Source organism: Cnephaeus nilssonii (assembly GCF_951640355.1).
Source record: "Cnephaeus nilssonii genome assembly, chromosome: 13".
Classification (NCBI taxonomy): domain Eukaryota; kingdom Metazoa; phylum Chordata; class Mammalia; order Chiroptera; family Vespertilionidae; genus Cnephaeus; species Cnephaeus nilssonii.
This window is the reverse complement of record NC_137084.1, coordinates 77,546,315-77,673,007: the sequence shown is the minus strand read 5'-3', so window position 1 is coordinate 77,673,007 and position 126,693 is coordinate 77,546,315. Positions and strand designations below refer to the sequence as shown.

At 47.5% G+C, this 126,693-nt stretch overlaps 2 protein-coding genes across 3 annotated transcripts; both read right to left on the bottom strand.

Moving 5' to 3' along the window:
* Positions 1–31,273: 31,273 nt before the first annotated feature.
* On the bottom strand, positions 31,274–43,191 carry HTR3A (5-hydroxytryptamine receptor 3A; the record flags this gene model as incomplete). Of its 2 annotated transcripts, none has more annotated exons than XM_079786873.1 (9): positions 31,274–31,572; positions 33,303–33,524; positions 33,630–33,840; positions 34,199–34,359; positions 36,673–36,842; positions 38,062–38,171; positions 39,930–39,974; positions 40,988–41,131; positions 43,117–43,191. In XM_079786873.1, 9 exons carry the CDS (start codon positions 43,189–43,191, stop codon positions 31,274–31,276), a joined length of 1,437 nt encoding a protein of 478 aa, XP_079642999.1. The 2 variants fall into 2 exon arrangements, with proteins under 2 accessions (XP_079642999.1, XP_079642998.1); XM_079786872.1 differs by having other exon boundaries at positions 40,988–41,154; positions 43,125–43,191.
* Positions 43,192–73,204: 30,013 nt separating this feature from the next.
* On the bottom strand, positions 73,205–110,032 carry HTR3B (5-hydroxytryptamine receptor 3B; the record flags this gene model as incomplete). Its single annotated transcript, XM_079788978.1, has 9 exons — positions 73,205–73,440; positions 74,280–74,462; positions 74,596–74,806; positions 83,566–83,723; positions 84,212–84,381; positions 84,807–84,916; positions 85,239–85,283; positions 105,664–105,824; positions 109,993–110,032. The coding sequence occupies 9 exons, from the start codon at positions 110,030–110,032 to the stop codon at positions 73,205–73,207; spliced, it is 1,314 nt and encodes a 437-aa protein (XP_079645104.1).
* Between the last annotated feature and the right edge of the window lie 16,661 nt (positions 110,033–126,693).

The following is a 126,693-nucleotide window of genomic DNA, read 5'->3' as shown; positions in this document are numbered from 1 at the left end:
ATAGTCTCTAGGATAGACCACAAAAAAGTCTTAAACAATTCAAGAAGATTGGAATCATATCAAGCATCTTCTCTGACCACAATGGTATGAAACTAGAAGTCTATTATGAGAGAGAAAAAACACCTGAAAAACACGTAAACACATGGAGGCTAAATAACATGTTATAAACAATGAATGAGTAAATAATAAGATCAAGGAAGAAATCAAAAGATACCTTGACTCAAATGAAAATGAAACACAACAACCCAAAATCTATGGGACACAGCAAAGCAGTCCTAACAGGAAAATTCATAGCAATACAGACTTACCTCAAGAAGCAAGAAAAATCTCTAATAAGCAACCTAACCTTAGGAACTAGAGGAACTAGAAAAAGAACAGCAAATAAAGCCCAAGGTAAGTAGAAGGAAAGAAATAATAAACATCAGAATGCAAATAAATGAAATAGAGTCTAAAAAGAAATACAAAAGATCAATGAAATTGAGCTGATTCTTTGAAAAGATAAATAACAACTGACACCAAAGAAATACAAAGGCTTATAATAAAACATGATGAACAACTATATGCCTACAATTTGGACAATGTGGATGAAATGAATAAGTTCCTAGAAATATGCAATCTTCCAAAACTGAATCAAGAAGAGACAAAAAAATCTGAATAGACTGATTACAACTAATGAAATTGAAGCAATAACCAAAAGACTCCAAACAAACAAAAGTCCTGTATCAGATGGCTTCACAGGTGAATTTTACCAAACATTCAAAGAAGAATTAACATCAATCCTTCTCAAACTATTCAAAAAAATTCAAGAGGAGGGAAGACCCCCCAACCTCATTTTACTTGGCCAGCATTATCCTAATTCCAAAACCAGATATAGACACTACAAAGAAATAAATTTATAGGCCAATTTCCCTGATGAACATAGATTTTTAAATCTTCAACAGAATACTAACAATGCATTAAAAAGAGAATACACCATTATCAAATGGGATTTATTCTGGAGATGCAAGGTTGGCACAATATCCACAAATCAATTAACGTAATATGCCACATAAACAAAATGTGGTGTAAAAATCATATGACCTATCAATAGATGCAGAAAAAGAATTTGACAAAATCCACCACCCACTTATGATAAAAACTCTGAGCAAAGTGGGAACAGAGGGACCATACCTCAACATAATAAAAGCCATATCTGACAAACCTACAGCCAATATCACACTCAACAAACAAAAACTAAAAGCCATTCCCTTAAGATCAGACAAATGACAGGGATGTCTGATTTCACCACTCTTATTAAGTGTAGTTCTGGAAGTTCTAGTCATAGCAATCAGACAAGAAGAAATAAAAGGCAACCAAATTGAAAAGAAAGAAGTATAACGGTCATTATTTGCAGATAACTGTATATAGAGAACCCTAAACCTCCACCAAAAAAAAACAACTACTAGAACTGATAAATGAATTCAGTAAAGTAGCAGGAAACAAAATTAATATTCAGAGATCAGTGGCATTTTTATACACCAATAATGAACTATTAAAAAGAGAATCTTCCCTGGCTGGTGTGGCTCAGTTAATTAGAGTGTTATCCCATGCACCAAAATGTTGCCAGTTCAATTCCTGGTCAGGGCACATACCTAGCTTGTGGGTTCAATCCCTGATGGGGGTGCATATGGGGAGAAGCCAATTGATGTTTCCGTTATATATTGATGTTTCTCTCTGTCTCCCTTCCCCTCTCTCTAAAACCAATAAAAACATATACTCTGGTGAGGATTTGAAAAAAAGAAAAGAAAGAGAAACTATGAAAACAATCCCATTTACAATTGCATTTTTTAAAAAAAGAAAAGGTACCTAGGAATAAATTTAACCAAGGAAGTCAATTACCTGTACTGAAGAAAGAAATTGAAGAAGATACAAATACATGTAAATGGAGCATGTACCATGTTCATGAACAGGAAGAATTAACCTCATTAAAATGTCCATACTACCCAAAGCAATCTATAGACTCAATGAAAATGCCTATCGCCTTAACCAGTTTGGCTCAGTGGATAGAGCATCAGCCTGCGGACTCAAGGGTCCCAGGTTCGATTCCTGTTAAGGGCATATACCTTGGTTGCTGGCACATCCCCAGTACGGGGTGCGCAGGAGGCAGCTGATTGATGTTTCTCTCTCATTGATGTTTCTAACTCTATCCCTCTCCCTTCTTCTCTGTAAAAAATCAATAAAAATATATTTAAAAGAAAATGCCTATTAAAATGCCAATGACATATTCCACAGAATTAGAACAAATAATACAAAAATTTATATGGAACCATAAAAGATCCTGAATAGCCTCAGCAATCTTGAGAAAGAAGAACAAAGTTGGAGATATCACACTACCTGATATCAAGCTTTATTACAAGGCAATAGTAATCAAATAGCATGGTATTGGCATAAAAACACGTATATAGATCAATGGAACAGAATAGAGAGCCCAGAAATAAACCCATGCTTATATGGTCAATTAATATTTGACAAAGGAGGCAAGAACATACAATGGGGTAAAGACAATCTCTTCAATAAATGGTGTTGGGTAAATTGGACAGATACATACAAAAAATGAAACTAGACGGTCTTCTTACAGCATACACAAGAATAAATTTAACATGGATTAAAGACTTAAATGTTGGACTCGAAACCATAAAAATCCTGGATGAAAATATAGGCATAAAATCTTGGACATTTCTCATAGCAACATTTTTTTCTGATATATATCCTCAGGCAAGGGAAACAAAAGAAAAAATAAACAAATGGGACTGACTATATCAAACTAAAAAGTTTTTTCACAGCAAAGGAAACCATCATCAAAACAAAAAGACAACCTACGTAATGGAAGAAAATATTTGCCAATGATACATCTGATAAGGGGTTAATATCCAAAATTTATAAAGAACTGACAACTTAACACCAGAAAATCAAACAACCCAATGAAAAAGTGGGCAGAAGACCTGAATAGATACTGCTCCAAAGAAGACATACATACGGTCAATAGACATATGAAAAGTTGCTCGACATCACTAATCATCAGAGTGATGCAAATCAAAAGTACAATGAGAAACCACCTCACACCTGTCAGAATGGTTATCATCAATAAATCAACAAACAGTAAATGTTGGCACAGATATGGAGAAAAGGGAACCTAGTTCACTGTTTATGGGAGTGCAGATTGGTGTAACCACTATGGAAAACGGTATTGAGGCTCCTAAAAATAAAAAATTGGAATTGCCTTAAGACCCAGAGATTCCACTTCTGAGAATCTATTTGAGGGAACCCAAAACACTAATTTGAAATGATACATGCACACCTATGTTCATTGCAATATTATTTAAAACTAGAGGCCCGATGAACAAAGATTCATGCAAGAATGGGCCTTCCTTCCCCTGGCTGCCGGCACCTCCTTTGCTTGGGCCGAGCCACCTTTTCGCTCCGGCCCAAAGCCGCCTTTCCACCTTCCCACACTGTCCAGAGGTCCGGAGCGGCTGGGGCTGTGCGGAACGCCTGTGTTGTCGCCATGGCGACGACGCAAGCGTCCCACCCCGCCCCTGGCTGCTGGGCTCCTGCGTATGCAAATTAACTCACCATCTTTGTTGGGTTAATTTGCATACTGACTCCTGATTGGCTGGTGGGTGTCACAAAGGTACGGTCAATTTGCATCTTACACTTTTATTAGTGTAGATGGCCAAGATTTAGAAACAACGCAATTGCCCATCAGTAGATGAGTGGGTAAAAAAAAGTTGTGGTACACTTACATAAGGCAATACTACTTGGCTGTAAAAAAGAAGGCAATCTTACCTTTTGCGACAGCATGGATGGACCTTGAGGGCATTATGCTAAGTGAAATAAGTCAGTCAGAGAAAGATAACTACCATATGATTTCACTCATATTTGGAATCTAATGAACAAAATAAATAAACAAGCAAAACAGAAACAGACAAATAGATACAGAGAACAGAATAGCAGTTTTCGGAGGTGGTTAGGAGCACAAGAGAACGGACAGTTCTCTTCTAAGATTATTTGCAGACAGCCCTGCGCAGAGGCAGAGGACAGGTGAAGGCTGTAGCCCAGCCTGCCTTGGGATTCCATGGTCTGGAGCCCCCTGGCCTATGGGAGGTGCTTGCTTCTAACACCTCTGTGATGTCTGCTGAGGTTCAGTCTGGCCTCGGAATCCCTCACAGCCAGAACCAAATGAGAGACACCCTCCTCCAGAGACTGTGGGTGAGGGCTCAGGTGCCAGTCTACTTGGACCCTCCGCCCTCCAGCACAGCAACACTTGTGGGGTACCTTCTGTGTAACAAGGTGTGGTGCCAGGCACTTGAATGTACCGTAACCTCATCTAATGCAACAACCCCGCAAAACAGAAGTTTTCTCCCCATTTTCTTGGATGAAGACAAGGGAAATGACTTCAGACAGTGGCTTGAAACTTTTAGTGTGCACCGATAGGGCTTGTTAAAACACACTGCTGGGCTTCTGCCTGAATTTCTGATTCCCCCAGGTCTGGGGCAGGGCCTGATAACTGGCATTTCTCTAAGTTTCTAAGTGACCCGGATGCTACTGCTCAGGGCCCAGACTTTGAGGACCACCAACTCCGGGGTCGTGGCTAGGAAGCGGCAGGCAATGAAGCCCGTCCACCTCCCCTGCAGGGTGCCTGGGTGGCACCATCATCAATGCTTTGAAATCTCTCCACCAGGTAGACAGGCTGGGTCGCCGTAAATCTACAGGGCCCCGGGAAGTGGGCTAGCGCAGAAGTGAGCTCCACGTGCTCTGGGCTCCAGCACAAAGGGAGAAAGTCCGGACGGAGACCCCAGGCACCAACTTGGCTCACTGGCCCCTAGAGCTTCGTTTACAGGGTGTTTTATGGGCAAGTTGTCAGTGCCAGCATCGGAGGCGGGGGAGTGAGGGGCTCGGCCCTGCCAGAGTCAACAGCAGCCTGAACAGGCGGGGAGGTTTAGCCCATGGGGTCCCCCATTGCAGGGCAGTTTTAAATTGCTACTGTATTTAATTTTTAACCAACCTGCTTAATTGGCTGAGGGAGTGGGAGAAGGGGGAGGCGGGCAAGCTGTAGAAGGAGCTGTGAGAAGGTGTATTTCTCCCCAGTTGGGGCTCACAGGGACTCTGCACATAGCAGCCCCTTGGGGCTCAATGCTGAAGTTTATGTCAATCCCAGTGCTTGATGGGTTTGAGGTTCGTGCCTCCTGGTTAGTGGCACCCAGGAGGCTGGGAACCCAGCTGCTCCCAGCATGCATCTCACCATTTCTGAAGGCAGGGACTGACTTTGACTTTTGTGGGTCCTGAAATAGAAGCCAGAGCTGGCATGAAGCGCCATGAAGCTTCTCGGCAGCCACACGCTGTCGCCCAGCTCTTCAGGCCTCACACTAGCGGGGAATATACAAAAGGACCTCCTGCAGGCACAGGGGTGGCCACAGGGGTCTTTCCAGGGCACTGCCAACCTGGCGTCCCAAGGATCTTCATGGCCCACAGGTATCATTGCCCCTGAGAGCAGGGCGTGTTCCAAACACTCACCATTCTCTGCCTATTCTTCCCCGCTAACCCCCCGGCAGGAATCTGCTCTACTCCTGCCTCGGAGCAGTTTAGCCCAGCTGAGCAGTGTGGCTCGGGCCTGAGGAACCCACCCCTGGAAAATGGTAGTAATAATAACTATTGCTCTAACTCACTCAGGGCATGCTAAGGGCTGGCCACTGTTTACATATTGATTCATTTCATCATCTCCATAACAATGACTTGTACTGTTATCATCTCCATTTTGCAGTTGGGAAAACTGTGGCACTGAGGGGCTAAATAACTTTGCCAAGACCACACAGCTAGAGAATGAATGAGCCTACATTTGAACTTGGGTAGTTTGGCTCCAAATGATGTACCCCTGACCTCTCCTTTTTACTGCAGCCCAGCCCCACCCCACCCCCCACTGCAGCTGCCCAGGCAGTCTCAGGAACTCCCAATCCCAATGCCCTCCAATATGTGTCATGGTTGCCAGTGTCCAATGGCATGTAGACATATGTCACTTTGCAGAAAATGAAGTGGCAGAGAGATGGCAATGGGGACAGAGAGCTCCAGATAAGACCAGGGGCTGGGGGCTGGGGGCTGTGGCCCTGGAGACTGTGGAATGTAGCAGAACGCACCAGGACTTGATTCAGACGACCTAGCGGCTCAACATGCTGCCTGAGTGACCATGGGCAAGTGCCATAGACTGAATGTTTGTGTCCTCCCCAATTCATATGCTGAAGCCAGATTCCCCACATGGTGGTATTTGATAGTGGAGCCTTTGGGAGGTGATTAGGTCATGAGGGTGGATCCCTTAGGAATGGGGTTAGTGCCCTTATTGGATAAAATATAAGAGACACGATCCCCTTCTTGGCCATGTGAGGACACAGGGAGAAGGCAGCTATCTACAAGAAAATGGGCCCTCACCACACACTGGATCTGTGAGCACCTTCATTTCAGACTTCCCAGCCCCCAGAACAGTGAGAAATACTGTTTGTTGTTTAAGCCACGCAGTTGACAGTAGTTCTGTTGTAGCAGTCCCGGATACTCTGAGACAACACGTTATGGAACCCCTTTGGGTATCAGTTTCCTGCTATATAAAATGAGGATAACTCTGCTATGGGCTGAATTGCTCCCCTACCCCCAGTTCATATGTTAAAGGGCTAACCCCCAGGGCCTCAGAATGTGACTGTATTTGAAGATAGGTTCTTTAAAGAGGTAATTGCAATAAAACAAGGTCATATGAGTGGGCCCTAATCCGAGATGTCTGGTGTCCTTATAAGAAGAGGAGATTAGGACACAGACACTCGCGGAGGGAAGAGCACAGGAGAAGGTGGCCATCTGCACCCCAGGGAGAGCGGCTTCAGCAGAAGCTAACCCTGCTGACATCTGGATTTTGGACTTCCAGCCTCCAGAACGGTGAGGAAATAAACGTCTGTTGTTTAAGCCACCCAGTCCGTGGTGCTTTGTTGTGGCAGCCCTAGAAAGGTATCACAGCTACCTGCAGAAAATTCACGAGAAGTGATAGAGAGTAAGTAAAGGCTCTTACCAGAGTGGGTGGCATGTAAAGGTCAGGAACCAGAATGGATTAGGGCAAACGAGAATAGAAAATGGAACCACCTTTGTCTGAAGGAATCAGGACTGAGCAATGTAGGGTCCTGTGAGGGGGGCAACCCAGGAATCAGAGGAGGAGGAGTTTATTTCAGATGGAACTCAGGATTCCACTGTAACCAACCAAAAAGGATGTATTTTTCTAGGGGAAGAGGGGACTAATTTGATGGCTCAGCTTCATTCATTCACTCACTCACTCGTTCATTACATATTTAAGCAACAGTTATTGAATGTCTGCTCTGTGTGGGCAGCCAGCCTTGGCTGAGAGCATCCAGGAAGGCTTCCCAGTGATACCTGAGATAAATCCTGAAAGATGAACAGGACTGAGTCAGATGAAGGAGTTGGTGACAGCTGTATGGCCACATTAGGTTTGGGCTGAGAAAAATAGCCAAGTGCAGATTCCATTTAGGTAAATCAAATAGGGTTTCCTTATTTTACAGAGTAGGAGAGAACTCAGGACACATGGCAGACACCAATCACCTTCCCCTGGGCAATGGCCCACAGTTGCAGGTGAGGACTTCTGAATAAATGAGGGTCACAGATGGTTTTTTTGGAAGCCTGTTTACTTCTAGCAAGGACATATTTCTAGGTTTTTGTTTTGTTTTTTTTATAATTTTTTAAAATTGATTTCAGAGAGGAAGGGAGAGGGAGAGAGATAGAAACATTAATGATGAGAGGGAATCATTGATTGGCTGCCTCCTGCATGCCCCTACTGGGGTTCGAGCCCACAACCCAGCTATGTGCCCTTGACCAGAATCGAACTTGGGACCCTTCAGTCCGCAGGTGGACGCTCTATCCACTGAGCCAAACCGGCTAGGGTATATTTCTAGGTTTTATGGGCATGAAGCTTATACAGTTTGGAAGGGCCTTCTTTAAGAAAAATAATAAAATTATGAGTATACAATTAGGTACAAAAGAAATATTTATTTAGAATGAAAAAAGAAATCAGAGTAAATTACACATTTTAAAAAGCTAGTAAATAGAGCCAACATCCAGGGCATTGGAAGGGGCTTGTGCAAATGAGGGATCCTGAAGCTTAGCCTCCAATACATCTGCAGACGAAACATGTAGCCATGTCTAGACATGAGGCTAGAGCACACAGTACACGATCTACACAGCATTCTTGCCAGAGTCCCCTCACCTGGGCCAGGTGCACGGCCATCTCAGAGTACATTGGCTGCAGTGTATATACACGGGGCAGTACGGCATAATCAAAGCCTGATTCAGACTCTCCAGCACAACTGTGTGTGGAATTAGAACAAGGGCTAGCCACCCAGCAGGCTCTGAGTCAGACCATCAAGCCCTTGGCCCAGCTGTGCGGCCTGCCGGGCACGGGTGTTCCAGGCAGGAGGCAAAGCCTGGGCAGATACCTGGAGGAAGGGGTAGCAAGGCCCTTCTGACGGACACCTGGTTCAGTGAGGCTAGAGTTTGTGTGTGTGGGCCAAGGGGTAGAAGTGTACGGAGAAAGAGACACTTGGGAAGGGGCCAGTCCTAACGAATTTTGCATGGATGTTAAAGAGTTTTAATTTTATCGAAGACAATGGGAACTCATTGAGGAAAGCTAAACATGTGAAAGGCATACTCAGATTATATTATGGGAAAACCACTCTGAAAGCAGTGTGGAAGGTCGAGGTCGCTTAGTAAGGCAGGAAGCCTTTAGGGGGCTTAAGAAAGCAGCCTGCTGGGAGGTCGGAAGGGGAGCACCCTCACCACTCTGGCTGTGAGGCTGTGTGCAGTGAGTCACCTCCACTCGCAGAGCCTCGTTCATCCTGCCATCCCTGGGTTCCGAGGGTTCTTCCAAACCATGCAGCCTGTGCCTGGATCAGTAGCTGGGTCACCGGCCCCCTTTGATCAAGAGCCTCAAGAGCTGCTGTGAGAATTGCTTTGGGATTTCGGGAGCAGAATTGCTGGCTTGTTATTTACATCAGCAGTGTCAAGTTACTCTCCAAAATTTGCCTTACTCTTTGTGAGTGCTGTATACATTTCAGCCCCAGCCCACCTGGCACACCTGGGGAAGAAAAAGAAGGCTGAGAACAGAAATCATGGAAGCACAGGATTCAGGGAGTGAGCAAAATGAGTGGTAAATGTTAGGTATTTTCTTTTCTTTCTTTTTTTAATCCTCACCTGAGGGTATTCTTTTTCCATTGGTTTTTAGTGAGAGTGGAAGCGGAGAGAGGCTGGGGGAAGAGAGGAGAAAGAGAGGCCCAGGATTGAGCCTACCATCCAGGTACACGCCCTTGACCGGGAATCCAACCTGCCACCTTTCGGTGAGTGGGCCGATGCTCTAACCACTTAGCACACCGGTCAGGGCAGGTATTTTATTTTTTAACTAGAGGCTCGGTAGACAAAATTCGTGCACTCATAGGCAGGGGGTCCCTCAGCCTGGCCTGTACCCTCTGAAGTCCAGGAGCCCTCAGGGGATGGACCTAAGCCGTCAATCGGACATCCTTAGTGCTTCCGCAGAGGTGGGAGAGGCTCCCACCACCTCCGCTGCGCTCACCAGCCTTGAGACTGGCTTCTGGCTGAGTGGCGCTCCCCCTGTGGGAGCACACTGACCACCAGGGGGCAGTTCCTGCATTGAGCATCTGCCCCCTGGTGGTCAGTGCGCATCATAGTGACTGGTTGTTCCACCCTTCGGTTGATTTGCATATTAGCCTTTTATTATATAGGATAGCTTTTCATTCAAGCACTTCTCAGAGTCTGTGGTTATATTGTCATTGATTATTTGATTAATATATGTATCCTTCACTAAATTGTATACTACATCATGCTAAAGACCTTGTCTGTTTGATTATGATTTTAAATTATGATTTAATACAGTGCCTGGGACAGAGGAAACACAATAAATATTTATTGAATTAATGGGTAAAATACAGAGGATAATTATGGATTGTAGCAAGTGCAACAAAGGAAAAGACAGCATGCTGTGTTAGGGAATAACTGAGATGAGGGAAGAAGCTAGATAGGTCTGCAAGGAAGGCTTCTTTGAGAAGGTGATATGAGCTAAGAGAGAAAAGTAGAGAATGGACCGTCCATCTGGAGAGTTGAAGGAAGAGCAGTTCAAGCAGAAGGACAGCATGTTCAAAGGTCCTGAGGCAGGTGAGGTTTTGGCACACCATGGGAAGTCAATGAGGGATCTTAGTCAGGAAAGTGATATAATAAGCAAAGAGAACAGTTAGGAGGCTGTTGCTGTTTGGAGATGATGGTGGCTTATACTGAGCAGGTGATGAAAAGATGAAAATGTGGTGGGTTTGATATGCCTTTTAGAAGTGTAGGTCAGGACAAAAATACATAAATCAAAGTTGACTTGGGCAATTGTGTGAGTGGTGGTGCCATTTATTGGAAGAGAAAAGCTAGGAAGAAATTATTGACTACTGGAAGACCATGAAGATAGGCTATGTTTTCTTTTAAAAGCTTTATTGATTTGTCTTTCACATTCAGATCTACCATCCATATAGAATAGATGTTTGTGATCGATATGAAGTAGGAGTCAAGATTCAATTTTTTCCCATGTGGACACCCAATATTTTCAAAAGACCATTCTTTTACCATTACTGTGCAGTGCCATCTTTGTCAGAAACCAATTATCCATATATCTTTGAGCTTATTTCTGGACTTTCTATTTTGTTCCATTGGTATATTTTTCTATGCCTGCCCCTATTTCAATCTGTCTTGTTAGTTTAATTATGTAAAAAGTCTTAATAACCAGTAATATAAATTTTCCAATTTTGTTATTCTTATTACAAGATTTTCCTGGCTTTTAGCATTTAAAACAGTGGTTCTCAACCTTTCTAATGCCACGACCCTTTAATACAGTTCCTCATGTTGTGGTGACCCCCAACCATAAAATTATTTTCGTTGCTACTTCATAACTGTAATTTTGCTACTGTTATGAATTGTAATGTAAATACCTGTGTGGGTTGTGACCCACAGGTTGAGAACCGCTAGCAGGGTTGCCTAAGGCCATCGGAAAACACAGATATTTACATTATGATTCATAATAGTAGCAAAATTACAGTTATGAAGTAGCAACGAAAATAATTTTATGGTTGGGGGTCACCACAACATGAGGAACTGTATTAAAGGGTCGTGGCATTAGAAAGGTTGAGAACCACTGATTTAAAAGAAGTGAATGAATTGAGAACCAAGATGATAGCATAGGTAAATGCCAATATTTTCCGCCTCCCACAACCATATCAAAATTACAACTAAAATACAGAACAACCATCATTCAGAACCCCCTGAAAGCTGGCTGAATGGAAGTCCTACAACTAGAGAAGTAAAGAAGAAAGTACACTGAGCTGGTGGGAAGGCAGAGGCCTAGAAAGGGCTGATCTTACATCTACATGGGCTGCTTTCCTAATAGGGAGGGAGGTCATCTCTGCAGAGACTGCCCATGAGGATCAAGGGTTTTTAGTCACACATGAGACCCTCAGCCCAGGTTCCCAAAGCTGGGAAAAGAAGTCCCCATAACTCATATTCCACATAGTTGGTTTGATTCTTGAGGAAGTAAAACACACCCAATTAGAAAAGAAAAAAGTATAAAGAAATATGACAATAGTGTAAGGAGCTTCTGGAACAACTTCAAGCGTACCAACATTCGCATTATGGGAGTGCCAGAAGGAGATGAGAGAAAGCAAGATTTTGAAAACCTATTTGAAGAAATAATGACAGGAAACTTTCTCTACTTGGTGAAAGAAATAGACTTACATGTTCAGGAAGTGCAGAGAGTCCCAAACAATAGGAACCCAAAGAGGCCCATATCAAAACACATCATAACTAAAATGCCAAGGGATAATCTTAAGACAGAATCTTAAAAGCAGCAAGAGAAAAGCAGTTAGTTACCTACAAGGGAGCACCCATACAATTGTCAGCTGATTTCTCAACAGAAACTTTGCAGGCCAGAAGGGAGTGGCAAGAAATATTCAAAGTGATAAAGAGCAAGGACCTACAACCAAGATTACTCTACCCAGCAAAGCTATCATTTAGAATTTAAGGTCAGATAAAGAGCTTCACAAACAACAAAAACTAAAGGAGTTCATCACCACCAAACCAGGATTACATGAAATGTTGAAGGGTATTCTTTAAGAAGAAGAAGAGATTAAAAATATGAACAATAAAATGGCAACAAATACATATCTATCAACGATTTAATCTAAAAATCAAAATAAATAAACAAGAAATTTAATGAGCAAAATAAATTGTTGAATAAAATAGAATCATAGGCATAGAAGCATGGAACAGACTGATGAATCTCAGAGGGAAGAGGGGGAGGGGGTGGAAAGAGATTAACCCTTTGGACACAGACAGTGTCCTGCGTGGGAACTGGGTGGAGGGGGACATCTGTAACACTCTCAACAATGAAGATTTTAAACTAATAAATAAAATAAGTGCATGAAAACAAAATAATTTAAAAAAACACACAAGATTGTTATGGATTGAATTGTGTCCCCCCCAAAAGATATATTGAAAACCTAATTCCCAGTTTCTCATAATGTGACCTTATTTGGAAACTGGGTCTTTGCAGATATGATCAAGTTAAGATAAGGTCATACTGAAGTAGAGTGGGTTCTACTCCAATGACTGGTGTCCTTATACAAAGAGAAGACACAGATACAGGGAGAAGGCCATGTGACAACAGAGGCAGAGATTGGAGTGATGCAGCTGCAAGCCAAGGAACAGCAAACACTGATGACCAGAAGCAAGGAAGGGATAAGAAAAGATTCTCCCGACAAGTTCCAGAAGGAGCATGACCTGCTGACACCTTGACTTCAATCTTCAAGTCCTCAGAACTGAGAGACAGTGCATTCCTGTTGTTTGAAGCCAACCATTTTGTGGGATTTTGTCACAGTAGCCCTAGGAAACTAATATAAAGATGTTATGACAAAAAACTTTATCTCAGTAATTAATTTGTAATATTCAATGAAATAGACAAATTCATAGGACATTACAACTTGCAAAATTAACACAAAAAGACATTTGGAAAAATTATATATATATATTAAATAAGTCAGATCTATAATTATAAAAAATTATCCATAAAGAAAACTACGGACCCAGATGACTTCATCATTAAATATTATCAAACTCAAAGAGATACATTTACAAAAATATATGTTTTTATTTATTTTAGAGCGACAGGGAGGGAGAGAGAGAAACATTGATTTGAGAGAGAAACATCAATCAACTGCCTCCTGCACTGGGGATCCAGCCTGAAACCCGTGCATGTGCCTGACCAGGAATCAAACCTGAGACCTTTTGGTGCATGAGATGACACTCAACTAACTGAGCCACCCCAGCCCAGGGTAAGAGATGCATTTAAATCCTCAGTAATATGGAGAAATGTTTAAGGCTAGAGTTACAATATCCCTGGTGAAAACTTATGAGAACGATGAGAACTTACATTTTATTTCAGTGAAAATGGGGATGGTAAAGAGAAGATAGATACAAGAGATAATAGGGAGAAAGGAAGAATCAACAGAACTTGGGGATGTTCTAAACATGAGAGGAAGATGACAGAATGACACCTGGTCAATAGTTGGACATCTGAGTGAACAGTTGTGACATTCTTTAAAACTGAAGACACAGAAGCTCTAATAGCTTGAAGGAGGGGTCGATAGGGAATTGAAATTTGACATGTTGAGTTTTGATCTCCAAGGAGGGGTGTTCACTACATGCTAGGTATGTAACTCCAGAGTGCAGTGTGGGTTGGGGATACAGGCTTAAAAGTTAGGTACCCATTGAGTAATACAGTCAAACCTTGTTTCTTGAACATCTCCCACCTTGAATTATTCAGTTCTCGACCAAGTTGTCCACAGAAAAAAATGTCTCGGTTGTCCACCAAAGCTTCAATTTTTGACCTGACAGCCCTTTCATGCTGATACCTCAGCATGACAAAAAGTGTGTCTCAGGCAACAAACAAAAGAGAGAATGTTTTTGTTGCTGGCTAAATCAAAGATTAGCACAATTTTAAAACATAAAGAGGCCCTCAAGAGTGCTAATGTTGTTAAGGGTGTGAAAGTGTTCACAAAACAACAATCACAGGCAATTGAAGAGGTAGAAAAGCTGTTGTTGACTTGGATAAATAAAAAGCAGTTAGCCTGTGATAGCATTTCCCAGGTAGTGATATGAAAAATTCATTTAAGGCTAGTAGGGGGTGGTTCCATAAATTTAAGAAAAGAAGCGTATTTATAGATTAATAGTACATTAGACAGGTACATAAGAAAGGTTAAAATGGAATCATTTGGGGGTCTGGAAAGGATTAATTCAATTTATATTATCTCTAATGGGAAAAATGATTCCATTTTGAACAAGTCGCTTCTCGAACAGCCTTCTGGGATGAATTAAGTTTGAGAAACGAAGTCCCACTGTATTTGAAGCTATGAGCATGGATGAGCTCTCCTCAGAAAGGAGGGTGAAGTTAGAAGAGAAGAGGGCCAATGTAAGACTTAATGGTTATCAGTCACACCTGGCCAGTGTTGCTCAGTGTTTGAGAGTGTCAACCAGTGAACCAGGAGGTCACGGTTGGATTCCCAGTCAGGGCACATGCCCAAGCTGTGGGTGCGATTTCCAGTGTGGGGCATGCAGGATGTAGCTGATCAATGATTCTTTCTCATCATTGATGTTTCTATCTCTCTCTCCCTCTCCCTTCTTCTCTGACATAAATAAAAATATATAATTAAAAAATGGTTATCAGTCATGAAGCTATTGGAATCTAAAAACACAGACAAAAATCCCTACCCAACTATATTAAATGATAAAGGAAAATTGTTATTTCATATAGCAAGTGATTTTAGGTTAGGGCAGCTGTAGGTCAGTGGATAGGTTGGAATGGTCCTGTATTACTCTCCTAGGGCTGCATCACAATGTCACAATCACTGGATGGCTTAAAGCAATAGAAATGTATTTCTTACACTTCTGGAGGGTAGAAGTCCAAAATCAAGTAATCAGCAGAACCATGCTTCCTCTGTCACCTATAAGAGAGACTCCAGTGTCTGCCGCATAGCCATCTTCTTTCTGTGTGCCCCCTCTTCTCGTAAGAATGCCAGTCATATTAGATTTAGGGCTCATCCTACTCCATTATGACCTTACTAGAGGCCCGGTGCACGGATTCATGCACCGGTGGGGTCCCTCGCGTAGCCTGCAGGGATCAGGCCAAAACTGGCGTCCAATGTCAACTGCCACTCCTGCCTGCCGCTCCTGCTCATCCTGGTTCCACTGCACCTGCCGCCGCTGCCTCTCTGGGCTGCAGCGGCCAGCTGTGAGCCCTGCATCTGGTGTCCATCGGTCAGCTGAGCAGCACTCCAGCTGTGGGAGTGCACTGATCACTAGGGGGCAACTCCTGTGTTGAGCGTCTGCCCCCTGGTGGTCAGTGAGTGTCACAGCGACCGGTCGACCAGTCATTCAGTTGTTCAGTCATTCAGTCACTTAGGCTTATCTTACCTTATAATAGAGAAACATGCAAATTGACCGCACCTCCGTTATGCCCACGATTGGGCCTGCAGGAGGCTGGGGGCGGGACTCCGGGTGGCATATCCGCCATTGAGAAGTTCAAGATGGCGGTGCCAAGTGGCCGGGCCCATGCCGCCGCTCCCCGGGGTGCCTGGGGCGATCGGCACCCTGGGGGGGTATGGCCGGGCCCATCGGCACCCCGGGGGGCGTGGCCGGACCCATGCCGCAGCTCCCCGGGGTGCCTGGGGCGATTGGCACCCTGGGGGGGCGTGGCCGCTCCCGGGGGTGCCTGAAGCGATCGGCACCCCGGGGGGGGGCGTGGCCGGACCCATGCTGCCGCTCCCGGGGGTGCCTGGGGCCATCGGCACCTGGGGGGGCGTGGCTGGGCCCATGCCGCCCCTCCCGGGGGTGCCTGGGGCGATCGGCACCCCGGGGGGCGTGGCCGGCCCATTGGCACCCCGGGGGGCGTGGCCGGGCCCATGCCGCTGCTCCCGGGGGTGCCTGGGGCGATCGGCCACCTAGGGGGGCGTGTCCGGGCCCCTCCCGCCCCTCCCGGGAGTCCCGGGGTTGATCGTCCACCTGGGGGGGCGTGGCCTGGCCCCTCCCGCCCCTCCCGGGGGTCCCAGGGGCCGAGGCTTTCCGGGCCTTGGGCACCAGCGGGGAGCCTGCACTGATTGATCGCAGGAAACCACTGGGGGTCGGCTCCTGCGATCCTTAGCAAGGATGTTGGGTGCCGCCGAGCCCAAGGCCACCGCCCGGGGCCAAGCCCCGACCCTGAAAAAGGCAGAAGGCGGTGGCCACAGCCAAGGCCTGGGTCCCTGGTGCCGGCAGAAAACTGGTGCAGGCAGCCAGGTGAATGAAGGTCTATTGCACGAATCTTCGTGCAAACGGGCTACAAGTATATATATAAATAGATTTTAACTAATTACATCTGCAACGACACATTTCCAAATAAGGTCACATTCTGAGGCACTGGGGGCAAGGGCTTCAATATGTCTTTTTAGGGAACACAGTTCAGTCCATGCAGACCCTTTCCATCTTTTTGCTCTGCCATTCTCCACCTGCCGCTGGTCTTTATGCTGCTCTCCGCATGGTCAAACTTGGCCCCGTGGTCCCAGGCATCACATCAGCACCACAGTGTCTGTCAGACGCAGAGGGACCATCTCTTTCTTGTATCTCTTTTAGAGGCAAAGAGGCCTTTCAAGACCCTCTCTCCTGCAGACTTCCTCTCATTTCTCTTTAGTAAACACTTCATCACACATGCACGCCTAATTCAATCACTGGGAAGGGGAACAAGGCGATTGGCTTGAACCAGTGGTTCTCAAATTTGACATGCATTGGGATCGGCTGGAGAGCTTGTTAAAACAGGTTGCTGGGCTCCACTCCCAGAGATTTCCGTTTGGGTCTGGAGTGAGGTGTGAGGATTTGAATTTTTATTGAGTTCCCAGGTAAGGCTGGTGCTCCTGGTCCTGAGACCACACGTTGAGAACCAGTGGTTTGGACTGATCAGGATTTATCTCAGAGGACAGCACTCAAGCCCTGGGAAATGCGCTGCCACAAGGAGGAGGGGGAATACCCAAACAAAAGGAGGTTTTTATCAGAAAGGAGCGAGGGGAGAAAACTGTGGGGGCTGCTATGGGGTGGCCAAAGAACAGTCTGGAAGAGCCTGAGAAGGAGTGTGTCCAGAAAGGCAAGAAGAAAGTCAGAATGAAGTGATGTCAGGGGTCATGGAGCAGAGATTCAGGGAGAGAGTGGCCAGCGCTGTTAGTGTCGCCAAGAGGCCAGGAAGGAGAGACTGAAATGTGACCATTGGATTGGACAATGAGGTCTTCATTGATCTTAGCAAGAGCAGCTTTATTTTGAAAACCAGACATGGGAACACTTATACAAAACACAAAGTTATACATATATCATTGTCTGCTACTGATGCCAAGTGCTAGAGCTAATTCCTAGAGTCGGGATTGGCTTTCCTGGAATCCAGATAACTAGGTGAGTGATAAGGAGTAATGGGTTTTGATTTGCTGCTAAGCAGTAAAATAAACTTACTGAGACAGAACTCAGTGTTCTGAGCTCAGGTTCAAACAGCTATATCCTGAGTCCTGAGTTCCAGACAAGAGGGAAAGGTTGGCACATTCTCATTTATTTGCTGATCCGCACATCTGTCTCCACATGTGTTCAGATATGTCTACTTACCCAGCAATTCCCACATACTTCTGTCTATCTATGCACATTTATTGTCTAGCTTCACATATGTACTTGCTGCTGGAATGCCTCTCTTGGTCTCCATTTCACATCTGTGAGATAGAGGTAGAATTGCACCTCTCATAGATCTGTTGTGAGAATTAAGTGAGATCATGTCGACAAATAAAAATGTGTATGTATGTAAGATTGTTATTATGACTACACATCCGTTACTCTCTCTGCACACAACATCATCAGCTAACTAGCAATTGATTCCCAAGTGTTGGATGAGTACAATTTTAAAAGTATATTTATCCAGTATGATTCCAACTATATGGTATTCTGGGAAATTAAAAACTATGGAGACAATAAAAATATCAGTGGTTTCCAGGAGTTGTGGGGGTTGCGGGGGGGGGGGGGGGGCGGACGGACGAGTAGGTGGAGCACAGAGGATTTTTAGGACAGTGAAACTCCTCTGTAGGACACTATAATGGTGGATACATGTCATTGTACATTTGTCCAAACCCATAGCATGTGCAACAGGAAGAGTGAACCCTAATGCAAACTATGAACCCTGATCGTAGGTCCATTAATTGTAACAAATACACAGTCTGGTGGGAGATGTTGATATGGGGAGGCCATGTGTGTGTGTGTGGGGGGGCTATCTGGGAAATCTCTGTACCTTCCACTGAATTTTGCTATGAATCTAAAACTGTTCTAAAATAATAAAGTATTTTTTTTAAAGTATATTTATAGCCCTAGCCGGCTTGGCTCAGTGGATAGAGCGTCAGCCTGTGGACCAAAGGTTCCCAGGTTCAATTCCGGTCAAGGGCACGTACTTTGGTTGCAGGCTCCTCTCCGGCCCAGGCCCTGGCCGGGGGGCTCATGCAGGAGGCAACCAATCTCTCACATCAGTGTTTCTCTGTCTTTCCCTCTCTCTTCCACTCTCTAAAAATCAATGGAAAAAAATCCTTGGGTAGAGATTAAGCAAAAATAAAATAAAATAATCCATTGATGATCCTGTAATTTTTAAAAAGTATATTTATAGCTATCAACTTATACCCACCTACATATGCTATACCCAGAGGTACACATAAATTTGCTTCTAGCATTGCATGTACACATACTCCCATGTATTCTACCTGTCTAGTGTCGGTCTAGCAGCTATCTGCATAAATAACATGTAGGCACAGAGTTTCCATCCCAGACACTGATGTATACAACTCTCTCCTTCTGTAAATTAGAAGTGTGCTAGTCCTGGTCCTCTGAGAATCAGATGCCAATATGGGATTAAATGTGCGAGCATTTTATTAGGGGAAATGCCTGTTAGGGAAAGATGGAGAGGGAGCCAGCATAGGCCAGGGGACTTTCGATTGCTCTACAAGTCTGGTTTCAGCGAAGGAGGAAGGGAGGGAGGGAGGGCTGGGCAGAACCTTCATAGATTGCCATGCAGTGTAAGAAAGGTTTGGCAAGGCTGTTGGGGAGTCCTCCATCCAGTCAGCGTCAGAGGAACCCCGCCCCCCGGGAGTGGGCCTCTCTTAGCATCCCTGCCACACTCAGTCACTGGCTATGAGCAGCCCACTGCGGGCGTGGCCTCAGCTCAGACGGTGCCATGGAGTTCAGAGCAACCGTTGGAGCCCTTGATCAGTTACCCCCAGTGCGGCTGGAGGTCCGGGGCGGTGCAGTCTCTTGGCCACCAAATGAGGTGCTATCCATTTTTGCATTTGACCCAAACAGTCAGATTTAAAAAACAGAAGACCAGCTCCAACTTGGAGAATTCACCTGGGGACAGAAGTGCCTGTGTGATCCTCATTACCGCGGCTGTTCTAGACAGAGCCTCTGCTCAGAGAGGCCCTTGGGCTGGCGCCTCAGGAAGGCCAGGGGGTGGCTGCCCTTGAACTTGGCTTGTGCTCTGCTCCAGGCATGCCTCGTGGAACTCTGGCTGAGTTTATTGCTGCTGCTTCCCAGCTACGTCCTGCGAGGACTTCTTACCCAAGGATGGGAGTAGCCAGGACACTCTTACCAGTGTCTGCAGGGGCTCAAACCTCAGATAAGGCACCAGGCAAGTGGGCACCATCCCCTCCGCGATTCCTCCTTTCGTCTCCCTCTGTCTGGTCCATGACCTCCTTCGTGGCAGGGCTGCTGGGTCAGCCTGATCGGAGGACAAGGAGGGTGGCCACCCAGCCCATTGGCTCCGTGTGTCACCTTGTGTTCTAGGCCAAGTCCCACCGATGAAATCATGGAGAGCCTCAGTGGCCTGAGCCCAGTACTGTACAGACGGAAGTCATATTTATGGGAAAGATATATCTGCAGAGGGAACAATAAACTGCAAAGTATGACGGTTTGCAGCAAACGCTGTAAAGTTTTATATTCCTGAAAACGAGGGATAAAAGATATAACCATTTAAAGCAAAGTAGATAAAAGGGCTTCCACACAATTGTAAAACAGCCTTATAGTAGTTAATTGCTGGCTTCTTATTATAGCAGAGTCAAAATAGCCTTTAAAATACCCATGGTTGGAAAAGGAAAGGGGAGAAGAAGAGGACAGGAGGGGTGACCTACCAGAAAGAGGGTTTGGGCCCCCGCTCCCAAGTGTTCTCAGAACAGGGACCATTGCTCTTCCTACTAGCCCACCCTGGCCCCAGCTCCGAGGGGCTGATCGCTGCCCGAGCCTCTAGCACATTCCCATCACTGCCACAAAGACCTGAGTGACTGTGCAATTGCGTTGCTAAAAGGAGAGATGGATCTGCGTCTCCCCTAGCTTCCTGACCACTCCCAGGGGATCCCCACAGTTTGGGGGTTTTACTTCCTTGGGCCACGGCATCTTCTTTACGACCAAAGGTCCTCCCAGCTGACCGCTGAGTCAACACGGTCCACTCAGTGATGCTGCCCCCGGCACTGGGAGGTGGAGGAAGAAGGTTGGAGGAGAGCAGTGGGAACAGAACTGACGAGTGCTGCACGTCTATCTGTGCAGGACGCTGTGAGCAGAGGCAGTGAAGGTGTGGTGGATGCCCAGGGAAGGAGGTCCTCAGAATTCAGGAGACGAAATCTAAGCTGGGTCTGGTAGGTTGCAGGGAAGCTTGCCAGAGTGACCTTCTAGGTACAGGACTCACGTGTAAAGGCTCGTGACCAGAGCTTCTGGGTGGCACATTGGGGTCCACGGACGTGGTGCCCCTGGGGTTGTGCCGCACACGACCTGCACGTCCCAACACAGCAGCCTTGTCCACCCGGGCCTGGCTGCAGGCAGGGGATGGGGATGGAACCCCCCAATCTGACACACAACACAGTTCAGGCTTGGACCTCTCACCCCACCCCCACTTCCCACCTCATGGGCTACTGCTTAGATATGGCCAGGCCCCAGGGAGTTTCTGCTCTACTCCCAAACTGTGGGGACCCCCAGGGAGTGGACAGGAAGCTAGGGGAGACCCAGATCCATCTGTCCCCTTAGCAACGCAATTGCACTTCCTGTCTACTCCTCAGGGGAACACACGGGTGTTTGTGGATCTCCTCCACGAAAGGGGTTCCTAATGGAAGGCACACCTCAAAGGCAATGGCTTACCTGGCATTCCTGTCAGGCCAGCCCAGTTCAGCCAGCATTCAACCCCATGGGCATGTCCCTTCTGCCAGCAGCGACCATCCACACTGCGCCCCACTCCACCGTCCTACTCTATCTCCCACGGGAGGGAGCCCCCAGAGCCATGGCCTCGGGGGGTGTGGCCCGGAGCCTGGCCTGCCTGCCTCGGCCTGCCTAGCGCTGCTTCCTGCTCCCAAAGCAGCTCATCCCTCTTCCTGGGGCCGGAGTGCAGACACCCAGCTGGCCCTCCACACAGCTCTGCTGAGACAGGCGGCCTTTGACCTGTGACCCCACAGGAAATTCTTCCGACCTCCGAGGTGAAGCTCAGGAGGAAACCATGACCCCACAGTGGACAGGGCAGCGCCGAGGCCTCCCCGCCCAGCCTGAGGTCTCCTGACTCTAGAATCTGTGGGGCAGACACACTGCTGGCTTGACCGGCTGGGGTAGGAGAGAAGAGGACAGGAGGGGTGACCTACCAGAAAGAGGGTTTGGGAGGGGCTGTGGGAGGGGCCAGGGAGACCCTAAGGAGGTAGGGTGGCCGTACACCCGGCTGGCCTGGGACAGCCCCAGGGTACAGCGTGTTGTTCGTGAGCGATGATGAACAGAAATGCTCTGGTCTGGACGGTAAATGATATCCTCATCCAGGAAAAAGGGACTCGGGTAGAATCTACACACCTCCTTCATCCAACAAGTAAGGAGCTTGCCCCGCCCCCCCCCCCCCCCCAAGGTGCACCCCTGGCCCTGCAGTCAGAGCCGAGGAAGAAGCTGCCCTGGAGCTCCCGACTTGGGCAGATTCAGCCCCAAACAGTTACACCACAATGTGGACGTTCTGGGGGGAGATGTTTGTTCTCTCAAAGGATTTCAGAGAAGGTTCACTGAGGAAGGGGCATCAGGGGCTCCAGTGGCCACCCAGCCTCCGAAGCCCCCCTCATGCCCCGGGATCCCCAGGGCCTCAGTGCCCAGGTCTCTTGTGCCTTCCTCCCGCTCCCACCCACAGGCAGTGTCCTCGTGGCTGAGGAGCAGGTTCGAGAAAGAACCTCGGAGAAGGGCTTCCCTCTGCATGGTGAAGGTCTCATTCCCCTCGTTCATGCATTGATTTGCTCCCCAAATGCAAGGCATGGACTAATGTCAGCATGTGAGCGTGAATGGGACGAGACATGTCTGCCTCTGGGAACTCACAGAATAGGAGTCAGGACAGATGTTAAACAAGTCATCTGACAATAAATAAATGAATTAATGATTGTAAAGATATTGGGAGGGTGTTGAATGAGCACATACTGGGTGAGGCTAAGGTAATAGGAGAAACACTACTCACCTTCAGAAGACTTAAAAATGATTTGAGAGAGAGAGAAAAGGAGAGAGACTGTGAGAGAGAGAGAGAGAGAGAGAGAGAGAGAGAGAGAGAGAGAGAAGAGAGAAACATGCCATACTCAGGGACTGAACCCACAACCTGGGTATGTGCCCTGACCTGGAGTCGAGCCTGCAACCCTTTGGTGTACAGGACGATGCTCCAGCCAATTGAGCCACCCCAGCCAGAAGACTTTTGAGGAATGAACCCTGCCGGAAACCAATCACTGTCTCGCTAATAGAGAGATGTGGACAGGAAGCCAGGAAGGCTGGTCAACAACCTTAATTGCTCTAACCACTCACTGTTTAGTTGAGACATTGTTGGCTGAAGCAGCCTCCACCTGTTTGTCTTATGTGAATTTCCGTTATTTCCTGCCTAAGGGCTATGGGTGTTTCCCATAGCCTCAATAAAAGGGATGGCAGGGCCAGAGCAGTGTGTAGTCCTCCCACTAGAGGTGGGCTCCCGCCTGGCCCCCAATATCACCAAATTAATACATTTTCTAGTCTCTTTTCATTTGTGTGCGGCCTTCTCCAGAACCAGAACCCTGAACCGGAACCCTGAACCACGCGGGACGTGAAAGGGGCTCCCACAGAACCCCTTAGTGGGAGTTTTAGGTTGATGACAAACCCAGATGGCAGGTTTGAGTTTCATCAGTGAGAACCAGAAAAATGAGTCCTTAGGTGAGAAGGGCAGGGGGTGACCATGTCAGCAAAGAGAAGGGGACAGAGCCCAGAGTTGGCAACTTGCTCCACGGTTAAGTGTCACCTGGATGGACAGGCAGGACTTCCTGGGCCTTGAGCTGGGAAGGGCCTCCCGGGGTTTCCTGTCCCTCCTCCTCCCGCACCACTTCCCCAGGCAAAGGCAGTGAGTCAGAGGAGAAGGCGTGGTGTCTGTTAAAGGCTCTGAGGGAAGTGATTCTGCACTCCTTCTGCGTGACACCTCTTGCCTCAGGAAGCCCTTAGCCCTGCCAAGCATCTCTCCCCGGAGGAGGATGGGCAGCCCTTGGTGTGGGGCAGAGAGAGGAAAGAGAGAGGCTGCCCCCAGCCAGTGCTATACCTCCAGCCAGGCTGGCGTCTTGGACTCATTGCCCCCAGCTTCTGCTTTCCTATCCTCCATCTCTTAAGGTTATAAAGCAGCTCAGTATTCATCACCCTCATGATATTGCACACATGAATGTTGCCTACTAGAAACTACCGTCTTATGTAGCACTAATTAGATGGCTGTGAGATGGACCACATCTCAATTTTGCCGTGCGGGCTAGCAGGAAGCCTCTAATTTATGCGTAAGAGCAATGATGCAACCTGTGGACCCTGAGGAAGAAGATACCTACTAAAGAGGCTCCCAGTGGCTAACTGGGCTCCAATTTAAAAAACAAACAGCCTGGCCAGTGTGTCTCAGTGGTTGAGTATCGACCTATGAACCAGGAGGTCACGGTTCAATTCCCAGTCAGGGCTCATGCCCGCGTTATGGACTCATGGAGCATACAGGAGGCAGCCCAACGATGATCCTCTCTCATCATTGATGTTTCTGTCTTTATCTGCTTCTTCCTTCCTCTCTGAAATCAATAAAAATATACTTTAATAAATAAATAAAAATAAATAAATAATAAAAACAAACAGTGCCTAGCAGCCATTTCTACACAGGGGCCTCTCATGCAAACTGCACTTCAGGGATAAGCCAGCATTGAACTGCCCGCCTCTGCACTGACCTGCCTGCCTGCACTGTGTTTTTGCCATCAGAGCCAGGCCTTATAAAGCAGTTCCTGAAATCCTATTTGAACCAATAGGACTGAGGCTTTCCCCATCCAATCAAAGCTGTGCAGCTATAGGCCAATCAGCTTCTTCACTGACCAATCAGAGCAGCTCTATTCTGACCAATCAGGACAGTGCCTTTTGGACCAATCAAACTGTGAGGATTTGAATCTTCATTTGCATGAGGACAGACCAATCAGGGACCAGGAGCAGGGACTTCTGTTTATATAAGTCAGCTCCTCTATGGCTCTAAAAATGCATTTTTCCTTTCCAAGGAAGCGTGTGTTTTCTAAGCTGGTGCTGAAACAGCAAAGATGTCTGCCCCAGCAGAGCTGCCTGGCCAGAGACGGGCCTGGCCCTGGGCCACCTTGCCCCAGCGCTGCCTCACAGCCAGTGCTGTCACAATTGAGCCATTTTGCATTGAATAAAGTTTCCTTCTTCCTGCATCCCAAATTGGAGGTTCCTGTTGGCCTTGAATTGGCAACAATGATTGCCCAACCATAGTTGAAATTTATCAAGTGTTTACTTTCTGCTCGACCCTTTACTTGTGTTGCTTTTCAAAACATTCCCAAGTGCTTGGTGCTTTTTCCATGCTCATTGAATAAAAGTAGGAACTGTTATTGTATGTATTTTATAGATGAGGAAACTGAGGCACAAAGAAGTTAAGCAACTTGCCAAAAATCTCAGAGTAGTAGACAGAATGATGCGCCGCCCTCCCCCCCCCCCCCCCCAAAGTTAATCACTTCCAAATCCTGGAACGTATGACTGTTTCATTACAAGGCAAAAGGGACTTTATAAATGTGACTAATTTAAGGATCTTGAGATGGGACATTATTCTGATGATCTGAGTGGGCCCATTATTATCACAAAGGGAAAGAGGGAAGCAGAAGAGTCAGAGGAGGTGTGAGAAAGCAGAAAAATCTGAAGATATTACACTCCTGGCCTTGAAGAGGGGGGAATGGGAATACAGGCAGCCTCTAGAATCTAGAAAAGGCAAGGAGCTTCCAGGAAGAACATAGCCTTGCCGATCCATTTTGGACTTCTGACCTCCAGAACTATACTATAATAGCTTTGTGTTTTAAGTTGGTAATTTGTTACAGCAGCAGCCAGAAACTAAGATGCACAGCTAGCATGTGGCATCAGTAAAGTTATGAGCAGTGCCCTGGAACGGGTGAAAAATATCATGCCATTTAACCCCCATGTCATTGAAGGCAACTTCACCTCTTCAGTCCTTACCCTGGAGCCATTGGGTGAGTATCTCCCAGCGACCACCCTCCCTATCTAACTACTGCTCCTACCCACCTCCCCAGCTCCTAGTCTGGGCAGCACCTTACTCTCACCCTTCTTTTCTAAGGACCATTGATGTCCATCTCAGAGCCAGTGTGGGATGAGCTCCATGGGCCCATGTATGTATGGGTTTTGGGTAAAAGAGTTTCTTCACCTTAAGGCATCAATATCTTCCTCGCATAAGCAGAAAGTGGAAAAGCAACTAAATGTGTGCTGGGGGTGGGGCCCATGACTGAGCACAAAAGCGAGAGGGGCAGTTGCTCAGGGATCAGTGTGGGCACAGCTATGTGATGGGGGAGGGGCACCAAGCATTCTGGAACATGCTCCGTAGTGCTGCCCAAAGGAAAAGGCTGCCCTAGAGGGAAGGGGGCTTCAGAGCCCTGTGGAGAGACATGGGGGCAAGAAAATATCTCATAGGGTCTCCTCCACAGAACCTCTGGACTTTGCTGCCACCTTGTGGACAGAACTAGAAGGACAGGGTTGTGACTGCCCTTGGCCGAAGGTAGATACCAATAGTTTAGCTCTCTTTGCCCGCAGGGAGACAGGAGGCATTGAGCAGGAGAGACCCAGCCACCATAAGCTAGGCCACCCAGGTTTTGCCAGTATCTATACACGTTTCTAGAGCAGGGACTCAAAGCTGTGGTTGTAGGGAAGAACTCCTTGGAAAGGAGCTGCAAATGTGCAGAGTCGAGGTGGGGGGAGAGAGGAATGGGAGAAAGTGACATGGAGGCATAGGATGCAGAGGTCTGAATCCAGCCTGGCGGGGACAGGAACTTTAGGCCTCACTGGCCTGTGGTGCGTGGCCAGTTCACCTTGCCCTGCCCATATCTGAACTGGGGACGAGAAGGACAAAGGCTCTCCTCCGCCCGCCCCTGGGACAAGTTCTCACCCATTCAGAGTGCGATGTGAGCAGAGGGGGGAAGGGCTGACACGCCACTGGACTTCTCTCTCCTCCAGCCTCCTGATTCCCTGGGCTTCTGCCCCATTTGGGAGCATGATGCCCCGCACCGCCCATGAGGCAGGTGCTGATGTGATAGCCCTGTGACAGGTGAGAGGATTGAGGCACAGAAGACTCCGTACTCGTCCGAGGTTTCACAGCTAGCATGTGATGGGAGAAAAATCCAACGTTTGGGTAGCTCACTCTTATATTGTTCCCAATAAATGTGCTGCAGAAAGGAATGAGAGTGGCCAAACCTCAGAGGTCCAAGCTCTGGAGCGCCCGCCCTCCCAAGCCCAGTGTAGTAGTGGGACTTGAGGCAAGTCTTCTCTCCAACCTGGTCTGCCCCTTCCCAACCTAAATAAAGGTTTCCCTTCTAAAGGCTTCTGGGAAATGAGATTCCACACCTTTCCTTCCGGAGTCCCAATCTAATTCATGTCGGGAATATGAGTATCAGGAGGTTCTTCCTACAGTCTAACCTACACACCTCCTCCTGCAGGTCAAGTCCATTTATAAGGTCTGTTAAACAAAAAATTGAACTTTCATGGCTGAACGTCTTTTTAAGAGAAAGGGTTTATTAGGCCATTGCTGGCAAAAGGAGGAGGAGGAAGAGGAGGAGGAGGAGGAGGAACTCTTCTTTTTTTAAAAAATATATTTTGTATTGATTTCAGAGACGGAGAGAGAGAGAAAGAGAGAGAGAGAGAGAGAGAGAGAGAGAGAGAGAGAGAGAGAGAGAGATCAACGATGAGAATCATTGATTGGCTGTCTCCTGCACACCCTCCCACTGGGGATTGAACCCGCAACCCAGGCATGTGCCCTTGACCAGAATTGAACCCGGGACCCTTCAGTCTGCAGGCCGACGCTCTATCCACTGAGCCAAACCAGCCAGGGCAGGAGGAAACTCTTCTGCTGCTGGGCCCCGGGCACGGAGTCCGTGTCACAGCAGCTTGGCCAGCTAGGAAGGCAACGGTGCGTTGCCTGGAGTTCTGTGTGTTTGTACATCAAGTAGAGGGCGAGATGTAAGCCTTTCTGGAAGGACTGACGTTGCTGCTGAGGCAGGCAGTTCAGGGGCAGGCGCGGAGCGGGGAAGAGGAGTGCCCTCTCGGCAGGTTGTAGCCAAGGCTGGGAAGTTCACGTGTAACTCAGAAGCAGAGGCTCCTGGGGTTCAGAGGTGCCTGGGGGTTCTCTCTGAATAATCGCGGACACAGCCACCTGGACATGAATCTGACATTCCTGCATACACTGGGGAGTGTGAGCAGCCTTTTGTCAGAGCTGGCCCACAGCTACGGACCGGCCACAGTTCTGTCTCTTTCTCTCACTCTGGCCGCTGGGATGATAATTTAGAACATCTCATGGGGGGCGGGGGGGGGGTGAGTTTTTTGTTTTTGGTCAGGTCCTAGATGGAAGAGATAGGGGATGTGGAAGCAGGCTTCTATTTCAGAGAGGGTATTCATGGTCTCTAAAACCAGGGTTTAATTCTCCAACCATGCAGTCAGGGCTGGCCAATCACAGGCCTTCATGGGAGAGCTTAAATTATAGAGGACCAAGTTAGAGGAAAGAAAAAAAAGCAGCAAAGCCCACCCCACTCCCAGCCACTGGGCTGCAGCTGATAGGCAATTATCTGCTGCTGGCGTGCACTGCTGGCTCCCCGTCCTGACTGCCCGGTGGACAGTGTGGCTGGGGGAGGAGGCCAGTGAGTGCGTGTCAGGTCAAGACAATTGTGTGGGGGCGTCCAGACCCCTCTCCACCTCTTCCCCCTTTCACCCCTGCACTCCCCTCCAATCAGGAGAGGAGCTGCCCTCTCTTGCCCACCGCCCCTCCCCAACCCTCGGAGGAGAGGGGAGTGATTAGCATGGGGCATTGTCCCGATAATGGGCCCCAGCTGCCGCTTCAAAGAAGAGACAAAGCGCCTGGCGCTGCACACGCATCATTCCCTCGTTAAATCTCTGTTATTAGATTAGATTCCAAATGTATTGATTTGGAGGCTGGAGGGCGATGGGGGAGGGAGGAGAATCTGGCTGGGGATTGCTGAAACACCTCTCCTCAAGCTCGCCCTCCCCCCCCCCCCCCTCAGGCCGCTTGTCCTCCTATTCTCTCAGGGAAATCGCCCTTAAGCCCATCTCCTAACTCCGAGCTCAGCCACTCCCCCTGGACCACTCCTGCGAGGGGCCCTGGATCACTGAGCGAGGCTGCCATCTTCCAGTGGGAAAGGAGGCCTCTTGGGATACGGGCCACTGGCTCCGCTGCTTGGAGCACTACAGAGGGCTGGGCACTTCCAAGACCTTTAATGGGAGCTTTTGAGTAGAACTGACAGGTTTTGGAAAGCAGGTAAGTGGGAAAGGCAAAAAGGCGGCTGAGAGCGGGGAGTCTTCCTATGTGAATAGAAAGGAGTAGAGATGAGATGGAGAACCAACAAGCTTCTCAGGAGGAGGAAGGAAGCAGATTCCGGGAAATATAACAGTTGGGAGAGTTGTTCTGGGCCTTCTCATGTCCCGGGCAGGGTGAAGGTCTCCTTGGGAGAAGTCCAAGGTCAATACTGATGACAAGAGTTAGTGCCCTGGGATTCCCTGGCCCTGGCCTCAGTTTCCCATCCCTGGGTAGCACAGCCTGGATAGGGATCGATGAGCTGATTGGCTGTGGCTAGTGGAGCAGAAGATGTTACACGTGGCAGCTCATTCTTAAGGTGGTTAATTGGCTGCCGCAGTGCTGGGCTCTGTTGCTCCAACGATTGTGGGTGAAGGATGGGGAGGGAGAGATGAGGAATCAATAGGTTGATTAGTGTCTCACTAGCTCTCTGGTCGGACACTTTGTCAATAGCCACCCTCTTACTGACCTGACCAGTGGGGCATCAACAGTGCCAGAAGCATGACTGGCCCAGCAAGTCCAAGTGCAGTGAGCAGCTCTTTCCCAAGACCAGGCTCTGAGGTGCTGCTGCAGGGACCATCCTGGGAGCGTCAGGATGAGCCGTCTCTACTCATCAGGAAGCAACCATTGTGAGTGGGGCAACTCTCCAGCCCCACAATCTCCTGCTTTTTGTTGGGAGACCCTGATACCTACCCACCAACAAAACAAGGATAAACATAAAGCCCTTAGCTAATCCCAAAGCCCGCATGCCTGGATGGAAGTATCGGATGAAGGGAGAACTGGAGGGCAGTTCTCCCTCTGTGAGTTCTTGCTCCACGCTGGGGACCTGGGGTGAGAAGCCGAGAGAAGCCGGACCAGACAAGCCCCCTTCCTCAGCCTCAGGCTCTTCCAGACATGAGGCCCCAAGGTTTTGCCCAGGATGGTCTACTAACTAGAACTGCAGAGTGTGGGGTCAAGGGAAGGCATAGCTTCAGGTGTTTCTTACTGAACCCTTCTAATTGGCCAGCCTGGTGTGTTCAGTCCCTGTCCACACGTCTTCCCCTGAGAGACAAGCAGCCCAAGGCAGGGAGAGGGGTGCGCTGGACTGAGAGAGAGCGGCAGAGCCAGCCTCAGGCGTCCATGGAGGACACTGAGGTGGTCACCTCGGTGGGCTCTGGCAATCCTCTCCTCTGAATGCCTGCTAGGTGGGTGGAGTGATAGAGTTGGGGTGCCGCTCAGCATGTCTTGAACCCCAATGTCTGGGAGAGGAAGCCACAAGATCAAAGGCCACCCTTCTGCCTGCCTCCCTCGTGGTCCTGCTTGCTGGTGGACGTGCCAGTGGCTGGCCGCTGGGAGTTCCCAAAGGCAATTAAAAAAGCAAAAGGAGACACAATCTCAAACCAGAGCTTTCTGTCTTTCAAAAACCAAACCTGCTGGCGCTGGCCGTGGTGCTGATGTTCTGATTTGCACTGCAGGGTCCTCGCTCAGGGAGGACGCTGGGTCCGTCCAGCATCTTGCCAGAGATCAAGAGCTGAGCTTCCCCCTCCCCACCTCTCCATTGCTCTGTTCACGGTCCTGACCTTCCCATTTTAAATCCCACCTCCTAGTATTTCTTCTTCATAACAGCCACCATTCCTTGGGGACAGGAAGCACCAAACAGCTGAAACCACAGATACTCTCCAACCTCACTTTCACCAGTAACTTTAAACCTCTTCATCCTCACACAGCTCTGACAAATGGTCAAGAAGAGAGGTTAGGGACTTATCGCATTTTATTACCCCACCCCCACCATCTGATGAAACGTGAGTGTTCAGGGAAGTGGTCACAGGTGAGGTGAAGAAGGTGACGTTAGTGTCGGATAAACCTAAAGCAGTTATCAGGCCCGTATATTAGAGAGTTGGCTGGCCTTCAATCTCAAAAACAAGGCTGAGGGAGATGAGCAGAATTCCAAAGTGCCTTATTTAGGGAGGTGCCAGTGGGGAAACTGAGGCTTACTGCATAGATATAGAGTAAAGTTAGGAAATGCATGAATTTCTTCTGATCTAAGACAATGTTTTAAAGCCATCATGGCAGGTGGGGGTGGGGGAGGTAGTTAGGATCGTGGATTCCATGATTTTGGGAGAAGAGTTCAGGCCCCGCTTCGGGATTGCTGAGATCAATTGGCATTGGAAACAGGGATGGAGCTGTATATGTGACTTGAGAACATCCTTGGCACCCCCTGAGCCCTGAGATCCCCCCAGCCTCGCTCGGCTGGACTCATCAGGAATACTGCCAGATGGACCAGAGCGTGACCAGGGTGACACTGTAGGCCAGCACCGCCAGCAGGTAGATGCGGAACAGCAGCCTGTCCAGCACGGAGCCCACGCGCAGCCAGTCCCGGGCCACCTCTCGGCTCTCCTCCCGCTTCTCCAGGAAGTGCCGGATGGAGGCCAGCTCCTGCAGCAGCCCACGCACGGCCAGGGAGGCCTCCCGCGGCGGTGGGGGCGGGCTGTCTTTGCCCCTCGGGATCTTGTCCAAGTCCCTGGGTCCTCCCAAATGGCCGCAGTGGTTCCCCATGTCTAGAAGAAGGGGCAGAGCGTTGGCAAGAGAGGAGGTCTAGCCAGCTGGCCTGAACACTGTCCCTTACATTTCTCTGGCCTGCAAGAAGCTTTTATTATGAGCAATCTCAGACATAAAGAGCATTGGGAGTAACTTACATATTTGTGTACCCACCATCCAACTTAAGCAAATTAAGAAAGCCAACACAATGGGAGATTCCTGTATACCTCTTCTTAGTCACATCCTCTGTCCCCTCCCCAAGTCACCAACATCCGATTTGGTGTTTATCCTTCCCATGCACTTCTTTTTTAACTCATGGTCTTTCCCCAGCTTTGATATTCCCTACTAGTATTTCATTTGCGCTTCACAACAGCCCATGGACTGGCAGAGGAGGTTGAATTGTTACCCACACTCTTTGTATGAAGGTGCTAACGCTCAGAGAGGGTAAGAAACTAGCCTGTGGTCACACAGCTGGAGCGTCATTTAATAGCAAGGCCATCGAGGCCTAGATATCTGGGCTCTGAATCCACTGCCCTCTCCACTGTGTCTTATTGCCTCGATGCCCTCCTCTCCATGACTCCGAGGCCTTCTGCACCAGAAAACACACCTGCAGATATGGCGGCCTTCGCCAGGTGAGCAGTGAAATCAGGCATCAGGCGGGTGCTCTAGCTCAGAGATTTTCAACTGTGCCACAGTAATTTTTAAAATATGCAGTATCTGGCTGTTTACTCAAGGGCACTGACCTCTTTTCCCTTAGATTAAAAAAACACACACAAAATAAATGACAATAGCCAACACAATAGCTGTTCAGTGTGCATGAATCAAAAGTATACCTATTTTTTTTTCAGATCTGCAAAAAATACATTTTTTTGCTATGCTGCAGAATTTTAGTGACTAGTTTATATGTGCCATGAGATGGAAAAATTGAAAATTGCTGCTCTAGCTCATGAGTTCATTAGGAGATGGTCATAGGTTAACGAAACATCTGTAAAAGGCGTGGCTCTGGCCAGAAGGGAGGACAAAGAGGAGTGCAGTGGGGTGGAGTGGTTAAAACACCAGCTTAGTCAGATGGGCCTGATTTCACATCACACTTGACCAGTTCCTGGCTCTGTGACTTAGGGCAAGCTAGTTGGTCTCACTGTACCCCTGTTTTCTCACTTGAAAAATGAGAATGAGGACAATGTGGATGAAATGGACAAATTCCTAAAAACACACAGTCTCCCAAAATGGAATCAGGAAGAATCAGAAAACCTAAATATGCCAATAACAACTGATGAAATAGAAGCAGTAATAAAAAAACTCTCAGCAAACAACAGCCCGGGTCCGGATAGCTTCACTGAAAAATGAGAATGAAAATCCAATGGGTCACTGTCAGGATTACCTGTGATCCCACAGGAAATGCTTTGCACATGCCTGGCCCAAAGTGCTCAAGAGACAGACCAACACACCACGCAGCACGACCACCAGCAAATGGTGGCTGTGGCAACTCCTCAGTGGGTCCCCTGCACCCTGCGTCCTGCCCCATCTCTGTCCACACCCAGGCTGATGAGCATGTGCAGGTGCAGCGAGATGGACACTCAGGCTGCCCCAGTGAGGTGGTGCGTGGGTGCCACATGCAGGACAGCACCCACCTCCCAGGCCATGCCGAGCTCCTGGGCACGTCCTCCAGAGACACCACCCCCCCCCCCCGCCCCACGTCTACCTCCAGGCTGGAAGCGCCCCTGCATAGGGACTCCCCTTCCCCTCTCACCTGGGCAGTCATCAGTCTTGCTGGTTTGGGAGGCAGCTGGGCACCGATGGGAAGTTGGCTGCTCCCCGAGGCAAAGCAGCAGGGCGATTCGCTCGAGAACCAGGCGCCGCAGCCAGGCAGGCACGGGCTGCTGCAGGTCTTGCTTGTGCACCAGCCGCACGATGAGGATAGTCTCAGCCAAGCTGATCACCAGCAGAGCCATGCACACGACAAAGTAGACACCTGTGCACCCCGGGAAGGGGGAAGGAGGGAGACACAGAGGAGGTGGGAGGGTCCACTCCTGGCTTCCTTGGCCACACCGAGCTCTTCCCCAGAAGCAGGCCTTACCAATGAGGGGAGTGCCGATGGCGGTGGCTGGCAGCGTGTCGGACACAATGATCAGGAAGACAGAGTAGCCCAGAAGGAGTGTGATCTTGAAGGAGACCCTCTCACCACTCTCTGGGGGCAGGTAAAAGCCCACAATGTCCATGACCATGAGGAAGATACTGGGCAGCAGCAGGTTGACCGCATAGAATAGGGGCCGCCGGCGGATGACCACCTGGGACCAGGAGAAGAGCTCTGGGGGAGGCCTGGGGCAGACAGGCCCTGTGCCCAGGAACCGCCCCCCATCCCAGCCCCCTTGCTTGGTCGAGCTTTCAACCTGCATTTCTCAGAAAAGGACATGGACAGACCCCACATTTTGCCTCTGGATCCAGGCTTATGGCTGCTAGGATAAGGGAGGGACAATTCAGCGGTTGCCCCATCTACCTCGCTGAAGTTCCAGGAGATGAGCGTGACCCTGCCGTTGGGCCAGGGCCACGGTGGTTCTCCCCCATGTCTCCTCAAGTCTACCTGGGTGTGCCGGTCTAGTGGCTCTATTCATTATTTTAACCACACCCGCTCCCTGTCCCACTCACGTAGAACTTCATTTCTGCATAACAGCTGCTGCTTTCCATGCTGAACTCCCGAAACTGGGTCAGCACCCCCAGAAGCTCCCACTCGCCCTGGTTCATGAAGACGCTCTTGTCGAACTTCACCTTTTCTGGCAGGCGCCAAAGGGAGATGTTGATGTCCTGGACTGGGAGACAGGAAAGCAAGCCGGCGCTGGAGTCCACGCCAGCGGCATGCCAGAGCCTGCGATGGTGGAGTGCCGGGTGGCGCACCCACAAGGCTTAGCTCGCTTCAGCTCTTCATCTCCAGCCTCAGTTTCCTCAGCTACCCAATGAGGTAGCTGCACACTGTACCTATCTGTACAGTGGGCCTGGAGTGAGGGGAAGGAAGTATGAAGTGAATCACGCAGCAAAATGCAAAGAACCAACAAACCATATTTTAGAAAGCCCTTCCCCCCGCCACACACACACATACACACCTTTCTAGGTTCTTTTGTTATATTACCTATTTAGGAAATAAACAAAAGTCAATACTCTTCACCTTGACCGGCAGAAAGCCACCTGAACTAGGAAGCAAGCAGAACCCCTGCTTACAGAACAATAGTTGAGCGCCTCCGTCTCTACTAAAGAAACAGATGTACGTGGGCACCAGAGCACAGGAGCGCCCGCTGCAGTCAAGCAGCAGGAGTGACTGACGTGTCCATGAATCAGGAGAATGCTGAACAAACTCTGATGCATCCAGACCACGGGATATTCTACGGCGGTCGGAATTTGTGAGGGAGATCCACATGCTCACTAACTTGGAAAAATGTCCCAGATCTGCTGTTGAGTAAAAAGAATCCAGTAGCAGTAGCATAAATGATCTACGTAGAATAATTTCCACGCACTTTCCATAGATGTGTATGTATGTGTGTAGAGGCAAAGGGTAGAAGAGGATCTGGAAGAGCATATTATATGAAGTTTATTCTGCTGAAAGCCGGTAAGTCCTGGTGTGGGGAGTTGGTGAAGAGTTTGGGAATGAGGGTAGAGGTCAAAGATCATTTGTAATTGTGGGTTTGGGTCAAAATTAGAATGTCGTGGAGGATGCCGTTTTGCAGTAAAGTGATGCTCACTTCACTAGACCTCAGCGAGCACCTAGCGTGAACCCCCTCAATGTGTTTGTCAGCACCTTTCTCTGTGCCAGGCACCGTGCTGTGCACCCAGTGGTGGGCAGAAGTCATGCCCCGCCCTCTCTTCGTGTGTATCTGGTAGAGAAGTGCACATTGAACAAGTGCTTACAAACACAATAGACGTGGGAAGACGAACAGGAGGCTGTACATTGGGGTTTGGGGATGGCTAGTCTGGGGGGTTGAGAGGGGATTTCCCCGAGGAGCTGCCCCTGAGCTGTGATTCGAAGGTGAGCAGAGGAGTTGGCCAACCCAGGTGTGGCTGGGGCAGGAGGGGGACAAGAAGGAAAGCAGGAGAGGAAGGAAGGCAAGGTGGCCTCGGAGGGGAAGCAGGCTGTGATTAGGGGAAAGCACAGGCCTGTGGGGGCTGGGAAGGAGGCAGCTGGGCTGCAGCAGATCGCAGGGGCACGCAGAAGGGGCTGGAGGAATGGGCTGTGGGCAGCCAGCCCAGGGCCCCATGGGCCAGAGGAAGGATTTGGATTCTGTCTCGGGAGCATTGGGAAGCCACCGAGAGTCTTAAGCAGATTTGCATTTTAATAAGGTCTCCATTTGCTCTGAGGAGCATGAATTGGAGGGGGACAAGAATAAAGGAGGGGGACCCGCTAGGAGGCTACTGCAGAAACCTGGGCACAAGATCGGGTTGGCTTGAATTAGGGGAGAGTGCATCAGTGGAGAGGAGAAGTGAGGGCTTTGAGAGACATGGCGTGCCACTCCTGTGAGTGACCCTGGGAAAGAACGGGCCCTGCTGAGTGTTTGCAGTCGGTTTGCACTGTCTCGGTCAGTTGGTATGATGACAGAGGGAGGCACCGGGCAACCAGTTAATCCCATTTGGAGGATAAAGAAACAGGCTCAGTGACATTAAGACTATAAGTGGCGCCCTGGCCGGCATGGCTCAGGGGTTAGAGCATCGATTCCAGTCAAGGGCACGTACCTGGGTTGCAGGTTCCCGCCCTAGTTGGGGTGCATTGGTGAGGCAACCAATTGGTGTGGCTCTCTCACATAAATGCTTCTCTCTCTCTCTCCTTTCCCCCTCTCTTCTACTCTTTCTAAAATCAAGGGGGGAAATATCCTCCAGTGAGGATTAACCAAGAAAGAAAGAAAGAAAGAAAGAAAGAAAGAAAGAAAGAAAGAAAGAAAGAAAGAAAGAAAGAAAGAAAGAAAGGAAGGAAGGAAGGAAGGAAGGAAGGAAGGAAGGAAGGAAGGAAGGAAGGAAGGAAGGAAGGAAGAAAAGTGTGGTAGGTAAGTTGGATAAGGAAGATGCATCCGGGATGTGCTCCTCACTCAAGTGCCCCGGGCCCCAGCCTGCGCCCCTGCCTCCAGAGCCCATCTACTCACTGGTGTGCAGCCAGCTGGTGAAGGTCAGCGAGCAGTTCTGCACATCGAAGGGGAAGTTGTAGATGTCGAGGCTGCAGGCAGTCACCACCTGGAGGGGCTTGTAGTTCTGGACCTCGCCATGATGCCGGACATACACATACGGGATATCTGGAGACTTCCCCACGTCCACGCTGGCCAGGGAAGAGGGGTCAAGAAGCAGGTCAAGCCTGGAGTCTGAGGGTCTCTGAGAGCCCAGCAGGGAAAGAAACCCCGGGAGGGGCTAGGGCAGCAGGACAGCTTTCCTGTCTCTCTTAGGCCTCCTTACCTGCCATCAACACTACTTTCCATGCATTCCTTGGCAACCTAGCCAAAAAAGCAGGCAAGGATCCCTGGACCCCAAACGCCACGGACCCTAAGAAGCATGCCCAGCTGTTCCTACACTGCCACCCACTGGCTGGGCAGAGCTCAGTTCCCAGGATGCCCGCCCGGTGGCAATGGGCAGGCTTGGTGTGTTCCATCCTGACTCGGGCTTCTCTTGGCTTCCCGTTGCTAGGAGCCCTGTGAAGTGAGAGGAATCATCTCTGCAGGAAAAGGAACTAGAAACGTCATGGAGAAGAAGGGGCACATGGCAGAAAGTGACCACTGTAGCATGCAGAGGCCTGGGCCCAGGGCCCTGAGCCTGCGGGTTTCCGTGGAATCAGGCTGAGAGTGGAGAACTCAAGACTATAGCTGTTTCACCGATTCAGCCAGAAACTGGAATTTCCCGCATCCCTCCAGCCTGAGCGATGCAGGGCACGTGGCTCCTGGTCGACTGCCTCTCATGAAAACCAGTGTGGCTGGCACTCCAGGAGCCGGGCAATGCAATGGGTCCTGGCAGAGGGTGACCGGCCCCTCCACTTCCTCCTCCCACCCGTCCCTCAGCCAGAGGGTACCTGAGGGTGGGGAGAAGGGATGCTGGCCAAGCCAGAGAGACTGGCTGCTGAGAATAAAGGCTAGTGGGACTGAGGGTGCAATCTGTGGCGGGTCAGGCACAGGTGAGACTTGAGAAATGTGAGTGTCTCCCAGCTTCAAGTCTCCCCTGTGGCCAGGAACAGTGGCCAGCACTTCATTCCTTCCACTAACGTTACTGTCCCTTTAAAAATGCAGCCGTCCCTCATTCGACTATTATAACAATGTGAATTCATCCACTGGCCTCCTTTCCCCAGCAAAGGGCCCTGGGATCAAGAAGTGCAGAGTTTCACCATTAAGCACAGAGTTTTTAAAAAGAAAAGAAAAAGCAGGGAATTTGGGCGCAAGCTAATTTTACCCACAGCTCTACAAGTCTGGGTGGAGCATGGCAAACGGCTCCCTGCCCCTGCCTTCCCCAGCCCACAGCTACCTGGCCGCCCAGCACCAGAAGGCGGTACTCACAACTCGTTGATGAGAATGTCCGGGACCCAAATGCTGTCCGTGGGGATGGACAGCTTGGTGATGTTGTCGAAGTCCTCGGGGTTCCACTGGAGAAACTCGTCCGTCCAGTACTAGGGAAGGAGCAGGACCCGTTAGGGTGGGCGGGGTCGTCCCCAGCGCAGGCCAACTCCACCTCTCAGTGCCCAGGAGAAAGGCAGGCATCTTCTTGGGGGAATCTGGGTGTCAGTGGCACCCTAGTCACTCAGCAGCACCCGAGAGTCCCCCACCTTTGTGCCCACGCACTTCCTACATGCAAATACGACGCAGCCTCGCAGGGACAGCAGTCTGGCATGGCTAACATTTTGAATCCCCTAGCCACCAACGGAGGGATCTGAGACCACAGCTTCTTGGTCTTGGTCTGTACAAATGTTAAGTGTGGATGATAACATGCACCTCTCAGGGTAGAGATGGTTACTCTTAAGTTTTGATCGATGCATTCTCCACTATCCTGACAGAATGGCTGATCTAACCGATATACATATTTTAACATTTCACATTCTTTTTGAAGGCCTGGGAAAAAAGATGGCGGGTCAGTGGGAGTGGTCTGGAATACTCAATAGCGAGTGGAATGCTTTGGAAGTTAATAGACTATGTTATCACTGATAACTGTATGGCAATCTCTGTCTTCTTGATCAACGTGAGTCTTACTCATCCTTCTAGACTTAACCAAGGCACCTGTCTATTCCATTCTCCAAGAACCTCTGGGAACCCCATCCCCTGGCGGGTTTCATGTGCCTCCTCTGTGTTTTCATGGCTGACATCTTGCCTGCTGTGTTGGTTGCATGGAATTGTCTGCTCACGTGTGTGTGGTCTGTACCAGTCTGTGAGCTCATAGTGGGCAGGGCCTGATCTAGTTTGTGTCTCTAATTCCAGCCCCATAGCACGTAGTAGACTGGCATGCCCTCACTGCTGGGGCAGACAAGTGACCCTAGAGGTGCAGAGGTGGGAGCTGGCCATGGTGTCCCAGGAGAGAGCTCCAGGAAGCCCACTGGGTCCCTTCCCTGAGGCAGCGAGTGTTCTGCAGTTAGGGATCTCGCGGAAGCAGAAAGTGAGCGGTACCGCAGGAACCAGCATTTGGCTTCTTCCTCACCCCCACTTCCTATCCCACGAACTGGCTGTGGTGGGGTGCTCACGAAGAGTGGGAGAGATTTAACAGAGACCCACGTTGCCAGGCGTGTCCCCAGAGTCTCTCAGGCTTGACCTCAACGAACTGTCCTCATGTCCCTGTCCCCTTCTCTTTAGCCACGTTGTTGACTTCCCCTCTGTTCTGACACCTTCTCCAGGTACCTGGGGCCCCGGGGGCTACCAGCTTAGGACACACGGTGGACAGCAGCCTGCCCTGTTTGCCTGTCCTCCCCCACCAGCTCCAAGCCAGAACTGCTGCTGGGGCCTCAGAGACTCCACACGCCAGCGCCTGACCAATGCCTGCCAGAAGCTGGAAGAGGTGGGCAATAGCCACGGCGTGAAGACTGTTTCAATCACCCAATTTGGTTGTTGTTCAATTTGGCTTAATAGGAAGAAGACTTGCGAGCCATTCGAGCTGCGTGAGAGTGGAGTGGCTGCCCCTGAGCTCCCAGTCACTGGAGGTGTTCGATCGAGAGGTGGGACACGCACTTGCTGGGGGTTCCATGGAGAACTTCAGGACCCAGAGCAGGTCCAGAGGACTTCCCCCACCGAGCCTTCCGCCCCCCTCCATCCCCAGCCCCGAGCTAGGGGAGTCCAGGCTTCCTCATCTCAGGCCCCTGATGCTCCAGGTGACGGGTCCCTTCCCGGAAGGGTAAGTCCCAGGCCAGGGAATGAGGCAGGAGGCCAAGGGCTGGGCTGCTCACCTGCCGGTACCAGATGTAGGTGGTCAGGACCTGGTTCTTCTCGTCCTGGGAAAGGAAAGGGAGCTCGCACAGGTGGCCCTGTGGGTTGTGGGTCCACTCTGCACACACAAACCCCAGAAGGAGCTGCTGCTCTGTGTCCCCATTTCCTTGGGAAGTGGGGGTGAAGCAAAGGGGCAAGGAGAAGGGGCCAGCCAGGAGAAGTTGGTCTTTTACTAGGATACAGCTAGAAAGAAATTCAGTGATTTATTCTTAAACTATATGTGCATGTAAGTATATATACCCTCTATTATCTTCTATTATGCCATGCATATTATATATGTCTATTATGTTATCTATATTGTACAAATATGATATACATAATAGAAGATAATATAACATAATAGAAGATAATACAAAGCATATTTAACAATATCGTGTATATCTATATCTATATCTATATCTATATATATCTATATATCTATATCTATCTCCTATCCTAGAATGAAGTCAAGAGGTACAAAGCCACATAGAGTGAAAAATTCATCGCTCTCCCTCCCTCCTATCCAATCCCCAATTTCCCTTCCCAAACAGCCGCATGGCCTGTAGTGAAGACTGATGTCAGTTCCCGCCCACCCTAACACAGCACAATGCCCCATTTCAGCATCTCCGCAGTCGCCTTCTGCCTATCTCTGCAGTGTCCAACCTCCTGTGCTGGGCAGTGAACTCCACCTACTACTGTCATTAACGGAGGAATCAATTAATTGATTTGTGATGAACTCTTCAACAGCCATTGAGTAACACCCACCATGTACCAGGGACCTGTGTGACCCAGGGCATAGAGATGAATAGGACAATCTGAACCCTCACACAGCTCGCACAGGGAGGCGGTAACATGATACGGTGAGTGGCCCGCTGGCTGCAGGAGTGTGGGAGGGATGGCCGCAAAGGTGGCCCCAGTTTTCTGGTTTGGGCAGCTCTGCACATGAGGGGTGCTGCAACCTGTCTGGTACCCGAATGTCCACCAGGTGCCCAGGGCCTCCCACCTCTGAGTTAGGGGCATCTTGGGGCTGAGCCCTCACCACGTTGAGGATGGCATAGACAATGACGTCGATGGAGACGGTGGTTGGCCTCCTCCAGTCCCGCACGGGCCGCACGCCCTTCTTGTAGTTGGTCAGGAGGTGATCCGACAGCCGCCACAGAGCGGGCCTGGAGGTGTTATGGGCCTGGAGGCCACCCCTGCGCCTGGCTGGGAAGGAGAACAGTTCCAAGTGGACATCAAGCCGGAGCCACAGGGCCTCTCGCCCTGGTTTGGAGCTGTGAAACGGAAAGTGCCCTCACCAGTCCCACCTCACAAAGCTTCCAGATGCCCCACCACGGACATTTCCATTGTGTCTGCAGACTCCTCCCCAAGTTCAAAGGTGCCATCTCATAAGGGTAACCTACACACTCATTTACGTGAGAGAGGGAGCCGGACTGGAAGGAAGGTGACATAAGACAGGTGAGGTCTGAAGGAGGCCACAGGCTCTGGTCAGGGGACTCCCGGGAAGTGAAGGGGAGCTGGCCCTGGGAGGTGAGAGGGGTACAAAAAAGTGGCCCCCAGTGCACAGTTCCTCAGCCCAGAGGTCTGCGTGAGGGTTTGCCTCCGTCAAGGTCAGATGTCAGTGACCGTATAGCCCCTCAGCTCCTGGCCCCCAGCCTGCAACTGACAAAGGAAGAAGAGGGCATCCAGTGAACACTGACATCTCCTCTTCCCTCCTGCAAAACCCACCCCAAGAAGCCCGCCGCCCCACCTGCCCGGGCGCACAAACTCCTGGGGAGGTTGCCGGGTCCCTCACAGGGTGCTGTGTGGGCAATTTGTTAGGGTTAGGAAGAGGGCTGGGGGGAGGTGTGGAGGAAGCGAGCAGAGGCAAATTGTCCCCAGCACAGGAGGCCTGCCAAGACCCAATGGTGAGGAGAAAGCCCCACTCCTAGGCCCGAGCCCCATCCTCTGGGATGTCACGTGCGCCTCAGGTGCCCTTCTGGGAAACAGCAGAAGCACTTCCTGAAAGGTGCCAAGAAACATGCAGGTGGAAACAGTGTGGGAGAGGGAGGACCGGGGTCCAGGCTGAAAGCCTCGGGGCCTGGCTCTGTGTGCGCAACCTGCACAACAAATCGATCCTACAGAGTCTCCTTCCTGCCCCTCGCCACCTGTCCCTGATACACACCCAGCTGCCCTCAGGACAGAGACGAGTAGGGAGAGGGGAGATGGGAGAGCATGCATGGAGGGCTGCCTTTGGAGTAACATCAGTTAGCATAGTACTGATTCAAACCCAGAGTCCTCTGTGTCTCCCTACAGCAGCAACAGCCCAGAGCCTGTTGTCTGGGATTCGGGCCAGTTTGGAGAGGACCAGTCTGGGCCCCATGGGTCAGAGCAAAGGCCGTTTCTGGGAGTCAGAGGGCTCCTCAGCCCGGGCAGCCCGGACCAGTCATCCCCTGCAGCCGGGCCTGCTCCTCCTGCTGAGCTTCCCCAGTGCCAGCTCTCGGGAGGAAAAGCATCGTGTCCGGCCGCCGTCCACCCTAACGTACCCTGGCCCCAGCTTCAGCCCAGCTCTGGATGACGAGAAAACGGTCTAAGATAAATGAAAATTGTCTGCAGCGAGAGGACACGACCCTTTTGTGAGGAAAACACCCGTATCCACTGGGGAGGCGGGAAAGGATGAGTGGGGATGCAGAGAGGGGTTTGGTGTTATGGGAGGCTAGCCCCGGAAGCAAACTTTGGGAGACAGAGACCTCAAGAGCCCACGCAACAAAACCGGTGCTGCTGCTAACCAGCTGTGTGACCAGAGCACCTTATTCCCCTCCGGACCACAGCATTCCCTCTGAGAACAAGAGGGCCTTGCAGCTCTCCTTCGGTGAGTTCAGGGGCAGGGCAAAGAGCAGAGACCTCGCTCCTGCCCCGTCCACAGGTGTCCCACACAGCAGGCTGCGCTGCACCCCTCTCAGCAGCCCTGCTGTCACCCGGGCTCAGCCTCAACCTCCCAGCTAGGCACAGAGCCTCAAAATGCTCGCATCCGCGTTCGGAGTGAGAGCCTGACTTCCTGCAGCCTTACCCACTCCAAACCCCACAGTCCCTCAACCCTGGCAGGAATCGAGCCCCCCCTACCGCCCCTCGGTAGCTGGCCAGCCACGTCCTCCGTGTTTCCCAATACCGCCTCCCCCCCACCACCACCGCCTTACCTTCTCCCTGAGTCAGGAGCCCGGGCAGAAGCAGGGCAAGCAGCGCCTGCGGGGCCCACAGCAGCATGGCGAGCTTCCTCGGCGCGGGCGCCTCGGGGTGGCGGGCGGGCAGGGAGAGCCCCGCCGAGGGCCAGCCTGTCTGCACTCTGCCGGCCTCGTGTCCCCGCCGGCCTGCCTCTCCGGGCTGCTCCCAGCACTTCTGAGGCTGAGCCCTGCACTGCCCACGCTGCCCGAGCCACCAGGCTGGGAAGCTGCCAAGTGTCCCTGCAATCAATCCTTCATTTGAATCAGGTTTCAGGGTGGGAGGGGAGGGGATGGAACCACTGAGGGGCGGGGGGGCTGACAAGCTGGGTCATTCAGCGAGGCTCAGTCCTTCTGTTCTGCCAGGTGCCCTGCGCAGTTCCCCAAGGACTGACTTGGGGACCGGAGGCCGCGGGAGCCCCTGTCTGCTGGGAGGTGCTCCAGGCAGCTGCCTTCATGTATGTCCCACGGCAAGTATGTTTCCTAGCATTGGGCTGGGCTGGGTGGGTGAGGTGGGAGGAGCAGGAGGGCCATTCTCTTGCTCGGCAGGGTGACACAGGGCCCCTCGCTAGGCAGGCGACTGGGCATCTCTGCAGACAAAAAGGGGACCTGGAGTCTCCACTGCCCTTTTGCCCTCATCGAAATATTCATATTTAAAGAGCCAAGATATAATATACATATGTATTTATACAATGCAATTTTTTCTAGGCTATATAACTATTTTATATATTTTTATTATACAAAGTAAATATGCATAGTTAAAATACAACAGCAATACATCCTCATTGTGGGAAAAATGAAGGAAAATGGAAATCATCCACGGGAGTACTGACAGCCCAGGGACAGCCACCATTCAGACTTTGGTGTACATTCTCTGTAATGTCCTTCTATAATGTGTACACACTGAAATAAGTTACCATACATGTAAATTTGGGTCCTGCCCCCGTTTTTTGCTTAATGTCATTTCACGTGCGGTCGCAACACTTTTCCTTTAAATGTGATTTTCTTGAAAGAAGTGTCTTTCTTTTCTTTTTCTTTTCTTTTTCTTTTCTTTTTTTTTTTTTTTTGTAAGTTAAATAGGCACGTATCTATCCCTCCGATACCGAACTGGATGCCCCCAGGATGTCTGGGAAAACAACGGCTATAGGTTTATTTGGAGGCGTCCCACCTCCACCTCACCATGCGAATAGATGTATAGATGTGGACTTTTCTTCTTCTTTTTAAAAAAATTGTTACTTATTTTAAAATTTGTTTTTTATTGATTTCTGAGAGAGGAAGGGAGAGGGAGAGGAAGATAGAAACATCAATGATGAGAGAGAATCACGCCCCCTACTGGAGATTGAGCCTGAAACCCGGGCATGTGCCCTGACCGGAATCGAACCGTGACCTCCTGGTTCATGGGTCGATGCTCAACCACTGAGCCACACCGGCCGGGCGGGCTATGTGACTTTCCTATCTGGACTGTTTTCTAGGTGAGATGCACCTGCATCAAAGCGCAGTCATGCAAGCTCCAACCACAGAACATTTCATCCCTTTCCAGCTGAATTAAAGGGTACAACAGGCTGAGAACACTGCAAGGAGAAAGGATTTTCTGAATTTTAGTTAAGTTAAAAAACACCCACCTTGATCAGAAGTAAGTCCTTTCTGGTTCTGTCTGGGTTTTCCCTCTTGTTCATGTACACGTGAGAACTGCATGTTGCATTATCCCCTCCATTGATGGGGTCCCTCACAGGGCCACGAGCCAGGGGGTGGCCTGGGATGTTCCCTCAAGCTCCAGGAGCCTGAGCTACCCTTCTTTCGAGCCATGTGTTCTCTCACGGCACAATCTAGAAAAACAGGGAAAATCAGCTCCAAGAATTCCCTTTGGGAGGACGGAGATGGGGAGAAGTGGTAGAAAAGGAGAAAATAGGGGGCCCCAAACTTCTAGAGAATTTAGAGCCACCTCCTCCTGTCCCCTGAAAGAATGTGCCCGGAATCCAGGCTTGACCGCAGGACAGGCAGGACAGGAAGACTGGGCTGCGTGGGCCCTCAGGCAGCAGAGCTCAGACTCAGAAGGGCTCTGTGAGCCAACATCGGAGCCATGAATAAACGCTGGGGCTCCTGTCCACTCACCTCCGTGGCCACTTAGAAATCCGCTGTGGATTTCTAGAGGGCGTTCTCCTCTGTTGGTTTGCATGATGAAGTCTGCATCTAGCACTATCCCATTCATTTTTTTTGGGGGGGGGGGGGGGCGCCTTCCTATGGCAGTAACAAACCCACTTGGGGTTTCATTATAGTTGCTTCATCATCGAAGAACAGACACTCAACCACTACCCCCGCCCCCTCATGCCTGCACACACTAACTGCTGCCCCAAATGCTCCCCGAGCATATCCATGAGGCACGTGCCCATCTCCCTCCACGCCGAGGCCAGTGTGGCCTGGGAGCATTCCTTCCACAGAGCCAGGCCGTGGAGACAGAAAGCAGCGAGAGGCATCCGGCACTGAACTTGTTCTGGAAGGGGCAGTGCCAAAACAGGAGGGAAAGGGCAGGAAGCGGTGAAAAGAAACAGAAGGTAAAACCATAGGAAAGGGGGGATCTGAAGAGGAGAAGGGAGTGAAGTAAAAAATAAAAGGAAGATGAAAAGAGGAGGAAAATTGGTAGGAAAGCAAGGAGGAAGAGGAAGACAGAAGTGAAAAGGGCAAGGAGAGAGGGAGGAAAATTCTAGGAGGGAAGGAAGAGAAAGGAGAGGAGAAGGGAGGGGGAGGCAACAGCAGCACGAGGGTCTGGTGGCCTGGATGTGGCTCACTCCGGCCCACCATGGGAGTCTGGAAGGTGGGCTCTACACACTGTAGAGTGGAGTGCCAGCCACGGGCACGTGCTAAGAGCCATCTGGGGGCAGTGCCAAAGCCTGAACACCCTGTCCCCTGGGCCCAGGCCCTCATTTCTGCACTGAGCTCCGGCCCCTCTGGGACCGCCCGATTGCGTTAGAGAAGGAAGAGGATGTCTTGGGCACAGTGTGTGCATTAGAGAATTAGCTTCTTGGGTAACAGGGTTAGAGCGAGCCAGGCAGGCCGCGCGGCACGTGGAGCTGTATCGCCGGTGTGCCTCTCGGATGGAGCAGCAATCAAGTTTCCCCTGAAGAAATTTCCTATTAATGGATCTGATGGCACAACGGACAGGGAGGAGCTGGAGTTGTGGCCAGTGGCGGGGTGTAAATTGCCTCCAATGAAACTGTGGAGTCACTTTTGCCCCTTTTAAACAAGAATTAGTTCCAGGCCGTGAGGAACTGCCCTGGGCCGCGGGAATCAGGGAAAGGCGGAGGCAGGGCTAATTTGATTCCTGAGCTCTGGCTGCAGACGGCCGGCTCCTCCCCGGGAGCGGAGGCAGACATGCAGATGGCAGTGAGCCAGTGAGTGTAATGAAAAGCTCAAGCCTGCAGGAGCCGCAGGCCTGGGCCTCCCTGGTGTCTAGCTGCTCCCAGCACCCTGGAGAGGAGGACTGTACTCACACACATGTGCCAGGAGCTTTCCACCCATCCGCCCATCTCACTTTTCTTGTTCCCATTTTCCAGGTTAAAACACAGAGCCCAGAGAGCCTTCGTGACATGCCCCTTCCCCACAGGTGGACGTGACGGAGCTGAGGCCCTCCAGACTCCTGGCTCCAGCCTTTCCCATGGCAGCTGTGCTTCCCACCTTCCGCAGTAAATTTTTACTGGTCTGTAAAACTTTTACCACCAAAGAACCTGACCTTTAAAAACCTATAAACTTCCCCAAACTCTGCAATCCGTAGTAACATCTGGCTGCACTAGGGGCCCGCCTGGTAGGAAAGAGCGGAGGGAGGGTTAAGGTGTATCATCCTGGTGCTAAGTGGGAGATGATCTTTATCTTCCCCATCACCTCGGGGAGAGGGCTCCATGAAGCCCCACTGTTTGGACCCAAGGCTCGGCACCTGCTCAGGGTCCCTAGGAGAACCACCCTCCCTGCTCTGGGGATGGCACAGGGAGGACAGACAGGTACAGCCTTTCTCCACCTACTTCTGTGGGCCTGACACATCTTGGCACGGAGGTTAAAAGATTTAGGGGCTGTCTACCCGTGGAGAATCCGGCAGGATGAGATGGTGCTTGATTCCGTTTCCCTAGTTCCCCTGCCAAAGAGACAGCAGTGGCTGTTACAGGGAGAAGAGAGCAGCAAGAATGGCCTTGCTATGCCGTCCTGTCCCATCAAGGGCCTGGTCCCCGGAATCGCCTGGCTCTGAACCCTCCCGCAGCAGCACTGGCCGTTTATCGAGCATGAACTACATGCCAGACACTGTGCTAAGCTCTTTATCATACTTAATCCTTATTTCCTATGAAGAACATGTTATTACTTCCATGTTGCACATGAGAACATTGGGGCACAGAGAAGTGAAGCAACCTGTGGAGAATTGCGCAGCTAATCTGTGAAGGGTGTGGTATTAGGTCTTAGGACCCGAAAGCCCGGGCTCTTGCCCACCTGGTTACACTGAGTCCCAGAGCATCCTCTTGGATGAGACCCAGGCTGATTGGGCTCTGGCTCCCATCCTGGAACGGATGGGGCCCGTGTTCTTGTGGTAATTACTCTTGTCGAAAGGCAGGCCCATTGTGTGGGCCCCACATTAGCCTGCTAATTAAAGATATTTTTATTGGAGAGTGTCATAAGTAAGGATACACAATGACCCAATAGGCCATTAAGTGTAGTGTTTCCCAGTGCAGAGTGGATTCAGCGATGCTGCGTTCCGGCATCCTGGTCCCAGCGAAGCCGTTTCCACTCACGTCAGCTACGGGGCTTCACGGCGAACCTGGACTTCCGCAGGCCTCCTCGTGGCCGGCGGCGATGCTGGAGTTTGGGGTGTAATATTATTCTGCTGAGTCTGGGGTTATTTCTTGTCTCCTGTCACCTGGGGAAGAGGCCTTTTCTAGCCTTCAGACCAGACAGGATAGGATCGGGAAGTAGGCAGCACAGCGGGGGTTCTTCCCTCGGGGCTGACCCTCAGGGTCAAGATGACTGAGGTCTTGTTTTTGGAAGGTGGGTGCTGCTGTTGCCACGTTCCACGTGCACACAGGCGGGGAGAAGGAATGAAGCGACTCAGGCCAGGAGCTGTGCTAGTCTCTCGGGACTCCAGGAAAGGGTTCCAGACATGTGGAAGGAGTTGACAGGCCTTGGAGAACTGGGCCACTGGTTCAGTCTACGTCCCCTGTCTTGTCCCTGAGTGTGTATTTATGTCTGACTTTCCAGCCTTCACCCTTCACACGGAGGGGAGACTTTGCTCCTGAGCAGCCCAGTGTGGTGGCAGCGGCAATGGTCTGAGAGAGAGGCACCCCAGCACGGTGACCTCCGGCCTGGACACCTTCGTGGGGACTTGTTTTCATAAGGGAGGTGGCGACCCTCCCCTCAAGCCACGAGGGGACCTCGGGCATGAGAAACAGCAGAGCAGGGGGTCTGCCCTTCATCCCCCCTTCCCCGCCTCCCCCTCTAGTCCTTGCAGGTGCCCACGAAGGGAGACTCCAGCCTCCTGAGTAAGTCTCCTCCTATGACAGGACACTGCCCCACCCTTTCCCCAAATCTCTCCCAAAGTCTAGCTTTTCAACCTCCTTGAGGGCAGAACCCTTGTTTCTATGCCCAAAACAACAGAGCCCGTCCAGGGCGGTGTCCAGGGCAGGTCACTGGGAAGTGTCCCTGGTGTTAGCAAGCTGGTCGCAAAGGCCAGGCCTGATGGTGCCGGTGATGAGTCAGTAGCCCATCTGGTTCCCCCGAAGCTGGACCCTGGCACAGAAGGTCACTGGGCTTAAATTTCCCTCTAACTCAAGAGAATAACTAAACTCAGGAAGGAAGGGACCAGAGAGGCCATCTCATTGCTGGCGAGTGGCCATTAGTCCATGTGGCCACCCCAGCGCCGGACCTAGGACAGAAGATAATTCGGCTTAAATGTCTCTCTTACTTGAATTCTAATTTCCAGAGAGGAAAGGACTGGAAAGGTCTTTCCATCCATCCCTATCCCCTTGCTTCTGGGAATATTAGCATCTTAATATATTGTTATTAGAATTTTCTGAGAAATTTTCAAAGAAAGAAACCTCACAAGTCCCTTTGGGATTTTAAAACAAAGTTTCTTCTAATATCTAACTTTAAGTGCACTTGGTAAAATTGGAGTCATTTCCTTTTATCCTGTGGAAACGTCTCCCATGTCCTGTCTGTCCTCCCCGCCGCCTCTGAGAGGGGACGAGGACATAGTGGCCGCGTCTGGGCCCTCCGGAGAGAAGGACGCAGAGGCGGAGAGCAGTGACACTCACTCGCCCTTGCACACACATCACTGAGTGCTGTAAACGAACAAACGTCATGCCCGTCCTCTCCTTCACTTTGAAACTCTGTGGTAGGTGAAATGATCTCCGTCTTACAGACGAAGAACCACAACGCTGCAACATTTGGTGACTTTTCCAAGGTCACTCAGCTAGTAGGTGACCACGCCTGGTTGGAACCCTGCACCGAGCAAGGGCAGCCGCTGTGAGATCTGACTCTGTCTTCTCCTTTCCCAGAGGAGTAAGAAGTGAGAAAGTCCTACTGGGAGGAAAGAACAACAAACTTAATGGTCGTTGCCTCTGGGGGTGGGGGTGGGGTGCCTTTTCACTTTGTTGATGGCTCCTTTGCTGGGCAGAAGCTTTTTAGTTTGATGTTGTCCCACTGGTTTATGTCTGCTTTTGTTGCCTGTTACCAGTAACTAACTTCAGTGTTCTCATGTCTAAGTTGGCCATAACCACCCTGATCCCACAGGTCATGGTGAGGATGAAATAAAATGATGGATCTGGGGGGCACAGTGTGGAGAGAGATCTATTTTCTTTGTCTACCAGTTCTGCCTTTTGTGGACGAAAGGGGCCACATGCTAACCTGACAAGCTCAGGGAAGGCCTGCATGGCAGTCTTGCAAACTCAGAGACCTAAAGTAACCACAAAGGATGGTCTGAAATTAAACTTTGACTAAAAGCAGTTTTGGTAGGTAGCTATGGCCTAGGCTGGTATCTTTTCTGACAAGGTCAACCTTTACCTTAACTGAGCCTATCTGTCTTTTTTGCATCTATGATAACATACCCTTGAAATGTCTGGGTAACTTGTAACTTCCCTTTTTCTGGACCCCCTGTGGTACAACCTAATGTGCCTGGGCTCCAGGACAGAGACCACAAATCCCTTCATTGTTATCGTGTTAATTGTTCCTGCACCCATCTACGTCCCTTCCTTTGATTGCAATGTATAAATAATAGTATAGATGTAACCCACCATTCTCCAAAGCATTATCTCAATTTGTTGAGGTTCTGCTTCCTGGCATATTACGACAGTCTGGCTCAAATAAACTCACAAAAATTCTTTACAGGTTTGAATGTTTTTGTTAACACTTTAAATTTTGTAGCATGTAAATCTATTACCTATGCAAAACATTGAATCAGTTTTTAACACTAAGCAATGGGAAGAATGGAGTACAAGCCAATTCTAGTCCTGGTTCCATCGAAAACTATCTGTGTGGCCTTGGGTAAACCAGTGAAACTGTCTATGCCTCTGTTTCATCACTTATAAAATGGGAATAATGGCCCTGCCTACTAAATTCACCTGTCTACTAAATCCACAGGACTTTATTTATTTTTTAAAATAAATCTTTATTGTTCAGATTATTACAATTGTTCCTCTTTTTTCCCCCCATAGATCCCCTCCACCCGGTTCCCACCCCACCCTCTGCCCTTACCCCCCCTCCCAACTGTCCTCATCCATAGGTGTACAATTTTTGTCCAGTCTCTTCTGGCACCCCCCACATTCCTTTCCCCCCCGAGAATTGTCAGTCCACTCCCTTTCTATGCCCCTGATTCTATTATATTCACCAGTTTATTCTGTTCATCAGATTTTTTTTTATTCACTTGATTTTTACTTTTTGTTGTTGTTGTTGTTTTTTTGGTTTTTTTTGGTTTTTGGTTTTTTTTTCATTTTAAATTTCTTTATTGATTAAGGTGTCACATATTTGTCCTCATCCCCCCATTCCCATCCCACACCCCTCCCCATGGATGCCCCAACCCTCTGTTGAACTTAAGCATTGGTTAGGCTCATATGCATGCACACAAGACCTTTGGTTGATCTCTCCCCCCTCCCCCCACCCTCCCCTATCCTCCCTCTGAGGCCCGATAATCCGATCGATGCCTCCTTGTTTCTGGTTCTGTTCTTGTTCATCAGTCTATGTTGTTCATCATTTCCCCTAGATGAGCGAAATCATGTGTCACTTGAGATATACTTATAAGAATTGAATGTGCGACGAGCAATAATAGTTATGCTGACAGGCAAATGAATCAGTCTGTAGTGAGTTTCTTTCTGGACCAACAGTTCTTTTGAGACCCAATATCAATGTCCACCAGTTCCTTATGAGTACATGTCGGCACTGACCCCTCAGCTCTGGATGGTGGACAAATGGTGGTAATGCAGGTCCGACTCCCTCTGGTTTGGTCTCGGCCGGACCCAGGGGCACGGCTTCACCCGGATCCAGGGGCCCACGGCCTCACCCGGACCCGGGACCCAGCCTCACCCGGATCCAGGGGCACATGGCCTCGCCCAGACCCAGGATTCAGCTTCACCCGGACCCAGGGGCGCATGGCCTCTCCCGGGCCCGAGATCCAGCCTCACCCGGATCCAGGGGCAAACGGCCTCGCCCGGACCCGGGCTCCAGCTTCCCCTGGACCCAGGGGCACGTGGCCTCACCCGGACCCAGGGGCGCGTGGCCTCTCCCAGACCCAGGGTCACGTGGCCTCACCCGGATCCAGGGGCCCACGGCCTCACCCGGACCCGGGACCCAGGCTCACCCGGATCCAGGGGCCCACGGCCTCACCCGGACCCGGGGCCAGGCTCACCCGGATCCAGGGGCCCACGGCCTCACCCGGACCCGGAGCCAGGCTCACCCGGATCCAGGGGCCCACGGCCTCACCCGGACCCAGGACCCAGGCTCACCCGGATCCAGGGGCCCACGGCCTCACCCGGACCCGGGACCCAGGCTCAATGACCCGGGACCCAGGCTCACCCGGATCCAGGGGCCCACGGCCTCACCCGGACCCGGGGCCAGGCTCACCCGGATCCAGGGGCCCACGGCCTCACCCGGACCCGGGACCCAGGCTCACCCGGATCCAGGGGCCCACGGCCTCACCCGGACCCGGGACCCAGGCTCACCCGGATCCAGGGGCCCACGGCCTCACCCGGACCCAGGGGCCAGGCTCACCCGGATCCAGGGGCCCACGGCCTCACCCGGACCCGGGGCCAGGCTCACCCGGATCCAGGGGCCCACGGCCTCAACTGGACCCGGGACCCAGCCTCACCCGGATCCAGGGGGACACGGCCTCGCCTGGAACCAGGATCTAGCTTCCCCCGGACCCAGGGGCACGTGGCCTCACCCGGACCCAGGGGCACGTGGCCTCTCCCAGACCCAGGGTCGCGTGGCCTCACCCGGATCCAGGGGCCCACGGTCTCACCCAGACCCGGGACCCAGGCTCACCCGGATCCAGGGGCCCACGGCCTCACCCGGACCCGGGTCGCGTGGCCTCACCCGGATCCAGGGGCCCACGGTCTCACCCAGACCCGGGACCCAGGCTCACCCGGATCCAGGGGCCCACGGCCTCACCCGGACCCGGGACCCAGCCTCACCCGGATCCAGGGGCACACGGCCTCGCCCAGACCCAGGATTCAGCCTCACCCGAACCCAGGGGCGCATGGCCTCGCCCGGACCCAGGGGCACGTGGCCTCACCCGGACCCGGGACCCAGCCTCACCCTGACCCAGTTCCCAGCCTCACCCGGACCCAGGGGCACGCGGCTTCACCCGGATCCGGGACCCAGCGGGGTTTCGTCTTCTTGATCCCAATTCCTGTTGGTCAATTCCCTCTCAGCAATTCCTTCGGCCATTTTCTCAGAGTTCCAGGGCAGCCACCGCAGAACTCGTTGGGCGGCGGGCTCGGCGAAGCTCCGGTGTGCCCGGTGCGCGGCGGCGGGCTGGTCCAGGGTAGCTGCGTCGGCCCTTGGGTCTGCAGCGGTGGCCGGTCGCCGAGCGTGCGCACCTGGCCGCTTCTGGGGCGTTGAGATTCTTGAAGGACTCGGAGGTCAGCAAGCGCATAGTCTCCCACCCCATGTCTCCCAGGGGCTCGTCTGTCCGTGCTCGGCAGCGAGTGAAGCCTTCCCCTCAGCCGGAGACCGCTGGGGGAACTGCGCCGAGCCCGATCCAGGCCGCCATTGTGTCGCCTGAGCCGTAGTTTTTAAAGTGTGGTCTTTGGGACACCGGCATCGGCTTCATCCCGCGTACCCCTCTCTTTTATTCTAGTTGTAGAGCATCTGCTCAGTCAGCCCTCCGGTGGTTCTGGATGGTGTCTGCTCTGCTCTCCCGTCGTAGTCTCAAAATTGTTGTGGTAGGCAGCAATCAGGCTTCTGCCCTATGCCTCCATCTTGGTCCTTGTTTGTATAGTTAAGTCTTGATTGTTGTTGGTGTCACTGGGAGGAATTTTCCTCCAGGCCAATTGGCCGTGCGGACCCTCTGTGTCTATAAAGGAAGAGTTGCTGTGCGGGAGACACGTTTATGTGCCGGGTCTTGGTGCAGCAAGGCTTTGGCGCTCACTGCGTCTGCCTCTTGAATGTGTCCCTTATGGGAGTGGTTGAAATCTGGTGTCATCTCACACCGACCACTAGATGCCCTCGTTTCTGGGTCTCCAATGGAGTGTAGGTCAGCTACTGCCTGTGGCCCCTCAGCAGGAATTACAGCATCCCTTATATTCGTGACCTGTTTCAGTGTCTTCCCCTTTTGGCTGCCTCCCTATCACTCAGCTTCCCCAATCTCCCTAGGTGGTCGCTCTTGATACCCCCCTTTGTGGGCTGAGTGCAAAGTCTTGGGGTTGTTAAGCCTTGATTGCTGTTGGTACACTGGGAGGATGTGACCTCCAGTCCAATTGGCTGTGAGGATCAGCTGTGTCTATGCCAGGAGACAGCCCCATTCAACTAGACTTGAAAAATTGTAAAAGCCTCTGTGTTCAGCTTGGATGGGGCGGAGTTACAGGGCGGAGCCTACCGCCTTGGCTTCCCGTCAGCCCCGCCCTATGAGGTTCCTGTGTCCCTCTGTACTCCCAGCAAACACCTCTGAGAGAAAAGCGCCCTGGAGTTTCGCGCGCTGCCAAACAGTCTAGTCTCTCCCCCAATGAATCTGGATTCCCAGATTCTCGCCCGGAACTGGGTTTCCGTGTAGTCAGAATTGGGGCTCACCGCAGTCTGGCGCTTTTGTCTCCTTCCCTCCAGGGCGACTCAGCGGCACAGTCAACAGCCCATCCTCCGCGCACAATCCGTGCGCGCCTCCGGTGCTCTGCTCTTCGCCGCCTCTCTGCACCTCTGCCCCACAGCCCAGCTTTCCCCAGTATGAGCCTGGCTTCCCCGGGTCTTTCCCGGAACTGGGGTTCAGTGCAGTTGGAACTGGGGGTTCAGCACAGTCCGGAGCTTTTGTCTCCTTCCCGCTAGGGCAATCCAGCGGCACAGGCAACAGACCCTCCTCTGCGCACATTCCCGTGCGCGGCTCCGGCGCAACTCCTCTGTGTCTCCGCCCCACAGCCCAGACTCCCCCAGCATGAGCCTGGCTTCCCAGGGTTTCTCCCGGAACTGGGGTTCAGTGCAGTCGGAGCTGGGGTTCAGCACAATCTGGCGTTTTTATCTCCTTCCCGCCAGAGAACGCCAGCCAGGCCGTCAGCCGCCCCTTCCTCTCCGGCTCCGTCTTCCCTGCACGCGCGCGGGCTCGTGTCTCTGCCCGTGTCTCCATACCTCAAGCTTTTACGGCTTCTCTAATTTTCCTTGTGGTTTTCTCTTTCCTTCTAATTGTGGGCATTTCAGTCAGCCAGCTTTCCTGTGGTTCTGGATGATGTCTGTTTTGACTTTTAGTTGTGTTTTTGAAATTGTTGTGCCCGGCTGTAGGTTAGGTGTTTAACCTATGCCGCCATCTTGGTTTCTCCTATTCACTTGATTTTTAGATTCACTTGTTGATAGATATGTATTTGTTGTTCATAATTTTTATCTTTACCTTTTTCTTCTTCTTCCTCTTCTTAAAGAATACCCTTCAGCATTTCATATAATACTGGTTTGGCAGTGATGAATTCCTTTAGCTTTTTCTTATCTGTGAAGCTCTTTATCTGACCTTCAATTCTGAATGATAGCTTTGCTGGGTAGAGTAATCTTGGTTGTAGGTTCTTGCTATTCATCACTTTGAATATTTCTTGCCACTCCCTTCTGGCCTGCATAGTTTCTGTTGAGAAATCAGCTGACAGTCGTATGGGTGCTCCCTTGTGGTAACTAGCTGTTTTTCTCTTGCTGCTTTTAATATTCTCTCTTTGTCTTTTGCCCTTGGCATTTTAATTATGATGTGTCTTGGTGTGGTCCTCTTTGGATTCCTTTTGTTTGGGGTTCTGTGCGCTTCCTGGACTTGTAAGTCTATTTCTTTCACCAGGTGGAGGAAGTTTTCTGTCATTATTTCTTCAAATAGGTTTTCAGTATCTTGCTCTCTCTCTTCTTCTGGCACCCCAATTATTCTGATGTTGGTACACTTGAAATTGTCCCAGAGGCTCCTTACACTATCTTCATATTTTTGGATTCTTTTTTCTTTTCTGGTTGGGTGTTTTTTGCTTCTTTGTATTTCAAATCTTTGACTTGATTCTTGCAATCCTCTAGTCTGCTGTTGGATCTCTGTATATTGTTTTTTATTTCAGTCAGTGTATGCTTAATTTCTAGTTAGTCCTTTTTCATATCCTCAAGGGTCTCGCTAAATTTATCAGCCTTTTCTAGAAAATTCTTGAAAAACCTTATAACCGTGGTTTTGAACTCTATATTCAGTCATTTGCTTTCCTCCATTTCTTTCATTTGTGACCTGTTTCTTTGTCTCCACATTTTGGCTGCTTCCCTGAGTTGATAGAGTGGCTTTTTGTGCTAGGTGTCCTAAGGGCCCAGTGGCTCAGCCTCCCCAGTTACCTGAGGTGGACATTCTTGGTGCACCCCTTTGTGGGCTGTGTGCACAGCTATGGCTTCCCGTCAGCCCTGCCCTAAGAGGCCCCTGGGTCTCAGTGTCTCGCAGTAATCGCTGCAAGCACCTCTGAGAGAAAGCCACCCTCGAGTTTCGCCTGCTGCCAGACAGTCCAGTTTCTCCCCATATGAGTCTGGGTCCCCAGAGTCTCACCTGGAACTGGAGTTCAGAGTAGTCAGGAGCTTTTGTCTCCCTCCCGATTGAGAAAGCCAACCACGTACTCAGTTGCGAGCCCTCTCCATGCGTGCCTCCGTACTCCTGCCTTCTGTAGCTCCTGTGAGTCTCAGTGTGCTTTTCTCTTTCCTTCTAGTTGTACAATTTCCACTCAGCCAGCCTTCCTGTGGTTCTGGATGATGTCCGTTTTGTCTTTTAGTTGTAGTTTTGAAATTGTTGTGCGAGGCAGCAGTTCAGGTGTTTACCTATGCTGCCATCTTGGTTTCTCCCTAAATCCACAGAACTTTAAAAAAATTGTTGACAGTATTACAGATGTCCCCCATTCCCCTCTTTTTGTACAGGATTGTTGTTTTTTTTAGAATAATATAGTTCAGCAAGTACTAATCTGGTACGAGAAATGTAATATCAGCATCACTGGGTTCGATTTATATGTGTCCCTGCTCCCAGATATTCTGATACCTGCTCCCTCTTCCCCATAATACAGACAATTATAAAAAGCACTAGAGGCCCAGTGCATGATTAAATCATGCACATGCAGGGTCCCCTAGGCCTAGCCTGCCATCAGGGCCATGTCCACCGCCCCGACGCCTTGCATGCTTTGAGGACACTGACGGCTCCCCGTGATGCACTGCCAACGCTGCTGGTGCCCTGGAGTGGGGGAGGTGGGAAGGTGGAAGGTGGGGTGAGGGCCCAAGAGGTGCTCCGTGCACCTCCTGGTGACTGGTTGTTTGGTCGTTACAGCGTTACGGCATTATGGCCACTGGCCTTTTATAATATAGATAATTTATGGTGTTATGGGGGGAAAAAAGACTCTCGAGTTAGACTTGATTTGAACTCAAATTTCAGTTGCTCCTTATTAGTTATATGGTCCTGGTCAAGATGCTTAACCTTTTGCACTTGGATGTCGAGTGTGACTCGACATGGTTAGCATTAGAATAAAGGAATCGAGAAAAAAGCAAGCGAGTGCAAAGGGTTAAAGCAGCCTGGGCCAGGTGGTTCAGTTGGTTGGAGCATTTTCCCATACACTGAAAGGTTTTGGGTGCGTGCAGATTGATGTTTCACTCTCACGTTGTTTTTCTCTCTTTCCCTCTCCCTTCTTCTTCTCTCTCTCTCATCTCTCAAGTCAATTTAAAAAAAAAGCTTAAAGTAACTAACTTCAATGTTCTCATGTTTAAAGTGGGCCTAACCACACTTACCCACAGATCATGGTGAGGATGAAATGAAATGATGGATGTAAAGCATGTATCAGGGCACCCAGGACATAGTGCATACTAGTTTCCCCCCCTTTACAAATAGAAGGGATCCATACGATTAATAAATGAGTGAGGCAATGGGTTGTGAACACTCTCAGTCAGGAAGACACAGCAATAAAACCTGAAGGGGTTGTTCCACAGCAGCCTGTCCCAGTGGCCCAAGGGCAGAGCCTGGAAAGAGGGGAGGGGAGAACTGGAAATGAACAGCTTATCTGTGACCCCAGTGGCTGTCACCTTTCTCAAATGCCACCTTCTCAGACCAACATACCTAAATCACACCCCAATACTCCCTATATTCCTCCATAGCTATGTCACCATCTAACATACCATATATTTTGTTTATTTATCTTGTGTAGTATCTGTTTCTCCCCAGGAGAATGTAAGCTCCACCAAGGCAGGGATTATTTCCCCCCTCAGCTTAATTGAGGTATAACTGACAAATAAAATTATGCATATTAAAGTGTACAAAGTGATGATTTGATATACAGATACATTGTGACATGGTTACCACAATTGCATGAATTAACATATCTGTCACCTCACATAGTTATCTTTTGTGTGTGAGAATGCTTAAGATCTATTCTCTTAGCAAACTTCAGTACTATTTTTTAAAATATTTTTTAAATATATTTTTAAAATATATTTTTATTGATTTCAGAGAGGAAGGGAGAGGGAGAGAGATAGCAACATCCATGATAAGAGAGAATCTTGGATCAGCTGCCTCCTGCATGCCCCCTACTGGGGATCGAGCCCGCAACCCGTGCATGTGCCCTGAATGGGAATCGAACCTGTGACCTCCTGGTTCATAGGTCAATGCTCAACCACTGAGTCATGCCAGCCGGGCCAACACAGTATTATTAACCATAATCGTTGTGTGTGCATTGGATCCCTAGAATTTACTCATCTTATAATTGAAAACGTGTGCTGTTTGACCAACATTGTCCCGTTTCCTCCAGCTTCTGACAACCACCATTTATTCTACTCTCTGTCTCTCTGAGTTTCACTTTAAATAAGAAATTTCCACATATAAGTCATATCATATAGTATTTGTCTTTCTCTGGCTTACTTCACTTAGCATCATGTTGCAAATGTCAGGATCTCCCCTTTGTATGACTAAATAATAAATATTCTTATTATACCTATATCTCTAGGTAGAGATATGTCATATTTTCTTTATCCATTCATCCATGGACAGACTCTTCTCTTGGCCACTGTGGAGAATGCTGCAATAAGCACAGAGTGCAGGTATCTCTTCAAGATCCTGATTTTGTTTCCTTTGGAGATGTGCCCAAATTTTGGATTGCTGGGTCATAAGGTAGTTCTATTTTTAACTTTTTTGGGGACCCTCCATACCTTTTTCCATAATAGCTCTACCAATTTACATTTACAATTTACAAGAGTGCACAAGGCTTCTCTTTTCTCCATGTTCTCGCCAGTATGTATTTCTTCTCTTATTTATGACAGTCTGAGGTGACAGCTCATTGTGGTTTAGGTTTGCACTTCTCTGATGGTTAGTGATGTTGGCATGTTTTCACTTACCTGCTGGCCATTTGCATATCTTCTTTGGGAAAATGTCTATTCAGGTCCTTGGCCCATTTTTAAGTCAGATTATTATGTTATGCTGCTGAATTGTATGTGCTCATTATATATTTTATATATTAACCCCTTATCAGATATATGGTTTGCAAATATTTTCTCCCATTTCATACTTTGCGTTTTCACTTTGTTGATAGTTCCTTTGCCGTGCAGAAGCTTTTTAGTTTGATGTTGTCCCACTTGTTTATTTTTGCTTTTGGTGTCATATCCAAAAGATGATGGCTAAGATCACTGTGTCACTCACCTCAGCATTTATGGGAAAGCAGTCTGTCCCTCAGCAAGGCCCTCAACACATCTCACCTTGGACCTGCTGACATCAGCAAGGTCATGCAATTCCTAACCCCAGAACTAGTGTCCAGTTCAGAGAATTTTCCAGAGTCCCATACTACAGTGTTCAGACATAACCTACTTTCATATCAATATCATCTAGAGTTAGAGATATCAAAGAAAACCCCCTCAGTCCTTAAAACCATCTAGTCCAGCCTCCATCCAACACCCAAACCTCTTTCACATCCCCAGAAAACTACCTTTCCGGCTTTGCTTGCAGACCTTTAAGGACGAGGGCACCTCTCATGACAGCCCGTTATATTTTTACAGATATTTGTCTTATTTTGTTCCCCAGATCGGTTTCCTTAAAACTTCTACCCATTCAGTGCTGTCCTTTGGGTGTGTTCAGAAGAAGTCCTTCCACCATCATGCCTTCTTGTCGATAGGCCACGCCCCTCAGTTCTTGCAGCAGAGAATTGGAGCAGGAGGGGCTCTGGGCAGGGAGGGCACACACTGCACATGACCCTCCTTGGAGCCTGCTGTGCCGTGTGCCTGGGACCTCATGGGTGGGTGATGGAGTTCTGTGAATGAATGAATGAAGGACATGAATGGATGGCACAATTTAAAGTGAGGAAAGTGAACCTCAGGGGAATCAGAGACATCAGCAAGGTCATGCAATTCCTAACCACAGAACTGGCGCCCCGTTCAGAGAATTTCCAGAGTCCCAAACCAGAGAGTTTAGAGACCTGGAGTTGCTTTATCTTCTCTTTTGCCTTTTGGGTTTGGCCTGGTTGGCTCCACGGAGGCCTTCTTAGCCCATCTACCTTCTTCCTGTGCCTAACAAACCAGGCATCTTCTGCTTTACAGCCTTTGCTCTAGCTCTTCCCTCTGCCTAGAGCTCTCTGCCCCCACCCATGGCCACTTAGCTAATTCCCCCTCACCTCCTTCGAATCTTTGCCGAAATCTCACCTGCTCGATGAGGGCTACCCTGACTACTCATTAGTCCCCTCACTTGTCCTGGCCCTACCCCTCTTAACCGGCCCTATTTTCTTTATGTTTTTCATGGCCCCATTACTTTGTGCCATTCCACATGACTGACTTACATTGATTCTTTATTCTCTGTCTCCACCAATAGAATATTAGCTCCATGAGGGCAGGGAGATTTTGGGGCTTTATCTACTACTAGTAGCCCTGCGCACGAATCTGTGCACCAGTAGCTCACCAGTAGCTCGCTGCCACCCTCCAGTAGCTCTCCACCCAATGCCCCGCCCTCCTGCAGCTCCTCCCACCCCCCTTTTCCTGCCCCCCCCCCCTCATAGCTTGCTTCCCTGCCCCCTCCTGTAGTTCTCCACCGCCTGCTTGTAGCTCGCTGCCCCACGCTCCTGCTGATCCGTGATCCGGTTGTTACATGGTCAGTCGTTATGCTTCACGGCCTAACAACCATTTGCATATTACATCTTTATTATATAGGATAGGTACTTGTATCCCAAATACCTGTCATAGAGGCTGATACCTAGTAGGGCTCAATCAACATTTGTTGAGTGAATGTCTTACTCAGAGAACCCGGCAGGGCCCCAATTCTGAATCACCTCCTTCAGGACACAGTAGGTGTGAACAGACATTAGTTAATAGATTGCTGCCCTGCCCCCTCCTGTAGTTCTCCACTGCCTGCTTGTAGCTCGCTGCCCCACCCTCCTGCTGATCCGTGATCCGGTTGTTACATGGTCAGTTGGTGTTACATGACATGTCTTTGCTGCTCTGTAGCAAAGAGGGAATAAGAAGGACATTTGATGACAGAGAGGAGAAGGCCATGTGCTGACAGAGGCAGAAGTTGGAATGGTGAGCCCTGTAGGTACAGGAAGGGGCCACAAACCAAGGAATGTGAGTGACCACTGGATGCTGAAAGGGCTGGGAAATGAATTCTCCCTTCACAAGGAACCAGTCCTGCCAACATCTTGACTTTAATCCAGTGAAACTGACTTCTGACCTCCAGAGCTGTAAGAGAATATATCTGTATGGTTTTAAGCCACTAAGTTTGTGGTAATTCATTACAGCAGCCACGGGAAACTAATACACACCATTCCTCGGGCACAAACTTAGGTCTGTTTTCTCACATCATACAAAATCTCAGAAACCAAGGTTGGGGCGGGAGGACCCTGCAACCTCCCGAGTGATTTCACCCTGATAGCTTCCTCCTCTGGAGTGTGGTTCCAAGCTGAGCCACCCACCTCCATCTCCTGTGGAGCTGTCCAAACACTGTAACTAGGCCCTGACGTGTCTGCTGGCCTGGAGTAGCTTCCCCGAGAGGACCCTCTGGCTTCCTGCTTCCAGGTATGTGATTATCCCTCAATGAAGAGGCCCCCAGAGGTGTCCAGCGCTTTGCCCATTTGCGAACACAATCACATTTGCACCTTTGCTGTTGCCCCTGATTGTCACCCTGGACACTCCTTCCCCTCTGGCTCCCCTGGAGGTGATTTCAGGAGCCCAGAGAGCAGCAGCACTTTACAAAGCATGTTCTCTCATTTCATGGGAACCTTCTGAATTCTGCAGATCGATCTGTCACCACCAAACTGAGTGCTTCTCTTTAGCCTGGGCTGGGAGCAGATGGGGTCCCCGGGATTCTGGTCCAGGACCCTCGAGGGCACTGGGGTGGGGCATCTTTACAGCAGGACAAACCTCAAGCTGCATTGGGGAGCAGAAGACCCCAGGTCTCCTCAGGCTCGGCTGTTGAGAATAATAATTCCTTACCTTTGTGGCTCCCACCCCCACAGCTCATGTAACTGCCACAGCTCCCTGGGGCAGAGAGGCACTTGTTATTATTATTACCTCTCTAAACACTAGAGGTTCTGGATGCATCTGGATACTAACAAAGCTAGATATTACGTCAGATAATCCTGAATTCAAACTCCACTCTGTCACTTACTCATTGTGTGATGTTAGGCAAGTTACTTAATCACTCTGGGCCTTGGTTTCTGTATCTACACGTTTACTCTACCATAGGCCAAATTAGTCACAATATTGAAACCCACAGGCAGTGGCTTCAGTAATCAGCATCATTACCATCGTCTTATCATTATCTTGGGTTTGTTATCCTTTCTCAGCCTCATCTACAACATGAGAGCTTTGAACGAGCTGGTTAGTTCCTCTCCAACTTTGGGTTACCACCTCAATCACACATGTGCACACACATGCCCACCCTGCTGCCCAAAGAGGCCAGGAGACCCCAGGCCTACAAAGCCACGGTGGCAAGCCCGGGCTCTGCCCAGGTACCCCAGCGGCAAGTCCAGGTGTCAGGAGAGTGTCCTGGTAGCTGAAAGGCAAGAGGGAGGGCTGAGTGGCCAGAAGGATGGGCAGGCTGTAGGGAGACCTGGGGGCCTGCACTGCAGCCCCAGAGCCATCTCCTCCTGCAGTCCTGCAAGCAGCGCCCATAAAACCTAATGGGCACTTGAAAGCTCACCAGCAGGGCCAGGTCTGAGATGGAGAGAGCTTTCGTCCCTCCTGGGGACGGGGGCTGAGACAAGGTGGCGGGGAGAGCAGGCACTGGGCAGCCTTGGGGACCTGATGAGGAGACAGAATGCCGGCTTTGTTGAGCGGCTCAGGGTAATAGTTGGTGGCAGCAGCCGGCCTCCCCTGTCACCTGGAGCTCTTTCCCTCCCCACACCCACACCGGTGCTGTGATGTGAGACGGCAGCAAGGCGCCTCCCTTACTGCAGCTTGCTGGCCTCCGTTCGGGAAACGGGCGCACATGTTCCTTCATCTGAACCCTGTGCCTATTCTCTGGGCCAGGCTGGTACTGGTGCCATAGATCAGGAAGGATGACAGTCTCAGGCCTGCCTCCCCACCATGTTCTCAGAGTGAGCTCTGGGGAGAGGAGCGGGTTTGGCTGAACTAAGGGGCTACATCTGTACATCACACAAGGAGAGGGATTCCCACGGAGGTCCCTGGAGCCACTGAGGCCATGACACAGCAGGCTGGATGGCTCAGGGTTTGCCCCTGCAGCGAGTGGGTGCTGCGGGAAAACAGGTACCTGACTGTGGTGCTGGCAACTTGGTTCTCCAGAAAAGAGGGTGTCTGCTCTCAGGGCAGGGGGCAGGGGAAGGGCCTTCCTTTCTCTTCACTCTCTCTCCTCGGATGGCACACACAGAGCCAGCTCCACCGCCTGCCCACAGCCCATAATTCAGCCGCCAGCTGCACCAGTGCTCCAGTGCTCTGACTGTGGGGAGCGCAGTGATTGGCAAGTGCCTGGGGGGCCCAGCTGTCCTGGTAGCAGAGGCAGGAGCATAACTAAAGAACTCGCCCCACTTCCATGAAGTCTTAAGTTTTATCTTAACTCTAATTTTTTGCTTCTTCATCAAAATATATCAGTATTTATTTTCCTAGGAAAGTTAGTAATCCTACCTAATAAAAGAGTAATATGCAAATTGACCGTACCGTCGCTACACCCACCAGCCATGTCCACCAGCCCATCAGAGTGAGTATGCAAATAAACCCAACCAAGATGGCTACAGCCACTGAGAGCAAGGTTTCCCCGGCAATGGAGGAAGCCAAGTTTTCTGCCTGCCCTTGCCGGCCTAAGCCTCCACTCAAGCTACAAAGTTTCAATTATAGAAGGTAAACAAATCCAAACAGAAATGGGGGCAGCCACGGAGCTGGAGAGAGCAGGCCAGGGTTGCCCCCAGCAATGGAGGAAGCCAAGCTTTCCACCTGCCCTGGCCAACCTAGGCCTCCACTCCAGGCTACAAAGTTTCAATTGTAGAAGGTAAATAAATTCCAGATACCAGGGCCTCCGCTTGGGTTGCCAGGGGGCGTGGCTGGCCTGCAAACCACCACAGGCCCCTCGCTCAGGCCGCCCCACGCCCCAAGGAAACCCCCACCCTGATCTGGGACACCCTTCAGGGCAAACCAGTTGGCCCCCACCCATGCACCAGACCTCTATCCTATCTAATAAAAGAGTAATATGCAGATTGACCATCACTCCAACACACAATATGGCTGCCCCCATGTGGACACAAGATGGCCACCACAAGATGGCCAGCAGGGGAGGGCAGTTGAGAGGCACCAGGCCTGCAAGGGAGGGCAGTTGGAGGCAATCAACCCTGCAGGGGAGGGCAGTTAGGGGTGACCAGGCCGGCAGAGGAGGGAAGTTGGGGGCAAACAGGCTGGCAGGGGAGCAGTTAGGCATCAATTAGGCTGGCAGCGGAGTGGTTAGGGGGTGATCAGGCTGGCAGGCAGAAGCGGTTAGGGGCAATCAGGAAGGCAGGCAGGCGAGCAGTTGGGAGCCAGCAGTCCTGGATTGTGAGAGGGATGTCCGACTGCCCATTTGGGATCGGGCCTAAATGGGCAGTCGGACATCCCTTGAGGGGTCCCAGATTGGAAAGGGTGCAGGCTGGGCTGAGGGACACCCCCCCCCTCCATGCAAAAATTTCGTGCACCGGGCCTTTAGTTTTTCTAATAAAACCACACTGAGTAAAACTCATGATCTATGAGTCAGGTTCATTCTGGGCCTCTGAGTGCACCTGGCACACCTCTGTGCCCCTCTGACTGCACCTGACACACCTCTGTGCCCCTCTGACTGTACCTGGAACACCTCTGTGCCCCTCTGCCTGCACCGGGCATACCTCTGTGACCCTCTGACTGCACCTGACACACCTCTGTGGCCCTCTGACTGCACCTGGCACACCTCTGCGCCCCTCTGACTGCACCTGGCACACCTCTGTGCCCCTCTGACTGTACCTGGAACACCTCTGTGCCCCTCTGCCTGCACCGGGCATACCTCTGTGACCCTCTGACTGCACCTGACACACCTCTGCGCCCCTCTGAGTGCACCTGGCACACCTCTTTGCCCCTCTGAGTGCACCTGACACACCTCTGTGCCTCTTTGAGTGCACCTGGCACACCTCTGTGCCCCTCTGCCTGCACCGGGCACACCTCTGTGCCCCTCTGACTGCACCTGACACTCCTCTGTGCCCCTCTGACTGCACCTGACACACCTCTGTGCACCTCTGACTGCACCTGTCACACCTCTGTGCCCCTCTGAGTGCACCTGGCACACCTCTGTGCCCCTCTAACTGTACCTAGCACACCTCTTTGCCCCTCCGAGTGCACCTGGCACACCTCTGTGCCTCTTTGAGTGCACCTGGCACACCTCTTTGCCCCTCTGAGTGCACCTGACACACCTCTGTGCCTCTTTGAGTGCACCTGGCACACCTCTGTGCCCCTCTGCCTGCACCGGGCACACCTCTGTGCCCCTCTGACTGCACCTGACACTCCTCTGTGCCCCTCTGACTGCACCTGACACACCTCTGTGCCCCTCTGACTGCACCTGTCACACCTCTGTGCCCCTCTGAGTGCACCTGGCACACCTCTGTGCCCCTCTAACTGTACCTAGCACACCTCTTTGCCCCTCCGAGTGCACCTGGCACACCTCTGTGCCTCTTTGAGTGCACCTGGCACACCTCTGTGCCCCTCTGCCTGCACCGGGCACACCTCTGTGCCCCTCTGACTGCACCTGACACACCTCTGTGCCCCTCTGACTGCACCTGACACACCTCTGTGCCCCTCTGAGTGCACCTGGCACACCTCTGTGCCCCTCTGACTGCACCTGGCACACCTCTGTGACCCTCTGACTGCACCTGGCACACCTCTGTGCCCCTCTAACTGTACCTAGCACACCTCTTTGCCCCTCTGAGTGCACCTGACACATCTCTGTGCCTCTCTGAGTGCACCTGGCACACCTCTGTGCCCCTCTAACTGTACCTAGCACACCTCTTTGCCCCTCTGAGTGCACCTGGCACACCTCTGTGCCCCTCTGAGTGCACCTGGCACACCTCTGCACCCCTCTGACTGCACCTGGCACACCTCTGTGCCCCTCTGAGTGCACCTGGCACACCTCTGTGCCCCTCTAACTGTACCTAGCACACCTCTTTGCCCCTCCAAGTGCACCTGGCACACCTCTGTGCCCCTCTGACTGCACCTGTCACACCTCTGTGCCCCTCTGAGTGCACCTGGCACACCTCTGTGCCCCTCTAACTGTACCTAGCACACCTCTTTGCCCCTCCGAGTGCACCTGGCACACCTCTGTGCCTCTTTGAGTGCACCTGGCACACCTCTGTGCCCCTCTGCCTGCACCGGGCACACCTCTGTGCCCCTCTGACTGCACCTGACACACCTCTGTGCCCCTCTGACTGCACCTGACACACCTCTGTGCCCCTCTGAGTGCACCTGGCACACCTCTGTGCCCCTCTGACTGCACCTGGCACACCTCTGTGACCCTCTGACTGCACCTGGCACACCTCTGTGCCCCTCTAACTGTACCTAGCACACCTCTTTGCCCCTCTGAGTGCACCTGACACATCTCTGTGCCTCTCTGAGTGCACCTGGCACACCTCTGTGCCCCTCTAACTGTACCTAGCACACCTCTTTGCCCCTCTGAGTGCACCTGGCACACCTCTGTGCCCCTCTGAGTGCACCTGGCACACCTCTGCACCCCTCTGACTGCACCTGGAACACCTCTGTGCCCCTCTGAGTGCACCTGGCACACCTCTGTGCCCCTCTAACTGTACCTAGCACACCTCTTTGCCCCTCCAAGTGCACCTGGCACACCTCTGTGCCCCTCTGACTGCACCTGTCACACCTCTGTGCCCCTCTGAGTGCACCTGGCACACCTCTGTGCCCCTCTAACTGTACCTAGCACACCTCTTTGCCCCTCCGAGTGCACCTGGCACACCTCTGTGCCTCTTTGAGTGCACCTGGCACACCTCTGTGCCCCTCTGCCTGCACCGGGCACACCTCTGTGCCCCTCTGACTGCACCTGACACACCTCTGTGCCCCTCTGACTGCACCTGACACACCTCTGTGCCCCTCTGAGTGCACCTGGCACACCTCTGTGCCCCTCTGACTGCACCTGGCACACCTCTTTGCCCCTCCGAGTGCACCTGGCACACCTCTGTGCCCCTCTAACTGTACCTAGCACACCTCTTTGCCCCTCTGAGTGCACCTGACACACCTCTGTGCCTCTCTGAGTGCACCTGGCACACCTCTGTGCCCCTCTAACTGTACCTAGCACACCTCTTTGCCCCTCTGAGTGCACCTGGCACACCTCTGTGCCCCTCTGAGTGCACCTGGCACACCTCTGTGCCCCTCTAACTGTACCTAGCACACCTCTTTGCCCCTCCGAGTGCACCTGGCACACCTCTGTGCCCCTCTGACTGCACCTGTCACACCTCTGTGCCCTTCTGGGGATACATGTGCCCAGCTGAGGATCTGGCATGACCGCTCCCACCAATTAGTATTGAGGATAGCTGACTGGGAATTGGCGTAAGTGGAGGGATTTTGATGGTTTTGTGCATTGTGCTGGGGAAGGAAGACTTAAGCAGAGCACAGCAGTGAGAGGTCCTTCGGTCAGTGTGGTGGCATCGGTCCCTAGGAGGACGCGGGCAGGGAAAAGGAGGAAGCAGGCAGAATGTAGGCAAACTTGGGCTATTGTGAAACTTGACTAAATTTGGTCTTGGTGCTCAAGGACCACACGGTGGGAAGAGGCCGCAGGAGGTGGGATTCGTGTGGAGGAGGAGCTTGTGTGGGGAGGAGCTGAGGAGCCAAGGTTGGGCCGGGAGGTGGGAAGAAAAAGGACTGTCAATAGCACCTTGATTTCCTCGCTCTCGGTCTGGAGTGTTCCTATGAGGGTTCGCAGGGTGACCGGGAGTGGGGTCTGACCAGGGGCTGACTGTCCACATGCAGCCTGGTCCCTAGTGGCACCGAGAGGGGCTGATGAGCCCCCTGGGCCCGGAAGCGCTCCAGGTCTTTGGAGCCTGGCATTAGGCTGGGGAGAGGTGGTGAGGCTAAGGGGGCTCCCCCCGCCTTCAGATCTGGCGTCTGAGGCCTGTCACAGCTTGCCCCTGTCCAGCCGTTTCTTCCCCCCCGCTGTGGGCCCTCCCTGCGATTCCTGCTTACGGACTCTGCCAAATGAAGCACAAACTTAACTACATCACCCCCCTGACAGGACAGGGAGGGGCCGGGCAGCACACTGGGCTGCTCAGTCCCCCAATCTAGCCGCTGGCGGGGGTCATTTCAATTACAGACACCAGAGTGTGGCGGGGCGGGGCTGCTCATAAGAGCTTCCATGCTATTGCTCTGCTAATTACGAAGCTCTTACCGCCTCCCTCGGCAGGTAAAGAGCAGGGCTGAGAGGCTCAGGCTGCTGAGATGGAGTGTGAGCCAGGGAACAGGGCAGGGAGGTGCCTGGACTGGCAGGGAGGGAGGCACCGCCTTCCTGGAGGGACCATGGAACCGAGGCCTCTGCCCCGAGGTGACCATCCACCGTCCAGGAACTGGTGGAGAAACTCCTGACCTGCAAACCCAAGATCTGGAGTTTTTAGACACCTCAGAGCCATAGGTGATCCTTGAGGAGTGAGAGGACCTGGGGAACCCTGTGCTGGGGGGAGGGCTACCTGCCCGGCGGTCTCATGCCGGCAGCTCTCTCGTTTGCTTCCTGGTCTGACCTGTCCAGGCTTAAAGGCAGACCCCGCAGATGGTTGGGTCCTAGACACGGGAGAGGCGAGGGCGCAGCTCCTTACCCCCTAAAGCTCCTCTCCTCTGCACAACCCAGGAAGGAGATGGGGTGTCTGGGAGGAGAGCGAGACCCTCTGCCACCGAATGAATGGCCACCCAAAGGCTGCAGAGGCTCCGAGAAACAGCAGCACCGGCAGTTATTCTGAGACGTGATGACGAGCAGAGGCTGCCTGTCTAGCCGGGGGCTGTGCTTAACGACCGCTATTCCAGGCGCCAACGTCCCCAGAACCGGAGCTGTGGTTTCTTGGTGAGTGTGAGACTGCCTTAGGTTCTGGGAAACAGCAGATGGTAGGAGCATTCACAGCTGGGAAAATCCCATTTTTGCTCTGTTCCTCAGTTTCCTTCCCCTATGAAATAGGCGACATGAGATTTATAAACACTCGGAGGGGCTGAGCTAAGGCTGCTGTGTAAATACGGGCTCCTGGCACCCCATCTTCCTCCCATGGTGGAGGGATACCATCCCAGGAGGAGGTCTTTCATGCCACTTGTGTGTGTGTGTGTGTGTGTGTGTGTGTGTGTGTGTGTGTGTATTGATTTCAGAGAGAAAAGGAAAGGAAGAGAGAGATAAGAACATCAATGATGAGAGAGAATCATTCATCAGCTGCCTCCTGCATGCCCCACACTGGGGAATCAAGCCCACAACCCGGGCATGTGCCCTGTCCGGGGCTTGAACCATGACCTCCTGGTTCATAGAACCACTGAGCCACGCAGGCCAGGTGCCACTTGTTAGTAATGGCACTGCTTCCGGATGTAGAGCTGGCCCTGGGCCTGCTGGCCATGTTGAGATCAGCACCGCATGAACAGAGGAGGCCACACTGGAGCCCAGCTTATCGGCCAGTCTTCACTCCTAAAGGGCTGCTTCTCATAGCTGATGTAAAAAACTTGAAAGATGTTCTTTTTTAAAAATATTTTTAATTGAGTTTAGAGAAAGAGGAGAGAGAGAGAGAGATCTGCTACCTCCTGCATGTCCCCTACTGGGGATGGATCCCAAAACCTGGACATGTGCCCCTGACCGGGATTCAAACCAGTGACCTCTCGGTGCATGGGACGATGCTCAACCAACTGAGCCACACCGGCCAGGGTTTGAAAGACCTTCTTTGGGAAGGGAGCAAAGGAAGGAGCTGTAATGGAAGTGGGATAGAAAGTCCCTTTGGCAGCCCCTCAACCCCCACCCCAAGTCCCCTACAAGGAGGCATGCAATGGCTTCAGCCTTGACCTTGGGATCCTGGAATAAAGCACTTCGGGAAGTACCAGAGACAATAACTGGATTCTGATAGAGGTGGTTGGAATGGGAGCCCACACCAAAGACTCAAAACTGAAACCCATGTGCTCATAGCAAGCAGGTATTTTTATTCTGCGGTGTATTATTTACTCTTCAAAGTGCTGTTGAATACATTGCTTCATGCAGATCTTTAAAATTCTGTGATGTGGGTAGAGTACGTATAAGCAGCCCCAATGTCAAACAGTGAAAGCTGAAGCTCCGAGAAGTTAAGCTCAAGGTCCCCCAGTAGACGGTGGTGGAGCCAGGACCAAAATCAGGTGCTTTCTCCAAGACACGGCTGGAAAGGAAGGAGACTCCATAGCGGGGAGTTCGCCGCCGGCTTTTTCCTCCTAGCAACTGAGGAAGTGAAGGGAGACTTAGGGATGGACTTGGAGGCTAACGGAGCAGGCCGAGGCAGAGGAAGCCAGTGGTACAAAGTAGGAAGTGAGGAGGGAGACGGGTGGAGGCTTGCATGGACACGTCCTGCTCACAAACTTCTTCTGCTCCTCATTTCATTAACAGCAGCAGCGGAATTTCATGGGCAATTGGCATTGAGCACTAACTGGGAGGTAATGAGAGAGAGAGGATGCAGGTAAAGGCTGTTTGAATTTAAATTCTTTTTCTTTGGGGGCAGGGGGAAGGAGGGAGGCAGACTTTTTTTTAAAGGCAATTTGAGTGCTGGAAAAGTTTTTAGCAAACAGCTTTGGACTTTTGCGTCCTCCGTGGCAGTGTTAGGACTGGTGACTGCCATCCAGCCCACCGTGCTCTCCAACCCACCAACTCCCGGTGGCTGCCTTGGAGTGAGAGATGCGGAGGGACCGGGTGTTGGCCCTTAGGTAGGTGTTGGCCCTCAGACTTGGGAAGACACACTGGAAACATGTGCACCATCCATGAGCTAGAATGAGTTGCTCTGTAATAGTTATTGCAGAATCACCATAAGCAAAACTCTGTATGGACCTGGGCAGAGGTGAGGGATAAACTAGAAATAGAAAACAGGATTACTGTCCTAGGACAGTTAAAGATAAAGAAGAGGGAAGGGTCATGAGGTAACAAAGTGACAACAGTTGGGGGAAGGAGGTTGCTGTGTGCAGGACTCTCAATGACACTCAGGTTAGTGAACTGAAGGGAGAGGCTTAGATGGAAGTAAAGGCCTCCCCAAGGAGGTGGCCAGCTGGTCGGCTTGGCTGGACTAAAGACTGTCATGGGAAGCAATGAGAAATGAAGAGTCAAGTGTAAGGGGAGGGAAATGTTGTGGAAGGCTTGAATTCTAATCTTCGGATTCAGGATATGAAGCCACTGGAACTGCCACAAAATAGGCGAATCAATGCAGATTTGGCTACGAAAGAGTATGAGCCAGAAGTGGATTAGTTACCCAGGTGCCAGGTGATCAGGGCTCCTTTGTTCAGGACGAGGAGCTGTGGGCACAGATAGGAAGCTAAGGAGCCATCGGGGTTGTGATGGTTAATTTTATGTGTCAACTTAGCTAGGCCATAGTGCCATTCTAGATGTTTCTGTGAAGTTATTTATTTAGATGGGGTTAAAATTTAAATCAGTAGAATTTGAATAAAACTGATTATCCTCAGGAAAGTAAGTGGGCCTCATCCAACCCTTTGAAGGCCTTAATAGGAAAAGACTGACCTACCCCGAGAGGAAACCCGCCAGCAGACTGCCTTCAGACTCAGACTACAACTCTCCCCGGGTCTCAAGCCTTCCAGCCTCCATAATCACGTCAGAGTTACGGGCTGAATTGTGTCTCCCCAAAATGTATATGTTATATCTTACAAAATGACTGTATTTGGATATAGGGCCTTTAGAAAGGTAATTAAAGTTAAATGAGGTCATTAGGACATGAGGTCAAATAGGTCATGAGGACACACATGACTGTGCCCTTATAAGAAGAGGAAATTTGAACAGACACACACAGAGAAAAGGCCACATGAGGATACATGGAGAAGACAGCCATCTACAAGCCAAGGAGAGAGGCCTCAGGAGAAACCAACTCCACCAGCACTTTGATCTTGAACTTCCAGCCTCCAGAGCAGTGAGAAAATAAAGCTTTGTTTAAGCCACCCAGCCTGTGGTATTTTGTTATGGCAGCCCAAGCAGACTGAAACAGGATAGCAGATTATAAATTCCTTGAACCCAAGGGCCATGCATTGAGCCTGTCCCCCAGCTCAGTGCCGTGCACGTGGTGTGTGCTGGCTGTGTTGACCAGACTGCCCTGGGAGCCATGGCACCTGGTTTCCCCCCATCAGTGATGCACTGGCTGCTGGGGCAGCAGAGGAAGATGGACTCACAGTGGGACAAGAGCTTCGGGATACAGGCATGGTGGAGAGGCTCGGGCTGCTGAGATGGAGTGTGAGCCAGGGAACAGGGCAGGGAGATGCCTGGACTTATGGGGAACTGAAGGTCGATGCAAGGTTGACCTCAGGAATCCAGTCAAGGGAAGGATGAGCCGTGTGGCTAACTTGTTTTGTATTTTCTGGTATGCTTAATACAATGCCTAGAATTTATTTGACACCCAATAAAGGTTTTGTTGAATGACTGACTAAATAAGTGACCAAGACAGGGCTGGGAGATGGAAGGATCTTACACTTAAATAAACCTGCGGAAACATACATGTGTGCTGGATGTACTTAGGAATTTTCTGAAAGAGATTGCTAACAGGGATCACTTTTCCTTGAATGCCCCAAACTGTTTATGCATTTTCATCATGACTACATTACTCCTGGGTCATTTAATCTCTCATTAGGTGTGCATACCTGGACTGAATGAAAAGAGGCAACAGGGGCTGGAGAGCTTTTAACCCACCATTCCTCTCCTCTAATCTCCCCACAAAATTTTCAGCCTCCACCTGCTGCGAGAGCACATTGATGGAGACCAGCCAAACCTGTCTTCACAGGCGGCTCCACAGTGCCCAGAGGGAGCACAACGTGATGGCGTAGAGTCCCAGCATCACAAGGTAGCCTTGAAAGAGCAGTCGGTCAACGCGTTCCAGGAGGGCCAGCCACCCGACCTCCTGCTGGGTTGCCTGGTCCTGGGTTTGGAAATAGTTGCTGATGGATTGAAGCTGGGACAAGACTTCCTTCAGGGTCCCTGAGTGGGCCTGGTGCTCTCGAGAGACAGGGGACTCTGCGTGAGAGAGGAGAACACCCCAGTCAACCAGGGACGACCAAGGCCCCTTGGACTTCCCACTGAGGCTGATGGCCTCACCCTTCAAGAAAGGTTGTAGGCGAAACTGGGCAGTGGGTTGAGTTGGGGGGTGAGGACTCTCTTCCCACCTGCTGAGGGGTTTAGAATGTAGAAAAATCCTTTAAGTTTTTACATAGAACTAATATCAATATTACTAATAATTATAATAACTAGAAGAAGCTACCACTTACTTCCCACTGCTATTTGCTAGGCACCAGACGGTGTTTCCTATGTTTTGTCTTAGTCAATCCTCACAGCAATTCTAGGGCTGGGTATTATTTTCTCCATTTTATAGACAAGGAATCCCAGGTTCCTAAAGATGAAATTGCTTAAGGGAGCCCTGGAGAGCATATCTATGTGGGGTGTCTAGGCTAGACCTATCCAGGAGGCTTTCAGAGCTGGGGACAGCCCAGGTTGACCCAGGCAGAGCTTCGTGGCAGAGATGATTTTTAAACCTTTGCACATTAAGCAACTGCAATCCAAAGCTACACTGTGTGTGTGTGTGTGTGTGTGTGTGTGTGTGTGTGTGTGTGTGTGCGCGCGCGTGCGCACGGCACCTAGGAAATAAGACAAGCTAAGGGAATCGAGGACCTGACCTCCAAGCTGAAATGAGACTTTCTGGGAAGCCAGCAGGAGTGAGTGGCCTTCGGTCCCCAGAAAGGCCATGTAAAATGCAGCACAGAGGCCAACAAGCAGATGTTTCAGATTTTTCACACAGCCCAGTGCTCCATCAGTGGGAACGGGTGCTGAGGGTAGGGACCTCAAAGCTTCTCACAAACCTGTCACCCCAACAAGATGGGCCCTGCGATCTGTTATAATCCCATCAGCATCAGTGTCCCCTCCAAGGCATAAGAGGGGCCGCTCCTGCCCGCCGTGCTTCTCATCGTGAAGGAATTTGATCAACAAGATGGACTTAGATAAGCTGAGAACCAAGAAGGCCATGCAGACGGTGAAGAAGACGCCTGAGGGAAGGAACCAGGAGGTGGAGTTAGCTGGAGTCTCGGGGGCCCCTCCCTCCCCAGATCTGAAATGCAACAGCAAATCTTTGCCAGGCATCATGCAAGACAAATGCCTGGCGACCCCAAAGCTGCTTACCAATCAGAGGGGTGCTCACTGCGCTCTGTGGCATCTCGTCAGACATGTTGACCCTGAAAACGGTGTAGCCCACCAGCACGCTGGTTTTGAACACAATCCTGGCACGGCAGGTCGGGGGGATGTAGAAGCTCCCCAGGTCCACAAGCATGAGGAAGATGCTGGGAATCAGCAGGCTCACCACATAGACCAGTGGGCGCCTGCGAATCACCACCTGGACAGGGACAAGAAATCTGTTGAAAAGAGGGTCTAAGCTGATGGACTAACATTTGGCCAAAACCAAAGCCAAGACGTCCTAACAGTGTTGCATAATGTGAAAAGTCTATGTGGCTTAGAAATAGGAGACTATTTTGTAGGTTAGAACCACCTGCTGTTTGCTAGGCACCGGACTAAGTGTTTCCTATGTTTTATCTTAGTCAATCCTCACAGCAGCTCTAGGGCTATTATTATCTCCGTTTCACAGACAAGGAATCCCAGGTTCCTAGAGATGAAATTGCTTGTGTAAGCTCACATAGCTGTGAGTGAGAAACTGTTTAAAACCAGGGCTTACACTAAAATCTTCCCTCTTAAACCACGTGTGAGGCAACATGTTGTGTGTTTGGGGTCTAGTCTGTCTTCTTACTTGGAACGCGAGCTTCTTAGCACCTGTGAGTGTAGCCGTCGGAGTCTGGGCAGGAACAAAGCATAACTGACTTGGGAAATCTGAGGAGGGCATAATGAAGAGATGGTTTACAGGGTGTGGGCGGGGCACAGGAAAGCCACAGGAAGGAGGGCAGTGCCCCCGGGGGCTGGGGGCACTGGTGAGCTGTTCCACCCCTCAGGCCTGAAGGCACCTGAGAGAAGCTGTGGGGATGGGGCTGCAACAGTTGTGCCTTCCTCTTAGGGGCAAAGCCAGCCTGGCTGCGCCTCCACAGAGAGAGAATGCAGAGACAAGCACCCACTGGCTCCAATCTCCTGCCTCTGCCCCATGGCCAGAGCTCCCGTCCCTGCAGGCCACAGCTCAGTCTCCGGAGCAGGGAGCAGGGGCAGGAGGGGACCCGCCACAGGCCGACTGAAGAGGCCCAGCGAGGCCTGCAGCGTGGCTGGCATGCAGGGTGCTGAGTGGGTTTGGTAGCTGGAAATCTGAGCCTCATAAAATCACTATGATTGCTGTTGCCATTTTTTTAGTTTCTCTGGGATGGTGACAGGAATTGTCTTTGATAAACACAAACGCTTCTCCTCCCTTGAGAGAAACCAGGGAATGACAGGGCTGCTTTCCTCACCAGACGCTGGACCCTCTGAGGGTGAAAGAGGAATGTGTTAAACCTCCCACAGAGCCAAAAGGAACACCTATTTTGTAGTGGGTATTCCATGAATGCTTGCTGAACAAATGGATGGTTTGGGACCTTTACTGTTGGGGTTTGGGAAAAAAAACAATGTCTGAAATTTCCCGTTTCTCTGATTCTCAAAGCAATAGAAGGTTTTCCACATGTCGGAGGGTGCGCTTGGGGGGTGGTCTTAGGCACATGGTGTGGTTTAGTTAGTCCTCGCTGCGAGCTTGCTGGCAGGTAACCTAATAGCCCTGCTGTATAGATTTTAACAAGTGAAGCTCAGCCCTCAGCGAGGTGAGTTAGTGGCAGAGCTGGGAAGAGCCCCGATGTCTCCCGATTCCAGCCCGGGGTTCTTTTTCATACAGTGTAGCTACAACTCTTGATCTGCCAGACCTCTGAGTTGAGTTCAGGGTTCTTCCCCCTCCTCTCTGTCTCCTGTTCTGGAAGAGAACCACAGAGAAATAAGCCAAGACAGAGGCCAGGGGTGGCGCGGACAGTGGCAGGGCAAGAGCTTGCCTGGGGGAGGCCAGACAGCACCTTGCTGATGAGAGCGGGACCCCCTCCTCGCCCCCTCACCCTGCCCCCCCGCCCCTGGGTCTGAGAGCATATTCCGTCCCAGTGGTGCTTGACAGGCCCGAGTGTTTGGCGGATTGCAGTCTGGCTGTTGTCTTTCGCATTAAACATAATTGGCTGCAGATACCTAAACCAGAGCAACACTCACTGCTTTGCAATAATTTGGTTAAAACCCATTTCTACCGAAGTGCAATCAACAGCAAAACAACAACAAAATGAACTGTCATCAACCTGCACCCCCTAGCTCCCGTCATCACGCTGTGCCTGGCTGTGGTTAGATGGGGGGAGTGAGCAGGGTGCTCAGTGGGCAGAGTCCATGGGGTCCTGGAGTGTGGGCCCAGGCTAGCCCACTGGTGATCTGGACATACGGGTCGGGGGGGACCAAGCCTGCTGTCTCTGGTGGGTAGAAGCAGAAGACCCCCTAGAGACTTCCTGGTGGCTGTTACATGAGGGGTGGAAAGAAAAGTATAGGTGGGCACATTGGTTAAGCAGAGAGTCCAGACATAGTCCAGGGAACAGGGCTCCAGAGCCCTCGGCCCTAGGTCCTACCCATGCTGCTTTCAGTGGTCCCGCATGAGGTATTTAACCTCTCCATGCCTGATTTTCCCTTTTTAAAATATTGATTTCAGAGAAGAAGGGAGAGGAGAGAGAGATAGAGACATCAATGATGAGAGAGAATCATTGGTTGGCTGCCTCCTGCATGCCCCACCCACACTGGGGATAGAGCCCTGCAACCCGGCATGTGCCCTGACCGGGAAATGAACCATGACCTCCTGGTTCATAGGTCAGTGCTCAACCACTGAACCACCCCGGCCGGGCTGCCTTCCCTTTCTGAAAGAGCAGTTTACTGTAGCCTTGCCGAACACCTTGGGTGCAGTTGAGATTACCATAGAACTCTTCAAGTGGCGTTCCTATGTGAAAGCAGGAGCTGAGATGACTGCTCTCCAGCCAGAGGCGGCTGCAGGGAATGAGGGTAAAGCAGGGCCAGAACCAAGGATGGCAGCATGGCTCCTCCAGCCCCCGGATCCAGGAAGGTGCAGTGCCAGGGGAGAGCTGTGGCAAGAGCTAAGAGGTCTGGAGGCAGGCGGCTCCCGGGGCATGGAGCCCGTGCACTTTGTTAATGCTCTGCTGGTGCCATTTTGAAATTCGTAGTAATTTTTGAACAAGGGGCCCTGCCTCTCGCTTTGCACTAAGGCCACACAAATTCTGTAGCCAGTCCTGTCGGGAGGGTATTCGTCACTGGGCCAACGGTGGCTGAAAGTAGAAGGAAAACGGTGGGAACAGAAAGAGGCAGCTTATGATGTAACACAGAGCAGACACCTCTCCTGTCTGTGTTTGGCTTATAAAATTGTGAATCTAGACAGGCCCTCCAAAACGACCTCATTCCATCTTCCTACCTTTGGCAAGGATGCTCCCGTTCTGAAGACAGACAAAATAGTGCCTATAGTTTTTGGTTTGCTTCAAAAGCAAAGGATCTGCCTTTTCCTCTAGGTTGATTTAGGAGCAGTGTTACCTATATACTAGGCTAATTTTCTCTACAAGCCAAGTATAGCCTAAAGAAATATTAATTTTATCACCCAGTTTTCAGAAATGTTTTGTTTTTATTACTCTTTCGATCCTCAGAACGCTTTATTCCCTTGTTCAAGAGACATGAATTGAGCATGAACAGAGTGTCAGACTCTATCCTAAATATTGGAGTCAGGACTGTTAATAGGAAACTTCCCCATCTTATGGGGTCAGGAACCAGACTCTGGTGTTAGATGTTTCCCAAGTCTACAGAGGAAGAAGAATGGACTATGCCCAGAGTCTGTGCCTGCTTTAGATGCTGAGATTTGGGTTCTTTTGAGTTTACATTAAGATGATATTTTGGTCTTAGAGTTGGAGCAGGGGTGGGTTAAGATATTTGGGGGTGCTGGGACAGGGTGAATGTATTTTGGGACAGACACGAATTTCCAGGAGCCAGAGGGTGACGGACTGCAGTGGGTTGAATAATGAGTCCAAGAATCCATGCCTTCCTGGAAGTTCATCGTGTCATCGAACTTGGAAATGGTAATCAGTTCAGAGGAGGTCGCACTGGGGAAGACGTGCCCTTCATCCTATATGACTAGTGTCCTTTGAAGAAGAAGATTCACAAAAAGGAGAAGGCCGTGTCAAGATGAAGGCGGAGATTGGAGTGCTACCTCTGTGAGCCAGGGAATGCTGAAGACTGCCAGCAGCAGAGAAACCAGGAGCGGGCACGGGACCGATTCTCCCTTGGAGCCCGGAAGGAACCAACCCTGCTGACACTGTGATTTCAGGCTCTGGCTTCCAGAACTATGAGACGGATCACCTCTGTTGTGTTTAAGTCACGCAGTCTGTGGTGCTTGGTTACGGAGCTCTAGGAAACTAACGCGGGGGACTTGCCCAGTAACACACAGGGCACAGGTGCCAAAGGACGGGCTGGAATAAGCTGCATTATGTTTAGTTGTATCATCATCGCATGGGATTAGGCATCGTTTCTCGTGTTAGATTGCCTGCGTGCAAGCCCGGGCTCCACTGGCCCCCCCCCCATTACCTTGGTAAATGACTTAACTTCTCTGCAGCCCACCTCATCCGTTTGTAAAAACACGGACACTTAGAGCACCTACCTCAGCCAGGTGTGAGGGCTACATGTACAAACTCGTAGAACGGTGCCTGACACAGAGTAAATGCTCACGCCTGTGGTGATGGTTAGTATGTCTCCCTGGGTGACTGTGAGGCCTATGACAGGTCCCAGGAGCCTTGTTTTATTCATGTTTGTGTCCTCCGTGCTTACCATTGAGCCGGGCACAGACAAGAGCTCAAAAGCTGTTTGTTGAGTTGCATTGTAGTTTATTAATAAATCTAGTTTTAGTTCAATGGGGTGGGATCCTGGGAGTAGCCCAAATGGGGGCTCTGCAGCTGAGGTCAGCCCTCTGAGGGCTACCTCTCCGCGGGTACGCCAGAGGCAACAGCCCTGCTTATTCTGGGGGAAGGTACGTCACCGCCAGCTCAGTGAGACGCTGCTCTCTGCGGAGCTGCCCCTACCTAGAGCCCATCATTTCTAATGGACTAAGGGAGCTGGTGCCTTTAAATTTCACAGAAAGGGAAGGAAAAGCACTTTAGTTTCAGTCTGTGTTCTCCATTAGACACCCTTCAGGTGTTAGCAATATTATGCCACAATTTCATTATCCATTAAAGCCAGGTAATAATAAGTACACAAAGGTATTTGGAGCCTATTGTTGTTAATGAAAGAGATCAATCTAATTCAGAATGTGTGTGTGGAGAGCTCCTTGGAGATGGAATAGGCCTCAAGGTTAGCCTCTAATTGCCTCTGTGATGGTAGACCCCACCAGTACTCAATTTTGCATGACCGTCTTTATGACATAGTTGGAATTTTGACGCCCAGACTCAGGCTTCATACCGAAGCCCATTTTCCTCTTCTCCCAAGCCCCTCTCCACATTCCTAATTCAGAAAGAATGGGGAAGTGGCTGCCATCTACGTAAGATCCTTCCACCGAGGGAGAGTTTCTCAAATCTGGACCATGGCTCAGCGGGATTAGCAGAGCCCGTGATTCTGGGATTACTTGAGTGACCCTGGAAAGATTTCTAGGGCTCTAAATTCATATCCTCTCTCTCTCTCTCTCTCTCTCTCTCTCTCTCTCTATCTATCTCTATCTCTCTATCTCTCTTTCTCTCTCTCCCCCTCCCCCCATCCCCATCTCTCCCACTCTTGGCCTGGTGGTGCTCAGAAGGATCTTCTATCAAGTTTATGAGCTGCATTCAATAGATATCTGAACAAACAACTCATCCTAAACTAGAAAAGAAAATCATGTCAGGAAAAGAAGACGAGGCACCTTTCTTTCTCAAATGGCCCCTGCATTTTCCTGGCAGCCGCCTGTGGACCCCTCCGCCAGAAGGAGCATTTACTCCGTGTGCGGCTCTGTGGTTGGACTCACTTTAGTTCCCACAGTGTCCCCCCTCTTCTATCCAACGTGCGTTCTTAAACTTTATTCCTACCTCTTCCCCTTCTACCCTCACTCTTTTATTTTTGTATTGATTTTTTTTTTTTTTTTTACAAAGAGGAAGGGAGAAGGATAGAGAGTTAGAAACATCGATGAGAGAAAACATCGACCAGCTGCCTCCTGCACACCTCCTACTGGGGATGTGCCCGCAACCAAGGTACATGTCCTTGACCAGAACTGAGCCCGGGACCTTTCAGTCCGCAGGCTGACGCTCTATCCACTGAGCCAAACCGGCCAGGGCTACCCACATTCTTTAAAAAACAAAAACAAAATGCCAGCATACAGACACCGAATGCTGGCCCTGCTGTTTCTGGGAACTGGCACCTCCGAGGGGGTGTTGGAAGAAACCTCCCCTCCGGGGGCTGCTGGCTCCGGCAGCGCCGGCTGCTCACAGACGTCCTCGTAGGCAGAGGGGCTGTGCTCGGGACCCCAGGGCTGCAGCCCCACGCCAGGCTTCGGCAGTACGTGCCCCAGGGCTGGCAGATACGCTTGCACATTGGCTGGAACTAGCGGGGCAGCCAGAACATGGGATTGGTTTCGATGGCAGCAGTGTACCTCAGGCCCAGGTGACAACGTATTTAGAACAGATAGATCATTGTAGCTCCTGCCTGCCCACCTGTCCCCGACCCCCCGCTGTCCCAGCCTGGACTGGGACCCAGCAGGTGATCAGATTCAGAGGGAGGTGACTCTGCTGTCAGGACCGCAGCAGCCCAATGCCTGAATGGAACTGGGCTCTAAGTGTCTTGTCATTGGCCACGGGCTGCGGAAGGACGTGTGCCTCGGCTGCTAAACTCAGAGTAGGATGTGTGGGATGAAGTCAGGGCCCCTGAGCCCAGCCACGGTGCTCAGAGCAGGAGTGGGGAGGCAGGGAGGCTGGCAGAGGTCAACGGAGACAGAATTGGGATAGTCACCACATCTCCTGTAAGCTCCCGAGTCTAGCTCCCTGCCCAACCAAATGTGATCTGTGAGTCTGCTCAGGATTCGCGCCCTCGTCTGTTCTGGAGGGCCAGGTGGCCGCCAGCCCTGCTAGATCACCCACCTTAGGCCCCGGGCAAAGGGCCCCAGGGAAGAGCTCTCAGAGCCGGAAACCTTATCGCTGCCCGCCTTCGCCACACCCACCACAGACACTGTGAGTGGAGAATCAAGTGCCGGGACCAGGGCTCCTGAGGCCCGGAAGCCTCATCCGTACGCAGTCTTCCCCACCGCTGGGCATCGTGGTGCACAGTCCTCAGCCACTGTCGAGATGACAGAGTACTATTGAGGGCAAAGGGTGACATGTGTCTACCAATAATGGCTGCCTATGGAGAGAGTGTGTGTGTTTACCTACCCGTTTCTGCTTTCCCCCGTCTCTCTCCGTGCAGTGCAGGTAATGGCGTGTGCAGCGTTCTCGGGGTGCTTGGTGGGTGACTGTGTCCCACCTTGCATGTGCTGCTCCCTCACATTTCCCTTTAATGCTCTCCATTATTCGGCTGCATTAATAATGTTTGCGGGCTGATATCTTTAAAATTAATGAGGTGTTTACTCTGAGCCAAGAAACTCATTGAAATTAAAAAAGCTCTCTTTTCTCCATTGCCTTTCCCTCGCTAAAAAAAAAAAAAAAAGTGGACAAACAAGGCACAATGCAGGCTTTGCTAAAAACCAAGCAGAACAGGCCAGAACCCAGACCCCACCACTAGGAAGATACGAGTGGCGATCAGCTGGTGCCCAGGTTATACATGGGCCAGGTTCACACAGCAGCTGTCTCTCAGCGGTTCTAACTTAACGAGAGCTTTCCCGGAGAGCTGCATGCACCTCTTCACCAATGCAGGGGCGTCTGTGCCCTCAATAACAGCTCCTTTCACAGCCGCTATCCCTTAACACGCAATTATCCATTGTAACCATAGCACCTGAGTCTGGTCTGAATTTTCCTTCCTATCCAAAAGCCTTATTTCCAGGACAACTCAACTTGTGTATCCTGGTCTGCCTGTAGTCTCTGTTTTTCAATGGAATCCCTTACCTGACATACAGGATGCCCCCTCCTACCACTCCCCAAACTGCCACCCCACTGGCTGACGTTGTGCAGGAAAGCAGAGCTGAATTCCAGTGACGTGAGTCTATGGGCTGCAGGAACTTGCTTTTGCTCACATTCAGGACGGTTCGCCAGGAGGCCAGGGAAGGGAGAATGGCTCTCTGGAGTGCAGAGCCGTAGGCTTCACTGTCCTGCGCCCCCTGCCCCCCAGCCCTGCTGGACAAATTTCTCTGTGAACAAGGCAGCCAAGAGCATTCGGGGCGGCACGTCTGAGCAGTTGGGGTTTTCATCACATGCTTTTAGGGCAGTTGTTCTCTCTGATCCGGAAACCGCCAGCGGTCTCTGCGGACCCTGCAGGTGATTTGTTAGCTAATCCCTCCAGATATTCAAGTGAATAATATGGTAATTTTATGCACCTGCACCTGGAATTAATTAATAATTTACTAAACTGAAAACAGGACAGTAGCGCTGAAGAGACACTCTCTCCCAATTTGTTGCTGTTGTGCGTGTGTTTTCTTTGGTTCCTCTCCGTAGGGATTGTAGGTGCCGGTGGTGGTGTGAACTAAAAGGCCTGAGCTCCTGCTGTGGTGGCTCACGTCTCTGGTGTCTGAAAACCATTCTCTCTATATTCATGTGCGGAACAGCTACAGCCGGAGTCCAGGGCCGGTGCCTGCACCTCTGGCCTCTGAAATGCTGAAAGCAAGTGGACGTCCAGAGCCGTCTGAATCGGCTGTTCCTGAATGATAGTGAGAATAAGCAATGGAGCCGAAACCGGTTTGGCTCAGTGGATAGAGCGTCGGCCTGCGGACTGAAAGGTCCCGGGTTCGATTCCAGTCAAGGGCATGTGCCTTGGTTGCGGGCACATCCCCAGTAGGGGGTGTGCAAGAGGCAGCTAATAGATGTTTCTCTCTCATCGATGTTTCTAACTCTCTATCCCTCTCCCTTCCTCTCTGTAAAAATATCAATAAAATATATTTTTAAAAAAAAATAAGCAATGGAGCAGAGAGGGCCAAAGAGTGCAGAGAAGTGGGCAGCGGCGACAGGAAGGGGGAGGACCTACGTGAAACTGAATCTGCGCAAAATCTCCAGCGCGGCTCTGCAGGGTGCTGTAGGCTGAGGACACAGAAAGAAGCTCCCACTCGCTGTCATTCGAGAACGCTTGTTTGTCATGCTTAACGTCCTCTCTGCTCCGCAGGAAGGCCAGGTCTACATCGTCCACTGAAAATCACAGAAACAATGGACGCCAACATAAAACCCATCCTTTCACTCCTGCCCGTCGTGTACAGCCTCATGGAGATGGAGTTCGATACAACCATTTTGAATTAGGGGTAGCGGTGTGGAATAAAATCTTTCTAGCCATGGAAAAAACAACTATGAAGGTAGGGTTCGGGTTCCACTATCCATAGAATGATGGAGCTGCCCCTGTGACTTCTATAACGTTCCCAATGGCAGTAGAGGCCTGATAGTGTGTGTATTCCCAAACAAAAAGCGGCAATTGGGCTGTGCATCTGGGCACAGCACCGCACTTGGTCTGAATTACAGCACGAGCCAAATAACGGCAGGAAGAAATTTAGGTTTGCAAAAGGTTAATTGTGTGCAAGAATAAAATGGACCTGAAGAGTGGCATAATATAATCACACCTGTGTGTGCCAACCGCCCAGCACAGGCATGTTTCCCCCTAGAAGGCTGTACCTCTCCTGGCTTACCTGTGTGCAGAACGCTACTGAAGGTTAGGCTGCAATTCTGGATATCAAATGGAAAAGCGTATGTCTCTAAACTGCAGGCAGAGACCACCTGGATGGACTTGGAGTTCTTAATGGTCCCGGATGAGTTCACATACACATAGGGAAGGTCAGGTAGTCTTTCAAGGTCCACACTGTGTGAAACACCAGAGGATTTGTTGTTAGAGAGAGAGCTTTAGCCATTCCAATGCGCAGAACTGATTAGGAGATGGTAGTGACTATGACACCCAGGACTAGCCTAGAAGCGCAAGGACAGAGTCACTTCTCCCCGAGACGATTCAGTCTAGCAAAGATGGACTCAGCAATGACACCTCGTAAATGAACTCACATGCTACTGTTACAATACAAGCACAATCCATGAGCAACCTCAAGCATTAGTAACCAAATCTGTATCTTAAATGATGTCAACTTATGGTACGTTTAACCTGAATATTCCCAACAATATGTTGGTCTTTAAGTTGAGAAACAAAAAATAGCAACAATGAGTGAATGGAAGCAGAAACTATCCTGAATATTCTAAGCCGTCTAAACCCCACAGCAATATAGCCAACGCACTTACAATTCATTAATGATGATATCGGGGGCCCAGATGGCACTTAGAGGTAGGGAGATCTGGCTAATATCATCGAACATGCTGGAGTTCCATGATAAAAACTCATCATCCCAAACCTGTTAGGAATGGCCAGAAAGGAAACTTATCAAAAAGGGGCAACATCAACCCTACCAAAGAACTGAAAAGAGATTTGGAGAAATAGCCCAACTGATCAGCCTGTTGGTACTGTTAGGGTAGAGGACTTCCCATCCAACTCCAAAAAATGGTAGCCTCAACCAGGAAACATGGCCTACACTTACCTGGATCCTAACAAATGAGGTTTGCTGCAGATCTAAGGAACTATAAACACAAAGATAACGTCCATTCCTCAGAGTAGTAATATGTTTCAACAGATCAAGATCGGGAGGGCAGCATGCACAGAAGGAAACAGTCCTTTACCTCACTGTACCAGACATTTGTCTTTAATTTTTGGTTCTGTGCATCCTGCAAAGCACAAAGAAAATACACACCAAATATTAGCATGTCAGCAAGTCAAAGCCCAAGTCAACAATATGACAATTCCGAGGAAGGAAATCAAATGTAAATAAATAATGCTGATTTTAGAAACATTATCTTGACTCTTCAAGATCAGACTACTTTCAGTTCCTATTTATTACATACACCTGTCACTGTGAGCTTTACTATATTATCTGTGACAAAATGGCACTTTGACTGCACTTGACATCTTGAATGATTTGCTAATCTCTCTCCCACTCTAATTAGTTACTCTGCCATTAATCAGACTAAAAAATGATATGTAGTCGTGGCAAATTCTGGGCTAAAAGGATGAGACCCAGCTTTTATTTGTAATCAAGATATTATTCATGTCTTTCAACGCCTGTTATCTCAGCCACTATTGGCAGCCATTCCTCAGTTACCTTATGTTTGGATTTCCATTCTTATAAATAGGCTAAATGAGCATATGTAAATGAGGTATATTTTGATGATATAAATAGATGTGATGTCCCATGTCTGCAATGAGTCAGTGATTTTTAATAGACCCCCAAAAAGAACAACCAAAATAAAACCTCCTTACTAATTTTTATATCTAATCTAGTAAAGAACATTCTAAAACTGCTATGTCCTTAGAGATTTAAAATTTTTATACCATATAAAAATTAACTTGAAATGAATCATAAATCTTAATTTAAGAGCGAAAATTATTAAACCTTTAGAGAAAACACAGGAGTAAGTCTTTCATGACTCTGAATTAGGCAATGGCTTCTTAGATATGACACCACAAGAACAAGAAACAAAAGAAAAAATAAATGAGACTTTATCAAAATTAAAAGCTTTTGCATTTTAAAGGACATCATCAAGAAGTAAAAAGATAGCTCATAGAATGGAAGAAAATATCTGCAAATTATTTATCTGGTAAGGGCCTTGTATCTAGAATATATAAATAACTCATAACTCAACAACAACAAAACAGACAACCCAAATTAAAAATGGACAAAGTGCCTAACCAATCTTGAGAAAGAAAAATAAAGCTGGAGGCATCATGCTCCCTGATTTCAAACTATACTACAAAGCTATGGTAATTAAAACCGTATGGTATTGGCATAAAAATAGACACCTCTACCAATGGAACAGAATAGGGAGCCCAGAAATAAACCCACACATATACGATTAATGAATTTATAACGAAGGAGCCAAGAATATACCGTGGGAAAGGATAGGCTCTTCAATAAATGGCATTGGGAAAATTGGACAGCCACATGCAAAAAGAATGAAACTGGGCCACTATCTTACACCAGTCACAAAAATTAACTCAAAATGGATTAAAGAATGTAAGACCCGCCCTGGCCAGTTTGGCTCCGTGGATAGAGCGTCGGCCTGCGGACTGAATGGTCCCAGGTTTGATTCTAGTCAAGGGCATGTACCTTGGTTGCAGGCACATCCCCAGTGGGGGGTGTGCAGGAGGCAGTTGATCGGTGTTTCTCTCTCATTGATGTTTCTAACTTTCTATCCCTCTCCCTTCCTCTCTGTAAAAAAATCAATAACATATATTTAAAAAAAGAAAAAAGAATGTGGTACCCCAAACCATAAAACTCCTAGAAGAAAATATAGGTGGTAAGGTTCTTGAAATATTTCTTGGCAATGATTTTTTAAATCTGACACCAAAAGCAAAAGCAACAAAAGCAAAAATAAATAAGTGGGACAGGACTACATGAAAATAAAAGCTTTTATACAGCAAAGGAAACCATCAACAAACTGAAAAGGCAACCCACTGAATGAGAGAACATAATTACTAAATATATATCTGATAAGGGTCAAATATCCAAAATATATAGAGAACATATATAACTCAATAACAAAAATCAGCTAATTAAAAATGGGCAGAAGATCTGCATAGACATTTTTTCAAAGAAGACACACATAGGCACATGAAAAAATACTCAACATCATTAATCATCAGGTAAATGCAAATCAAAACCACAATGAAATATCACCTCACACCTGTTAGAATTGCTATTATCAAAGGACAAGAAATAACAAGTGTTGACAAGGGTGTGGCAAAAAGGAAACCAACCCTTGTACACTGTTGGTGGGACTGCAGATAGGTGCAACCACTATGCAAAACTGAATGGACTTTCCTCAAAAATTAAAAATCAAACTACCATATGGTCCAGCAATTCCACTTCTGGGTATTTATTCAAAGAAAGTGAAAACATTAATTCAAAAATATATGTGCACCCCATGTTTATTGCAGCATTTATTTACAATAGCCAATTTGTGAAAATAGCCTAAATGCTAACCAATGGATGAACAGATAAAAAATTGTGTTACATATATAATGGGATATTATCCCACCATAAAAGAATAAAATCATGCCATTTGCAACAACATGGATGAACTTCGAGTGTATTATGCTAAGTTATAAATTAGACAGAGAAATGTCTCTCATATGTGGGACCTAAAAATAAAAAACAGCAACAACAAAATCCAAATTTATAGATAAAGAGAACAGATTGTTGGTTGCAAGAGGTAGAGAGTGGAAGGTGATTTGTTTTTAGTTGTTTTTTTTTGTTTTATTAAATTAAAATGTAAAATATTTTAAAAAGAAAACAAAAGAACAACTTGATTTTCAATCATAATAAAGGTTTAAGAGCTTTGGCAAGCACTATAAGTCTTAGTGATTATAAGCAGCTACTTACAATACAACATTAGCTTTCCAAATGATATTCAAATGATAATTAAATTTGACCATAAACAATATAACAATTTGAAGAGAAAGCTTTGTAGTAAAAATAATCTGAAATTTTGTATTTCATTATAAATTTTCAATATTCAAAATAAAGCACACAAAAGAACACCTACAAAGGCTTTGAAGGCTATGTGTTTTATGTAATGTTTATTGGCTTCATGGTTAAATACACAATTCCAATTGATTTCTTTTTAACTGTAAGGACAAAATTTAATTTCTCTATGAGAAAATATTTTACAGAAAAAAATGAACAAAGGACTGAATAGACATTTCTCCAAAGAATATATGTAGTCATACGCTGATAATAACTGGGTAATTTCTGAGAAATGTGTCATTAGGTGATTTTATCATAGTGTAAACATCATAGAGTGCACTTACACAAACGTAAATGGTATAGCCTACTACACACCTAGGCTTATGATATAGACTATTGGTCCTAGACTACAGCCTGTCCAGCATGTTACTATACAAAATAACAGGAGAATAAATCAAGCACAAGAGGAAATGATGCAATCAAATGCAGTAACATGAGATGTATGTGGCTGCTGCCAGTATAACACAGCACACTGTTTTACTGTGAACTTTTTTTATAAGTAGAAAGAGTATACTTTAAAATAACAATAAAAAGTATATATAGTAAATACATAAACCAGCAACATAGTTGTTTATTATCTTTATCAGGTATTATGTACTGTACATATTGTATGTGCTCTACTTTTATATGACTCAGTGCAGTAGGTTTATTTACACCAGCATCATCACAGACACGTGAGTAATGGGTTGTGCTATGATATTACTAGGTGATAGAAAATTTTCAGTGCCCGGTATAATCTTATGGGACCATCACCATCCATGCAGTCCATCATTGACCAAAACATTGTTATGCAACACGTGACTATACAAATGGCTAACAGGCACATGAAAAGATGATCATTGTCACTACTATAGACCAAATTGTGTCCTTCCAAAATTCCTATGACTATTTGGAGATAGGGCTTTAGGAGGTAATTGAGGTTAAATGAGGTCATAGGATAAGGCCCTAATCCAATAAGATTGGTGGTTTTAGAAGAAGAGAAAGAGAGAAAGATCTCTCTCTTTCCACCACGTGAGGACACAGTGATAAGGCAGTCATCTACAAGCTGGGAAGACAACTCTAACCAGTAACAAAATTGGGTAGAATTTTGATCTTGGGACTTCCAAGCCTCCTGTTGTTTAAGCCACCCAGTCTATGATATTTGTTACAGCAGTCTGATTGACTAATACAATCACTAATCATTAGGGAAATGTAAATAAGAACCACAATGAAAAACCACTTCACACTCATTAGGATGGCTACTGCTTTTTTAAAGAAGAAAACAACCAGTGTTGGTAAGGATGTGAAGAAATTGGAATCCTGTGTACTATTGGTGGGAATGTAAAGCTGCTATAGAAAACAATGTGGCAGTTCTTAAAAGAAATTATAAATAAAATTACCATGTGGTCCATCAATTTCACTCCTCAGTATATATCCAAAAGAATTGAAAGCAAGGACTTGGATGAATATTTATATACCCACGTTCATGGCAGCATACTCACAACAACTAAAGCATGGAAGTACCCCAATGACCATCAACACATAAATAGATAAACAAAATGTGGTATGTTCATACAATGTAATATTAATGTGACCTTAAAAAGGAAGAATATTCTGACACATACTTCAACATATATGAACCTTGATACATTTTGCTAAATGATATAAGCCAGTTACAAAAGGACAAATACCATATGATTCAACTTATATGAGGTACCTAGAGGACTCAAATTTTTCGTGACAGAAAGTAGAATAGTGATTGCCAAGGGCTGGGGGAAAAGGGAATAGAAAGTTAGTGTTTGTTGGGCATAGAGTTTTGGTGTTGCAATATGAAAGGAGTTCTGGAGATGCATGGTGGTGATGGTTGCACAACAATGAGAATGTACTCAATATCATTAAACTGTACACTTAAAATGGCTAAGATGGAAACATTTATGTTATGTGTATTTTATCCAAGTAAAAATAATAATTTTAAAAAATGAGCAAAGGACTTCAATAGATATTTCTACAAAGGGAATAGACAAATGACTAAAGAACACATGAAAAGATACTTGATGTCATTCGTCTTTAGGGAAATGCAAATCAAAACCATAATGAGATACCATTTCACCCCACTAGGATGGCTAAAATAAAAAGTCAGAAAAAAAACAAGCGTTGGCAAGAATGTAGAGAAATTGAAGCCCTTATACATTGCTAGTAGGATTATAAAACGGTGCACTACTTTGAGAAAAGTCTGATAGTTCATGTTAAACATAGTTATCATATAACCCATCAATTCTGTTCTTAAATATATAACCAAGAGAATGAAAACCTAAGTCTACACAAAAGAACTGTACAGGAATGTTCATAGCAGCATTATTCATGACATTCAAAAATGGGAATCACCCAACTGTCCATCAACTGATAAATGGATAAATAAAATGTGTTATATCTATACAATAGAATAGTATTCAGCAAGAAAAAGTAATGAAATACTTATACATGCTACTACATGGATGAACCTTGAAGACATATGCTAAGGACTTTTGGTCAAGATGTCAGCATAGGTAAATGCGGTACTCAAATCTTCCCACAATGACAACTAAACTACAGAAAAACCATAATTCAGAAATGCCTAAAATCTAGCTGAACAGAAGTCTTGCAACTAAAGCTACAAAGAAACCATGCGGAGACTGGTGGGAGGGGTGGAGATGCAGAATGGGCTGGTTCCACATCCATCTGGGGCAGATAAAAATTGAAAGGGATATCTCAGCTGCGAAGGTCCCTCCAGTGGAGGAAGGGGTCCCACTCTGACAGCAGGCCACCGAGCCCAGGGTTCCAGAGCCGGGAAGGGAGGTCCCCATAACTTCTGACTATAAAACCAGTTGGGATTATGGCTGAGGGAGGCAGAGTGCTTCTGGAGTCCCAGGCATTCCTCTTAAAGGGCCTGCACATGGACTTACTCATACTGACTTGTTCTAAGCTGCAGTACTGGGGCAGCAGCTACAAAGGAACAGGAACATATGGGGAGGAACTGAATTGTCTAGCATCAAGGTAGGAGCTGAAGGGGTAGTTTTCTCCCAGAAAGAAGTACTGGCAGAAGCCATTGTTCCTTTTCTGAAGTGGGTGCCATATCTTAGTCTCCATCAACCTGGCTATCACTGTTCACCCTGCCTTGGTGATTCCATGAGATATCTCCCCCACCCTTCTCCACTAACTTGCAGGCCTATCCAAGCTGGTTCCCATGACTTTACCATACAAATGGTCTACCTTAGCTTATGTTTCAGATTTTCCTAAAATCTCTCAAACAAGCATCATCTGGCCTCAGTGTGCCACATACTTCTTGTAATGTGGCCCAGGCCCAGCACTAGCAGCAGCCAGCATTGGTCACAGCATAGCCTCTCCTGGGCACCTCTGAGCCCAGCACAAGTAGCAGCCATCTGCAGATTGCTTTGTAACTTGTCCCAGGTGGTCCCAGGCAGTGGCTGACCTTGACCTGCACCTCCTGAGAGGCTCAACAGTGACACATTCAAGGAGCAAATTCAGTGAGCACCAGAGTCCCACTGCTCTGTGGGATGGTCCTCTGCACAGCTGATATTCCATGCTGGTGGCAGCCAGTCCTTGCAGCTGATCGATCTGGGGTAAATCCCTACCATTGATGTGCCAAAAGCAATTAAGGCTCAACTACAACAGAAGGCTGTACACAGCCCACACAGGGATCACACCTTGGAGTGTCCAGCTTGGGTGACTGGGGAGGCTGTACCACTGGACCCTACAAACACCTACTACATAAGGCCACTCTAACAAGCCTGGGAGACATAGCAGCTCTACCTAATACATAGAAACCAACACAAAGAGGCTGCCAAAATGAGGAGACAAAGAAACATGTCCCAAAGGAAAGAACAGAACAAAAGTCCAGAAAAATAACTAAACAAAATGGAGGCAAGCAATCTACCAGATGCAGAGTTCAAAACACTGGTTATAAGGATGCTCCATGAACTTAGGGAATCATAGATGAACTTAGTGAGAACATTAACAAAGAGATAGGAAACATAAAAACAAAACTAGAAAACAAAAAAGGAACCAGTCAGAAAGGAAGAATACATTAACTGAAAGGAAGAATACATTATAGGGAATTAGCAGTAGAGTAGATGAAACATAGGATCAAATGAGAGATTTAGAAGATAAGAAAGCAGAAAACATCCAATCAGAACAGCACAAAGAAAAAAGAGCATAAAAAAATGAGTATAGTATAAGAAGCCTCTGGGACAACTTGAAGTGAACCAAAATTCACCAGAAGAAGAAGAGAAAGCAAGAAATTGAAAATCTATGCAATAATAATAATAATAATAATAATAATGGAAAATTTCCCTAACTTAGTGAAGGAAATAGACATACAAGTTCAGGAAGTCAGAGTGTCCCAAACAAGTTGAACCCAAAGAGGCCCACATGAAGACACATCAAAATTAAAATGCCAAAAGTTAAAGACAAAGAGAGAATTTTAAAAGCAGCAGGAGAAAAGCAATTAGTTACCTACAAGGGAGCTCCCATGAGACTGTCAGCTGATTTATCAACAGAAACTTTACAGGCCAGAAGGAATTGGCATGAAATATTCACAGTGACAAAAAGCAAGGACCTACAACCAAGAATACTCTATCCAGAAAAGCTATCATTGAAGGATATATAAAGAGCTTCCCAGACAAGAAAAAGCCAAAGGAGTTCATCACTACCAAACTAGTATTATAAGAAATGTTAAACGGTCTTCTTTAAGATAAGAAGAGATGTGGGGATGGGTGAAAATCTGAAGGAATTAAGAAGTACAAATTGGAAGTTACAGAATAGTCACAGTGATGAAAATATCGGAAAAGTAATATAGTCAATAATATTGTAATAACTATGTATGGTGCCAGATTGGTACTAGATTTATCAAGGTTGATAACTTAATAAGTTATATAATGTCTAATCACTGGGTTGTACATCTGAAACTAATATAATACTGTATGTCAACTGTAATTTTAAAAAATTTTTAAGTAACAAAAAAGACATATGCTAAGTGAAAAAAGTCAGTCATTGTATGATTGTATGATTCCATTTACATGAAATGTCTAAGATAGGCAAATCTATAGAGACAGAAAGTAGATTAGTATTTGCCTAGGGCCTGTGGGGGTGGGGCATGGGGTGTGACTGAAGTGGTGAAATATTCTGAAATTAGTGGTGATGGTTGGATAACTTTGAATATACTAAAAACCTCTAAATTGTTAAGCTGCTATTTTAAAATGGTATTAATAAAGAAAAAGGAAACCATTTTGAAGACATTTTCAGGGAAGTTATAAGTAAAAAGGCTGATACAAACTATTAATGAAATTGCCTTGAACTCATATTTTCCATGTATAATAAATGCATTCTTAGAACAAAAAAAGAGAAATAGAAAATTCAAGATGTTAAATAAAATGTGTAAAACATTTCCCTTGATGACTTAGGTTCAGAGCTGAGGAGTTATTTAGATAACCTTTGTATTTGTGTAATACTTAGTAAAATATCAAATTTTAATGAAATAATAGAGTTTGGAGGGCTGATGGCATAAAGCAAATAACAACTCAATTTTCCTCCTAGAACAGGATATATTAAACAAATTATCCAGTCAATTATCCAACAACATCACAAGTGTATAATTTTTGTACACAGGTCAAGACCACGACTCTCTTCAGTCTACATTTGGTGGGGGATAGAGAGATACCATTGCTATTTAGTCCAGGCAGGGGGTGTCCCTGGAATTGTGCAGTACACAGGCTATATAGACATACACAGGATGGCATCATTTGGAAGAGAAACAATGAACTTTTTAGATTACAGCTCACCCTTTTTGCAATCAAGAAAGCAAGTTGCTAATGAATAAGCATTTTTAGGCACCTTGAGAAAGAAGAAAGGATTGTGAGCAGATATGGGGTGGCCCTGTTTTAGGGGCTTGACAAGGACTAGTCTGAGTGAACTTGCTGTACAGATTTTTGTGGACTTCCAAATGGATACTTGGAAAAGGCCGGTTTTAAAGTAGTATACAAAGTGAAAAAACTGAATTCACAAGGTTTTCCACAAGGAACAGCTTGGAGGAGAAACAGAGGGGATGCCCAGCCAAGATCAGCAATGCAGGGGGCCTGGCAGTAAAAAAAAAAGCCCTCTGTTGAGAGCTCAAGGTTAAGTGACTCCACTTCCTTCCAGTCTTACCAGCTGAGAGACCCTGAAATTAGCCATGTCTCACCCAGGAAAGCACAAAAGCCTCTAGGCTTAGTTGCAATCAACAAGGGTTCCCCACTAACAGGGGGAAAAACAAGTCCAAGTACAGTTCATTTTACTGGGAAATACAGCTGTTAACTACTCTTTTACCACAAATACACTTGTACATCTAGGAAATGCCTTCAGCAGTTTCTTTATCACTGCCATGCCAAGTCAGGAATCTCGTTGACTCAGTCGTGTAGCTGGGAGAAGATCTCTGTGTTTTAATGTCTATTTTCACTTTATTTTTATTTTTGGTTGATTCTTATTAAGTACCATGTTGAAGCCTTAGCTCATTTTTCTCTTCTTACCCATTGCTTTGTCATATTATATGTAAAACTAGTGTTCAGAATTTCTTTTCTAACATCTTATGGGGGGGTGTGGGAGGATTCGTCATTCAGCCCTAAAGAACACAATGTCAAAAAGGAGTCTGAGGCTGAAACTGAAATCTTTTTTGTCAAAGGAAACAAGTTTCTCAATGCCAGCTGGTGAACATAATTGGTTCTCTAGTGGCATTATTCACAGCTTTTCCCTCTGTGTGTCTCTCTCTCTCTCTTTCTCTTTAGATAACTTCCATCTTGCTTGTTAAAAGCAGAGGATATTTCAGAGAATTGGAATTCATTAGTCTTCCTAACAGAGGGAGTCTATTTAGATCTAAATTGGTGGTTAGCAAATATATAGATAATTCCCGCAATTCTTATTTATCTTTCCCAGTCCCGAAGACTATAGAAACAGATGCCTCAGCGTCTGGCTGGGAGGCTCTACTCAATGTACTGGAATACAAAGGTATCTGGGATTCTGAATTGACAAAACTCTATAGAAACAAATTGAAACTTTTCACTGTTGAGTAGATTATCTCTATAATCAGATTTCCCTAAGGTACTCATAATACCCAGAAATTCTAAGATAAGACTGTAATCTTTCAGAGAAACAGAACAAGAGGCAGAACATTATAATGAAAGCGAGGTGTTGTGATGAAAGCTGGGCTGGAAGCTCTTTCTCCAAACAAAAGTTGCCAGCAGTTCAGCTGCCAGCAGATGCATCCAACAAGTTATCTATTCACGTTGGGAGTGTCCTTGTCTGAGCAGAATCTGTGAGTGATCTGATCAAGTTCTTCAAACCTGGCCTTGCCTCTGGAATGAACTTTAGATTTAGCCCAACTGAACATCATAAAGTCATTTGCAAAACATCCTATATAATAAAAGTGTAACATGCAAATCGACCAAATGACGAAACGACCAGTCGCTATGATGCACACTGTCCACCAGGGGGCAGATGCTCAACACAGGAGCTGACCCCTGGTGGTCAGTGTGCTTCCACAGGAGCGGGGGGGAGGGGGCGAGGGGGGGAGGGGGCGGGGGGGAAGGGCGCTGCTCAGCCAGAAGCCGGGCTTGCCAGTGGGCTCACGACTGGCGAGCGCAGCTGCAGTGGCAGGAGCTGGCTCCGTGGCTGGCGGACATCCCCCAAGGAGTCCTGGACTGCAAGAGGGCACAGGCCGGGCTGAGGGACCCCCCACCAGTGCACAAATGTTGTGCACCGGGCCTCAAGTATTAGTCATAAAAGCAATCCTAGAATTTGTATTTATATGTTGTAATTAATTAGTTTGTTAGGCAAACATCTATCCGCTATCTTTGAAGTAAGATATATTGTGCTGCCCAGCAGGTGTGGCTCAGTGGTTGAGCGTCAACCTATGAACATGGAGGTCACGGATTCCATTACTAGTCATGGCACATGTCCAGGTTGTGGGCTTGATCCCCGGTGAGGGGCATGCAGGAGGCAGCCGATCAGTGATTCTCTCTCATCATTGATGTTTCTATCTCTATCTCTATCTCTCCCTTCCTCTCTGAAATCAATAAAAATATATTTAAATTTAAAAAAATATATAGTGTTGTATATTGGGGAAAATATGAGTAAGAAAGTCCTTCCCTCAAGTAGCTTATTAATAAATTAGGGTATGTGACATTTTAACAACTATATGCATTGAGAAATATACAGACTTCAGTGGATTTAAAGAAAGGAGACACTGCTATCAGCTTGGAGAACTGAGGGGAAATTACACTAGGAGCTAAGATTTGAAGGACTATACTATTTTGCAGATGGAGAATGAAAAGGAAGACATTTCGACCTCAGAGGGAAGGTAGGGGAGGGTGGGGACAAGGAAGATAGATCAACCAAAGGACTTGTGTGCTTGCATATGAGCCTAACTAGTGATCATGGACAACAGGGGGATGGGGGCATGAGTGTGGGGGGGTTGGGGATGGGAATGGGGGGGGGGGTTGATGACAAATATGTGATACCTTAATCAATAAAGTAATTAAAAAAAAAGAAAAGGAAGACATTTCATGGAGAAAATAGCAGAATGAATGGCATACAAACAGGAAACAACAAGGGGTTCAGTTGCAATGTAGCCTTGAGCACATGTTGATGATAAAGTTAAGACAACAGATAGGGATAAAAATAGAGGAATGGGAGCCCTACCTAGTTTAGCTCAGTGGATAGAGCATCGGCCTGCGGACTGAAAGGTCCCAGGTTCGATTCCAGTCAAGGGCACATGCCCAGGTTGCAGGCTTGCGTGCAGGAGGCAGCCAATCAATGATTCTCTCTCATCATTAATGTTTCTATTTCTCTCTCCCTCTTTCTTCCTCTCTGAAATCAATAAAAATATTTTTTAAAATATAGGAATGGGATATAAGGGAAGTTTGCCATATCCAATAATATGATATGTCTAACATATTCTAGTAAAAATTAATATATTCTACAACAGTGGAGAAAAACACACCATTGAAAAAGTAATGTTTTCTCCTTAGTTGCCATAAGGAATCTGACTTCATTTTTTCTTATTAAGGTAGGAAGAAAGAGTTAGGTAAAAGTTTTCAATTTGATATAGTTGTTCTAAGAGAAAATTCTATATAATAAAAGGCTAATATTCAAATCGATCAAACAGCAGAATGACCGGTTGCTATTACGTGCACTGACCACCAGGGGGCAGACACTCAATGCAAGAGCTGCCCCCTGGTGGTCAGTGGACTACCACAGGGGGAGCAGCGCTCTGCCAGAAGCCAGGCTGATGGCTGGCGAGTGCAGCGGTGGTGGCGGGAGCCTCGCCCACCTCCGCACAGCACTAAGGACCCCTCTGGGTCCCGGACTGCGAGAGGATGCAGGCCGGGCTGAGGGACCCCCCACCCCAGTGCATGAATGTCATGCATCGGGCCTCTAGTATTTATATAAAAACCGTACTCCTTTTCTATGTTTACCTCCAAAAACCTCTAAAGGAAAGTCTGAGCAATTTTACTCTATATGAATCAATTTAGAAAGTAGGAGGAAGAGGGACTTAGAAGGTAGTCTTAATCCCCTACCCAAGGCTGGTTATTCCTCTGCCCTGAGGTTTCACATCACATGGTTCATATCATGTGTCTATTCAAATCATGCTTTTTTTCATTGTACAGTGTCTGATAATAACCCACTGACAACTAAGTAGCAAGGACTAATATTTCTCAAGTAGGTAAGGATACATCCAATAATGCCCCAGGAAATTGTTTCCAAAATTCTAGTTCATTATCTAGCAATTTAAGTCATTATGAAAGAGAATTAAAGAAGTTTTCTGTTGGAGTTTGTGTAACAGGAGGCCTTTTGGAATAGAGGTGGTGTTTCCTGGCATTTAATTAAACAACATTTTCTAGGATCTTAGATCTAGTACTTTTACTAGTGTGAGTGAGAAAATAAAGCTAGGAAAAGTAAAATTGGTTTCTAAAAGGGGGATTTTTTTGTATTAGTTTAGCTCTCCTCTTTGTAAAGAAATAATAACTACAGGGTTATATAAACTGGAGGAAAATATTCTATAATAACTTGCATCAGACAAAAATAATAATTTAAACCCTGTTATAACATATCAATTATACTTTTAGTTTCAAATTGCTTTTATCAATTGCAATGTCTAATTCTTAACCAGAAAATCAGAGTCTATAATGCATAGCATAGCAGTCAGGTATTAACATCGAAAACCACTTCCATAGGTTCCTCAAAGACTTAAAACTGGAACTGCCTTATGACCCAGTGTTTCCACTCCTGGGTGTATAGCCAAAGAGGCCCTAAACACTAATTTGAAAGAATATATGCAAATACATGCCATATGTTCATTGTAGCATGATTTACAATGGCCAAGATATGGAAGCAACCTAAGTACCCATCAATAGACAAGTGGGTTGACCTAAAGAGCATTATGCTAAGTGAAATAAGTCAGACAGAGAAAGACAAATACCATATGATTTCACTTATATGTGCAATCTAAAGAGCAAAATAAATGAACAAGCAGAACAGAAGAAGACTCATAGAGAACAGACTGATGGTCGCCTAAGGGGAGGAAGGCTGATGGGGGGACTGGGTAAAAAAGGTGAAAGGATTAAGTACAAATTGGTAGTTAGCGAAGTCACAGCGTTGTAAAGTACAGCATAGGGAATATAGTCATTAATATTGTGATAACTATGTATGGTGTCAGGTGGGTATTTGAAATATTGGGAGGACCTTTTTGTAAAGTATATGATTGTCTAACCACTATGCTGTTACACCTGAAACTAATACAAAATAATATTGAATGTAATCTATAATTGGAAAATAAAATTTAAAGAAAAGAAAGAAAAACACTTCCATTAAAATAAATTAAAGAGGAATTGTTGTTATTTTAACTTAATTCAATATAAGTACATTAAAACAGTAACACTGGATTGTGAGGCATATTACGTATGTAATGTCAAGTTGAGGGCAAAAGTACTACAAAGGATGGGGAGCAGGTAAATGGAATTTTACTGCTGTAAGACTTGTACATTTTATGTGAAATTTAAGAACATTAATTCTAAGTACATTATATTAAGTGAGTAATGGATCTGGAACTCTGTAAGCCAACATTGGAAAATAAAACAATATAAAGAAGGGTACTAAAAGGCCAATAGGAGAACTAACATTGAATATTAAAAAATTTTAATTTACCTAAAATAAGGTTGGATATGAGAAAAAGAAGAACATAAAACAAAACAGATGGGACAACTAGAAAATAAATAACAAGATGTCATTGGTAAATGGATGAAACACTTCAATAAAAATACATAGATTGGCGGTTTAAAAAGCAATACCCTGGACCACTGCTGGGTAACAGAAAGGAATGAACTATTGATACGCACAACAGCTTCGAAGAACAGTAATGGAATTAGACTGAATGAACAAAATCAGTCTTGAGGGTTACATACTGAGTGGTTCCATTATAATCGTCTTGAAAATGTAATGATAAAGATAGAGAAAATATTGACTGGTTGCCAGTGGTTAAGGATTGGGAGGAGAAAGGGCCGGGGCTGGGAAGGAGCAGTACCAGGAAGCCCTGTGGTGGCGGCGGCATAGCTTGAAGTGGGGGTGATGGTGACTACACCTATGATAAAATTACATAGAAGCACACACGCCGATTTGAATACATGTAAAACCCGAGAAACCTGAATGAGCTCTATGGATTGCACAAATGTAGTTTTTCTAGTATTGACACTGTACTATATTAATGCAAGATGTTAATATTGGGAGACATTGGGTGAAGGGTCCACAAAACCTCCCTGTAAGTTGATTTACAACTTCCTATAAATTTATAATTGTTTCAAAATAAAAAGTTGGAAAGAAATCAAGACCCACTACATGCTGTCTCCAAGAAATGACTTCGGATACAACACAAAATAAAAGAATGGCAATATACACGGTGGGGCAAAAGTAGGTTTTCAGTTGTTCATATGGAAAAGACATGCAGGTTATGATTATTACAATAGCTTTGTTAGCTCTGTGTTTCATGTACCCACAACTGTAAACCTAATTTTGCCTATCCTTGTATATACCATGCAAAAGTTAGCATAAGAAAAACTTGAAGGAAAAAGAATATTACCAGAGATGAAGACGGCCTTTTCATAATGATAAAAGGATCTGTTCGTCAAGAATACATAAAACCCTACATGTGTATGCACCCACGGACCGAGCAGAGACTAGACAAACCACAATTATAGGTGGAGATTTTAACGTACCTCACTATAAAATTAATGGAACAACAACAAAAATTTTAAAAAATTAGAAAAGACTTTAACAATGCTATCAAACATATTAAATTGAAATTTATAGAACAGTATATCCTTGTATTCAGCACTGTACTGAAAGTTTAAGCCAATGCAATAGGCAATAATAAAAGGAAATGCAGGTTTAAAATGTAGAAAGAAAGAAGTGAAACTATCTCTATTCACAGACAGCAAGGTCTTCTACATAAAAAATCTGAAAGAATCTACCAAAAAAGCCTCTGAAACTAATAAAAGATGGTAGGATCACAGCATCCAAGGCCAAAATGTACAAATCAATTGTTTTTGGTTTTTTTTATGCTAGCAACAAATGGAGACTCCATTTAAAATACCATTCATAATAGCATTAAAAATGTAAAATACTTATGGATAAACTTAACCAAATATGTACAAAACACTGAAAACTACAAAATGTTACTAGGAGAAATCAAAGAAGAACTAAACAAATGAAGAGATATACTGTATTCATGGATTGGAAGACTATTAAGATGTCAATTCTCCTCAAATTGATCTGTAGATTTAATGTAATCCCAATAGAAATTCTATCAGGTTTCTTTCCACTAGAAATTGATGAATTGATTCTAAAGTTTATATGGAAATACAAAGGATGTAGAAGAGTCAAAAGAGTTTTGAAACAGAAGAACAAAGTTGGAAGACACACTACCTGATTTTAAAAGATTTCTGGAATGCTACAGTAATGCAACAGTGTACTAGTGTAAGGACAAACATATTGAATAGTTGTACAGAATACAGCACAGAAATAGACCCAAAGTACATATAAACAATGCTTGTAACTCAATAAGATAATAAGCAACACTATTTTAAAAATGGGTAAAAGATTTTAACAAATACTTTACCCACCAAAACACACAATTGGCAAATTAGCTCACAAAAATATGCTCAATATCATTAGTCTGTAGTCAAATGAAAGTTAAAAACCTCATGAGCCACCACTACAAATCTATTAGAACAGCTAAAATGTTAAAAGACTGACAATATCAAGTGCTGGTCATCATGTGAGGAACTGAAACTCGAATACATTGCAGGTGGAATGTAAAGTGATAGTCACTTTGGAAAACAGCAAACCTTTATGCAGTTAAACATCGACTTATCATCCAATGCAGCAATCCCATACCTAAGTATTTATCCAAAAGAAGTGAAAACATATGCAAATGTTTATAGTGGCTATATTCATAATAGGCACAAATTGGAAGCAGCCCACATATCCAACAACTGTTAAATAGATAAACAAATCGCAGTACATCTGTACAGTGGAATACTGCCGTTGATATATGCAACAACACAACATGGGCGAATCTCAACAGCATTATGCTAAGTGAAAGAAGCCAAAAACAAAGTGGAAAATGCCATGTGATTTAATTTATACAGCATTCTGGAAAGGCAAAATTATAATGAGAAAAACAAGCTCAGTTGCTTCCAGGGACTGAGGATAGAAGGAAGAGATTTACTTAAGAAAGATGAGTTTCATTTCTAAAATGTTTCAAAATTTTGTAAGATGAAACAAAAGCAGTGGTTAGAGGAAAATTTATAACTTTAAATGAAAATTTAGAAAAGAAAAAGAATCAAAATCAATAAGTTTCTACTTTAAAAACAACTAGATGAAGAAAAATGAAATGCAAAAGAAAAGAAGAAAAAAAGAGATGAGCAGATATCAATGAAAAAAATAAAGAAAATTGATAAACCTTTGGAAATACTGGCCAAAGAAAAATGAGAGAAAACACAAATTATTGATATGAGAAATGTAAAGGACAATATCACTATGGACACTAAAAGAATAAAAAAGCAATATTATAGCCCAGGCTGGTATGGCTCAGTTGGTTGGAGCACCGTTCCATACACCACAAGGTGGCAGTTTGATTCTGGCAGGGCACATACCCCGGTTGTGGCTTCAATTCCTGGTTGGAATGTATGCAGGAGGCAACCATTCGATGTTTCTCTCTCACATCGGGGTGTGTGTGTGTGTGTGTGTGTGTGTGTGTGTGTGTGTGTGTGTGTCTTTGTCTCTCCCCCTCCTTTCCACTCTCTCTAAAAATCAATGGGAAAAGTCAATTCTTCCCTAAATATCTCTGTAGATCCCATATCATTTGAAACAAACTCTAAGCAGGGTTGTCGTTTTTTCCAATGTTTAAATAGAAATGAATGGCGGCTCTCTCTTTGAAGCACACCCACACCTTTCTCCTTCCCCAGGCTCCTTCTGTCTGCCTTTCTTTTTCTTAAGCTTCAAGGTACTTCCTTTGCCTCTATAACTTGTTTCCTGATGCCACACAGCCCAGCTGGCTCACCTTTTCTACCTCTGTGACTTTCTAAATAAATGTTCTCTTATTAAAAAAAAAAAAATATATATATATATATATATATATATATATATATATATATATATATATATATATCGAGAGAGAGAGAGAGAGAGAGAGAGAGAATTGGACAAGATGACTATAAAATGTATGAAGAAATACTAAGGTCATAAAAAGCCAAACTATCTTAAAAACAAATAACAGAATCCAAGGACTTATATTATCTGATTTCAAGAGAAATACAAAACAAAACAAAAACAACATCAAAAACCTTGACCCATACCTCATAGCATCACAAAAATTAATTCTCAATAGATCATAGAAATAAATCTAAGGAGCTAAAAACTATAAACCTTCTGGAAGAAAATATTTTCGTGAACTTGGAGTAACTAGGTTTCTTGGTACCTGAAAGCACTAACCATAAATAAATAATTGATAGAAATAGACTTCACTAAATTAAAAAGTTTCTGTTCGTTATAAGACCCATTAAGGGATGAGTCAATGAGCTGCAGACTGGGACTAAACATTCACAGTACATATCTGACAAAAGACTTGTGTCCAGAATATATAAACTACTCCAATAAATCCTACATAATAAAAGCCTAATATGCTAAGTGTCCAATTGTTTGTTTGACTGTTTGACCAGTTGCTATGACATGCACTGACCACCAGGGGGCAGATGCTCCGAATGGTAGGTTAGTTTGCGGCTGGGGTCCGGCCAATCGGGACTGAGTGAGATGGCCAGACACGCCCTGGAGCCCTCCTATGGTCCCTCCCTGGCCCCAATAGTGCACTGGTGGATTCCCTCGGCCTGGCCTGCACCCTCTCACAATGCGAGACCCCTCAGGGGATGTCGGAGAGCTGGTTTTTACCTGATCCTTGCAGGCCAGGCCGAGGGATCCCACTGCTGCACAAATCCATGCACTGGGCCTCTAGTCTATAATAAAAAGACCAATAGCCAAATAAAAATAAGGAAAATATTTAAATAGATACTTTACAAAAAGCTATGTAAGTAGCCAATAAGCACATGAAAAAGAGCCCCAAATCATTAGCCATCAAGGAAATGTAAAGTAAAACCACAATAACATACCACCACACCCGACCAGAGTAGCTAAAGGTTAAAAGTTGATAGTATCAAATGTTGATGAGGATGTGGAGCAATGGGGACTCTCAGTGCTGACTGGTAGGGGAGCAAAATGACAACCATTTTGTAAGTCAGCCTGGCAGTTTCTCAGTTATTCCACTTCTAGGTTTTACCTAAGAGACATGAAAACATGTGAACGCAAAAGACGTGTACAGGAATGTTCATACCAGCTTCATTAATAATATCCCCAAACTGGAAACAACCCAAATGCTTATCAACAGGAGAGTACATACATAAATCATGCTATAGCCATAGCCAAATACTGCTTATCAATACTCAACAACATGAGTGAACCTCAAAAACATTACATCAAGGAAAAATCCAGACACAATAGATGAATAAAATTTCATATGATATTCTAAATATGGCAAAAATAATCGATGGTGAAAGAAATCAGAACAGTGGTTGTTTCTATGGATGGAGGGAATGGGGATTGACTGGGAAGGAAATGAGGGATCTTTCTGGGGTAATGAAAATGTTTGGTAATTGATAGGTATGGATGATATGGGTGTACACATTTATCAAACCTCATCGAATTGTACATTTAAAATCTATGCATTTCAATATATGTATCTTATACTTCAATTAGAAAAAAATAGTTTTGAGAAGTAAATTGAAAAACAATCATTAAACTACTTTAACAAAACAAGCTCAATAAAAGTCTGCTTATAAGAGAAATCAATGTTTGGTGCTAGATGGATACTAGACTTATTGGGGTGGATCACTTCATAAGGTACACGAATGTCTAATCACTGTGTTGTACACTTAAAAATAATTTAACATTGAATGTTAACTGTATTGAAAACATAAATTAAAATAAGAGAAAAATAAATCTGGGACCTACTGGTATTGAAGACTTTGTAATTAAGAAAAAGGAGAAAGAGCTGAGCTGGAGTGGCTCAGTGGTTGAGCATCGACCTATGAATCAAGAGGTCAACGTTCAATTCCCTGTCAGGGCACATGCCTGGGTTGCAGGCTCCATCCCCAGTAGGGGGCATACAGGAGACAGTCGATCAATGATTCTCACTCATCATTGTTTCTCTCTCTCTCTCTCTCTCCCTCTCCCTTCCTCTCTGAAATCAATAAAAAATATGTTGGGTTTTAAAAAAAAAAAATAGGAGAAAGAGGAAGCAAGGATAATCATCAAGACCATCATTTATTCATAAGATTTTATTCCCACAACAACCCATTTTTCAGATATGGTAGGAAAAACGTGATTTAATAAACAAATCTTCCCCCACCAGCCTTAGCAAAAACCTTAGGTATAAGGCCCCTTATACACTCAATATCAAAGCACTTTTTTCTCTTTTTAAATTTTCAGGCAATACTATCACTAAGAAATGTGAACCACGGGGGGAAGGGGCGGGGAGCAAGGGTGGTGTGGAATGCCTATTACCATTCTTTGTTTCAGCAATACTCATAAAATATGCACCAGATCTATGACCAGAATTCTTGAAACATCTTATTCTGTGCAATTCATATTACTAGATTATCTGCCAGGCCGAGGGACCCCACCGGTGCACGAATCCATGTACCAGGCCTGCAGTGTAAGTTGGGGGCTAGAAAGCATGATTTTCCTAATAAATATTCTACCTCATGCTCACTGCAAAACTGAGCCTAGTACAACCCCCCTACCATCTCAACTAAGAGTCTCAGGAACAAAACTATTCCTAAGCTCCTGTGAAAACAGCACGTAGTTGTACACCAGGGCAGCAGGAATAGGAACGGGTAAGTGGTTCTTACCACATCCAGTACCGCACGAACAAATACGTCCAGGTAGACAGTGGTGGCCTCTGTCCAGTCGTGAACTGGTCTCACGTCCTTATGATACTTCTGCAGTAGCTGCTTGGTGAGATGGTACAGAGCAGAATTCCTGGGACGAGGTGTATCTATGGCTAGTATTCCTGAACAAGAAAACTATCATTGTGAAGTTGAAAATAAGAGGAGCTTAGCATCTTTAGGAGAGTTCAGACTATTCCAAACTCCTAGCAGAATATAGCCTCAGCTCACCCCCATCAGCTTAAGTCCACAGCCAGCTGGTAATTTTTTCTGACTGACAGTTTTAAACAACTGATGTAAGTAAGCTGATGGCCTCTGTGCCCAATAGAGAAATCTCATTGCAAAGATAAATAAATCAGCTCCATCTTCAAGGAAGCCAAGCTGCAGCCACAATTTCAGTTTTAAGCAATCATGCATCTTGGAGACGAATCCTTTCCTTGTTCTTGTACCGCCTCTTCCTGTACATGAGACTTACCTTCCTACACACTTAGCCAATTTTCTTTTGATTTTCCATTTTTAATTCAACAGTTAAAATAGAAAACCCAAGCAAAAACATGGACGAACCAATGAACCCAAAGATCTACGTGGATTTCTAAATAATGGGATTAATGAGATTCCAATTCTTTTCTCCTAAAAAAAAGAAATCACTTTTCTCACTCGGTCTGTCTTTAAATAAAATGCACTTGTCAGAAAATGAGATCTTCATTTGGGGAAATTCTCTCTAGTTCCAGGGAGCACCCATTTCCTACGGCCCAGGAATCTTGATTTGTGGAGGAGCAGGGATTGGTGTTGGGGGAGGGGAAAAGAAGCAAGAGAAATGAGCGTCAACAATTGGAGGTGACAAATTTGTGAGTGTTTTCTCTGAATTGCAGAAAGATATTTTGTTCACAAGCTTTGCCAGCCCTCAGGGGATTCAAAGCCTCGCTAAGTCATTGGACTGAAGCAAATTGTGTGCCTCCTGCCACGACGTGTGAGTGAAATCTATCTGTAGTGTCCTGCCTGTGAATTCGCCGGCGCTCAGTGGTTTTGATGGTTATTTTGATGAGCTGCTGAAGGTATGCAGGATCCAGCAGGAAACTGTAAATGAGATATCTTCTCCCTGTGCGACAGTCCTGTTTATACCCATTTCTCTATGAATGATGTCATGTCACTTGCAGCCACAGGCAGCAATTTCTATGATTTATCAATGTCATTGTGACCAAAATGCTAACAACGACGCTGGAGGTGCAATTCCAGACTCATCATGGGCAGTGGAATATTCACTTTCATTACCCTCGGAACTGGGAGCCTAATGAGAATATTAACTCCCTAACTGCTCACCTGAGGGGTGCCTGAAGTGGCGTGAGCTATTCAGGCGCGCAGGCCGAGGTGCGTGGCTTGCATCAGGCATCATGTTTAGGGTGTTCTGTGAACTCTGTCAAAAAATGTGCTGTGACTCTCTACCTGAAACCATCTCTTGCTGGCGTACCCCAGGGGACAGAAGTCAGAAGCACAGGGACAAGCTGGTCTGGTGCTTTTCCTGCAAACTTTGCTGTGGGCGACTTCACTTTTACCTCGCTCAGAAGCTCCCAATTCCAGTCCCAGTTGGGGAAATACTGAAATGGCCTGTTTCAACCCGGACAACTGCCCGAGACAGAATTAAGACAATTCTGAGAAATGAACGTGTGTTCCCTACACCCTCTGCTCACAAAGACTCAGATTCCCCGCTACCGTCTTTTCTAGGAAGCAATCGACAGGTCCCCTTGGGTAAAACATATTTCCTAGAACATGTCAAGGTCTTTGGGTAAAAGGAGCAAATTCTGGAAGCCAGAACTGGGAACAAAAGAGAAATGAGTGTTGATAGAAGAACATAAGAAGCAAAAGGAAGCGGGTTTAAATAAACTATAAGAGGAAAGAGTTCTTTGTTTAAAATGGGAAGAAATAATAAATTACATTTCTATGATGCATGCAAATTTGCCTGAGGAGAAAGATCTGTAACAGGAGGGAGATTAAGGATCTAAGTGACCATTAATTAACAGTAAATTATGCCCCTTGAAAGCTAATGTGACATTCACACGAGCGCCAAATGACTCACAGTGAAGTGATGTTTCAACAGACACTGATGGACGTTCTTGGCAGACCCGGGGCGGAGTGCTCCTAGCACTGCCTCCTAACAACCAGCTTCAAATAACTCACTCAAGATCGTGGGAAGGGGGAATGTGATAGGAACTGAGATATGAAACACTTTTAGGTGAAGAGAGGGTGTTGTTGTTTTTTTAAGGTAAGAATACAGTAGAATAATTCCTTTGTTTTCCTTATTTGAATGAGTTTCTCTTACACACACCTATCTTACAGTGTTCTGCATTTTGATTAAAAGAGCTATTCTGGCTTTAGTGAGTATACTATCTTTGGGATTATGCAAGGTATACGTACATCTGAGAGGTTACAAGGAAATAGAGGGTTAGGTGTGTGGTTCTATTGAATACCTAATACTGATTGAATACTTGCATATGTCAGGCACTAGGCTAAAGGCGCTTTCCATGAATTATCTCATTTAACTTTTGCCACAGCCTGTGAAATAGATACTCTCCAGCCCCATGCGTCACTATTATTACAGGTGAAGGACTACAGCCTTGGTGAGGTTAGTACCGCCTGAGGTCACACAGCTGGCAAGCAAAGAGGCTGGGATTGCGACTGATCTGTGGCCCGGCTTCCTGAAAATATTAGCCACCGCGGTGAGTAACCTTTGCAAAGAGAGACGGATGCATTGCACTGTACACTGTTGGGCAGAAACAGCCCCTTGTAATTTTTTGCGAACGTGTGTTTTCAGGTCCATCATAGCTTCTGTTTGCGTTGCACCTTACACAGTCCACCTTGCTGTCTTGTCTGATCTTCATGAACATACAAACTAAATCGTTAACTTGCAGGAAAACTGACTCTCTAAGAGATTAGTGGACTCGCCAGGGTCACCTGGCTGGCGAGGAGTGGCGTAGGAACTAACAGGCTCTCTTCATCCGGGCCCTCTGCCCAGCACACCACCTCCAGCAGCAGCCGTGAAGTGGCGGCCGGTTCAGTGACCTTATATTTACAAATCCTCTTGGTACTAACCCGTTAGAATTCCCGAGGGTGGATTTTTCTGCAACTAATGTGCTCAGTGGGATTTATGTTCAAGCACAGATTACTAGGCACTGTTAAACCACCTTTGTCTGCAGCATTTAGAACAAAAATCAAGCATAATACAAAACATTAGGAAGAGACATTGTTAAGAAGAATTTCTTCTGTTTTCTTACCTTCATTTTTCTATTTTATCTTAGTTTAATGTTCATAATTATTTTCTGCTAAGAAACCCATTTGGCATTTAATGAAATTTCCTCTGTTTTCATTTTTATAATTAAGATAGGCTTTTATCCTTTAAGTTCAATAATCAGGATTTGTATACTTTAATGATAAGTGGCTATTTTTTTCCCACTGAATAAAAAAATCATTTCCAGCTTCTTGACTACCAAATTCCTTCTTCATCTCCATAATTGACTCATTCCACTTCCAGTTATATTTTAAAACATGGAAATTCAGATAGGGGCTCGAGGAGAACCCTCAAGAAAAGGGGATATTGGGAAATAGCAGCATAAAGATAAACTCTTTATTTGTGCATGTTTCCTAAGAATCAATTGTGTCCTAACTAAAATGGCTTAATTCAGTAGAGTTAATACTGGCACCATGGACGTTTAGTTCCAAAATTTTAGAGAAAAAACAACAACGTTAGCTTCTAAGAGGAATTGTTACCTAATTTTAAGAGGAACTGTGCACCCAAAACATGTGAGCTGACAGTGTGTGTGTGTCTTTGGACACAGACTCGCCTGCACAGACCGTGTGGCTGAATAGAAGCCCCGCAAACCAAAATGGCCTTCAGGCGTCTGTAGCCACGATGCGTCCAAGGGCCTCTCTCTCTGGGTTACTAAAAGCTTATGACGAAGCCAAGACTATTTTGGATAATAAAAAGGTACGCTTCACACACAAAAGCAAATCCGAGAAAGAATGCCCCCCAGGCTCCATGGAAACTGCGGCAGAGAGAGGGGTCCTAGAACAGCAGAGACTCGGCAAGCAGGGCGCCCAGAGGCCACTCTCGCTCTGTGGGACAGCCTGGCCGTGGGGCCCTGTGTGTGCACGTGTCTGTAACTGTGGGAGCAAAGCCTCCATGGAGCTTCCCAGGACTGGCCTGTGACAGATGAGCCAGTCACACAGCACAAGGCAGAAAACACTGTCTCTAGCTCCTACGAGTTAGTATTCGTGCTGTTAGATCCCCAGAGGACTCACCGGACGCAGCCACCAGGATGAAGGGCCACAGAGGAGCCATCGCACTTGCCAGGGTCTCTGGACAGAGAAGGCAAGGCTGCCCGTTGGAAGGAATGGCACTCAGCCCTGCCTAGCAGGCTCCTCTCCACGGGGCTGCTCTCTGCTGCTGTGCCTGTCGGTGCCACTTTGCAAACACCGAATGGAAACCAGAGGCAGTCCCAGCACCACAGAAACGTTTTGGAACTGGTACCATCGCGATAGCCCTGAACTTCTCCACTCGGTTCTGCCCCAGGGTCCAATCACGGCCAGCACTGCCTTTCCCCGACAGGAGGTTTCTAAGTGAATAATGTAATCTAAGAGGAGCCCCGGAGGACGGGAAATTCCACACTAATATGATTTCCTTGGCAGCCTTTACCTAAGGCAATGCTCTAGCTAACATTCAGGACACTAATCTCATTAATAATTGAGACCCAAAACGCTGTTCCAAATATGCAGTAAATCTTCAGCATTCACAAAGTTATCGGCCCTCGGATTACCCAGAGCGAGTGGAAACCCAGCGCTGCCTAACGAAGGACAAGTGCTGACCTGCAGTGCGAAGGGCTTTTTGTTTTTCCTAAGCCCCTTTCATGAAGAGAGGCGTTGATTTTTGATAAGTGGGAGTGCTTTTTAAATGTCCATGGCCCACAATTCAGAAAGTAACTTTGTAAGAGAGAGTGGTCTAGGCTCAGTGGACAGGAGAACTGCTGAAGTTTAACATCATTCAATAAATTTTTTCTTCACTTTTTGATTGAGTGCCCATTATCTCTTCATTATTTTAAAAGAGCTGCATAATTCCACAGTATAATAACTCTATCTTCCAGGAGTAGACTCCTAGATGCTCTAGAAACTAATACTGCATTTCATACCATTTTTTCGAGAGCTGTCTTCTTTTTACTATAAATGGGATTGTAGAGGCACAAGTGTGAGATACATTTTACAAGCAAATTGGGGGTGGGGGTTGGGGAGGGTGGGGATATATACCTGATCCCTGTTCTCCTAAGTATTCAGTCCCTTTGTTTAGAATCTCTGGAGTTCTCTTCCTAATTTTCATTGACCAATAAAATGTAGCCGGATGGGTTTCCTCCTGTTGGTGAAGACTTACAAATATGGAAAAGGAGAAAACTAGGATGACCCCTGTGGTGTTGAGTCAATTTGGGGCAGAACAGTGTGAACTTGGGGTTTTCAATATATGTAGCTCAATATAGAAATAAATACAAATGTAAATGTGTGTGTACACATGCTCATACTTGCATAGCCCTAGCTCTGTCTACTACAGGGCTGGGGAGCAGGACACCGACAGCAATGAGTACAGCTAGTCTCCAGATCTCAGTTTCTACCATATCACCTAAAAGGAAGAAATGGAGAAACAACGGATGCCAGAGCTGAGAAGGGGATGGTAGAAGGGCCAAGAATATTTTGTTGTATCATAACGTAAAGAAATGCTAAAAGAATGATAGGGACATGATAAAAGGACATAGAGCCAACTTGAAGGGGCTCCCAATTGCCAAATCTGGGACAATTTAAGCATCAAAATCAATAATGATGGTGAAAAATTATAATGTGCTCAATAAGTAATAATCCACAAGTCCACACTGATTTAAATAAATAAGTACATGGAAAGAAAGGAAGGCTTTTCCTTTCATTAGAATGCCAACTAATAAGTGTAGAAGGAATGATGGATCTTCATAGTAATAATTCACTCAAGAAACATCCTATATAATAAAACCCTAATATGCAAATAGTCCAAACGGAGGAATGACTGGTCGCTATGATGCACATTGACCACAAGGGGGTGTACGCTCAACACAGGAGCTACCCCCTGGTGGTTAGTATGCTCCCACAGGGGGAGCGCCGCTCCGTCAGAAGCTGGGCAAACGGCTGGCGAGCACAGCGGCCGTGGCGGGAGCCTCTCCTGCCTCCACTGCAGGAGCAATAAGGAGCGAGGGGTCCCAGACTGCGAGAGGACACAGACTGGGCTGAGGGACCCACCCCTCGAGTGCATGAATTTCGTGCACCGGGCCTCTAGTCAATGATAAAAACTAGTTGGGGAAAGTTCAATGAGGAACAGGACATTTACCCAAGACAGTAATTACAAAGATTGGGGGGGAAACCTTCCAGTGGAGAAATCTAGCAGGCAGTACCTTAATCAAGTGATGAAAATGAACATCACCAGTCATGGGAATGGTGTGCCACGAGGTAGGAGGAATGGAGAAGACACAGCAGCACTTCCGTTCTCCTGCTAAACATTCACAAACTTGAGTCTACCCAGGAGGAGACACCAGACAACCCCATGATGTGGGACACACGACAAAGCAGCAGGAATGTCATCTTCAAAAGGGTCAAAGTTATGGAAGTCAAGGAAAGGCTACGGAACTGCACCAAACAAAAGCAGGTTAAAGATGCAAGACAGCCAGGCCCATGTGTGCGTGTGGTTGGTGGGGCATTGTCTGTGTTGAACCATGTCGCTGGTTCAATTCCCAGTCAAGGCACAGGCCTGGGTTATTGGCTTGATCCCCAGTAGGGGAATGTTTAGCTCTTATTAATGTTTCTGTCTCTCTCTACCTTCCTCTCTCTGAAATCAATAAAACATTTTTTTAAAAAAAATACCTTCATGATTCACTTTCCCTTAAAAAATGAAAGGTACATGACAATTCAATGTGTGACTCTGAATTGGATCCTGTTATTATAAAGAACATTTGGGAGGAAATTGGTGAGACTCAAATGGAATCTGTAGATGAGATAACAGTAATGATATTCTGACTTTGATTATATGGAGAGTATATAAAAAATATTCTTGCCTGTAAGAATAAAGCGTTAAGTGCTCACAGGTAAAAAGGCATCCGATGGCAACTTACTCTCAAGGGTGGTTGGTGGAGGTGGAGGTGGGGGTGTCTACTATTATTCCAATGTTCTGTGCATTTGAAGATATTTCCAAAGGAAACAAAATGAAATGTTTGTACCTGGTAGAGGAATTTTGATACAAAGTTATGAAAAGTTTATCGGAGAAATATTCATCAGAGATATTTATCTCCAGACTTATTCATCTGGTGACCAGATAAATGGAGCTTCATCAGGAGATAAGATCACCAGGGACTGATATGGCCGTTGAAGTCCCAGCATTTCCCATCAGTTCCCCGAACTGTTGGCTTCTACCTATGAGATGAGTCTGGACCAGAGGAAGGCAAGCTGCAGGCAGCATGTCTCTGTGGGCAGCACCACGGGAAAGCACAGAAGCGTGACTTTTGCGCAGAGGTTTAATTGAGACGATGATGGACACTACGTTCTTGCCAGGCATTTCAGTAAGCCACGACTCTAAATCAAACCCTCCCGTTTCTCCTCGCTTTCCCGTACACCCATCTGTTACGGGAAGGCCTTTGCTAATGATGTGTAATACAGGTACATTACGACCTTCATTAGCTAATTTAACAACAGTCTGGTGCTCCTGCCCATTATAGCTCCTTGTTGACTGATTGTTCTGCCAAGAGGGAAAGGTTTTGTGTGAGCGACTTGTCTTCAAAGTACTTGGTATACAGACGCTTCCTGGTCCTTCCTCGGCCACCCTGCCCTGCACAACTAGGCAGCTTAGGTCTTCCTCTCCCAGCTTTACGATCCTGTCTGCATTCGGTTGGTTTACTCGGTGCCTTTCAAGTTGGTATCTCTCCTCTGCTCAACCTATACTTTTTCATGAAAATTGTTGTTTCTCACTCCTTAAATAAGGCACTTTTAACTCGCACTGTTTCTTATAATCCACTAGTGGCCCAGTGCATGAAATTCGTGCACGGGGGAAGTGGGGGACGGTGTCCCTCAGCCTGGCCTTCACCCTCTCCAATCTCAGACATCCCTTTTGCAATCTGGGACCGCTGGCTCCGAACCTCTCACCTGCCTGCCTGCCTGATTGCCCCTAACCACTCTGCCTGCCATCCTGCTCGCCCCCAACTGCCCCCCACCGACCTTCTCGCTCCCAACTCCCCCCCACCCCCGCCGGCCTGCTTGCCCCCAACTACAACTGCCCCCCACTGCTGGCCTGCTCGCCCCCAACTGCCCCCCCTGCCAGCCTGCTTGCCCCCAACTGCCCCCCCACCAGCCTGATTGCCCCCAACTGCCCTCCCCTCCTGGCCTGATCGCCCCTAACCGCCTCTGCCTCAGTCCCACCACCATGGCTTTGTCTGGAAGGACGTCTGGAAGGTCTCCCGGGAGGTCTCCTGGTCTAATTAGCATATTACCCTTCTATTAGTATAGATTAGTCAAAGATTTCACACACACACACACACACACACACACACACACACACACACACCCTTACACATCTCCTTAGGAAGGGTGAATATTGGGATTGGGGGAAATGCCATACGGGTCCTTCAAGCAGATTAGTGTTTAAATAAACAACCAGAATTGTCACCTGGGAGAAAGACTTCTTAATCTGAGGTTTGGATCTGCCCTTCTCTGACCGTGGTTCAGGACAGGCCTGTCATTAGGAGAGGACCTGGTACGTATTTTTTTTCTGCGGTCCCCCTTCCCACCTGTGAGCCCATGCACTGGTTTCTCCATCGTTTCCAAGTAAGATATGGCCCCTCTTAGATGGACCAGTGTCTTTTGGAGGAAGCAGGGGAAGAGGGTTTATTATGCAAATATAATAAGGAAGTGTTTATTATGCAAACAGCAACTGAGTTATGTGTCCTTTAAGACTACTAAATAGTTTTTAATTACTGCTATATCAGTAAATCCCATAAATATGCAAATGCAATTAGTTCACAAAATAGGCCTTTAAATATCTATATTCCTCTCCAACAAAGTTCTTTGAAGTTAATCGCCAGCTCTCTTTGTCTGCTCCCTTGGCAGTCCTGCTCAAAGTGACAGAGATTTTGACAGATGTACATACTCGGAGGGAACCAGATTTTCTGAGCACATCTGGTCAGGCCAGAGGAGAAAGGCAGAAATGGACGCTCTCGCCAAACTCAAATAGCTAATGAGGAGAGCCCCATGTGAAATTTCTTTTCCTCCATAGCATTGTCCTCTGAAATAAACACCGCGGTAACCACGGGGCAGCACTTCAAGGCCAAAGCCACACTCAATATTTGATTTACTTCTGGCTCAGAATTTCACTAATAATAATAATGCACATTTTTCTGGTCCCTAAAAAAATAAAAGTAAATGCAGAAATAGAGTCCCTGTGACTCTGGCCCTCATGGTCTACATGACCTGTGTTCCGGGAGAGGTCACAGGACACAGGAGCTGGGGTTCCAGGCTTTAAAGTCAGACACACTTTGTTTTCCCTCCCTGCTCACTGTTGGATGCTCATGGCTTTGGTCAAATTGCTTTCTGCTGCTAAGCCTTCGTTTTCACATCTGTAAAAAGCGTACCACAGGCTCGGGTTCGTTTCCTATGGCTGCAGAATGAGTTTCCACACTCGTAGCTTAACCCCAGCATGACCTCCCAGTTCTGAGGGCCCGAGCCCAGGCACAGCACAGGTGGGCCTCTGTGCGGGTCTCCCGAGGCAGAAGCCACGGTGGTGAAATGGAGCCAGCAGCGTACACCCCTCCCCGAGTGTGCTCAGGGACAACAGGGGGGCACCGTGGAATCAGCCATGATGGGAGTATGTGCCACCCGGAAATCAGAAAACACTATGCATCAGGCCGCTCCACCCCCTGCTTACTAACCATCTGCAGCGCACCTTGTCACGCCTGGAAAGCACCAGGTCTCGTGGGTATCCCCATTATTGCACTTATTCAAGTGCATCGTGACTGTGTTTATTTTCCCTGCCATATGAATTCCTTGAAGATAGAGCACTGTATCTTACTCATCTTCGTATCTGCAGCCCAGAGCTCGGTACCTGGTGAGTGCCCACTGAATGTTGGAGAATAGAAGGAAGAGAGGGATGGGATAACTAAATGGGCAGAAAAGAACTTTGGTTTATGCAGGAAAGATGACCGCCGACAGAAGGGTCTAGCTTTCCCACGGCCACATCCAACATGCCTTCCTTTCACCACCCCTCTCCCAAAGGCTGTGGAGCGTGACAGCCTGGGATCAGAGCAAGATTGCTCTTGTGTGGGTTGCTGCACAGCCAGCTAGCAAGCAATGCAAAGGAAAAACATGGGGCACAGATACCAGCAGCTCCTGCCTCCCTGATTCTCTCAGAGGGTGCCAATCTCATAGCTACCTGGAGTGAGATGTCCCCCCTAAAGCCAGAGCCACAGGGACCGTGGGCTCGCTGCTTCTGTTTACGCCTCCCAGTGTGTCCGTTCAGCAGAGTGCTTAGGCTGCACCCGGAGGCAGACGGTCTCACCCGGTGACCTGTGCTGCTCAGGCCCCTGCACAGATCGCGGGCCTGCGGGCCTTGCTGTGCCAGCGCCGGGGACTCGCCCCTCTCGGTGCTCACTGCAGGGCCCAGGGCTCTCCCATTCGGCCCATTTAGGAGTTGTCTCTGGAGAGGCCTGGATGCTGTCAACCACAGCAGCCAATAAGATATTCTGGTTCAGGTCTACAGTTCTGGGTATTTCCATCTCTGCTGTGGCCTTAAGATGGGGCGCGGTCTTTGACCCTTTCCAGCTTGTCTCATTTATTTATTCATTCATGCGCTCACTGTGTGGGGCATTGTGGTAGACACTGGGCTATGTAAAGAGAAGGAAGCCAAAGGAGCTGGGGGCGGAGGTGACAGGTAGGAAATGCTTAGAACACAATGAGATAAAGGCCAGCAGGTGAGTGACCCGGGAAAGACGAGGGTAAAAGAAAAGGAGCCAGACTTGGGCTGGGTGAGGGGAAGCTGCGCTTGGTAAAGAGAGACCCCGAGGTGAGGAGAGGGAGAGGGGAGCTCTGGCAGCAGGAAGAGCATGTGAAAAGGCAGGATGGTGAGAAGAGAGCATAGCACCTTGCCAGCCTCACTTTGGAAAATCGGGGTGTGAGGGGAGCAGGTAAATCCAGATGAACATGAGTTGAGTGGATTCACAAGTTCACGTTACCAAGTGTTGAGGGGAATAAATAGGAAAGTGAAATACTGTCTACGTCGGTGTAAGTGCTGTGATTATAAAGCTGTCTCCCGATGGCCTGCAGCAATTACTCTAAAATGCACAGCAGCTGTATTTGTCCCCTTCCTGCCATTGCTGAGATTCACACTGTCATTGCTCCAGGAGGAAGGCTTGGCACTAATAACAGGTTGGCTGACTATGGCTGGAGGGTGACAGACCTCTAGTTAGAGCCCTTAATGACTGCAAGCAGAGTGGGGACGTGGAAAGCTCAGTGGAAACAAAGTGAATGTAGTCAGAGCGCCGCCTTGTGGCAGCTGTCATGCCTGCAGGCCCAGAAAACAACGTATTTTATGTTTTACTAGTGGCCCAATGCACGGATTCATGCACATTGAAAGGGAAATAATTAGAAGAAATAGTTTAACATTGCTCTTTGCCCTTTCTCTCTCAACGCCTGGGAGTTGGGCGGCAGCCCCGCCCCCTGCCGCCACTGATCGCCATCTGCAGGGCCATTGGGCCTCTGCTCTCACCCACCTTGGCCTGGCACCGCCCACTCACCTGCTCCACCATCCCGCCACAGTCCCGCTCTCATTGGGGCCAGCAGCACCTGCACTGCCACCTGCTGCCAGCGCCACATCGCCGATGTCCACCATGTTCTGCGCCACCCCCTGGTGGTCAGTGCACATCGTAGCGAGCAGTCGAACTTTCGGTGGAACCACCGCCTGAGGGACAATTTGCATATTAGACTTTTATTATATAGGATTATATTAGTGATTTTCAACTGGTGTCCCACATAAAATACCTGGCCTCTCTTTCTTTAGATTTTCAAATAAAATAAATGACAACAGCCAACACAGCAATAGCTGTCCAGTGTGAAGAAATCAATATTATACCTATTAGAGGCCCAGTGCATGAAATACATGCATGGGTATGGTCCCTAGGTCTGGCTGGTGATCGAAGCGTGAGCATCTGGCATGGAAGGGCAGGTCCAAGCTGACCTCTGGGCCCTGGGCAGCACCTGGGCCCCTGGACCCCCTGCGCACCCCCCTCTGCCAGAGTCACGGCGTCCGAGTCCCCACGCAGAGATGTGGTGAGTGTGGCCGGACGCTGCAGGCCAGGACGCAGCGTGGGCCTCTGGGCTGCCCAGCAGCACTGCACGGAAGCCGGGCGGGCAGTGTGCCTGCTCCCGGCTGGCCCTGCAGACTGGCTCCTGTGCGAACCTGCTGGAAACCAAGATCAACAGTAATTAATATAAATGTGAGAAGTCCGGCAGAAGGCTGACCTGGGCTCCTTTGATAGTCACAGGGTGAATTTGCATTTTATTACCTACTGCTGACTCAATGGCCTAAAGCAAACTCCCTCCTAACCTAATAATCTTACTGTTTACTAAACATTACCATTGATATGTCTGTTTGCAATCCTAAAAGGCAATTGTGTATTCTAATAAATAAAAGCAATTTATTTTTTATTAATAATAAAAAGAATTTTTTTATTAATTCTTTTTATTAATAATAAAAAGAATCTTTTTATTAATAAAAAGAATTGAGACTCAGTGGCATTTGACTACTACAGTTAAGCTTTCCCTGGCTTCCCCCTATAATTCCAAATCTATATTTCTTGTCTTGCGTTTTAATTTGTGCGTCAGCTCTTTCTACAAGCCTTTGAACCCGAAAGCCATGCTGGCCATGGCTTTTCACACGAACCCACGGGGAGCCTGGCCGGCTCCTGCAGTCCTGGCGGCTGAGGCCCAGCTCACCCGGAAGAGGCCATGTGGGTGCAGGGTGGGCTCCTCACGGGCACCTGGCACCTGAGCGCAGGAGCTTCCCCAGCACGTGAGCCCTGGTGTCCCGGGGGAGGGTAGCAGGGGTAGTGAGAGCGAGCTCGGGCGGACACCCCGCATTCTCACTGCACCTTTGTCCCTGTCACCCCCGCCCCCAGGTAGCCAGCAAGAGGTCACATCACGTTGCCAACACTCATCATGTTCCGCGCTCCTCCTTCCCCCGCCCCCCCCCCCCCCCGTGGTCAGCACACATCATCACAACCGTCAAACTTCCAGTCTCCTGGTGGAATGACTGCCCAAAGGGACAATTTGCATATTAGGCTTTTATTATATAGAATTTTTTTGTCAGATCGGCAAAAAAATGTATTTTTGGTGTGCCGCAGAGTTTGAGTAATTAGCTCATATGTGCGGGGGGCGGGGGTGAAAGAGGTTGGACATCGCTGTATTATCTGTGCACTTTTAGGTGACTTGAAAGTCATGTCATGCTCTATTCACGCCACCACTCTTTCTCTTTGCTCTAAGTATCCCTCCTTAGGTTCCCCAATACCAGCTCACACCAACTATGCAATTTATTTCTACTCCGCTCACAACTGTCAATGGACTCCTCCCTGCTTACTTTTTTTTTTTAATATATTTTATTGATTTTTTACAGAGAGGAAGAGAGAGGGATAGAGAGTTAGAAACATCGATGAGAGAGAAACATCGATCAGCTGCCTCTTGCACACCCCCTACTGGGGATGTGCCCACAACCAAGGTACATGCCCTTGACCGGAATCGAACCTGGGACCTTTCAGTCCGCAGGCCAATGCTCTATCCACTGAGCCAAACCGGTTTCGGCCCTGCTTACTTTCTTACTCTCGTGCCTCCAAACGTTTTGTCCCTAGGAGCTCCCATGTTCCCCAGTAAGTCAGCAACTTCTCAAGGGGTAACTTCTCTACTCTCTTCCTAACAGCAGCATAAATAAAGCTTTGGTTGTCCGCCTCTGAAAAGTCATAAACAATATTATTAAAAGCCATATAGAGCCTGGCTGGTGTGGCTTGGTGGTTGAGTGTCATCCAAACCAAGAAGTGATGGTTCTATTCCCTGTTAGGGCACATCCCCGGGTTGCGGGCTCAATCCCCAGTAGGGGGTGTGAAGGAGGCAGACAATCAATGATTCTCTCATTATTGTTGTTTCTATCTCTCTCTCCCTCTCCCTTCCTCTCTGATATCAATAAAATTACATTTTTTTAAAAGCCATATAGATTTTTTTTTTTAATTCTCACCCAAGGATATTTTTCCATTGATTTTTAGAGAGTGGAAGGGAGGGAGAGAGACAGAGAGAGAAACACCTATGTGAGAGAGACACATCGATTGGTTGCCTCTCACATGTGCCCTGACTGGGGCAGGGGTTGAGCCTGCAACTGAGGTACGTGCCCTTGACCAGAATCGAACCCACGACCCTTCAGTTCGACGGCCATGGAACCAAACTGGATAGGGCTAGAATTTTAATATTAGATAGAAAGGGTAAGATCCCAGAAAGTTGACTTAGACTGGGTTTTTCTGAAGCATAACTGATAAGGACTTGTGTGTGAGTGTTTGTTACAGAAGGACTCACAAAAGAAACAGCTAAGGAAAAAAGGTGGTGTTAGCCTGGCCCTGCAGGAACCTTGACGGTGAAAACAGCACTAAGAGTTAGTAAGGGAGCCTGGCTGGCACTCTCACTCACACCTGTCAGGGGCCGGGGTGCAGGTAGTGAACTCCCAGGCGTTTTCTGCTCTTTTCCTGGGCAAGCAAAATACTGAGTAGCCCTGGCAAAGAATTTAGGTGTGGGCCTTTGGGAGCAATAGCACACAGAAGCCGCCAGAGGGAGCACAGGGACCGAGGAAGGGGACCTGGGACGGCCTGGGAAAACCGCTGCAGACCGCGGAGATTTAGGAGGGGCGCTGCTTATCTCCAAAGACAGTTCCTTTCTAAGGAACCTGGCGGTCAACCTTTTCAGAGCCTAATCATACAGAAATATACATACTAGCTATTGTCAACTTAATACTCTTCCTCCTGAAGGAAGCTCTTCTCTCCTCAAAATACTCAGTGACGATTTTACCATGAAACTTTGCAGAGGCACGTGGTTCCCAACCTGATCACATTTTTAAAGAATCAGATACGGCCCTGGCCGAGTGACTGGGCTGGTTGGAGCTTCGTGGTCCCGGGCACCAAAGGGCTTCGGGTTCAATTCCTGGTCCGGGCTCCTATAGGAGGCAACCCGATCCATGTTTCTCTCTCACATCGATGTTTCTCTCCCTTCCTCTCTTTACACATAGCCTCAGGTGAGGATTATTTTTAAAAGGAATAAGATATGAAAACATAAAATCTGAAGTCGTAAGTTATACTGATGTGCAGTCTAAACAAGTAGTTTGCAACCCTGCCAGAATGTTAGGATCATCTGGAGTGTTTAAAAACTTTAAAAAATTACCTGGCCCCACCTCCAGCTGCTGTGTGAAAGCAACTACTCTGTTAAAAGCAGCTACTGTGTTGAAAGCAGCAGTATTGGAGGTACAACGACACTTCATGAATTATAATTACTGGGTAAATGTAAAATCATGTACTGTAAAATACCAACTACTGCAAAAAAAAAACAAACACACCACTATGGGAACTTAATCTGGATGCTGATCTGTCTTTTTATATTCAGCTGTGGTTGATGTGAATACTGCCCCCTTGTGATAGTAACAGGTATGTAAAAAAAAACAACACAGAGAATGGTAAATCATAGGAAACTTTAATGAACTGTATTGACTGAACGATGCCATGTATCATCTTTTGTATTATTAAAGTTATTGTTATATATTATTTTCATTAGCAAACCATCCCATGACAATGGATCATGTAGAGAAGAACGTTAAGAAAAGAAAATATAGCCCTGATCAGTTTGGCTCACTGGATAGAGCATCAGCCTGCAGACTGAAGGGTCCCGGGTTCGATTCCAGTCAAGGGCATGTACCTTGGTTGTGGGCACATCCCCAGTAGGGGGTGTGCAGGAGGCAGCTGATCGATGTTTCTTTCTCAATGATGTTTCTAACTCTCTATCCCTCTCCCTTCCTCTCTGTAAAAAAGCAATAAAATATATATTTTTTTTAAAAAAAGAAAATATAGTGAGGATTTTTTACAGTATGGTTTTACCTCAATAATTACAGCAGGAATTGAGAAACCACAATGTGTTATTTGTTGTGAAGTTCTATCAGCCGAATCTATGAAGCCGAACAAACTAAAACGCCATTTTGTTAGCAAGCATCTGAGCTTTGCCGGCAAGGATACCAACTATTTTAGAAGCAAACCTGATGGACTCAAGAAAGCCAGACTTGACACTGGTGGCAAGTACCACAAACAAAACGTAGCAGCCATTGAAGCTTCATATTTGGTGGCACTCAGAATCGCCAGAGCTATGAAACCTCACACCATTGCTGAGGATTTACTGTTGCCAGTGGCCAAAGACATTGTTTGAGTTATGATCGGAGACGAATTTGTTACGAAATTGAGTGCAATTTCCTTATCTAACGACACTGTCCGCAGAAGAATAGATGACATGTCTGCTGATATTCTTGATCAGGTAATCCAGGAAATTAAATCTGCTCCACTTCCAATGTTTAGTATCCAGCTTGATGAATCTACAGACGTTGCAAACTGTTCACAGTTACTGGTTTATGTGAGGTATATTAATGATGGTGACTTTAAAGATGAGTTTCTTTTTTGCAAACCTCTTGAAACGACAACTACTGCAAGTGATGTATTTGACACAGTTGGTTCATTTCTGAAAGAGCATAAGATCTCTTGGGAAAAGGTTTTTGGTGTTTGCATAGATGGTGCTCCGGCTATGCTAGGATGTCGATCTGTATTTCAACGTTTGGTTCTGAATGAGTCACCAAAAGTCATCGGAACTCACTGTATGATTCATCGGCAAATATTAGCAACGAAGACGCTGCCACAAGAATTACAAGAAGTAATGAAAAGTGTCATAAGTTCTGTCAAATTTGTAAAGGCGAGCACTTTAAACAGTCGACTGTTTTCGCAACTGTGCAACGAGTTGGATGCGCTGAACAATGCTCTGCTATTTCACACTGAAGGGAGATGGTTGTCGAGAGGAAAAGTTTTAAAATGTGTTTTTGAGCTTCGTGATGAACTCAAAACGCTTTTTAATTGGAAAGCAAGACCGAAGTTCGAAACACTTTTCAGCGATAAAAGTGAACTGCAGCCGAAACCGGTTTGGCTCAGTGGATAGAGCGTCGGTTTGTGGACTGAAAGGTCCCAGGTTCGATTCCAGTCAAGGGCATGTACATTGGTTGCGGGCACATCCCCGGTAGGGGGTGTGCAGGAGGCAGCTGGTCGATGTTTCTCTCTCATTGATGTTTCAAAGCTCTCTGTCCCTCTCCCTTCCTCTCTGTAAAAAATCAATAAAATATATTTTTTAAAAAAAGGAATCAAGAGAATTAATATAAAAAAAAGTGAACTGCAGAAAACAGCTTACTTGGTTGACATCTTTGCCATCTTGAATGAGTTAAATTTATCACTGCAAGGACCAAATGCAACATGCCTTGATTATCTGAAAAGATCTAATCATTGCAAATGAAACTTCAGCTTTGGCAAAAAAAAAAAAATTGGATGAAAATAAAATTTACATGTTGCCTACCTTATCTGCTTTCTTTGAGGAACATGACATTGAACCAGACAAAAGGATTACGATGATAATTTCTGTGAAAGAACACTTGCACATGCTTGCAGATGAATTTTCATCATACTTTCCAAATCTACCTGACACCCCATTTGCACTTGCCAGAAGCCCATTCACAGTCAAGGTTGAAGATGTTCCTGAGACAGCACAAGAGGAGTTCATTGACCTTATTAACAGCGACGCAGCGAGAACTGATTTCTCTACAATGCCAGTTACAGAATTCTGGATCAAGTGTTTGCAGTCATATCCTGTTCTGTCTGAGACTGTGTTGTGCCTTCTTCTTCCATTTCCAACAACATATCTTTGTGAAACAGGGTTTTCCAGCTTGTTCGTTATCAAGTCTAAATACAGAAGTAGACTTGTTGTGGAAGATGATCTTCGTTGTGCTCTTGCAAAGACTGCCCTAAGAATTTCTGATCTGGTGAGAAAGAGGCAATCTCAACCTTCACACTGACGTTGGCTTTTTACGCATACTGTCGCAAAATGTAGCAATGTAGTTTACTGTTGTTATATTAAGACTGTTACCCATGCTACACCATGCTTCAAGACAAAATTTCATTTATTTGTAATTAGAAATAAATATTTTACAATATATAATTACATACTGTTTTTGTGATTAATCACTATGCTTTAATTATGTTCAATTTGTAACAATGAAAATACATCCTGCATATCAGATATTTACATTATGATTCATAACAGTAGCAAAATTAGTTATGAAGTAGCAATGAAAATAATTTTATGGTTGGGGGTCACCACAACATGAGGAACTGTATTAAAGGGTCACGGCATTAGGAAGGTTGAGAACCACTGTTCTATGGGTTTAGAAAACTGTATCATGACACGTCTCTATCATTATGGGATCATATATAGTATTTTCACTACCCAAAACACCCTCTGTGCTCTACCTATCCGTCCCTTTTAACCCCCAGCAATCACTGATCTGTTTACTGTCTCCATAGTTTTAACTTTTCCAAAATGTCATATAGTTAGAAACAGACATTTCAGATTGACTTTTTTTCACTTATTAATATTAATTTAAGATTTCTTCATGTCTTTTCCTGACTTAATAGCTCATTTCTTTTTAGTGCTGAATGATATTCAATAGTTTGGATGTACCATAGTTTATTTACCCATTCACCTATTGAGGAACATCTCAGTCACTTCCAAGTTTGGCACTTATGAATAAAGCTGCTGTAAACATCTGTGCACAGGTTTTAGTGTGGATGTAAGTTTTCAACCGCTTTGGGTAAATAACAAGGAGCATAATTTGGGGATTATATGGTAAGAGCATGTTTAGTTTTGTAAGAAACTGCCAAACTGTGTTCTAAAGTTGCTGCACCGTTTTTTCATTCCCACCAATTCACAAGAATTCCTGTTGCTTCACAGCCTCAGCAGCAGTTAGTGCTGCCAGTGTCCGGATTTTGGCCATCCTAGCAGGTGTGTGCTGGCATCTCCTTGTTTTAAGTTGCACTTTCCTGAAGACAAATGATGTGCAGCCTTTTTTCATGTGCTTATTCACCATCTGTTTATCTTCTTTGGTGAGGGATTTGTTGAGGTCTTTGGCTCATTTTTCAATCAGGGTGTTTGCTTTCTTATTGTTAAGTTTTAAGAATTCTTTTTATATTTTGGATAACAATCTTTTGTCAGACATATCTTTTGTAAATATTTTCTTCAAGTCTATGATGTCTCTTCTCATCCTCTTGACATTGTCTTTCAGGAAGCAGAAGTTTTACTTTTAATGACATCTAGCTTATCAATTATTTCTTTCATGGATTGTAACTTTGGTGTTGTTTCTAAAAAATCACCCACATACTCAAGGTTATTTAGAGTTTTATAGAGTTGTGTTTTACATGTAGGTCTGTATCACATTTTGAGTTAATTTTTATGAAAGGTGTAAGGCATGTGTTAGGATTAATGTTTTTTGCATGTAGATCTCCAGTAGTTCTAGTACCATTTACTGAAAGGTCTGTCTTTGCTCCACTGTATTACCTTTGCTCGTTTGCCAAAGATCAGTTGACTGTATTTATGTGGGTCTAATTCTGCACTTTCCATTCTGTTCCATTGTTCTATTTGTCTATTCTTTTTCCAGTGCCATATTGTGTTGATTCCTGTAGCTTTCTAATGTCTAATGTTGAGTAGTATCAGTCTTCCTACTTTGTTCTTCTCCTTCAATATTGTGTTGGCTATTCTGGGTCTTTTGATTCTCCATATAAACTTTAAAATCAGTTTATGGATATCCACAAGATAACTTGCTGAGATTTTGGTTGGAGTCCCATTAAATCTATAGATTAAGTTGAGAAGAACTGACATCTTGACAATATTGAGTTTCTTATCTACAAACATGGGCTAGCTCTCCATTTATTTATTTATTCATTCATTCATTCATTCATTTTATTTTAAATTTTTATTTTTTAAATTACAGTTTACAGTCAATATTATTTTGTACTAGTTTCTTTCCATTTATTTTCCCTCCATTTATTTTGTTCTTTGATTTTATTCATTACAGTTTTCTAGTTTTTTTTTCACATAGATCTTATACACATTTTGTTAGATTTATAGCAAAGTATTTCATTGAGGCAGGGGGGGTGTAAGTGATTTTATGTTTATAATTTCAAATTCCTCTTGTTCATTCTGGTATACAGGAAAGTGATTGACTTTTTTTATATTAACCTTGTGCCCTACACCCTTGCTATAAACATTGATTAGTTCCAGAAGTGTTTCTTATTTGCTTGTTTGTTTTGCCAATTCTTTTGAATTTTCTACATAGATGATCATGTCATCTGTGAATAAAGACAGTTTTCTTTCTACCTTCTCAATCTATACACCTTTTTATTTCCTTTTCTTGTCTTAATGCATTAGCTAGAACTTCCAGTATGTTGAAAAAGAATGGTGTGAGGGAACATCCTTGCCTTCTACCTGATCTTAGTGGCAAAGCTTAGAGTTCCTCACTATTAAGTATAATGTTACTGTAGGCGTTGTAGATGTTTTTATCAAGTTGAAGGAGTCCCCCTCTATTCCTAGGATATTGACAGTTTTTATGATGAATGAATGTTGGATTTTGTCAAATGCCCTTTCTGCATCTATTGATGTGATCATGTGACTTTTGGAAACAGTGTTATAAAGGCTTTTATTGTAGTTTCCACCCTAAGTTTGACCAACTCACTTTTTAATTATTTTACTTACTTTTCTTTTCTTCCTTTTTGTGCTTTGTTATGTTACTGTTCAAAGGAGGTAATA